Genomic DNA, 121896 nt, shown 5'->3' on the forward strand with positions numbered 1-121896 from the left:
GGAACCCCAACGCACCCCCAAGACAGGAGCGAGAAATAAAGAGGGGAGGGAAGCAGCTGGCTGCTGAGAGACGGGAAAGCAAAGCCTTTGGGGAGAGATTCCCGGTGCGGGTCATGCCACCGAGCCTGGACTGCAACAGATGCTGGAGGAGATGCAGCCCTGGCAGCTCCGTGCTGCCAACAGCAGCTTGCAGAGGGCTTGGCTCCATCCTCAAGCATCCCCGTGGTCAAACACAAAGCATCTTTAGCAGGGCTTGCTTACATCCCCTCGCATCCCCTGGAGGAACAAAGAGAGGTGGGAGATGCCGGCAGCATCAGCACCAGGTCAGGGAGCTGAGAGAGGAGCTGCCGGGGCCGCCACCGCGCCGGCTGACGTCCCACCACCACACCATGTGTATCAAATCCCTATTCCAAACTCCGCAAAATTAATCTTTTAATCAGCGGCCATATTTATCGGTGGGCTGGGGAGGTGTTATCTCCCCGCCATCTGCTCGCTGCAGAGCCCAACAGCCCAGCCCCGGCCCCACGCAGCCGGAGCTCGCCGCACGCAGGGTCCGGCCCCACGCACAGCTCCCCATGGCCAGGGGCACGAAGCTGGGGAAGGTTTGGACCCAGACCCCAATGAACGAGCAGATTTCTCATGGAGAAGACAGCTTTTGATTGAAGAAAAAAAATAATAATAATAATCTTGATCTTGATGGGCAGCCCCACAGAGCCGGGGGTGCTGTGGGATGGGGAAGCTGTGCTGCCCTGAGCTCCCCACCCTACTGCAGCCCCACTACCTCTGAACCCACGGGTGGCACCAAGCCGGCAGCACTTCCCCAGACTCACCCTGCAAGGTCAAGCCCGTCCCATGTTACCACTTTCCATCCAGCAACGGATTCTGCCTTTTCTACACCCAAAAGCAGCAGGGAAGCATCAGCTCCTGCACAATGCCCCAGGGAGCCTCATGGGGGAGAAGGAGCCATCACCCCAAGGCGCTGCCCTCACCAGCCCACCCACGTCCCCCACGGGGTGCTGCCACCCCACGCACCCCCCAGCACCCCTCATCCCTCACCTCAATAACCTCCTTCAGCAGGAGACGGCTCGTGCCCCAGAAACATCCACGGTCCCAGCTGCCTGCAGGCTCTCCATCCCCACGGGGGACGCCTGGGCTCGGCCAGCCCGAGAAGCCTCCACGGGAGCTCGGGGTGGCCCCAAGAGCCCAGCGAGTCCCTGCTGGTCTGGATCCGGCCCACTGACCCCCCAGTTAATCGGCTAAAGCCGCTCGCTCTGAACCCTGGCCCTGGCTGCGGCGGCGCTCCCGCCGGCTCCCGGCTGCCCTACATAGACATCTGCAGCCGCCAGCTCCCGGCCCCCGCACCCAGCCCAGCACCAGGCTCAGATCCTGCTCCTGCTGCCTGCCCGGAGCCCCTGCCCCTTTTCCTGGGGGGCTGGAGGGTGAGCACTGCAGCTCTGCCCCCTCCACACAACGTTTGGGGCTGTCACTGCCACCCCCAGCCCTGCCCTGCCCGTGCCACCGGTGCTGACCTGCCCCACGGGACGGGCGCGCTCCCTCCAAGCCCGGCACCACAGGTACAGAGAGGAAGCATCTGGGTGGGAAACCCCAGTGCTAGGGCTGCAACACGAGCATGAGCATCCACAGGCAGCCCTGGGTGCTCCCCCCCAGCTGCTGCATGCAAAATAAATCCCCTCCCTGCCCTCACCTGGTGCCAGCCTCACCTGGTGCTGGCTGCTGGGTGCCCAGGGGCAGCATCACCCCTGGGTGCTGAGGCTCTGGTCCTGCCCTAGCCCCACGGCTTCAGGATCCCCCCGCAACCCTCTGCCCTGCGGAGAGGGGCTCCCTCCACCAAAATAAATGGAATGAAACCCTAAAAAGCCACGAGCTCACTGAGCACATCCCTGTGTGGGCTTAACACCGCTCCCTAAGACCAGTGAGCCAACCAGCGCGGCCCGGTGCTTACCAGTAGATGAGGGAAAGCCCATCGAAGCGCTCCAGGTCGCGGCCAGGGGGCTGCAGGTAGGACATCATCCGGGGCCCTAGGGCTGCCGCTGCCGGCTCCCGCTGCCCGGGGCCATGGGCTCAGAGCGCGGGCGGCCGGGCGCTCGGCGCGGCTCCCAGCTGCCGCCGGCCACATCTAATCCCAGCGGGCGGCCATGTGATCGCCCCTCTGCCTGCTCCCCCCTGATAAACCCCGCTGATGCCTCTCACTCCCCTGCCCACGGCGGCTGCTGCTGCTGCTGCCAGGAGCTCTGAGCCCCCCCGAGGGGTCCCCAGGGGCTGAGGTGCTCAGTGTGGCATGGGGTGGCACGGCATGGCATGGCACAGCACGGCACGGCACGGCGAGCATCTCCACGAGCAGCAGAAGCACAGGGTGGGTGCCAGGACCCCTGTGCTGCAGAAGCCGGGCAGGATGCATTTTGCTGCCCCCCACCCCAGCTCGCTGCCCCCTTCGCTGCTTGCTGGGCCGCGCAGTCGTTGTAATTTCACTGCTGGCACCCGGTGTTTCACACGGTGCTCAGCGTGCCGAGCGCCTTAAAGCCGATTGTCAGCGTCCCTGAGCTGCATGAGGGCTGGACAAATGTGTGCACCCAGCACCTCCTTCCAAACTGCCAAAAAAATAAATAAATAACAATACCTATGTTATTCGGGGCACAATTGTTGCGTGTTTTGTCCCCCCGTTAAAGGTTGTTGGGTTGTAACTGAGGAAGCAAACACCCGGGGACTGGAAGGAAGAGGCCGAGAAGACCCAGATGAGCCTCCCCGTGCCACCTGATGCTCATGCAGGTATTTTGTTCCCCTCCCTTCAGCAGGGAGGCGCAGCCAGCCCAGCCCAGGGCAGCGTGGGCCGGGACCAGGCGAGTCCCGGGGCTGGGAAACGCGGCTGCTGGTCCCTGGGGACAGCCTGCGGGTGCTGCTCTCGGGTGCTATCGAAGCAGCCCGGAAGAAGACGGTGAATTAAAGGCTTGTCCCGCTCAGCATCCTTTTCGGGTGACTGTGCAGGATGTGCCCGAGCCAAAAGCTTTCTTGCTTGACAGCTCCCGGCTTGGGGACAGGTGACCTGGCAGGGTGCATCCCCCGCCCAGGACAGTCGCCACTGCCAGGGCTTTGTCACCGTGCACCCGTGTGGGTGGGAGGCCGGTGGGGTGCCCTGGGTTACACCCACAGGGGAAACCTCCCCGAAGTTTCTGGGTGAGAGGCGCCACGCCTGGCACCGAAATGTGGCCGGTGCCCTGCGTCCCTGCCTGGCAGGCAGTGTCCCCAGCGGGATGTGGTGTCACCCTGACACTGGCCCTGCTGCCCCCTCCACTGCTCCCCAGATCCTGCAGCCAGGAGTTGGAAGGAGAAGCTTTTGGTAAAATAAAAAATAATTAAAAAATAAAAATAATAATAATAATAAAAAAAAAAAAAACACATGCCAGTCCATGAGAAGTTCAAAGAACTGTCTTCTTCTGGGCTGCTCACTGCCAACCCAACCTGGCAATGCTTAAAACCTGCCCTGGGATTTTCCACTCTGCCCAGGGCCATCCCTCTGCAACACTTCCCCAGGCTGGCAGGGACATCCTGGGGACAGTCCCCTTGCACTGGCTGGGACATCTTGGGGACAGTCCCCTTGTGCTGGCTGGGACATCCCGGGTTCAGTCCCCTTCCCACCAGCCAAGTCGGGCTTTGCTCCAAGCCTCACGCAGCCCCACATGCAGCGGGCAGACAGATGGACTCTGACCCTACAAACCAGTATGGGCAGCGGTGGGCACCCAGGGAACAGCCGTGCCACCATCGGGGTTCGCTTGAGGTCCTCGACCTCCCCAGCCCGGGGACCCCAGGCGGGGCGTGGGGTGAGCAGCCGCTCCCAGGGCTGTCGCAATTTGGGGCCGGGCGGTGCCGGGCATGCTCCCCGGGACCGGTTCCTGCAGCTGGGAGGGGATGGGCGATGGCAGCAGGGTTTGCCGAAACCGCTCGGAGCGCGGTTCGGCGGGCGGGCGCAGCGGGTGTCGGGGTGCTGCGGCCACTCGGGGCCGGGCTGGCCTCCCCAACTCGCCCGTCGGGATTGTCAAAGGCAGCGTCACCCCCCTGTGACAGCACCCAGAGCTCGTGGGGACGGCGATGCCACCAAGGTCCTGCCCTGGTGCCCGTGGTCCAAGGCAGCCGGTGTCCTGGGGCAGCACCTCCACCTGCCTCCTCGCAGGGTGCCCACAGGGGTGCCCCAGGGATGCGCCCCACCCACGGCCCCCCCAGAACGTGCCGGGGAGCAAGGTGCTGCCCTGCCCTGTCCACCCAGCGCTTCCTCAGTGGCGGAAGCTGAGCATTATCTCCCTCGCCCATCAGAGGCAGCTGCTCGTGGGTGCACCCTGTGTGCACAGATGCAAACGTTACACCCCGGAAATTCCTGGCTTTTACATCTAAGACCTGACCTTTCCAGCATCTTCTCCAGGGCTCAGAGGCACAGGGCTCACCCCTGGGGTCCAGGGCTGCAGCACCACACAGAGGGGACACAAGGGACCCCACACACGGAGTCATTTCCCCTCCTCTCCCCCCGATCCCCATGCATCCCCCTCTGAGGCCACAACCCAGTGCAGAAGCCCCCAGCCCCTCCTCAGAGCCTGCTTGGTGCCTGGCACGGGTGGCACCGGCACCCTCTGGTCCCCCTGCACCCAAAGCCACCCCCCCAATGTGCTCGGGTGACAAGGTGGGTCCCTTGCTCCTTTCCGAGAGGGCGAGGAAGAGACGAATTTAATTTATTCCCTGCTGCATTTTCAAGCCAAATGAGTCAGAGCCACAGCTACACACGCTGCTTTGTTTTTCTTGGCTGATAGCATTTGCTTTTGATTCATGTTTGTTCAATATTTAACTCTCGTGGTGACACTTGGGCTCAAACCAGAAAAAGCCACTTCCCAGCACCACCCACGCTGCCAGGGCAGGAGCTCTGCTTCACACGGGAGCGATGCACTTGTTTCATTTCATTTGCTTCTTGCAGCTTGGTAAATCCCCGAGCTTGCTCCTGAGGGCACCACAGCAGCTCGGGGCCGCGAGCCCCACGGGAGGCTCAGAGCAGCGGGGCTGGGGAGCGATTTTGGAGCAAAAGCGGCCTCCAAGGGGGCTGAGCGAGGTTTCGTCCCGTGCTGGGCCAGTGAGGAACGGGACCGGCCGCATTCCTGCCCAGGTGGGAGCTGGCAGGAGGGAGCAGCACGGAGGTGTCCCGGTGCCCTGCAACCCCGCACGGGAACTCCCTGCAAGCCCACAGACACAAAATGGCTCGGCTGGCTCCCCCGAGCAGGGCTGTCAAAAATTTCCACCCAGAAAATAAACGAGGTTTTTGGCTGATCCAAATTTTTGTTTTGTTCCACCGAGTGCCTCAGCTTTTGGAAGAAATTTCCAAATATTTTGGCCCCTACCTCCTCATCCTAAGCAAAGTCCTTCAGCCTTGGAGAAAACTCTGCATTGGGAAACACCACCGAAAAGCCCCCCAGGGCTGAGCACCTCAATGGGGGAGCTGGGTCCCCGAAATGCCTCAGAACCACAGGATGTGCTGGGGCCACACAAACTTTTGGGGTGCACAGGGAGGGAGAAGCCACTGTCATGATGCTTCACTGCTGGCTTGAACCCCCTGAGACCCAATCCTTTCCCAAATTACCCACGGGTGTGCTTGCATGGCATGGGGCAGGACGGGGTGAAATGGGCTGGGACAGGCAGCCCTGGCACTGGTGTGTCAGCAGGGGACCAGACAGTGGCAGCCAGGAGCCGCCTGTCCCAGCCAAGCCCCACTTTCGGGGGGCTGGTGCCCACCCCCCACCCTCATCTGGGGCTGGCGGTGCCAGGCACGGCGCAGGGTGGAGAGGCGAGGGCTCGGCAGGGCGTGGGAGCCGCTCCGGAAAAGGGCTTGCCAAAAAATGCAATCGCATTGCACAAAACGTGCTCCTCTCCCGCTCCCCTCCCGCGGCGGTGGCTCAGGAGCTTCTCACCCCGGTTAAATCGATAGTGCCACGCCGCTGCCCCCACCGCGGCGCTCGGAGCACGTTTCAACCCGCCCCGCGGCACAGCAGGGACCAAGCCCTGTCCCCAGCTCCTTGATGCTTGAGGGGTTTTGGGGGATTTTCCTTTTTCTGCCTTTTGCTCTCACCAGGACCCTGGGGCACTCCAAAGCCTTCCTGAGCACGAGCACATTCCCGGTGCCCACCTTTGGCACCACCAGCTCCGATTTTGTCCTACTGGTGTCACCTGCAGCTAACACTGGGAGCTGGTGGGGCACGGGGCTCAGCAGGGGCCAGTGCATCAGCCGAGCAGCAGAAGGGCTCGTTAGCAAAATGAACGCTGCGTTTTGGTGGGCAAAAAGCCTCAGGGGGATGAAACCTTGGCACGGGGGGTGCTGTGCTTGGGCAGCCCGTGCTGTGCCTGGCACCATCCGGAGGCAGCGTGCAGCGGGCATGGCAGCGGGCACATTGTGTGTCCCCGCCGGCAGAGCTCGGTCCAAGGCATCCAAAAAGATTGCTGGAGCTGCGAGCACCCCAAACCGCGGGTCTCACGTGAAGCTCAGCTCTGCCAGGCCCAGGCGAGCGGCACGGGCGGAGGGCAGAGCAGTGGGCTGGGAGCCCGTCCCCCCCACGCGCCGTGCGGTGCGGCTTTGTGCAGCACCTCTGATCCCGAGCCAGCACCGAGGCAAAACACCGGGGCAGTTTACACAAGCCCCAGCTTTCCACTCCGGCGGAGTTTCTCGCCGCCCGCCGTTTCACCGAGCAGCTGCAATTTTGCGGCTCTCAAGGGCATTCGCACACAAAAATGAGCCACGCCAGAGATGTGGGGAGATTAGGAGGATTAGTGCTGCGGAGCTGGCGCAGGAGGCGAGGAGGAGGCGCATTGCAAAAACCCTCCGGTAGGCAAAGGGATTTCCCTGGAAGCCCCCGGCTCTGCTGAGGGTGTCGGAGCCCTCGTGGGTTAAGGACACCCTCGGTTTAAGACCAAGGGGTCTCCAGGGGGCTCGCAGCTGGGAGAGGAGTGACCACTCCCCACGTGGATGCATCGCTGCATGATGGCAGGGGTACAAAAGCACAAGCACCAGAAAGCATCTCGAGAGCAAATAAAGGCAGGCAGGACTTCATGTAGTTAAATACAAGCTGGAGGACGGGGTGACTGCCACCTCTCCTCCCCCTTAGTTAGGGGTGGGAGCTGGGGCAGGAGACCTGGGCACTGCCTGGCTGGGCACAGGGATGGTCCCAGCCTCCGAACAAACCACAGAGCGACCGGCAGCACTTGGCAAATCCCCCCAACATATTAAAAATTAAAAATAAATAGGGAAATCCTGATCTGCTCCTTGGTGCAGGTAGGTTCTTCTCCAGGCCTATTTTGCGCCCCACGGCCCAGCACCTCTCCCAGGAGGAGGAGGAGGAAAAAGAAGAGGAGGAGGAAGGACACAGCCAGTGTGATCCAGGCTCAGCCAGGGGCGCAGGCAGTGGTGGTGTCCCCACCTGCAGAGACCCCACGCAGCTCATCACGAGGCACCGCAGCCCAGCACCCGCAAACCCTGCACCCCCGGGATCTGGGGAGCATCCACCTGCCCCATCCTCACCCCCGAGCAGCCCGGCCACCCCCCAGCACTTGCCTTGTGCTGTCAGCGCCAACACCCAGCCCGGGTGGGCGACCCCAGAGCCGTGCAGGGGCTCCTGGTGTGCCAGGAGGGTGAGCGGAGGCTCCGGGCTCTGCCCCAGCGAGCGGCCCCGCAGCCGAGTGACGTGATGCGAGCGGGGGATCGGGATCAATAGGTCACGGCGTGCACTGATGTGCCCCCAGAAAGAAAATCAGCGGAGGATTTGGGGCTGGTGGGGAAGCTACGAGCATGTATTCAGCCCTTTAATCCCACATGGGCACAAAATCCCGGGATAAAAGAGCCAGAGCCTTTCCTAATTGCTGGCTGCTGTGCACCCGTGAGTGGGTGAGCAAAACCTCTTAGGTGGCCGTGGGGCAGCCACCCCACTGCCCTCCTGCCCGCTGCGTGGGCACAGCCCTCGGGGAGGGTGCAAAGACCCAGGGCACCCACGGCCCCACTCAGCGCCCTAAGAACAGCAGCACCCAGTGGTGCTGGGGGTGTTGAGTCCCAGCCTCCATCCCCAGCCCCTCACTGGGAGGGAGGCAGGGGCTGCATCGATGGGAAGGTGGCCAGGGGGCGAGGGAGGGGATCGTGCCCCTCTGCCCCTCTCTCCGAGCCCCCCCGCAGCCTGCCCCCAGCACAGGGCATGGGCGGAGGCCACGAGGATGCTCAGAGGCCGGAGAACCCCCCAGGAGGAGAGGCTGGGAGCTGGGGGTGCCCTGCCAGCGGCTTTCGGGGGGGGCTACGGGGAGGCCGGGGAGGCTCCCCGGGGGAGGGGACCGCGGTGACAGGGCGAGGGGCCACGACGGGGAGCCCCCGCCCGGCCCCGCCCCGGGCCAGCCCCGGCCGTGCCCCTCGCCCGCCGCCCCGGGAGGGCAGGAGGCAGCCTCCAGCCTCCTTCCAGCCTCCCTCCAGCCTCTCTCCAGCCTCCCTCCAGCCCCAGCCTCCGCCCCGCCTCCCGCCGCCGTCCCGGCTCAGAGCCTCCCGGCGGCAGCGGGCCGAGAGCTGGCGGAGCGCGGCGGCGGCGCCGGCCGGGGACGCGATGCACTCGCTCTTCAGGAAGCGCAACAAAGGGAAGTACAGCCCCTCGGTGCAGAAAAAGAGGTGAGCGACCCCCTGCCCCCCTCCCCTGCCCCGCCGCCCGCCTGCCGGTGCCGAGCTGCCGGCCCCGGGGGGTGCTGAGAGCCCCGCTTGGGGTCGCGGCCACCGGGGCGCCGAGGTTGGTCCCCGCCGCGGGGCGGTGGCTGCTGCCCTCCCCTTGCCATCAGCTCTTTGGGCTGGCGTGGGGACGAGGATCGGGTGTGCCGGGCATAGAAAGGAGCAGGGCTGGACGTGCCCGTCGGAAGGACGCAGTTAAAATAATAAAAGGGAGCTTCTCCTCCCCGCGAGGACGCACGGCCGCGATCCACCGCGCGCTGGGGCAGAGGGGACTCTGCCCAAAGAGCTTCTTGGGATCGATTTGGTGTTGGGATCGATTTGGTGTTGGGATCGATTTGGTGTTGGGATCGATTCGGAAGATGTCAGGTTCGGTTCAGAGCAGCAGCCTCCCTGTTCCTCCCTGCACCAAGGAGGGGTCCCCAGAGGGGACGGTGCTGCCCTGGCCTGGGAGCCCAGGGGACCAAATGGGTCCCCTCTCTGGGGCCAGGCTGGCTCAGGGGTTGCCAGGTACCCCGTCCCAGGAGGAGAGGGGCGGCCCCGAGCCCCCGATCCCACCACCGGAGGAAGGTGCGAACGCCCCGCTGCGTCTGCGGAGGGCTTGGCAGGGAGAAGCACCGTGCCTGGGCCCACGGCTTGGGACCCCGAGCAGCGTCGTGGTGTCGGGAGGGGATGGACGTGGGCACCTGCCCCACCATCCCCACCCCTGGGCTGGTGCCTGTGCCCTGGGGTCCCCGGCTGCCAGCTGGGGTCGGTGCCCGCAGCCGGGTGCGGTGGAGGTTGGGGCTCGGGAGGCCGCCCGCCCTGGAGGCTGTGGGGCAGAACGAAACCTCGTGTTTCGGGCTGGGTTGTGCCAGCTGGGGAAGCAGCACGGTGCTGGGGCTGGGCCCCCCTCCCTCCCTGCAGCCGGTCCGTGCTTCCCGAGTGTCCACGCACAGCCGGGGGGAGGGCTGCGCCCATTATCCCCAATTTGTTAATTCCTGCGTTGGAGTTTACAAACACCTGGGAGTCCGGGGAACACTCCCCGCTGTGGGGAAACATCCCCGCCATGGGGAAGCCGGCGTGGGACCGGTTGAACCACTTGCAGGAGAAGGCAGTGGGAGAGGAGCAGCTCCCGCCGCCCCGGCCCGTGCTCCAGGCGCTGCCAGGCTCCCCGCCAGCGCCCGCCCGTGCTGCTGGAAGAGCCGAGCAGGGCTGCCAGCAGCAGCCGAACGCCAGGCTGTGGAAACGGGAACAGGCATTTCAACACCGTGCGCGCCGTCCTGCCTCGTCCTGTGCTCGGAGAGGGGCTGTGGGGTGGGCGAGAGCTGAGCTCCAGGGCAGGGGACGAGCCCCGAAGCACCGCGGGGATAGCACGGCGCTGACCGAGGGCTGGTTTGGGGAGCACCTCCTGCAGCGGGTTGCACCCCGGCCAGGAGCTGCTGTCCCCGTCCCTGTGGCTTCCCCAGAAGTGGCATTAAACCCTGCAGAGCCATGGAGAGCCAAAGATGATTTGGGATGCTCAGGGTGAGCTGGGCTCCCTGGTGTGCCCGGCCTTGGCAGCACCCATTGCTCCCAGAGCACGTCCCCAGCACCCAGCACCCTTCCCTCCCCCACCGTTTGCAGTCGATGCTCCTCAGCCCTCATTTTCCGTGGTTCTGTCTTCCCGATGCACAAGTGGACAGGACCAGGGCCCAAGTCCCTACACAGAAACATCCCCATCCCCTCTCCATCCCTCCAAAAAGAGACAGGAGGCAAGGGCACCATCCCCAGGAGCCTTGTGAGAGACCCAGCTGCCGGGGCTGGATGTGCCAGGAGGGGCAGGGCTGGGGGTGCAGCATGTAAGTGACTTTTATAGCTAGATAAAAAAGCATTTTGCTGGGTGAGCGGTGCTTGGAGGAGCCGAGTGCTGACCAAGTGGTGGTGCCAGTGGGGTTGTCCCACGCCCCTAGGAAGGCAGGATACAGACGGATGGGGGAGCCCCCCCAGTCACCCTCCCTGGTACCCTTCCCATGCTCTGAAACCAGGAGGTGGGCTCCTCTCTTCCGTGGAGAGCTCGGGAAGCGTAAAACACGGGGCGGCTGCGGGATCCCAGGAGACCCAGCGCCCTCCTGCCCGGCCCGGCCCTACCTCGGGGCTGGTGCTGGAGGCTCGGCGGAGGCCCTGGCTGCGGGGCTGACACCGATTTCTGGAGGCTGTTTTGCAGGGCTGGAGTCAGCAGTAATGAATAGACAACCGGTGAGTCAGGGAGCTGCTCTGTATTTATAGCGCAGCGAGCCTCGCCATCGCCTGGCCTATTTTTGCTTTAATTTCCATGCACATTACAATAATATATCGCCATTAATTCAGGGGAAGATAAACATAAGAGCAACAAGCTGGGCTCAGCCTGGCAGCCCTGCTGTCCAGCTCCGCCCTGACGTGTGCGCTGCTCCCAGCTCTGTACCAGATTCCGATCTCGCCCAAACCAGCGTTACGCTAGCTGAAGCCCGGCCCCTTTGTCCTCTGCTCCACCACAACCCTGTGCCAACGCAGCCCTGAGCGGCCCAGGGGCATTAAGGAGGGGACACCGCACACGGGGGGCTGCCAGGGGCAGCTGCAGCCTGCGGAGGAGGCTGGGAGGGTTTCCCAGCACAGCCCCCAAGCTGTCAGAACAAACGGGAGCTCTCCCGGGGACCACGTTCATCCAGCGCAGTTGAAACTCCACGAAATGTCCATATGAACACCCTTAATTAGGGGTGTGGGTGAGCTCCCCTCCTCGTGTGAATAAGGAAGGAATCAGAGAAGCCAAAGGGGCCACCAGGCCGGCTGTCACCCTGCCCACGTCCAGGCACCCGCGCCGCGGGGAGGTTTGCTCCAAGCAGCTCCAAGCAAAGGCACAGCCTGGTAGGGGGAGAGGGAAAAAAAAAAACAAACAGGGAAAAACAGGGGTCACATCACTGCTAGGGAAGGAGGTGCAAATTTCGGCACAATCAGAGACCTGAGCGGGTGCACGGGCTTTTGCTCGAGCACCTCGGTCGGGGTTTGGCAGGCAGACCTTGAGCACCCTAAAGGAACCGGGTGTTGGTGAGTCGAGCTGCAGCCCTGAAAAGCAAATGCAGACGGTGTTTCATGGTGGGCTGCGAGGCTCGGGAACGTGCTGACAAGGCAAGAGGCTGAATGTGTTGGTAGGGGGTAGTGGGTAGTGACGGTCCAGGCCAGAATTTGTCTTGGAAACCAGTGCCCCTCAGTGCAGCCGCCCCGGGAGGAGTTTTCAGCAGCCAAGTTTCTGCCTCCTCAAAGCAATCACCGTATCGCTCTGAAAAGCTGGGGACAGGGGGTCCCTTGCTCCGTGGGATGCTCACACACCCCAGAGGAGTCTTTGGGCTCTTTCCACTGGCACTGCAGGGGAACACCGAGCACCTCCAGGCAGCTCTCAGTGAAGCTGGAAGCCTCCCAAGCCTGGTGAGCCACAGCAGAAACATCTCCTCTCCCTGAAGAGCAAGAGAACGGCTCCAACGCTTGCCCTGATACAAGTTTCATCAACAGATGCTCGAGTGTGGAGCAGCTGCCTCCTCCCTGCTCCCCAGCTGTGAGAAACCCGGAGCAAACCCTCCCCTCACCCTGGAATCATCCCCGCTCCTTCACCCCGGCCAGGCCATCCCGCGGCCTCTCTGAAACAGCAACAGGGCTTTTGTCAAACGCAGCTTTTCATGAATGCTATCATTTTTTCCTTTGTGACCAGAAAAGTCCTTGGAAATGTTAAAGTTCTTCAGAAATGGCAAAGCCAGTTTTTCCAGGGATTTTTTTTTTTTCTTTCTCCTTTTTCAGGACAAAGCCCTCACTGTTTGGGCCTTGCCTCACCTTTTTCTCTGCAGACTCCTTGCCATGCCCAGGTCCCGGGCACCTGGGCCAGGTCCCCTGGGAGGTTTCTATCACCTTTCCCCCTCCCAAAGCCCCAGCAGGTGCCAGCCCTGCCAGGCTCTCGCATGAACTGGAGACAGCAAACCTCTCCTGCTGCCTGCACCGGGTAAGGCGATGCCTGGAGAGCAGGGTGATGCCCACATCGCACCAGAGCGTGCTCCTGCTCGCTGCAAGCAAGCGCTGTGGAGCCTCTCTGCGTTTCCTCTTCCCTGCCCAAGCACTGCACCTGTACTTCAGCAGCAAGCTCTGGATTATTGGGCAAACCGTCTGCCCTGGCACAGGAAAATGGGGCACATCTCACCCCAGTGCATCAGCCCCATGCCAGCTGTCCCAGTGGGGCCGTGAGGATGCTCCCGGCAGAGCCGGTGCCCAGCTGAAGGCTGACGGCTGGGTCCCGATGCAGGAGATGGGCTGTGCTGATGCGGAGCCCTCTGAGCTCTGCGGTCACCAGATCCCCAGCAGCAGCTTGGAAAGCCTCGGCTGATGTGCAGCATTGCCACGGATCCCAAGCCAGCCCTTGCTTAATGTTATGTCCTTCATACAATCTGGAAGCTTCTTCAGCACAATCAAAACCAGAGCTAGAAAAGCTCTGAGCCTCTTCAGTCGGTTGGGATGGCTTTTGCAGCCACACTATCAATCCACTCAAACCCCAAAGATTCATCCCCGGGCTCTCTCAAAGACACAGGGACTGCATCAGCCTCTGTGCAGCCAGGCTGCCCGCACAGGGCGAGCCGGGACCCGGCAGCAGAAGCCAACGCTCGCCCTGGCAAGCAGTGGTGACAGACACAAGCCACCACCCCGCTCAGCACCATTCTGGTGATGCAGCTTCTATAAAAAGAAATATCAGCACAAACCCTGCCTGCGCCAGAGCTTCTCGGGGAAGCGCAAGCTTCCGTGGATCTGTCAAACAGCACCAGCCTGCAGGGGCGCGGCTTCAGGTGGGGAGGAACAAGCCTGGGGCTTTTTTTTTTTTTTTCCTATTGAAAAAGGCAGGATGTGTGGCAGGCACCTGTTCCAAAACTCAGCACCAGTGCTGGGAGGAATTTGGACAGACCCGGCTGGCCAAGCTCTTCTTCCCCAGCGCCACATCGGAAGGGCTGTGAGCACCGGAGTATCCTCACCACAACCATGTGTGGCCCCTGAGGACCCTGTACTGTTCCCAAGGGCACATGTCCAGGGATGCCACCACAAAGTCCTCCCCAGGGACCAGCTGCTCACACTGTGCTGGGGTGGCCGAGCCCCCAGGAGGGACCAGGGGCTGCTGCAGGAGCCCCCACGCAGCCGGGACGCTGCGACCCTGCCTGGACCCCGTCCCCCTGCCCTCCGGGGAGCAGCTTGTGCAGGAGCCACAGGGCTCCTGTAACGGCAATTAGCATTTCCAAGCGCCGTATAAAGATTAATTCCGCCACCATGTAATGAGGTCATTAAGGCTCATTATCCCCACTCGATAAATGATTGGGATCGGAGCGAGCCAAGGCTTCAGCGATGGCTTCGGTCCACAAGGCAAAGCAGGCACAGCCAGGCTGCAGCCAGCTGTGGGCTCCGCCAGTGCTTGGGGGCACAAAACCCAGTGCTGGTGCTGTGGGTGATGGCTGGCCCAGCCCCACGGGGCGATGCCAGCAGCTCTGCGGGGGAGATGCTGCGGTGCTCCAGCCCCAAGTGCCGCTGCTCTGCCGGTGGGGCGCGGAGCCAGCCGGGACCTCGCAGCTTCTTGGCACGCAGCGATAATGCAGCCCAAGTGACAGAGGAGATGAAATGTTTAAAATAACCACGGCAATGAAAACACAGTGGCACGGGCCGTTCCGTGCATTAGCAGGAGCATTTGCTCCAGCTCAGCCGTCCCTGCCGGGCACAGTTGGCTGGCCCCACGCAGTCCCTCGCTGATGTGAAGCAGAGCAGGCGGCCGGCTCTGCACCTTGCCAGGGAGAGGCTGGCACCCCCCTCACCCTGCGCACGCAGAGGAGGGAAGGAGAAACCCTGCCTAGCAGGAGGTGAAGTGCCCAAGCTCAGATGCAGCCTGCGCTGCCCCGTCCCCTTTTATTTGGTGTAAATTCCGTGCACCTCTTTGCAGAGCAGATGTCTCCAGAGGGAGGCAGGGCTGCTGCAGGCAGAGCGCTCCGTACGAGTGCTGGGGAGGGCAAATGTTGTGTGGAGGGGCTGGGGGTGCTGGGGCAAAGCGACTGGGGACGGTGTGTAGCTGAGCCCTGCGCTGCGAGCGGCCCTTCTGCTCCTCGTGCCAAGGGAGGGTCGGGCTTGGCAGCGGCATCGCTCCCATTGCCGCCGCGCTGGGAAGGCCCCGGCCACCGCCCCCCTCCTGGCAGAGCGGCGTTTCGGAGTGTTTTGGAAAGTGTTGGAAAGGCAGCAGTGAGTCACGCGCAGCTGCAGCGCCGGGCGGGCTCGGCTGGCCCCCGGCCATGTGGCAGGGCCGCGGCGTGCCAAGAGCAGCCCCCCACGGGGCGACGAGCTCCTCTCCCTCTCCTCTTCCTCCCCAGCATCTCCAGCAAAGAGCTGACCGAGCTCATAGAGCGCCTGCAGAAAAATGCTGACCAGGTGGAGAAAAACATCGTGGAGACCGACTCCCGCATGCAGAATGTGAGTACAAGCCGCGGCCCCACGCCCACAGGCTCCTCCAAGCACGCAGACCCCCTTAGGGGTGGCAGAAGGGACCCAAAATTTCCTCCTGCCCCCCAGCCACCCCGCCCAGCGCTGCAGCCCAGCAGCATGGGTGGGGGACACCGTGCCTGGCACCCACCCCACAGCGGGCTGGATGCTGCCGCTGTCCCCTTTGCGATCGTTTCTCCCCCCTCTCCGCCTGCCCAGGACTTGCACAAGATCAAGGCCTGCCAGCAAGCTCAGTACAAGGAGCTCACGGCTCAGAAGCTCACCGAGTCGGACAAGCTGCTCTACGTGCTGGATGGGGACGCGGCCATCGCCAGGCACATGAAGCACCCCCAAGGGGACATGATCACAGAAGAGTGAGTACTGGGGGGGGGCACAGCCCTCTCCGGGGACTCAGAGAGACAGCAGCCCCCACGCACACCCTGCAGCCGTCCCCGGGCACCTATCGAGCTGGGACCACTGCTCTCCAGCTGTGGATAAAGTGCTGGGCAAAGCACATTGGGGCGACATCTGCCCCCTGCCCCGAGCTGGAGGCGTTGCTGAGAGCCTTGGCAGGGGACAGGCATGCGGAGCCTTTGCCCTTTTGCTCCCCAGCTCGTTGCTCAACGCCTGCCCAGCCGAGTTACTCGGCCAAGGTCCCCAGGGTGCTGCCTCTGCCGGGGCTGGCAGGGGATGACCTCCAGCTAATGGCAGGCCCGGTCCATGCCCACGGGCTGCATCCTACCTCGTCCTTCCCTTCCCGCAGCATCCGGCAGCTGAAGGAACGAGTGGCGAACTTACGCGTGAAGCACGACCAGATCTACAACTTCTCCCTGCAGCACATTGAGCCCCAGGTCAACTGGTCCACGGTGATCGAGGAGAAACAGGTACTGAGGGAGGCATCAGTGCCCCTGCCTGGAGTCTTCTGTCCCAGCGTGTGCCTGTTGGCTCCCATCCTGCTACCACACTGCTGGTTTCCCAGTAACTGCCCGGCGGTCACGGGAAGGCTGCTGCCAGGGCCCCCCTTGCCTTCTCCTCCAGATGCTGGAGGCTCGGCCTCTTCCCTGGCTTGCCACCCCCGAGCCTCCACCTGCTTTGGTCCGTGGTGCACGGTGGTTTGCAGCAGCGCTGCTGCATCACCTCCACCTCTCAAAACCCCAAATCCAGCTTGTGGTGCTGGGATGGGGGAGCACAGCCCATGCCAGCCTCTGCGTCCCTCAGCACAAGCCAGCAGAGCCTGTCCGAGCCCAGCGCCGCTCCTGTCCAACCTCTGGTGGCCAAGAGGAGCCAGGTTGTGGCCACCATGCCCCATTGTCCCATCCTTAATTTCCCCCCCCCTTGTGTGCTGCAGGACGCGCTATGTGGCAAGGGCTTCGGGACTGACCTGCCGCTGGTCAACAGCCAGGTAGAAGAGCACAACATCTTCCACAACGAGGTCATGGCCATCGGCCCGCACGTCACCAAGGAAGGCACCAAGGTCAGCTCGGCCACGCCGTGTCGGGGTGGGGGGGGACAGGCAGCTGGGTGGGTGCCCAGCCCTGCTCCTGACCTCGGAGCTGAGCATCCTGCACCGGCCCTAGCTTAACGAGGAGGCAAAGGCCATAAAATCCCCATCCCCATCCCTCACCCACCCTGCCTCAACCACCCTCCTGACTGTCGCCTTTCTCCTCCTGTTACCAGGAATACGTGAGCGACCTGCAAACCAAGTACCAGAAACTGCTGGTAGGAGACCCCTGGGATGGGGGGCTGGGGAGGGGACGAGCCCCTCGCAGCCGCGCTGTGGGGTGGGGAACGGAGCGCGGGGCTCAGTTCTCCCCTTACCCTCCCAGGCCAGCTCGCAGCAGCGGCAGCAGGACCTGAACGCGCTGCAGGACTACATGCAGCGCTGCACCAACAAGCTCTACTGGCTGGATCAGCAGGCGAAGGACCGCACGCACTACGACTGGAGCGACCACAACCTGGACTACCCAAGCCGGCGCCGCCAGTACGAGGTGGGTGCACGCTCACCCCTTCTGCCTCGGTTTCCCCACTCCGTCAGGGAGCACTTCGAGACCTCCAGGGGACAGAGCAGTAACGCCGGTCCTTGCCTCCGACCAGAAATAAAGCAGAGAGGGAACCTGGCAGTGTAACCACTGTAGGGCCTACTTACTTATTTTCCCTTTCACTGAATAACATTTAGTTTCTTCTCCAAGTCTTCTCTGCCTTTACGAGAGAGGTGATGTTTATTAACATCACTCCTGGGGGAAAATATTGCAAATTAAATTCTATCCCCGATCTGTGTTCTGTTAGCTAAGGTGTTTACTCACAGCACCTATTTGTCTATTCAAAAATGCCAGTGCGTGTGCGTGCCTGAATTTTGCACATGTAAATAATTACATATTTGAGTAATTCTGTGACATAGGACATACATTACACACCTGTGGTGGGTGATAGGGGAATGTTTTATGAGTTCTTACACAGAAGAGTGGGTGTCTCTTGCACATCGTGCCACTGCCAGAAGAAATCACGTTGTGACAAACACTTCCTGGTCTCCCAGAGCAGGTTGTTCTCCAGGCAAACAAGTTGTCAGACACGAGCCATAATCAAAACTTAAAATGGGTGGAAGGAACCAGTAATTTCAGCACTGAGTTGTCACGATGCTCTCCTTTAGCTCAGTGTTAGCTTGGCAAAAATCTCACCTTCAGCGACATCTGCAAGGAAAGGAAAAATGAAAGCTGCAGTAGGGGAACACCGTGCTTTTGGTCTTGTTCGGGCCCTCACAGCCAGGACTAACCCAGGGTCCCCTCAGAATCATTAGATCATTAAGGTTGGAAAAGCCCTCCAAGATGGTCCAACCATCCCCCTACCACCGTCACCCACTAGACCATGTCCCTAAACCCCACATCCAACCTTCTGCTGGTGTGGGCATCAACCAGCACCCCGCCTGTCTCCTTCCAGAACTTCATCCATCGGAAGCTGGAGGAGAAGGAGGAGGCCATCAACAAGCTGCACGCGGACGGGGACCAGCTGCTGGCCCAGAACCACCCCGGGAAGAACGCCATCGAGGTGAGCGCTGGGGCTGCGTGGGACCTCGTGCCAAGGCCAGGGTGCCCAGCGGGAAATACCTGCACGTGTGGCGTGGTCTGGGGGAGTGGGGAGAAACCCCAGTAGCTCTTCCCACCCTCCCCATTCCTCTGGCAATTGTCCTGGGCCAGCCTCAAGGGACAAATTGCGTTGTCACATTCCACCTCCGATGGCAAGGTGGACATCAGGCTGTGGGACCTGCTGCCTCCTTCCCCACAGTCCCATCACAGCACCCCAGCTTTGGGCTAGCTTTATGGCATTGCTGCCCCAGCTCTGAGCCAGGAGCCTCTGGGGGGGGCTTGCAGCCCCTCGGGGTCTGGTTGCTTGGGGCGGGTGCTGCTGCTTTTGGCCTGTCACACGAAGCACTGAGGCCGCGCGGTGTTACAGGCGCACATCGAGGCAGTCCATGCCGACTGGAAGGAGTACCTCAACTTCCTGATCTGCGAGGAGAGCCACCTGAAGTTCATGGAGGACTTCCACAAGGTACCAGAGCCTGGGGGCCACGAGGCGCTGCTGGGCCAGAGAGATGCCAGTGCAGTACTTGCTTGGCCACAGCTCCTCATAGGATCATTAAGGTGGGAAAAGCCCTCCAAGATCATCCGGTCCAACCACCCCCCTACCATCATCACCCACCAAACCATGTCCCTAATCACCACGTCCAGGCTTTCCTTAACACCCCCAGGGACGGTGATTCCACAACCTCCCTGGGCAACCCGCAAACCACCTCCCCACCCTTTCTGAGAAGAAATTTCCTCCAATTTCCAACTTTTGCCACCTCGCCGCCCCCCGGGAGCGGAAGGGCTCTGTGTGGGACCTGCACCTGCAGCGCTGCCTGCGGGGAGCGCGCGCGAGGGCCGGGTGCTGCAGACAGATGGCTGCCCGATAAACCGCATCTGGCAGCCGGGGAGGCTCCGCGGGGAGCAGGTCGGGCCGGATTCCTCTCCCACAGCCTGGGCGGGTTGAGGACGTGACGAGGCTCCTGCCAAGGTGGAAGCGGGGTGCCCAGCCCAGGCACTGCCTCTCGTGGGCGCCCGCTCAGCCCCCGCTGGGAGAAGCCCCCCGTTCTGCGCTGGCACTGGGGACAGCACCACCCTGTCCACCTGGAACCCAAATGGAAGGCGGGGAGGGCAGGGAAAGCTGCACTGAACAATGCAAAAAGCAGGCTGCCCCATTATTTTTGCCTGCAGCAGTCTTTCCCTAGCTCCCCTGTCGCAGACAGCAACTCCTCGTCCTTCTCCATGCCCTTGTGAGGCTTTTGCTGCCCACACCGCCTGGCTGGGGCGTTCCTGCTGCGGGCACCTCTAGGCTGTGCCTCTGCTCCAGCAGGGGAGGGATTTTCTGGGGATTTCACCAGGGATTTCACCTTTCAACAGTTTCAGAAAGATGCCAAGGATGCCCAGGATCTCTTGAAGAAGGTGGATACAGACCTGGACCAAAAATACAGCCCCGAGTTCAAGGACAGATACCAGCTCGAGTCGCTGCTCAGGGAGCTGGATGTGAGTACTGCTGGAGGCAGGACCAGGGGGTGCCAGAGCATCACCATGGCACCCATGGGTGCTGGCCCTGCCGGGGTGGGCACCCAGCCCTTGCTGCTGCCTCCCTGTGTCCAGCTCTTCCCCCTCCTTGAGCTCGAGATTGCCTCTCCCACAGCAATGTAATTGCTCACTGGGCTGGTTTTTATTTGTTCTCTCACTGAGCCGGTGCTCGTTAAGGGCGGGAGCATAATTAGACCCGCTGCTGGAGGAGCTGGTGGGATGAACTGTGGGGTCACCTACTGGGACCTGTCTGTGCTGCAGCACATCCTGGGGTGCCAGGAACTCCCCCCTTTCTTCCCACCCCCCCAGCCCAGCAGCCGCTGCAGGACACCCCCCTGCACAACCAGCCACAGAGCAACCCCTGCAGAGTCTTTCCAAGGGGCTAATTAGAGCTAATTGCTGGGGATGGAGCTATCCATAGACTACACAAGCAGGAGATGCCTGTGGCTGGTGCCACAGCACAGTGACCACACAAACACAGCCCCCGTCCTCAGCCTGGCCCTAAATGCAGCGGGGGGTCATGCTTGGCAAAGGACCACAGCAGCCATGGTATGAACTCTTCCCCAGCTGGGAGGGTGCAAAAGCTCATCCCTCTCCCTCCTTCCCACATCTCTTTGATTGTTCCTCCATGCCAGGACCAGGAGAAGGCCTTGGACAAGTACGATGCCGTGGTGCGGTCGCTGCAGGAGCGCAGCCAGCACGTCCTGCCCCTGCGGCACCGCCGGCAGCCGCCGCCGCAGCCTGTCCCCGTGGAGGCTCTGTGCGAGTACGAGGGCGAGCAGGTACCAGCCCGCCGGGGGCTTCTCGGGGGTGCCAGGGCCAGAGGTGACACCCGGTGAAGGAACGGGCTCTGCAGGGACAAGGCGAGCAGGTTGTGCAGCTGGGGAGGAGCGGGATGGGGCGGGGGGAATGCAGAGACACGGTGCCTGTCACACCCCCTCCCTGGTATTGCGACAGCTCGGCCCCATCACATTCCCACACCGGGATGGTGACAACATCCAGGCGTGTTTCTGACCAAATTCACTCCCAGCACCATCCCTCTGGTGCAGTCAGGGCACATCCATGTCCCCAGCACCCAAGGGTGCTGTCCCTGCATGTCCCGGCCCTGCTGTGAGCAGAGGCATAGCTCAGAGCCGGGCACTGCAGGGAGGGAGCAGCAGGGCAGGAGGTCTCTGCACGGGGCAGATGCTGGGTGGTGCCGCGCGTGGAGTGGGGTGGGAGGCACATCCTGACCTGTGGCCACTGCCCGTTCCTGTCCCCTAGGGCCAGATAACCCGCGGAGCCCACTACACCCTGCAGAAGAACAGCGGGGACGTCTGGGAGGTGACAGACAGCACTGGAGACGCCATCAGCGCCCCGGGCGTCTGCTTCATGATCCCCCCTCCGGACCCGGAGGTGGTAGCGCTGGCAGACCAGTACGTGCAGCTCAGCCAGGACAGATCCTTCTGCTGCCACCACAGCCTCTGCCCTCCCCATCCCTCCATCCACATTCCCCTCCTCGGGGGGGGGCATCCCTTTGGAAAGTGTTCACAGGATCAAGGGGTGCAGGCAGGCACCTCGGCTGCCCCCCTGCCACCAGCCATCAGACTGCAGGGCGCCCCTGGTTGGGTTTCACCCCCCACCTCCGCAGCCAGGACGGGTGCTGGGGGGCGAGGGGCCGGCTCTGACCCCAGCCCCGTGCTGTCCCGTTTTGCAGAATCGCTGACAGCTTCGTGAGCATGAAGGAGAAGACTGCCAACTGCAAGAACATCCTGCAGCAGCGCTACGAGGGGCTGAAGGCCGACAGCATCGGAGGTGGGGCTCTGCCTGGGCAGCCTTTAGCTCATCCCTCCCCAGGCACTAGAAGGGGGGGGCTCTGCCTTGTCCCCTCAACCACCAACCCCGCGATGCTGTGACACTCATCTGCCCAGGAGATGAGGGTGGAGCACAGCACGCACACACACTGCTCCAAACCCCAGGATTAGAGCAACATCAAGGTTGGAAAAGACCTTCAAGATCAAGTCCAACCATGAGCCTGACCTCCTGAGTCTGATGCATAAACCCTATCCCTTAGTGCCACCTCCACTCATCCCAAATACCTGCAGGGAGGGGGACCCCACAGGAACAGGACAGCCCCGTCCAGTGCTCCCTTGGGCTCTTACTGGTGGCTGGTTCACGCCCATGGCTGAAATGTTGGGCTGCTGCTTGGTTGTGGTGAGAGGACATCACCAACAGCTTCCCCCCCTGTTCAGGGTCCCCAGGCAGCTAGGACACGTGTGGGGCTGGAGCAGCCAAGTTGTGGTCACAGCGGGCAAGAAGCCGAGGAGGACATGGGTTTTGTCCTGCGTGGTGGGACTGAGCTGGCTCTAACCTGCTCCCTTCTCCTCACCCAGACGCTGCATCAGTTCAGGGCCGCCAGCTCCTGGCAGGGCTGGAGAAAGTACACAGCGACCTGGACAAGCTGGAGAAAGCAATCACGGCCAACCTCCGCCCGCCCCTGGAACAGAGTCGGGCTGTGCAGGACAGCACCGAGCGCTCCAAGGACCTGAAGGTATGAAGCAGGGGGGTGGTGCTGCACGGGGACCCTGCTCCCAATGCCAAGGTCACCCCCAGGGGGCTCCGTGGTGGTCTTCAGGGTGCTGTAGGTGCTCCTGGAGCATGAGGGCATGGAGCAGTGCCACCACCACCAGCAGCTAAAGAAGAAACACAGCCCAAACACTTAAGCTCCAGGGCACTGCTTCTCCCTGTGCACAGCTCAGCACCTGCCCCACTAGGCTCCAGTGCTGTAACGTCCTGCTGCCTTCCTCTCCTCCTGACCCCTAATTAGGCCAGGCTCCCTGCCACAAACCTCCCTTGTTTTAGGAGGAAATTTGGTTCCTGGTTACATCACCGGCCAAGGGCTGTGTCAAAAGCCAAGTGCCACCACAAGTGAAAGCAAATTGCTCCAACTGCCTGCAGCGCTCGGCTGTCCAGGCGAGAAGTCGTCCTTCAGGGCACAGAGCCCAGGGGTCCAGATGAGCCCAGCACATTTCCAGCAGAGCTGGAGCTGCTGTGAACCAGCCCCCCCAGCCAGAGCCACCTTGTGCCAGCACTTCCTAAGTGTTAGCGAGCTTGCCCCAACAGAGCTGGATACAAACTCGGATAGAGAATATCCTCATGCTCTCCACGGGCTGAAGGGCACCGGCCACCAAATGCAGACCTCAGCCCTGCCCTCCCTTCTTGCATCACACGGCTGCAGGTCAGCCGGTTTCTGCTGTAGCCACCAGGTCCTGGTTCAGTTGCTACAAAGGTTGTGTTTTTCTCCTGCAGAACATTACCAATGAGGTCCGTCGCATTGAACCAGAGAAAATGAGGAAGATCCAGGAGTGCGAGGTGTTCATTGAATCTGTGCCGAACACTGGCAGCGCCACCTTGGTGAAGAACAAGGTGGAGAACACCACCAAGAAGTACGAGCGCGTGGTCCAGCTGCTCAGCGCCGCCCAGGAGAAGTAAGTCACGGCCTGAGCCTGGTATGCTGCGGGAAACTGGTGCAGGTGTGCTTGAACACCTTTGCTCTCGTGTCCATGCAGAGTTGAGGTGGCCACGCACCTCGAGAAGAGCCTCCAGCAGGGCCGAGACCTGCTGTCCACGTATGAGAACAAGCTGGTGACAGATGACACTGTGCCAGAGGATTTGCGCGTGATAGATCGCAAGAAAGAAGAGCTGCTGGTGAGTGCCATCTCCAGCCAGTTTTCTACCCTATTGCTGTGCTCCCCACACAGAAACACCTTCAGAGAGCTGTGGGAGTTGCTGCTCAAGTCACAAACGTGAGGCAGCAGGTGAAGGGACAGGCTGCCCCAGCTGGGACCTCACCTGACTGCAGCGATGCCCACAGCCGAGCAGAGGCAGCTTCTCCTCGGGTTTCCTGCCAGGTGTAGCTCAGCGGGTGCTCTCATGGGAGGAGAGGAACCTATGCAAAGACCTTAAACACAAACCGTTCCCATCCCCAAAGCAGAAAGCAAATGCTGGTTGAGTATTTCTGATTTAACTAATGGGCAAGCAGAGAAGCAAAAGATATGGTGGTCTGGGGAAAGCAATGCAGGGGCCTGGTACAGAAAAGGGCTGGACCTGTCAGCGTGCTGGGAACAGTTATCTTGGAAAGGAAAACCTGTTGATCTGGCAATCCTTCTGCTAGAAAGGCCAAGAACTGGGCCACAATTTCACATCCTTCTTCAGCTTTTTCATCAAGGCCTCATGTTTAGACTGGCATGCAAGGGCTTTCACAGCTCCTTCCGGAGCTGCTGCACCCACAGGCACGGGGTAACCCAGGGGACTTGCAGGAGGAGCACCCAACGTTTCACACACAGTATGCTTGCTTCTAAAGATTAACAGAGAAGGGAGAGCTCACTTTTCTCCCCAGCTGGTTTACCAGGCAGCTCTGCTTACAGTTCAGCTCTAACTTGCTTTTCTCCAGAACTTGCAGCACTGCTGCAGCTCAGCCAGTCCTTAGCATCATCTGCAGCTCCAGCACAACAGCTTGAGTCGAGGGGGAGCAGTGATGAAAGTCTGGCACTTGTGCAGCTCCAGAGAATTTCTCTCTCCTGCTTTTTCCACAGGCCATGGGCTCCGAGCTCCAATCCAAAAGGTTCCTGCTCAATGAAGCAGAGCAGAACTTGCTAAGGACAAAGACGTGCTCCAACACCCTGGCCAGCAAGTTCCAAGAGCACTGCCCTGACATCGAGCGGCAGGAAGCAGAGCTCTACAAACTCAACCAGCGCTTCAACAACCTCAGCAAACAAATTGACCACAGGTAAGACTCCATGACAGCATCTAGCTAGAACTGGACCAGCCTGGAGAGCTGGGATATCTACAGTAGAGCAGCATCTGGAAGAGGCATAGCACAGTCTAGGAACAAGCAGTTGCAGAAGTGCTTCCAGGGAGGACTAAGGAGGAAGCAATAAAGGCTCTTGGCATGCACTGGGTAGGTGTGGGCAGCCTCTAGGAGGAAGTGCTCTTGCAACAGAGATGGGGACTTTGGCAAGAGCAACTGCATTGGCCACTGTGTGGATGCAGTAAGAGTGCCTGAGCTGTCATCACCCACATCTGCCTCTGCCCGGATCATGTCACATCTTGTACCTTCTTATCTCACTAAAGGCTTACACCCAGTATTCAGCATCCTCCTCGTTCTCCCTGCGGTCGCCCCGTGACTCCTTTCTCCTTTGATTTCTGCTTCCTTTTATACCAACCATGTGGCACCAATTCCTGCAGAAGAGTGGGGTGGAGAACAACTGGCTCAAACCTGTGTCTTCAGGGAATGGGGGAAGGGGAAGCGGGACCTGTTTGCAGAAGACAACAGATGTACACTAGCACTGACATTCAGCTGATTTCCCCTACAGAACGCAGACCCTACAGAAAGCCAGGAGTGCCTATTCCAACTACCGCACCAACTATGACAAGATCAACCAGTTCCTTTGCAACATACCTAACTACGAGCCGCAGGAGACGGACAACATCCAGCAAGTGGAAGTGAAGCTGAAGAACCAAGTGGTAATTCTTCACAAGAGCCCTGGGCTACATGGGGGAGAGGAAAAGGAACACAAAAAGATAATTAATAGATTTAGACAGCTTCTGCACATAAAATGGAGAAGTGTACAGACCTGCTGGCTTTACCTATTTTTACATTGTAAGGTCCCATTCTCCTGTCTGTGACTTGTTTGTATGTAGCAAGGCAGCTCTAGGAGGTTGCAATTCTCAGTGTTGTAATTCCAAAGTTAACCCTCACAAAGGCTTAACAAAGCTTTTGGGCTTGGCATTCCCTCTGACATGCATCTCCACACATCCTAGGCGCTCCTCGGTGACATCGCAAGCAAGGAACAGGAGGTGCAGAAGGTCTCCACCACAGCTCAGCAATACCAGCAGGCAGTGAAGGTAAGAACTGCAATTCTGCCAGTGGGAGAATTCTTCACGTCCTACAGAGAGCTGCCTAAAGAAGGCCTATGAAGCCTAGTGCCCTTGCCCAGACAGCTGAGGAGCCAAACCCAGGTGATGTGTGCTCTAACACTGAGACAGCCTGGCCGTAAGCCAGGGTTTGCTGCCTGTGAAAGGAGGGTTTCCACTCCACGCCCACTATCGGTGTGGTACCTGGCAAGTCTGGGCACACAGCTCCGGTCACTGGGCTGCAGGACAGGCAACACCCGCCTCACACCCTGCCAGGACGTTCTGCCAAAGCGCTCCAGGTCCCCCTGCCCTCAGCAACTCGCCCAAACCCTGGGCCAAGGGAGGACGTCCTGAAAGTCAGGGTCCAGGTGGGATCCACTCATGAAGGGGACCCGATAATCTCACCTTTCTCTTGGGAACCTCTTCCCGCAGGACTACGAGCTGGAAGCGGAGAAGCTACGGTCCATCCTCGACCTAGAGAGTGGCCGGAACGGGTACACAAGCAAGAAGCCCAGGCTCCAGTCTCCAGCCGCAAAAGTAAAAGAGGAGGTAACTAAGCAGTAGCCTACAGAGAGCTAAAGCAGATGACAGCTTTATAGGACCAACAGGGATTTTTCAAAAAATTGTTTTACAGTCAGCAGCCTTGGCCCCATAGGGGACTGCGGGGGAGGGCAGAAGACCAGGGGAGGAAGGAATTTTTCATTGTTCTGAGGCCATTGATTTCTGGGGATGGGGTGGCTGGAATGATGGAGGGAAAACACCAGATTTAGCACTTCTTTCTGAAAGGAAGCACTTCCTTTTCCACAAGCCAAAATCCTGAAAACATTTCTCCACTCAAGACTTTCAACCAGGGAGTGAGATGTTGCTGCCACAGACAGCATCCTAGAAATAAATACTTATGGAGAGGGCAGGCCACAAGCCACGTATTTACGCTGGATCTGTTTGTGTAAAACCCATCTCAAACTCATCCTGCCTATCGAGGCAAGCAGCCAGAAGTGTCCACCTGGTTCTTCCTTGGTTGGATCTCTTTTTGCAAGTCTCAAGTAGGAAATATTCAGTCTAAGGAGGTGAGATTACTGTAAGTGTGCACACGTGAACAAAAATCACCCATACTCCCCCAAAGCTGGTAGGAAGGGTTTAGAAAAGCACCCAGCGTTACTGCTGTAGGGCCTGGCCATTGTTTCTGTTCAGCAAGTCTTGACCAAACACCTCTGGCTCCAGCTTGGCTGAATGCATCTTTTTTCTCGTAGGAAGCTGTTCTGGCAGCCAAGTTCACCGAAGTAAATGCTGTGAATAAACAGAGGCTGCAGAACCTGGAATTCGCTCAGAACCTCCTGCGGCAGGTAACTGAGGGCCAGCCAGCACGTGCTGCACGTGGGGAGGCTCCAGAGGGTCAGCGTGCTGTGGCTACTGGCTTGGGTCTCTGCTTGCAGCTGGTAGATGGATACGACACAGCTCCAACAGGCTGTGGCAGCGTGATCCTGAAAGAATATTTGTGTACACGATATACACGTGTTTTTGCTATTACAAGTTGAACTGGAAACAAATGTAGCTGGATTTCCTGCCCCAAAAGCCCATCAGCCAGCAGACTCAATCAGTTTGCCAGGAATTGGGCACACGACCTCTCTGCATTTTCCAGTCCCCACAGCAGTATATTCCCCTCATCCTCAGAAGCTCCATGTCATTTTTAACACTTTCTTTTTGCCCAGGCCAGAATTTGTGTCCCTCATGGCTCAAAGCTTTGCTCTGTCAGCAACTGGCATCACTGAGAGCAATTTTCAGGCTGGAAATCCAGAGAGCAGCTCAGGAGAAGCCTGTTTGCCAATGTGCTCTGTTCAGTGTTGGCAGCAGGCAGCCTCCATTAGCCCAGATTAACATCCTCCTGTGGTTTTGTTACAGGAGGCACAGAAGATAAGCACCGAGTATGATCATTTGGTAATATTAACTACACGCTTTTTTCCCCCCCAACAACAGCAACCAGATGTTCAAGTAACGCAAGAATTTGTCCAGACCAAGAAGTCTGGAAGGCCCATGGAAGAAGTCTGGAAGTTGAAGAAAGAGCTGGAGGATGAGACGCAGCGTCGGCAACAGCTGGAAGCCGAGATCAAAGCCATTCAGAACAACATTGTCCACCTGCAAAACCAGAAGCCCCAAGAAACGGTAGTTAAGAAGGAACTGGTGAAGAAAGTGCCTGACCCCCAGCTGGAGGAGAGCTTCCACAAGCTGCAGCAAAACCTAGCGGAAGAGCAGCGAAAGAACCAGGTGCTCCAGGATGAGCTGGAGGCCCTTAAAATCAGGCTGCGTGTTCTGGAGCACGAGAAGAGAGAAGGAGGGCAGGAGTACATAGTGAAAGAGGTGTTGCGCATTGAACAAGACAAGGCTCAAGCTGATGAAATCCTGAGGCTCAAAGAAGAATTGGAAGAGCTCAGGAGGCAGGAAGGAACCAGAGAGAATGAGGTCAATATGCTACGCCAACAAATCGCTGTGCTGTCCAGCGAGAAGAACAAAGAGCAGGAGAAAGTAACGGAGAAAGAGGTGCTGAAGCTGCAGAACGATCCCCAGCTGGAGATGGAGTTCCGGATGTTGCAAGAGAACAAGCAGAGGGAGAGTGCCCTTAGGCAGAAGCATGAGGAAGAGCTCAGCTTCCTCCAGGAGAAGCTCAAACGCCTTGAGAAAGAACGGGCCATCGCTGAGGGCAAAATTACTGTCAAGGAGGTGCTGAAGGTGGAGAAAGACCTGACCATTGAGAGAGAGGTGAACGAGCTCCGGCGCCAGTACGAAGATGAGAAATCCAAGGGTCGTTCCAACGAGCGGGAAAAGGCTGAGCTGCTCAGGAAGATCCAGCTGCTGGAGGAAGAGAACGCCAAGGTGGTTGTACAGGAGAAGGTGCGTGAGATTGTGCGCCCAGACCCTAAGGCTGAAAATGAAGTTGCCAACCTCCGTTTGGAGCTGGTAGAGCAGGAGAGGAGGTACCGGGGTGGTGACGAGCAACTAAAGAGCTGCCAGAATGAATTGGCTGCTCTGAGGAACAGAGGGCCACTGGTAGAAGTCAAAGAAGTCATTAAGGAGGTCATTAAGTACAAGAACGATCCAGAAACTGAAAAGGAGCTACAGCGACTCCGCGAGGAAATCATAGAGAGGACAGGAGCAATTGAGAGAGCTGACCTTGAGATCTACCAGCTGAAACAAGAGATCCAAGCTTTGAAAGATACCAAACCCCAAGTGCACACAAAGGAAGTTGTTCAAGAAATTCTGCAGTTCCGCGAAGACCCCAAGACTAGAGAGGAGGTCGAGTCCCTGAGAGTGCAGCTAGCAGAGGAACAGATGAAGCACATTGACCTGGAAAGGGAGCGGCTACTCCAAGAAGAGAAGGTAAGGCAGAAGGAGGAAGAGCTTTCCCAGGTGAAGGAGAAAGTGGTCCAGCAGGAGGTAGTGAAGTACGAGCAAGATCCTGCCCTGAAAGCTGAAGTCAACTCCTTCTCGCAGAGTATTGAGAGTGAGCTGAAGCAAATTGATTCCCTCCGTGAAGAGCTCCGCAAGCTGCAGAGGAGGAGGTCTGAGCTAGAGCGTCAGCTGGAAGAACTCGAGAAAGAGAGACAGGCCCGCAGAGAGGCAGAACTGGAAGTGCAGAGGCTGAAAATTAGGTTGAATGAGTTAGAAGAACAGGAGAGAGAAACAACAGAACGAGTAACTGTGAAACAGAAAGTGATCCTTCAGCAAGATCCCCAGCAAGAGAAGGAGCACTCCCTCCTCAAGCTGGAGCTAGAAGAAGAAAAGCACCGGAGACAAGTCTTGCAAACTGAACTGGAAGCCCTAAGAAAGAAGCTTCTTTCTTTGGAGAAGATGGAGGTCAAAGAGAAAGTGGTCTTTTCAGAGAGCGTCCAAGTGGACAAAGGAGACACGGAGTATGAGATTCAAAAGCTGAAGAGCAACCTGGAGGAGGAGAGCAGGCGTAAGAGGGAGCTAGATGCAGATATCAATAGGCTTGAAACCAGGCTGTCCGAGGTGGAATTCAACAACTCTAAGTCGTCAAAGGAGCTAGACTTATTAAGAGAGGAAAACCACAAACTACACCTTGAAAAACAGAATCTGCTGATGGAAACAAGGAGACTGCAGTCAGAGATTGAACTCACGGCAACAGAAGCTCGGGATTTGAGAAACATGACCCACATGGACAGTGGAATAAACCTGGACTCAAGATTCCAAGCTCTGGAAAGAGAGTTAGATGAGCTGAAGCAGTTATCCAGAGAAAAAGATGCAGAGATCGAGCAACTCCAGAATCGCCTCAAGACGGTGGCTATCAAGAGGGAACAGAGAGAGAACCACCTGAGGCGCTCCATTGTGGTTATTGATCCCGACACAGGCAAGGAAATGTCTCCAGAGGAAGCTCACGTGCTTGGCCTCATTGAATGGAGCCTGTTTGTCAAGCTGAAGAGCCAGGAATGTGACTGGGAAGAGATCTCAATAAAGGGTCCCAATGGGGAATCCTCCGTGATCCTCGACAGGAAATCTGGTAGGGAGTTTTCAATTGAGGATGCCTTGAAGAGTGGAAGGCTGACCATGGCTCAGTACAACTGTTACCTCAACAAGCAGATGTCGATCCAGGAGTTGGCAGTCTTGGTGTCCGGAAGCAATTACACAGCGCTCCCTCCACTCTAGAAAGTTTTCTTAAAAGCAGCGAGTCAGAGCCGCGCCTCTTGTTAGACTACCAGATCACTGCAAATCCTTGCCCTCCTCTGCGTCTTCCGAAATGCTAGAGCCTCTGTCCCAGCCATGCTATGAAGCCACACTGCTTGCTGTCATATGCTGTGGAAAAGCACCGCCAGTAGTGGGAAACACATTTGGCAAGACTACAGCCAAACCTTCTCCCCCTCTTCAGCCCTACCTAATCACTCAGCCTCATGAAAGACAAGAAGTGAAGTACCTGAAGTCCAAAGACTCAGCAGAACCTGCAGTTTCTTCAACATATAGTCACGTAGTCACATAAAGAGCTGTGTACAGCAGACATAAGAGAGACTAAAGGTCAAGATGACTCCGAGATGACCAGCAGGAGCTGGTTGTGTCAGCTACATGTTGGTAAGCCAGGCAGTTTCATTGTGGACATCTAAGTGATGGGATCATCCCCGGAGAAAACCGGCTCTGTAAACACAAGGCGCACCGTACATCTCAATTCCTTATCACCTCAACACCACCTTTTTGTTCACCTAAGTGCCGATGCTGGTGGGGAAGAGCGAAGCAAAGCACAGTAATTTGATGGCGTCAGCCCTAGATCCAGGAGGAGTATTCATATACCAAGGAGTTCACCAAGAAGTACGTGAAGAGCCGGCAGCGTTGCCGAACACAAGATGCTGGTGTAAGTGTAAAGCATGCAACTGTAACCAAACGCAGAGTGCCTTCGAAACACAGTTGGCTTACCTCATGGCAAAAAGCCATTTGTGCTGGTATTTTACTGAATAGAGGTACATGCAGCTACACGTTTCATTTACTTGTGTAAGGGAATGGGAAATAGAGGGGAATTCTATTTATAGTACGAAATAAAGATGCAGTGGTTCCAATCAGAAGTTTGTTTTCCTTTATTATGGCAGTCTCTTGATCTTTGGCTTTGCAGGAAGATGTCATTTCAGAGTCAGAATTAAAAAAAATAAAAATAAGACTGTCCATTTCAGATGTTGACTCTTTCCCAAGAGGGAAATTGCTGAGCCAGCATTAGCTGGGACTAATTAGCAGCATGAGATGGTAGCAAACTGCACCAGCAAATGGGACTGCTGCTACAGGAAGAGGGAATTATTCAGGGACAGGACCAGAGGCTTCCATGTCTGGAGCACACTTGTTTCCTTTTTCTGAAGTTCTGCTTTACCAGGGAACATCTGCCCTCCCTTCTCTCCCTACAAAATTCTAGGCATGCAGATGATTTAAAAAAAAAAAAAAAAAAAAAAAAGCCAGGATCTTTTCACATTATACCACCAACTCGTCCAGTGAAAGCTCTGGCAGATCTGTGGTCCTTTTTAACCATGCTCACGTCCAGCTCTGCCCAAGTCTCAGCCTGTAGTCCTCATGCAATGCGCTTGCTTGCGGTAAGTCCCCCCAGAGCTCAGTACCTGAGCCCCAGCAAACTCTGCCATCAACAAAAGCAGCAGCAAGCACATTCACTGCGGACCCATCTTGGCTGTGGGGATTAACACAATTATTTTACCTCTGTGAATGAAAGGACCATGCAGGATCACATTGTTGCTCCAGCAGATGTCAACTTCAAAGCCACCAAATGAGAGGGCCCAGTTCTACCACCACAGTGGCTACAAACGGAGCTGTAGTTTGCTTACAAAAAGATGTTAGCTAAAAAGGTAATTAATTCATTAGGCACTCGAAACAGATGATCAGGAGATGATCACCCAAGCTAAGACACAAATTCTTGAAAACAAAATCATGAAACCAGAGGGAAGGAGATGGAAAAAAGAGCATTTTGGAAACTTTGAAACAATTTATTCAGTTGCTCTGTACAAGATTAACAGTTTTCATACCACCCCCACCATCTTCAGCAAGACAGTCCCAACACACACAAAAAAATATAATAGTAAACCGCAGCTCTTACACCCAAAAGGAACTGCCATACTAAGTAAGTGCCATGGGAGCCTCGTCGCCCCACACTGTCACGAAGTGCTGCAAGTTGCCCCGTCAAGGCAGAGGTGCCGGACTCCTGGCTCCCCATCAGCTGTCAGGTCTCTGCGTGGTTCTGCCTTGCTGCGACTCTGCTCAATACCATTCACTCATTCATTATAGCATGTAAAGAAAAAATATCCCACAGAATTTCCACCAAATAAACATTTCCCTGAGGCAAGAGGCTTCGCTAAATTCCTAGAACGAGGGCATTCTGCTCTGGCCACGCACATGGGTGCCTCCCAGCAGAAGCATTCAAGTGAAAGCAAAGAGAGGGAGTAGAACCAGTACCTCGGGTCACTCGCTGAGTCCCTACCCTGCCAGGCGTTTGCGTGCTCTTCCAGATACCATGGGAAGTTGAAGGTGCAAGGCACCTCTCAGGATTAGGCCTTCAACGGGAACCGTGCGACATCCGCTGATCGGAGACCATCAGTAACTGCTGTGCTTAGTTTTAGTAACACAAGTTCTGTCTTTGGCTCTTTTGCTACAACCTAGGTATTTTCTGTAAACAAATTTTGATTCTGAGCTGCATTTTTTTTTTTTTTTTTTTTTTTTTTTTTTAAATACAAGTAACACGCTGATCTTGGGAAATGACTCATCAGCTCAAATTGAGAACAGTCCATCATGGATCTTACCAGAAATGGGGAAAATAAAAGCAGGTATTTGCTGGTATACTCAGTGTCAGCATCCTTCCCCAAAGCCCAGGGAGGAAGGCTGCAAGCTTTCGCTTGAAATACCAGTAAAGTTTATGCAGATCAGTGCCACTACTGCATGTCTCAGATGTGGCTATAGGGGCCTGAGAAAAGAGACTGGGGAGAGCAGAAAACCAAAAGCCATAAAGCTCACTTGGAACCACAGCCCGCCTTTAGCTACGCACAGTTTGAAAGGGTGTGCTCAGGGGAGAAATATTTAGGTCTAAGAGTTAAAAAGATTTAAAAAATAGTAATAAAAATGACACACCCCAACTCCAGATGGTCCCCATTCCTGCAGCTGTGACAAGCACATGATTCTAGTGCAGAAATCATCAAGGAGAGCAATGTTGTTCTCTGGGATTCGTTTGAATAGTAGTGACCTTGGTTAATCTAGATCATTCCCTCTGCCCACCAAAGAGATCATAACTGACGACCCTAGGAAAGAATGGCTTTAGGGGAGGGTCTGGAACCCGCTTGCACAAACTCGGATAAGAACTGGTGCTCTTGCTGGATTTGGTACTGTGTTTGCAGTCACCAAGACACCATTGGAGTCCAGACAGTGCAGCTTTTTTTGATGTGCAACCATAAAAAGCTCTATTAAATAGAACAGAATACATCTTAAATACAGAATGATTAAAAAAGGGTTGAGGAGCACACAAAATAGGGCTGAAATGTGTGTTACTAGTCCATTCTTGCTCCACCATAAAAGGCACTGGAATTATGTCTTCCTATACATGTGACATGCTGAGAAGTGTCCCATTCAATCCAATGCATTCGATGGCAATGAAGATAAAACTGAGCAGGAAAAAAGCATCCCTTTGGAGGAAAAAAATCCAAAAACCAAAATATGTAGAAATCTTAATGTCCATGAGTGCATCTAGAAATGTCTCTTTTGAGAGTCCTCATTCTCCTCTAGAGGGGAACATCAGGTGGTTCATCAGATTCACCACACAGGAAACGTTAAGTCTTCCAATTAACTGTAGCACAGCTTTATAGTACAATTGAAAAGTCAAGTCAAATGTCTTCAGAAAGCACTGGCAGCGCTAGAATTATCCAAGTAAATCCAAAGCAGAAGAAAGAAGCACCTTTCATACCCTCCACTGGGAGACCAAGGAGGTAACTGGACTTGGAGGTACTTGGCAGACGCAGACACAGGTGGGTGGAATCCACCAGCACCGGACTTCCTGCAGGAAAGCCGAGCCACCCGAGTTCCCCTGCGTGTTCTAGCTTCGTGCCAGTGCCAGGGAATGCGTGAAGGGCAGCAGCAATAAAACAGTGCTACAAGTGCTTCTCTCATTAGGACATGGCTCAAGGTAGCCCTTGGTGTGGGGCTTCGCTCTGAAAGCCTCTGAGCTAGCTCTGAAAGCCTCTGAGGAAACACACCAGTGAGCTCCTCATTGCAGTTTAGTCTCTCCAGTTGTCACGAGAAAAAGACGCAGCCGGTATCCATGACCTGGTCCTCTGGGTTTGATCCTATGTGTGCTCTAGCTCCCCTCCTCGCAGACGTCACAACTTCCGTTGCTGTGCGTTGGACCCTTTGCTGTGAAGCTGAGAAGCATCTGCAAGAAAATAAAACCAAGTGGGAAGGGGTTTCAGCATCAGCTCCGTGGAGCTGCGTGCAGCCAGGGTGGCAAGATCTCTGCACGGAGAGATCGACTTTCCCTTTGCAGCCCAAAGAATCAAGGGGTGGGAGAATGGTGTGTGGAGATATCTGCAGCCTGGGAGCAGCCCTTCCTCTGCACCTAAGCAAGAGTCACAGGAAGCACCAAGGCCTCCTACAGCCTCCCAGCAAAAGCACCACAGCACAGATTCAGATTGCTGTGCTGACTCTCCCGGCAGTCTATGCCTTTCTCTAAAAGCCACGCTACCGTGTCTCCCATCTAGGGAACTACAAATACAGGGTACTTGCCACCTAGCATCTGAAGTTGATTTGAAATTTAACCATTAGTAGACCTTTGCCGTTGTAATGAAGGCCTTAGGTACCCACTGATAGTAACAGGAGTCACAGGAATCTAACCACTGGAGTAAGAGAAAGGAGCAGATGTGAGGGGAAATGAGAAAAATGCAGTGAACAGAAAAAATAAGGAAGTTTAAGGTAGAAGTTCTCCAGGAGCAATTAAAACTACCGTCAGACTATGGTGAACAAATGGGTGTACTGAGATGTGCAGTCAAGCAGCCGTGGCACCAAGCAGAGCAGCAACAGCTTCTTCTCCAGGACAAGGACAGCTCATTCCATGCAAGATCTCAGTCCCAGCACAGGTATTCCTAAAGCAAGCAGTCGGAACCATTGTCACAGCACCAGCACGCAGGCACCTCCAGCAGCAAACGCAGCAGCGACACCACACAAGCACACGTTGGATGCTCCCTGCTCAAAGGCTTTTTGATGAATGCTGGTACAAGCGGTCACATAAGACATCAACACTTGCTTGCATTTGTAGCTACCTCGCATCACACCCGCGTCCTTGCAGCTTTCAGAGCGGTACAGCCCTGTAATATGTTTTAAGACCATGGTGGCCACTTAAACGTCTACTTTGATCTTCTGCGAAGCACCACGGTTGGTAATATTGCCCGAAGGGACAGCACTAATCTCAGTCCTCAACATTTATGTGAAAACACCAGGTGAGGAAGCAGGTCCCTGCAGAAGCTGTCTCAATGGTCGGTTTGTCCCCACTTATTCCTAGTCACACTGCGTGCTTGCAGCTCTCTTGGCCCTAAGCCCTGCCTAAGAGCAGCAGTCCATCAAAAAATTCTTTTGTTTTGAGCCCTATAAGCAACAGGGAAGTAACCACTCTAAATTCCCTCAAATAATGAGGCAGGGAACACCTCCCAACTGACACAGAAAACATTTCACAACCCTGTTTCAAACAGAAATCAATCATCTCACTCTCCTGAAACTAAGTTCACAACCAGGAAGAAGTCCCTCACACCAGCGATTGCTGCTGGTGGCTGCTTCTTCTGCTCCACCATGGTGGAGAGATGGAACAAGTCACATCAGACAAGTTTCAGCAAGAGAAGCAAAGGAGATAACTCTTTGAACTTTACCCAATGCACAGCAGTGTCTTCTTTCTCCAGCCAGCACACACTGTCCTCAACAGCCAAGCGCCAGGAGACCGCGTTGCCTCCAGGAGTTTATCCACAATGCCTCAGGGCCACGGCATTACAGTGGCACATCCTCTCCCTGACCAGACTCATGCTGCCCAATAACACAACCGCAACAGCAGTGGGTACTAAGCCAGTGATGCTGAACGGCACTGAAGAGCCAACAAATACTTGATCAATAAAGCCAAAATAACTGTAGCAACTACCAGCAGCATAAGCAACTCCCCAGACAGACAAACCCAATCTGGTAGCCCTACACTTCAATTTTCGGAATGCTGAACTTACTGCCCTTCCTTCTCTCCTTCTACTACAGCACTGCCGTTTGCACACTCACAGCCCACCAGGACACAGCAGGCAGGACCCCATTTACGAGCAGAGGTGTTCTTTGGAAATCTCTTTTATGAATTAGCTCTGCGGGCATCAAACTGGGGCGGGAGCAGGCTTAGCTGCAAAATCATCACATCACCACCAAGTGAAGCAGTCTGCGTTCACACTACAAACCTGTGAGGGAGATGTAGGCAATTAGCTCAGCGCACAGATGCAGGACATTCTGGTCTGACACATTTTATATAGGTCACCAGTGACAAAACTCCACAGAGCCAGAATATTCAATTCTGGGCAGTCCTGGCAGACTGTGCATAAAGAGGCAGAGCTTTAATCCTAGCAGAACAATCCTTTACCACGACACAAGCAGCAAAGCCAAGCACCTCCAGGAACCAACACTTACTCTAAGCACTGAGGGCTCCTCGTTTTGGAAGCACACGAGCTTGCACTGGCTGACAACACAGTAAAGGACACGGAGGGCTACGCCTAGCTTTGTACCGTGGGGAGGCCGGAGGTCTCAGCAACGACCACACCGGTCAGACAATGAGGGCAACAACTTTGCTTTCACCCCTGAAGTCCTCCTGCTGAGATGCAGGATGACTCACGGCGCAGAAGACAAACAAGAGCGTCTGACAAGTTACCTGGCAGACTTTGCGGTAAATGAGTGGACAGGGCAGAATGTGGGAGTGGCGCTGCATGGTGGGGGCTGGAGTGCAAGCCAGCTAGAAGACCTAGAGAGAAAAACAAAGAAAGGAGAGGGGAAAAAAAGAACAAATACACATCAAAGACAGAAATGAGCAGAGGAGCTGCAGCCGTTAGAGCCTATAGCTTAGTTTCCAGCTGTTGAGACTTCTGGGCTAGCTACAAGGATGTGAGGATGTGCCCAAGGTTCTCCAAATGCAACTGCTAGAGATATAAATGGATGAACTACAGCACGAAGCAACAGCAAGAGAGGTGAGTTCGTCTGCAATGGGTTAACACAGCACAGCACTGCTTTTCTTGTTACTGGACAGCACAGGCACAAGTAACACACATGCATGAGCAGTACACTCACTGTGGCCAAGGCCATGGTGGAAAGTTCCTGGAGCAGGTCCTGTAACTATTGCATCCTTTGATACTCCTGCTTTCGGGGAGGAGTCTGAAGTGAAGGAGATGACATGAAGAGGGAAGGTATGAATAGGAGAGATAATACCTAAAGGGGTGGAGCTCAGGGCAGCTGGCAGCTTTGGATTGTTGGACTTGTAGGATGGAGACAGTACACTTAAGGAGGAAGAACTCGTTAGCAGCACAGCTCCACTAGTTCCTTTCTGAAAAGCAACAGAAAAGGTCAGTCAGGAGGGGGAAAACCAAGGCATGTCAACATTTATACTTGCAAGAAGCATCTTCACAGCCAGGGCCCGAGAGCTGCCAATTCTTGAGGTCACCTAGAGGCATCCAGGACACTAAAAATCCAGCTGCTGGATGCTATTGTCTTCTACATGTGACCATACTGGATTTGAGCCTGCTGTTCCCTTACTCTGGAGCTATGCCTCCAACAGGCAGAGTACGTGGCTTTGAGGCCCATTTAAACATATCCATCGAACTGCTCTCCTCCTTCCATGTGCCACAAGCAGACACGAGCAGCTGACAACAAATTAATGCAACTACATTAGGAGTGTCTGCAGATGAGAAACAAGGCCTGCACATCATTAAATGCATGGCTGAACAATACAAGTTTGTATAGGCACCCCGGGAGTCTTTCCAAAGACAACATATCCCACTGAACTGTCAGACCCAAACATCGCTTCACTGCTTGTGGGGGTAACTGGGGAGCAACAAAAAGTGGACGAAAATAGCTGGGCAGGCACTGTGAGTTTATAGCCCAATCCTGTAGGCTGTTTATTCTATACATCAGTAGTAAAAAGTGTCCATAATAATAAAATCACTTGTGATAATTTAAGTAAGGCCAAATTAGCAGACCTAATTAAAAACAAATTGGTAATTATAATTTTAGTTCACGCAATGGCTTTAGCTCTCATGGCAATTTGCTTTACTGCACTTCCTCCTGGCCTAAACAGGAACATTGCTGTCCCCATAACTCACCGTGTCAGGCCAAGAACACTACGCAGCCTGTCCAAAATCTGCTGCCTGGAAGGTACCAGTGCATTCTGATTAGCTGTTACTTTAAGCTGAAAATAAGAGCTTGAATTCTGGATCACAGACCCATGGCAAAGGCCAGGTCTTCCTAGCCTAAGCAGCCACGGTCCACAGAATCATTCAAGAATTCCAGGAACTTCTTTTGAAGTCCCCAATTCAGGTCTCAAGTTAGGAGGCAGCCTGACGCAGCGCAGTGCCTTTCCTTCCTGACATTAGGCTAGGTCAGCACGTTCTTGCTTACCGGCACAGAGGTAGAAGATGCGGTGCTGCTGACAACAGCTGGCTTTAGGGAGGAGGTCAGCAATTTGGCCACTCCTTGAGTGCCCCCACTAGAATCTCCATTTGAACCTCCAGGAGGCGCCACCAGAGTCAGCTTCTGCGAAACAGACGTCTTCTTCACTGAGGAGCTCGGGGACGGGCGGCTGGACGCCTGGCTTGAGGAAGGGGCCTGCACAGCGGGCAGCAAGCTCCCCGAGGAGCAGCCCTGGTTTGCAGATGCTCCTGATGAGGAGCTGCTGGAAGAAGCCCCATGCTTCGAGAGGGAACCAGAAACAAAGGGTGATTTGTAAGATTGTCCTGAAGAACTAGAGCCACTTGAGTGCTTTCCTGTATAACTGAGAGACGATGAGGATGAGCCTGGGCTTTTGTGGGAACTGCTGGAGTTTTGGGCACTGCCTGGGGAGGCAGAGGAATGGAAGCTCTGAGCTTTGGTTGATGATTTGACCTGCTGGAGGAGAGAGCGTTGGGGCAATGGGGAGGAGGACTTGGGATTCTGCAGTTTGACGAATGGAGCCGGGGAGGTGAAAGTTTTCTGTGGCTGGGTGCTTGAGTGAAAGACCTTCACCTGAGCGCCCGGCACTGGGGTGGAGGTCTGAGGCCCATGGCTTGGTCGGACCAGGCCATGATGTTTCTGTTTAGCCTGGTGTATGTCTGAAAGGATTTTGCTGGGTGAGGCTTGGCAAGAGAGTTCTTTGTAATTAGAGTTTTCTGTCTTTTTGTCTTGAGAGGTTTGGCCCAATGCCAGGGCCTGTTCAGCCAGGAAATTTAGAGGAGACTGGAGAGAGCCAGCAGGGGATGATGTAGGGGCAGGGCTGGCTTTTGGAAATGTCCTCTTCTCCTCTGACGACGCAAGAGTTGGGATCTTCTCCGGAGGAGCTTTTGGAGCTCCAGAAAGAGTAAAGTCAGGGCTCCCTCCCGCTCTGCTGTTAAGCGCAGCCAGTTCTTTAGAGACTGCTTCGAGGGAGGTAGTAGGATTATGAATTAAGTCTTCATCCAAGGAGTCATCCATGAAGGCAGCAGGAGTACCAGTGCTGCTGGCTGCTTGGGTTGCCCCAAGGGACAGGAGTTCTCTGGTCTGGGCGCTGATACCCAGACCTCCTGCCTGGCACTCTGATGACAAAGATAAGGTGTTGCTTGAGTGCATTGAAGGAACAGAAATAGAGATCTTTTTATCTGGTTTACAGGAGGGTTCCTGGAACAATACGACAACAGAAAGCAGAGTCAAAACAGAGGCAGGGTTTACGGCTGAAAAGGGAAGGAAAGGTTCCTGATTTTGGGATGGAAGGTGCAGTACCTTTGGGACGAAAGGCACAGTAACTGTGCCTGCTGGTCCCCCACCTCCCTCCCGACTGGTACTCCTGCTGCCATCAACTCTAGCTGCTGTTCCAGTTTTTCCTCACGCCCAGCGCAGACTAGTGCTGTTTAAGAATACAACTTCCTTACACCTGATGCATAGATACACGGCTTAAAACAGGATCTGAGAGGGCAGTCACTCGACTACTGGGAACCATGAGGACCAGAAAACGCAGAACTCACCTTCACCTTCACCTTGGTAGGCGCGATAACTTTTTTCTTCGTCCTGTTTTGAGGGAGAGAAAAGAAACAGGGGCTCACTGAATGCCTGCAGGGAAGCATCCTATTAGGGAGCACACTTGGGCCCTGTTAATGACGATCCACTGAGCCTTTTGCAAAGAACAGAGGCAGCATCTCGGGTTGCTAGGATTCAAAACCATATGACATTTGTTGCTGCTCTAGGAAGCCCCAACTCCCACACAGGGGAATGAATTAGGGAGCGGAGCAGAGTCTCTGAAATGGTAAAGGAGCAGTGAAAGCACTCAACAGACACATCCTGCACCAGCTGCAGGGCCAGGAGCTACTACTGGAGCCCACCACTATACCAGTACCCAGAGAGAAACTGATACACAGGCTATTTTGGAAAAAAGCTACACATTTCTTTTTGGTTCCCAGAAGAAGTCAAGGATGCAAAAGCATCTGCCAAATTCATGGAAAATAGATCATTTGGTCTGGTCAGATGCAGTCTCTGGTACAAGACATCCCTGAACAGCTGGAATGACAGGGCTGAGGGAAGGATGACTACACTATTTCATATTCTTTCTCATACTTCCCCTCATTCATCCAGTGCCAAGAACAGGACCGTCTGTCAAACAGACATCAACCTAACTCCGTACCATCGTCTGTTATAGACTGCCAGCAAGATCCATGAGACCCTTTGGCGTTAAAGCACCTGCCCAGCTGGATTCCGATGGCTCTCTTGATTTGCCACCCATAAGCCTGTTTCTCCCACCTTTACTAGCTTGAGCTCATCATATCCCTCCTTCAACCAGGCAACAAGAAAGAGGGAATCCAGAATCCAGGGAGGACTGACTGAACAGGTAGCAATAATCACAGTGCTGGCAGCACGCTCCTTTTTACCTTGATCTGCCTCCCAAGGCCTAGCACAGAGGCCTGACTCCAGTCTGGTGAACAAGGCCAGGAGGCAACCTGGCTTCAAAGCTCTTATCCTTGAGCCTACTCTAAGGCTCAAGCACCTCAGGAAGGCTGTTGTTGGGAGATGTCACACACAAACAACTACTCTCCCTAGACCTCCCCAGATGAAGCAGCGCCAAACTATTTGATGGGAGCCAAGTGAGTTCAGGTGCTCCTGCATGATCCACCCAGGCCCCAGGGAGTGGAGTTCACCAGTTATCACTCTACAGGAATGCTGCGCGATACTCACAGGACTGATGTGAGGTGTCCGTGTACACGCCTGCTCTCCTTAAACAGTGTCCTAAGAAGGGAAGAGAGCAATGAGAAGTGATATCCAGCAAGACCCAGTAGAGCAGCTGGGATCACTGGAGACAGAGCTGCACAGTACAGCAGGGGACTTAGTGAAATTAAAACCACAGAGAGTAAACAAATATTCATCTGCTTTCCAGGAAAATCCTTTTGAATACCCCCGCTCAATTCCCTCTGGGGGGAGCTATGCTTGTAGGCGCTGGAAGGCCGTTAAGGCGGGCGTTGGAGAATAACTAAGGAAAAAGCTCTGCCAGCCTAAAAAGCTGACAGCCAGCTGGAGAGGCAGTACAAGCGTTCAAGCTGGGTGTTACTGCTGCCAGAGATTATCCAAGAGCTGGCAGATCATCCAAGAGCTCTTCACCAACTTCAAGGGAGAAAGGTTTCCTTTCCCTGCCTCACGTACAGCAATATGGATGAGAAGCCTTCACACTTCACACTGCTTTTGCCTTGGCATCCCCAGCAAACTGTGGAGGTGACTTCTTAAATTAGCACAGCCATTTCCGTAGCAATTGTCTAGCCACGACCAATAAACAGAACTAACAGAACAATAAATAGAATCCAAAAGCCTTTACTACTGAAGCTAAGTAAACCAGAATCTTACACAAGCACTATTTCTCCTAAAACAGCTGCCACTCAGCTGCCTTCTTAGATGTCAGGGTGAGAAGCTTATGAATACCCCATCAGTACCAACACGTGGAACATGCTTTCCTGGCAGACTATTAACGTACTGAATATACAGACTTTTGTCATCCTTTTTCTCTTAAAGCACACGTATTTTAACCTTATATTCTATTTGTCACCTTTTAGTGCTAACCAGGAAAACAGAACCATGGCAGGGCCACTCTGAACTCGTACACAAAGTTGCTACTCTGTCCATCTTCAGGCTCCTATTGAAGATGAACTTCTGTGCTCACAGTGACAGCAAACCAAGCTGATTAATCCAGAAAAGCGTTTATAATTCTCTTAATGTTGCCAAACCCTCCCCTCCATTTCTGCCTGGATAGCAGACTAGCTTCTGTCTTTAAACCACAAAGTCCCAGGAGCAGAAACCATTGTCCTTTAGCCACTGGAAAGCAACCAGGAAAACCACTTCTCTTCAGTCATTCTGTGGTCAGCTTCACTGGAGGGCTCTCTACACCGAGTCTTGGGGGAACACAAATACACTTAAGAACAGTTTTACCTACAGCTCCAGGGAAAAGATTTTTATTTTATTTTATTTTTTTTATTCAAAAAAAAGAGATTTTTAAGCTTGCCAAGCCTGGACCCCAAGCTGGCAATATCTTCATTAACTAAGGAGTCTGCACCCAGCTCCTAATGCCATCGTTCAGCTCCCGCGCTGAGCGACACACCACAAACATGCACAATGCTGTACTTCATGTGCACATGCAACTGCAGTAAATGGCTATGGATTCTTCCAAATGGAGCTGTAATTTGCTTCTCACACTTACTGCTCTTAAGAGCTGGTACCCATGAAACCCAAAAAGCAAATTCAGCAGAGAAAGAAGACCCATCCAGCTGTTTAAGATAAGAGATTCCAGCAGTTGGACTGTGCTTGTTTTAAAGCCAGTGAGCAAAACGAAGCAGGCCAGAAGCTGATGACAGTCCCAGCAGAACGACTCTGCAATTTGCATGGCTCTCTGCAATCGCTGGCTCAATGGCATGGATGATGGAGGGCATGAAAGAGCAGGAAACAGCAGCGAAGACACGGGATGGGGTAAAGAAAACCACACCCAATTCCTACTTACTCTGTTGACTCTGATGGTCTCCTGAAAGTCCCAAAGCCGCTAAAGCTTTCTGCTTTGCTTTCTTTTGGGAAGGTCTAGGGGAGAATTCCCCAAGGGTCTGAAAAGATCTCGTCATACCGATTCAAGAAACCACTGGCCAGTCCACCTCACCTCAGTGCCCGTTCTAACTTGAGACTTGTCACACCCAGGGGCATCCACCAGAGGTCAATGCTGGGGCCAAGACCACTCAACAGCGTCGCTAACAGCCTGGACAACAGCAGACTGTACTCACAGTAAGCCTGAGGGCGACACGAAAACAGGGTGGGAGGCATTGGAGGGCACGGTTGCCATTCACAGGGACCTCGACAGGCTGGAGAAAGGGGCCAACACCACCTTGTGAAGCTCGACAAAGACAAACGCAGAGTCCTGCAGCTGGGATGGAATAACCCCAAGCAGCCACGCAGGCTTGGGGACAACTGGCAATGCAGCAGCCTTGCAGAAAAGGACCTGGGATCCTTGCAGACAAGCAGAACAAGCCACTGCTGCACGGGTGTACTGCTGAAAGCTACCTAAATACTGGGAGCAAGAGCACAGCCAACAGTTCAAGTGCTTATTCCCCTCTGTTTAGCACTTGTGAGGTTACACCTGGATACAGTGTCCAGTTTTGGGGTCCCCACAATACAAGAAAGATGTTGACAAACTGGAGACAGTCCAGAGCCACTGAGATGGCTGAGGAACACGTGACATACAAGGAGAGGTTGAGGGAACTGGGTTTGCTCAGCCTGGATAACGCAAAGACCAAGGAGGGATCTAATGGAATCTACTACCTAAAGAGCTTTGGGGACAGGGAGCCACAAAGAAGACGGAGGCACCTTTCTCAGAGGCACTCAGTAAAAGCAAAGAGGGAACAGTCGGTTCAGCACAGCAAGGGGAATTCCGATTAGAAACAAGGAGAAGAGATTCATGAAGAGTGAAGTATCAGAACAGTGGCCCAGAGATGCTGTTGTAATCTCCATCCATGGAGACTTTCAAAACTCAATAGGACGCAGCCCTGAGCAATCTGACCTAACTTTGAAGCTTTGAAACTTTTGACCTTCTTTGAACAGGGGTAGGACTAACCACCTTCAGAGGTCCCTTATGATAAGGAATCCCTGGAGTACAACATGATTCTTGCTCACCTGGCCTGCATCCAGCCTTTTGGCCAAAGGGGCTTCACCTCTCCATCTAGGAAGGTCTTCACATAATCCTCCAGAGACTGAGCCTTATTCTTGTCAAGCTCATAACCATCCAACTTAATCTTCACCAAGTGGCAAAGCAGCTCCCTGAAGAACAGGAAGATTTCAAATACAGTTACTTGGATTAACTTTCCCCAGATGGAGGTCATTCTGCTTATCCAGGGCTAGATGAATATGCTAAGATGTGCCTGGCTTTGCACAAGTATTCTGGATCAGACAGTAGCCAGCTGAGCACAGGATTCGAGTCCGGGCATTCCAAACACCCTGCTAATAAAGCTAACCCTGAACTGCCTCTGGAAGAAAGAGGCAGGGAATGGCACATTTCTCTGTAGGTGTGCACACAGACAGATGTACCAGAGGAAAAAAGCCTTATACTACACCTTCCCACTTTAGTATCTTCAAACAGCAGAGGTGGTAAACGAGTGACAGAATTACAGGTGTCATTTAACAGCTGCAGATCCAAACCCCTCTGCAGAAGTTTCTGCTGAGAGCAATGAGAAGGCAGAAAGTGAAGCCCTCTTTGTTCTAAATGAATCTTTTATGGAGCAGCAACCCAATTTGTTACGGAATAAGATGAAAATGACTACATGATTGATTCTTATTTTATCCTTTGTCACTCTCCCCTTCATCCAGCACTCTGTTCTTTGTCAGACCCTTGGGTGGCAGGGGCAGCAATCCCCGTAAGCTTTAACTGTTTACACAGCCAGAAATCTAATATTTTTTAAGAGTCTAGTCAGTAGGATTTCAGCAATTCAACCAAGTTACTTCTTTTCCCAAAAGATCTGTCCCTCTTTTTGGCCCCCGCACAGAGGCTTAGTGCTTCTCTCGGAGCTGGCCTGTACCTGAAAATGGGTTAGTTTTGGGATGTGTTTAAAGTTGAGATTTAGTAACCGCAATAGTGGTTTCCACAAACCTCCAAGGTGACTATTACTAGAAGCCGTTAGTGCTGCTCCTCTGAAACCAAGATACAAATATTAAAATGCATTATTCTGCGCAGCTGGAAGTGAAGCAAGTCACAGGTTGCCTTAATATCTAAGTTATGCAAACCTGATTTCATTATTCCATTGAAATTTCTTTCGTGGTCCCATAACGCGTTTTCCTCCCTTTTCTTCGTCATCGTCATCATCAGAGCAAACTCGATCTCGCTCTTTGTCCTTTTCCTCTTCCAGCATTCTAAAACAGAGATGAGAACAGTGTGGAAGTCATTGTCCTGGCTAATTCAAAACCAGGATAAATCTCTGAACAAGACTGTTCAGAGGTCTTGCTAGTCAATGATAACAAACTCCCAGAAAAGGGCCTAAAAATCTGGCTTATGGTGCAAGCCGAGCTTCATGCTCCATGTTGAGAAACTTCCCAGTACTATGTAGTAGAGACCACAGGTCTGATCCAGCCTGACTGTGCTCAGGCTGCCATCTTTCTATAAACAGGCCCGGGCAGAAATGAAACACTTCAGCCAAGTTCTGATCCCATCAATGCTGCTGTAGGTGGCATCAGTATAGATAGTGCAAAGAAGACAAAAAGCTTAATTAGGCCAATTAATGCCCATCAGCAATTCTTGAATAGAGAACGAAAACAGGTGGTAAACTTCATGAGAGCAGCCTACAGGTCCCAGGGAACCTGCCGAGGAAAGCTACAGATGCTTAACAAGCAGACAGTGAGCTTACTTGGCAAATTTGGCCTGAGTATGGGCTTGGCATTCCTCTTGGTACTTAGTCATCTGCTCTGGCATGACTCGACCAATGGCTTCTTTTAGCTTCTGCAGGGGCTCCTTCAGTCGGCCACCCTAGAGCACATCACAAAGCAGACTGAGGTTCTGCGCTGTGTTTCAGCCACGACACTCAAGCCAGCAGGACAAGACCTTGCCAGTTTGGAACCCACACCACCAGCCGTGGAGCCTGAAGCATGCTCACATGGAGGACAACAGCACATTACACAGAACAATTCTGCTCTGGAGATCAGGGTAACATGCACGTGAGACAAGGCTGTGCTGCCAGATTCACTCACCTGCTCGTAGAGATAAAGCTTACGGGCACGCTTGACTAGAGTGTCCTTACTGCAAGGTAAGAATGCAGCCAGGTGGGCGTACACCCCGGAGCGGATCTGGCTGTTCAGCTCCCGGGTCTGCAGCTCTATGCTGAAGAACAAGACAAACACAACGTTAACCAGGGACCTGGCACGGGTCCTCTAAGCAACTAAAATGCAATTGTGGTGCAAGGTGGGAAGCTGAAGGCAGGGAGAGAGGGAGAAAGTACAAGCCAAATTACACGACAGTTCATTACATTTTAGAATCAATGGGCTCAAGCCCTTTATCCCAAGCTATGCCTTTCATTGTAGCTTCAGAGTATCTTAAAAAGCAACAAAATACGTCAGCAATCTCATTTATTCTGCATTTCATCTTGGCAGCTGAGGAGTGGGAGCATCAGACAATGAAAGCACACACTGCTTCTGTCAGACACTACTGTGGTCTACCTCCGGATAATATAGAATCAAACTTTATCCCTCGGGCTTGAACTTACTTCCCAGTGAACAGGCTAGACAGGTCAGTACATGTCAAACCCATCTATGCAGTTATACATAACTTAAACTAGCTTTTTAAGCCACCTCTAAGCATCAGTTTCCAGTGTAAAAACTCCTAACTGATTCTACTGCCAAGTTACACAAATTCTTTTAAATCACTTCTGAAAACAGCTGAAATTATCAGGCTTAAACCAGATTAGGAGTGTTTGTGCAGTCAGCACTGGAATGCTAAAAGGTGATAATCACCACTTGAAAGGAGAAGCAAACAGACTCAGAAAATTCCTTCCAGCAATTCCCTCCAAATGTCTTGATAAACCTTAAGGAAAATTAAAGCCTCTGTTTAAGCATTACACTGAGATGATCACAAAGCTGTATGCATTCCTCCATCTTCTGCAGGCACTTGAAGAAGAATGAAGCCATTGTCAACAGCTGTGTGAAGCTGCCCTGGCATGCTACAGTTCTACCAAGATAGGAGCAGTAATAGAGTTCCTCCAGTTTGCACAGAATGCCAGTGGAACACAGCAGCCTTATTCCAGTTTAAAAATATTCCATACAGCACAAACAGCAAAGAATATGCCTGACATCTCTGACAGGAGGAGGTTTACTGTTCTTGTATCATGCTGCAATCATAAGTCAAGTGAAAAAAAGTACACAAATATCAAGCATTATCTTGAGAATGAGAGCTACAGAGATATATCCCGCCATCTTCTTCTACCTTAAGTACACACATTTCGACAAAGCCATTCCTCGGAGACATTCATGTTATCTTAGGCATGCTCTGTGTGGAAGACCTGTAGGAGGACACCCCCGCACCTCCTGTTAAACCTGCTCCTGACTTTACCGGAAAGTGATGCTCTCCAGACACTCTCCTTTCCCCACACCAGCCCCACTCCTCTGCCCTGGCAGCACTTACTCCAGTATGATGTTGTTGATATCCTGAGTGAAGAATCGCTGTTTGCCTTCTCCTTCTGCAGCTCTGGCAGCCTGGAAAATAGCAAACACCACCAAGTCATCACCGTTTCGCATACAGATACAGGCAGGCACAAACAATCAAATGTTTTTTTAAACTACTTCAAAACCACTACAGAACAGGACAGCTTTATTTCACTGAACTCTGCACCAGCTCCCTGCTGGAGGTGGACTAACAGCTGCCCCAGGGGACAGACTGCTGGGAGGTTGTGTCCTTTCCACTTAGGCCTCTTCAGTTCAAGCCCAGCTCCACCACCTGAGCTGGTGCAGCCAGGCCTGCCCACGCACCCTCCCCTTCTCGATTCTCCTGTCTGGATGTGCTGGCGTTGGATACAGGGGGGCTGGCACAACGCAGTGAGCATTCCTCCACTGAACAGGGCGAAGGAGACTGCTTGGTGGCAGCCAGCTTCCTTGGCATAATTCCCATGGGAAGAAGGGATGGATTTAGGACAGGGTTTTAACTTCTCCCTGGAGCTGTTAGATTAAGTAATACGAGCACAGGGCTTGTCCCTGGAACAAGAAAGATCATCCTGGTCACGTTTAACGAGGGGCGGGGACACTCATCACCAGGCTTTCTAGATCAGTGTGGACACCAAGCCAAGAAACCAACGGAAAGACTAGTAGCCAAAGGGGAAATGTTAGTTCCTATCAACACCATGGAAACTAAAAAAAATCCTGTTCGGGAAGCTTCCTGAGCTATGACTGCAGCACACACAGCATTGCCCAAAAAATCACACCCATGAAAAATATGTCCAGCGGGAAAATAATTCCAGGAGATGAATGAGATGGCAGAAAGTTGTCACGGAGCTTTCAGCCTGTTGACTGCAGGAGAACTGATGTAAACAAAACTGGGGTTTGCCACAACAAAACACATCAAGTTACTGATCCCTTGCATGGGAAAGGGAACCAGGAGAGACGGGCGTGATTTTGAAATCCCCTGATTTAACGCTTCCATAGTCAGGCTGGTAAGCAATGAAATTATGCCCAGAAGGCACGTACATTCCTGCAGCAATCTCTGTCAGGTCACAGGAAGCTGGCGATATCAAAGGAGAAGGCACAATGCTAAAAAGGCAACCCTCAACCTGAAAGTTCCTTTAGGAAGGGGAGGGTTAAAATCAAACCAGTTGAAGCAGAAGAGGAAACGCCTGGAGGCTCTGGTTAACCCCTGAGGTGCTCCCATCTGACGGGATGGAAGCTTCAGGCTCTCAGGCAGAGCTGTGGCACCTCTCCACTCCCACCCCCAACAGAGTTCACGTCCCAAAGTCCTGACTGACCCACAGGCTTCAGTTTGTCACTTCTTGCCTTTTGTGCTCGCCCTCTTAACAGGGTCCAGCAATGAGACACAGCAGCAGGAAGCTCTGGGGACAGCCTGCTATCACCCCATCCTGCAGCAACGTAATCATTAACTTGGTATCACAGAAGCCTCTGCAATAATCTCCTTTGAGTCAAATGGAGTTCAGAAGCAGCTGTTTCAGTGTCTCCCGTTAACAGCACAACTAGCAAGTAGCAACATCCACAGAGCCCATTCTTTTCATCAGCAGTGCCAATACTTACTTCAATTCCTACTTCTCTTCTGCCCGCTCGTCACCACTCTTACCACGCTTAAAATTTCTCAGCAGACCAGTTATCTTTAACAGAAGCTAATCTTCAGTAACAGGAGTTATTAAGCAAGAGATGCTTCAATAACAGGCACTCTAAATCGATCTGCACCAGATGGCAGAACACTGCAGAGCTCTACAAGTACTGTTTAGGGCTTAAAATCAATATTTATAAGGAAGCCTAACAGCAGGAACCAAACAGGTCGGCATTTGTTGACAGGCTGATGGTGACAGCCAGAGAACCCCCCAGTCAGGAAGTGTATTTCTCTGGCATGCCAGCAGAGGGATCCCTGACCAGCTCCTAACACTCCCCGCTCCTCCAGAACTGCTTTCCGAGGCAGGTTACGGCATTTTTGGAGAAGATGGGTGGTCCCACAGAAGTCCAGCTGCAGGAGGAACTACAGGCAAAGATGCTCACCCTTCCTAATGTGTTCCACTCCCTCAGCAGTGCTGCAACGCTGGGAAGCTAAAGAAGGGGAAAGAACCCAGACTGTCAGCAAGGAGACCAGCCCACGAGCTGCCAGCAGTACCGGTGCCTCACCGAAGGCATCCATTTGCATTACAGGGAAAAGAGTTTTAGCAAATCCTCCAGCCCCCTCTGCAGGGCTGTCCTCACACTGCACAGCAGGTAACGCTTTCCAGCTGCACCCATTTTACACAGAGAACTCTGCACGCCCCTTCAGAAATGCTGCCCTGCTCATCACAGCACATAACGGTGGGATTTATCCCTCAGCCCCATTGGTTCACGTTTTAAGTCCGTTCACGTTAACCTTTGGAACTATTGCATCAACCCATACTTAACCAAGGGAGGTAAAGAAACCACAGTGACAGCTGGAATCCTGAGCGCGGTGAACTCAGACTACACCAAGGCTGAGGACCAGCGCTTTGCCTCTGTCTGACACGCCGGCGTTCAGGAAAGCGCCTTGGCCATAAAAGCAAACCGAGTGACAGAAAGCTGGGCTCCTGCCTGGCCCCACCGGGGCGTGCTCTGAGCCTGGGTGCAGAACCCAGCAGAGCTGCCCCCCGCCAGCAGCCAGGCGGCCACGTGCTGTACCTGAGCCAGTTCCTTGATGCGTTTCTCCAAAGGGGCTGGCAGTCCTTCCGGGAGGGAGGGCGGCTGCTTGAAATCCTGCTCCAAGCCTGTCCCAGCAGGATCGCTCCCGTCCTCCACGTCGTGAAAGGGACTTCCCTCGGGGGACTCGCTGAAGAGCCGCTCCAGGTCGAGGTCAGTCAAGGAGTCCATGGCCGTGGCTGCCTGCAGGAGGTCGCTGTCACTGGCGTGGCCGAAGAGCGACAGCAAGGGGTCAGGCATTGCCTCTGCCTCTCTTGGGGTTGGAGGCTCTGCTGGTGGAGTCACCGCCTTCTGTTCCTCGTCTTTTTTCTTCTGAGCTTCTTTCTCTTTCTGAAACTTCTTCAGCATCTCCTTGACGCTGAGAGCTCCGGAGTATTTCTTCTTCTTCTTCTCCTTACTTGCATTTAATGCTGTAAAGCTGCAAAGAAGGGAAGAGGAGAATTAAGAGAGAAATAAATAAGATCAAGAGGAACAGACAAGGATACTTTCATCCCAGTTCAGCCACATGCACCAATGCTTTGGGAAGTCTTAGCCCTTCACCGATTACACCAGGAAAAATAAACTATTTCCTCTTCAGGCCATACCTAAGAGTTAAGGATAAGACTGGAGGCCTGAAGCCTCACTGGGTATCACGTGCCCAACAGGACAAAGTATTTTCATTCATTCCATCACATCTCTCTTCTCCAGTAACTTATCCACCAGGTGTTCACTTAGCCAGTTTCATCAGACTTAATTTTCAGTTCCTCATCTGTAACCTGTTAAGCTTTCCGAATCCACTAGTCTCAACTGCTGTATCAGATTTAGTCACTATCATCTATGAAACAATAATTAGGGAACAAAGATTTATGCTGTTTAATGTAACTGCCCTCAAGCACATTATGCTGTAGGGAGGAAACAGTAGTCGGAAACTACTCGGGGGTCGGAAACCAGCTGGGGACTCGGGATGTGTGTACCACTGCTGTTCTGCACACTTCCCTGCCTCTCAATTTGACAGTAGATTTGAGCTCTATGTTCCATGTTTAAGGCACACAGCTGCTTCAGGGCTGCAAACCACTCTCTCCATCCATTACCCCCACTCTACAGATCCCAAAGTAAAACTCTTCTCAACTGTGCAACCTGAATTTGAAGGGAAACAAAGATTCATGCAACGGGCTCACGACATGCAGCAGCGCTGACCCCAGGGACAGGAATGCCTCAGCACAAGACTCACTGATGAACGAGCCCCCTCTCACTGCAGAGCTGATGGAGCTCAGAACTTCCCCAGCTGGTCATGTTCTTATTTAGCCATGTGCACTGTTCTAGAAAGGATGAATTGGAAACGCACAAACAACTAGTGCAGAGGAACCAAAGCAGGAGTGTGACAGCAGCTTGAAGCTTGTCTGTGCTTGAAATAGGGCAGCAAATTCCCTTCCCTTGTTCCTAATTAGGGAATCGTACACTGACTGCTGTGTCAGACATGGTTTGGTGCTGCCAGAAAGCAAATCCGTGCAGGAAGAAGGGAATCCAAAAGAACAGTTACGGGAAGAAGGAAAAAAAATAGGAGGAAAATGTAGCAGAAGACACAAAGGCAGCAGACATAAATTGAAACAAAAAGGCCAGGCAGACCTGAGCAAGTACAGACCAGCAGAACAGTCACTCCTCGAGACAAGAAACACCACTCAGGTTTATAGCCCCCAAGGAGAGAAACTACAGAAAATCTAATCCCTCATCCAAGAAATACTCTGGGCAGGAGTACAAACTATTGGCCAGCAATAGCTGCAGCAGACAACTCTCCTTCCTGCTCTTGCCATCCACGGCCTTCTGACCTCTCTCTCCATGCCGGCCTGACACTCACACAGCTCTGAGCTCACACACTTCCTTCCTGCCTTTCCTTTCTCAACTTGGTCCCCATATTCATTACCCCCAGCACTCTCCCACATCTGTTCCCACCAGCAGTGCCCAACCTGAGCTCCAAGAAAGCAGAGCCCTTCAGCTCCGTGCCCCTTTGCTCTGACAGTCCTGCTGTGGAGCCGTGCTCCTTCCAGCCAGGAGCTGCCTTCTCCTGACGCGTGAAGCACCAGCAGCTCACCCATCGGCTGAACAGCTCACAGCCAAGCTGCCCCCAAACAACACGTGCTGCTGCAGCGCAACAAACACCACCTGTAACCCCAAAGCAAAGTGTCAGGCAGCAAGTGTTCCCTGTTCCTCCTTACCCGGCTTTTGGGAACTTGGACTTTTTTGATTTCTTTTCCTTGTCATAAGAATCATCTTTCTTCTTCTTCTTCATTTTTTCACCTCCATCTTTCAATTTCCGTTTCTGGAAAGGATTAAAACCGAGTCAGAATCAGAGCGTCTCCTGCTCATGGGATTGGAGCAGCAGCCCCAGTCTTTGGGCCCTTTGCCAGTAGGGTGAGAACAGCTCCTTCCTCACCACACACAGTAACCCAAACCAAATACACAAATCAACACAGTTCTGGCACATTCCATCTTCAACATTTCACAGTGCACCCAGCTCTTATGCTAGAGATCCTGTCAAGAAAGGTGAAGGGATCTCAAGTGCTCCCCGTCTCCCCTTCCAGCCCTGTGAAAGCCTTGCTGTTTCTAAACAACACCGCCACAGCACAGAAGCACTGGTTTCCCAGGGAAGCCCCCAGCACCCCTCAGATGAGAAATCCAAAGCGTCTCATCATTCCCCCAGCGACAAGCCCCTCTGGGGTGCCAAGAGGCCGCCATCATTTCTGCTCTGGGAACCAGGAAACTCCACCAGTAGCCTCATGCATGCCAGACAAGCTTCATTTTACCATCAAATATGTGGACAGAAGGTGATTATGAAATGCTCATCTATGAGGCTGCAGCTCCCTGCCTATTCTGTCCACACCAATTCACAGGTCTCTCTGCTTTGAAAGAGAACGCTCTTCATGCAGCAAACCCACTGAGCTCTACCAGAGGGAATACTCCTAGAAAGCTGGCCTGCTGACCTTGGGAGATTTCTTCTTTTTCTCTTTAACATAGTCGTCTTCAGAGTCAGATGCTTGCCGAAACTGCAGCGTTCCTGAGTTGATGTAGAACCCGCCGTATTTTGTAGTCAGAGAAGCCGGAACAAGCTCATCGTACTGGAAGTAAGAGAGAACAATCTATTGGCACTGTAAACTTGTGTTCACAGGATCTCTTTTGTTCTGTACTTGAGCTGCTTGGAGGATGGAGTGGGACTTGTGCCCCCCGAGGAGCAGGTCAGGCTGCAGACACCCATGCTAACTAGCGTTCTCCTGTCATGCAGTTGCCCCAGGAGTCCTCGTTACCCAGCCCTGGCACACTCCCTGCTCGCACTGAGCTCATGTTCTCCCAGGTGCCCGCCCAGCCCCCCAGGCCGCTGTTTCACCACCCCCACACCTGCCCGAGTACTCACTGCTTCCGAATTATCAATGAAGGAGTCGGATTCGTCGTATCCATACCCCATATCAATCAAGTCCTGAATACGGTCCTTTCTACGTCTCTTGCCACCCTAAACAATAAGAGATGGATGGTATGCTCATCTGCTGTTCTAATCACCGCGGGGACAGCCCTGCTACAGCAGACTGACATTCTCTCCAGTTTAGAAAAGAGAACGAGCTCTGTTACTAAACCAGCGCTGACCCACTTCACGCTCTAATCTAAGGATACAATTATGTTTTAGGCCTTATCACAAATATCAGAAACAGTGCATCCAAACGAAACAAAATGCTGGCCCAACACATCAGCCAGCTTTGTGCCAGCAGACTTTGTTACTTTGGGTCTGCTCCCCTGGAAGCTCTCTGCCAGCACAGAGGCTGACAGTTCTTCATACCTGCTGCAGAGCCAGGCAAACTCTGCGCTACGAGCAGCGAGCACGCACACAGCATGCTCCAGCCACACTAACAGACTGCACAAAAACGGGAACGTTAAGAGCTAGCGACTGCTGATTTCTGTTAAAGCAATTTTGGCCAAGAACTGAACAGCGTTACCCACCCGAAGGGATAGCATAATATAAAGAAGAGGAACGTACATATTTTTCTTCAAACTTCCTAGCAAGAGCCTCTGCTTTATGCCTCTCCTTTTCATCATCATTGAAGGGATCAGCAGGGTCCTTCCTCTGCAGAAAGAGAGACAAAACCATCAGAATCCAGCCTGTCACCCTGCCACCCAAACCCATTAGACGTGCATTAAAAGCATCACGACTAGAACACGCAGGCAAAAGCTCAGAGCAATCAGCCTTCAGTACAGTATCCTCAGAGGCTTCTCAATAAGGTTCAGAATAAGGCACCTAGAAACAAGCACACCGAACTCTACCGGACAATAAAAGAAAAAGCAAGTTTCTTGGAGAAAACAATAACCCATGAAAGCGTAACTAAGGGTCTCTTCTCTCAACTTGGGCTTTCACAGAAAGAAAGGAGAGGATGACAAGACAGTACCCTGCCACTCATCTCCAGATTCTGTGTAAATCCCTCTGTTTGTTTTTCTTCATTTAATTACTGCCGTTCACCAACCAACAAACAGACCTGGGGGCATCTCCCTTCCCTCTCCCACCCGCTCTCAAGCTCACAAAAATGAGCTTTAGCAGGCAGAAACAAGAAGAGCTTGTCCTTACCCCGTTCTTTACGGGATGAGATTTCTGCAGTTCCTGGCTGTGCCTATGACACCCACAAGCATTCAGGACCTCACTGCAGTCTCCGTATTTTGGGTGCCCTCTCAATTAGTCCTGTACCTGTCTCTGCTTCTCCTGTCTCTCAGGAAAACAGCACAAACCCTCAACTGACTGCCAGCCAGAACTGAATAGCAGCAGCGAAAACGAGCAGAGCCCAATCAACTCTCCTGAGCATCACCACGCTGCTGCCAGAAGTGGCAGTGACAGTGCTGGAAGACTGAGGAAACCACAACTCCCCCACGTCAGTGGAAAAAGCAAGGTTTTCTTCATAACTACACAACGCAGAAAAATGTCCATAACACAGAACTACTGGGTGCTGTTGGATGTTTGCATTCCACTGCACCTGAGAAATGACCCCCAGGGGGCAAGCAGAGCTGTCAGGCAGCACCTGAGAGCACCATGGCCATCAAACGGGAACGGATGCCGAGCGCCGCAGGGAAAGCATTCATGTGCAGTAAAGCCAAGTCCCCAGAAAGGAGACAGCCCCGTGCTGCAGAAATATCCCTCTTTTTGATGCTTTTTGTAAGATACCCTTAGCTTCCCATAACCAGGTACCAAAGCCACTTTAGATCAACCAAGCAACCTCAAACCCTACCAGCATAACATGCCACGCTCTGCTGCCAGCACATCAGCTTTCTGATGTGCAGAGCCAGTGCAGAGAGAGGAACACGACAGCTGTCTGACAACAGGATCCCATAGCTGGATCCCAGCTCCATGTCCTGCATGGTGTCTGACCGCTGAGCTGTCATTTCAGCTCTCAGCACCCCACAGGTAACACACCACCACCTCTGACAGCAGCATTAAGAGAAGAACACCGCGAAAGTCCCCAAAGCCTTCAGATACAACCTCAGCTTTGCCACAGGCCGTGTAGACACTCACCTTTTCTCCTGCAGAGCCACCCTTGCCTTTCGCTCGGAAATTCTTGACGAGATCCGGGTAGAAGAACTCCGGACAGCGCTTGTGGTCCGGCTCGAAGAGAGTCAGCGTGATCCGCACGGACGTCGGCTGCTGCTCCGCATCCTGGGGCTGCTCCGAGTCGTCCTTCCTGGGCTTCTTCAGGAAGCTGCCGCTCAGCGGGCCGTGCAGCGTGGTGAAGGGCACCCTGTGGGGCTCCGTCATGGCTCCGGCCGCCCCTCAGCACCTCTCAGGGCGTCGTTCCCATGGCAGCGGCCCGGCCGTGCCCCAGCTGCACACACACATCGGGAGTCCACCAGCGGGGCAGGAAGGGGCAGCACGAGCCGGGAGAAACTGGGAGAGCCAAAGGCTGGGACCGCCACAACACCGCAGGGCTCTGAGGGGGCAAAGCGGGGTCAGGGCCAGGGGAAGGGGAGGGGAAGGGAGCGCAGCCCCTCACAGCCCCCCCCACCCCCAGCTCCACCTCAGCGCCGCCCGCCCCGCTCCCCGCGGCCCAGCTCCGCGCCGCGTCCCGGGCCCGGCCCCGTTCCCAGCCCCGTTACCCGACCGCAGCCGCAGCACCAGGACCCCAGCGCCGAGCAGGGCCGAGCCCGGGCCCAGGCAGCGCCTCAGGGCTGCGCCTCACGGAGCCGCCCCGGAGCCCCCCGCTCACCGTCGCTAACCGCCGCCGGCCCCGCTCCTACGTCACAGGCGCGGGGGGCGCTGCCTCGCGCAGAAGCCGGCCGGCGTCACAAAGCCGCGCGCCGCGCGCCGCAACCAATCAGCGCCGCGCCCGCGGTCACGCCTCGGGGGGGAGCGGCACGTGACGGGGGCGGGCCTATCGCCGCCCTGCCCGCCTGCCTCCCTCCCGGCAGCCCCCGCGGGGGGGGCAGAGAGCAAGATGGCGGCGGGGGTGGCGGAGCCCCTCGCAGTCGGCTCCGTGTCGCCGCGCCTGCGGCCCTGCGCCGTCCGCTGCTTCCTCCGGCACCGGGAGAGGTGCCCGGCGCTGTGCCCGGCGCTGGGGCCGCTCAGCCGCAGCCACCATCGCAGGGTCACCCTCACGCCGCAGCGGCTGCTCCCCCTGCTCGCAGAGGTGGTCAGCCCCTCACCCAGGTTAGCTCCAGCAGCCGAACTCCCTCGTGCAGGTTCCCTTACGGTCACCTTACGGTCACCTGCCCAAGTGGTTGCAGCGGCTTGGCAAACCGGGGCGCCTTCCCCGTTAGCTGCTCCACCTGCACATCTCCAGGGCGCGGGAGAATTGCCCCTAGCAGCACATTTCTGCCAGTGAAAGCGAAGCTGAGGGGCACGGAGAACAGGCTCACAGCCCTGCTGGCACCAGCCTAGAGCTGCCCCCTCCATTCTCCAGTTCCCCTGGCAAACAAGTGGAAGACATGATGGGATTCTCCAGGGTTTATTATTAAAAAAAAAAAAAAAAAAAAAAAAAAAAAGGATGACTTATGGGAACAAACAATCTCTAAGCTGCAAACTACTGCTTGGAGAAGGCCCTGAAGGCGGGAGGAGCTCTGCCAGAAGTGCTGTGTGCTGCAGTCAGGCAGCTGAGCTCAGAACGTCTCAGCCCGCACGCAGCAAAGCCCCAGGAGCCTCGCTCCTTCAGGTTTCACCACGGCTGTTCTGCAGCACAACACACCAACACTGTCCCTGCCCTTACACTCTGGCAGGAGGCTTGGGGGGCTCAGAGAGTAAAGAAACAGGCGGTGGTGTGAAAATCAAAAGGAACGGTGAGAAAAGATGGGACAGAGGAACACATTCACGTGGGTGGCTCTGAGGCTCTCCTGCAGCAGGTCCTAACATCGCCTCCTGACACTCACAGGAGCCTGGCTGAGTCCTCGGAGCCTCTTCCTCCTCCAGAGGCCACTTGCGCCCTGCAGGCAGGGGACACGTGAGGTGAGGAGGGTCGCCGAGCAGGGTCAGCCTTGGTCAGCAGCCCCTGCACTGATCCCACGGCAGCTCAGTTCTTTAAAACCCTTTGGTGAGGAACCTCGCAGATGCAGGTGAGGACAGGGATCACATCACCCCACAGTGACCAGCACACCTCTCCCCATGGCCAGAAGTGTGCATCCTGCACCAGGCAGGGACAGGAACAGGGCCCCGCAGCCCTCCTCCTTCCAGCTCCGCGGCTGCTCGTGAGGTGGGTCAGGCCACCTACGTGTAGGAGCTGCCAGTTTCCGGCAGCCCTCTCTTCTGTAATAAATTATTTATGTGCTGCAAGTGGCTGTCAGTCTGGGGTTCACCTTGTTTTTATGTTAGCAACTGAAATTCTGCCTCCAGGCTTCCCCCTTTTTTCAGGGGGATAGGTCCTGTGAAGCAGGTTTGGAATCGGATAGCAGGGAGCAGGAACCTAACAGGAGGGTGAGATAAAAACTTCATCTACCATAGGCCAGGCTCGGCGACAGCCACCAGAGGTCACCACTGCCGCGTAAAGGCGCCCAGAGGGAGCTCAGGTCTACCCACAGGCTTCTGCTGGGAGCATTTTGACGGGAGAAACTCGCGCCGTGTTTTTTAGGGTCCTGATTGGGGTTATGTGATCCACGCCGCTGGGCAAGCATCCCAGCATCTTTTCTATGTGACACGCAAAGGATTCACGTAATTATCCCACGGTAATTCCCGGTGTTACTCACAGGAGGTCACACTCTGCCAGGTTTATCAGCTTTGGATGCAACCAGCCCTGTGCAAACAGCATCCCTGCGGGACCAGCAAAGCCAGAGCTTCAGTAGCCCAGCTCAGGGTTTGGCCCAATCCCTTCTGCACGTCCTGGACTCCTCTGACAGTGCTCCGGCCACTCTCCTACCCCCTGTAAGGGTGCCAGCCCCTCTCCAAAGCTGTTGCACACCCGCAGGGACAGCTTTCCCACCTGATGGCCCATTCCACCTCCTCAGTGTTTCCTTGTTTTTTATTTTCATTTTCCCTTTTCTTTTCCCCATCCAGCCATCCAGTCCCTCTGTTGCCACTGACAGAAAGACTCCGTTACATCCACACATGCCTAGACCGTAACCCTAGCATGGTTTCATAACAAAATGAGGTATGTCCAACTGCATGCATTGCTGTTCAAATATGTTCCAGGAAAATGAGAGGCAATGTGGAAGAGCATCACCATGCAAATAAATGGTTCAGCATCAGCTCACCCATTTTTAGGCTTCAGAAACACAAAATAAAAACACAGTCAAGAGAAAAACTCATAGGAAACCAGGTTTCACTGAACACTGTACTCGTGGGACTATTCATTTTGCACCACATGAAAGTTCTCCAAAACTCAGGGGAGTTGTTGACTGGCAGCCCTATAACCCAATATCTCTCATCAATCCCCAGAAAGCCTTTGCAGGCTCATTGCCCTTGGTGCAGTCACTGGATCTTGCTCTTTATTTGAGTTGCTGCAGTGCTTGGAGCCTGAGCGTCCCTTGGTTTCTGTAAAAACTGCCAGCAATGAACATCTTTCTCCAGGAACAAAAGTAGATGCGCTCAAACATGTTCCCCATCAGCATTCAGCCAGTCGAGCGTGGTTTTCACCCACTCTCACGTAGCCACAGACAGCACAACAGCTTGGGAACAGGGCACTGAAGGTTATTCACGTGGCCGTGCAGTCTCCACGGCTTTAAGGCAGCTCACGGCACCCACCCTGTCCACACCATCTGCCATTTCTCCACCATCTACCGCTCCACAGGCTGCTCTCCCCTTCATGCACACAGCGCTCCCCTTCTGACAGATCTCCCTGCGCTGACCTCAGCTCTGTGCCGGGCTCTGTCTGCTGGAATCCAGCCCCCTGTGGCACCTGGGTGACCGGAATGGTAAAACTATCAGGCAGCGCACAGACTTCGGTGACAAAATTGTCCTCATTGCGCTCCTAAAATCTCTCTGAAATCACCATGGAACATCAGTAGAGAAATCTGATGAGAATCTTCGATAACTTCTGCTTTTTGAGCTGTTCCCACAGCTCTGGGGGCTCCCCTTTGTGCCCAGCATTTTGTTGTCCCCTCTGGGCCTTCCTCGCAACCCCTCGTGCCTCCCACCAGCTGGAGCCCTCTCGGGGAAGGGATTTGTTATCTGCTTGGCAAGAGCCTGCGTTACACACCGGGTACGTTTACAACGCCGTATAAAAGATTAAAACTTTATTGGCCACTGAGGCGTGCCGAGTTAATAATCTTTAACGTGGTGGCTATTTATCCAGCCGCACACAGCACGCTGCCGCCGAGCCGAGCCCAACAGCCACCGCAGCCACCCTGCGGCTTAGCAACGAGCCGGTCCTGCCCCGGCCGTCGCAGGCTCGGTAGGAAACCACCCGGCCCGGGGCCGAGCCCGAAGCGCCCCGCGAGGAGCCCCGGGGCCGCGCCCCCCTCAGGGCCGCCTCAGGGCGGTGCCGCCGCCTCGCGCCCCGCGCCCGGCACGTGCCCGCCTCACCGCCCGCCCGGCGGCGCGCATGCGCGCGCGCGCGGCCCCCGCGGCGGCGGCCGGCCTGTGCGCGTGCGCGCGGCGCCCCCCGCGGTGCTCGCGGCCGTGCAGGCTGGGGGCGCGTGCGCGGGGCCTGGCGGGAGCCGCGGCGCTGAGGGCGGTGAGGGCGGCCGGGGCGGAGGGAGGGGGGGGGGGCCGCGTCTTGCCCGGTGCCAGCCCCGAGCACCGGCGGGTCCCGGGAGGGTCCGGGCGGGGGCCGGCGCTGCTCTGGGCGTGCTGAGGGGGCCGGGCCGGGCCGTGGGGGTGGCAGCGCCAGCGCCCCGCTGTGCGGCGGAGCCCCCCGGGTGGGGGGGCGGTGGGTGTGTGCCTGAGGGGTGCGGAGCCCTGAGGGGTGCGGAGCCCTGGGGTCCCGCTGCTGGGTCTGGGTGTCCCCGGGGGCTGCCCCAGCTGTGACCTTCTCACCGCTTTATTTTCATGCTGCTCTTCAGCGAGGGGCTGCGTGTGTGCTGGGAGATGGCTGCGGGGATGCCGGGGCTGGCAGAGCCTTTCCCACTTGACCCCGAGCTCGAGGCCCCTTCCATAACCTGACCGGGTGCTGCTCAGCCCCCCCTGTGCCAGCACACGGGCACACACCGAGGGCACAGCCTGCGGCCGCTGCTCCAGGCCCTGACGGTGTCAGAGGCACCGGGAGGGCCGGGGGCCTGCGGGTGTGATGTGGGGACAGGGGGGGCTCTGCATGGAAACACTGCCTCCAAGCTGGGCTTGTGTCCGGCTCTGTAAGGAAGCTGGGGCATCCCAGCTTGTGTGGCGTAACAACAAGCCAGGTAGGATTGTCAGAGTGTCCGGGAACGCTCAGGGGATGAAAACAACACAGATCGCATCTAAGTGTCACCAGAAAAAAGAATTCCTTGTTAGAATCTCCTTCGTTACACAGCCACTCATAGCTAGGTGGTGTTGCCATAGGCATCTATCTTACGATGGTTGCTTTGCAGAAGCAGCACTGAGAACTCGGTTCGAAGGACTCCAGCCACGTTTTATATCAGCTCTTTGTTGCTTCCAAGCAATGCATTATACTTCTGTCCTTTGTAATTTGTAAAATAGCTGTGGATAATATTGCACGATAGCTAGCTACTGACAGCCTTTGTACTGAATGGCTTTTCTTTCATTAATATTTGAAAAATTGCAGGTGTTTGTGTGGCTAGAGTTTGAACACTAGGGGAAGAGCCTTCTGCTTCTCTTTCTTGCTGTTAATAATTAAATGTTGCCAAGTAAAGTTTGTAACAAGCTATCTGTGGACTTTCCACATTCAAGTGCCTCTGCTCATCCTAACTCTCCTTCTATTGTAGCCCTTTGTTTCTCCCCTTGGTTTTGTTTCTTCGTTCTGTTAATTTGAAACCTTGAAACAGCCTCCCCTGGCCCCTGATCAGCTGTGTCATTTGGGTTGTTAAAGTAACCTGAAAGAAGTTACACCTGCACTGAAATTTTTGTATCCAGAAATTCAAGGCAGGCAAGCATTAAAGCAAACCAGTCCACGCTGCTTGTGTCTCTTGCTGCCTCCAACATCAAGGTTATTGCGATCTGATAATACTGCCCTGGCATTTGTTTAGGTTGTAAGAGCCTCTGCTTCAGTGCTGAAGCTGGATGGAGTTAATAACAGGCAAATTATTGGCAACAGACCGTAGATTTTGGTCCTTGGTGTTGTAGCTCTTTAAGTTGCATTCTGCTCCACCCATGAGGTTGGAGGGGCTGTTAGAGCTGCTTGTGTTAGGCTGTGTGGGTACGTGCTCCGAGGTAGGTGGGTATATGGTAACGCTTGGAGTAGGTGAGCTGTGTTAGTGGCCTGAAAGAAGCGTTGCTGGTCTCCACTTATGGCTTTGATTTGTGACTGAGAATCAAAGAGCTAAAATTTGTTTTGGAAGTCTGATGTGTTCATCTGGGGATGCCTTTATTTGCAGGTATAAGTGGAATATTTGGATATGTTTGCATAGCACGTATATGGGGACGAGGGCTTGCAGTGGAGTTCATTTAAGTAACGCTGGTCGTCAGCCATTTAGTTCCCTTGTACCTGACCAGGCAGTCACGCGACCTGTCTGATACAAAAATAGGCAGAGCTAATTGCGCTATATTAATGATTGACTTGCTTGGATTCTGTGTGTATGGGTGGGAGGGCGTGCTGGAGGCGTCCAGTTGTGGAATCAGCTGTTTCTCTGACCTAACAGATATAAGCGCTCTTATCTGCGTTGTTCATGCACTTAGGCTTCACCATATCTCATTTGGTCTCTTGTTTAAACTTCTTGGGTCAAAGGACAGCTACCTGAGCTTCCAAATGTTGCAAAAGACCAGGTGTTGTTGATTCCCACTGTCTCAGAGAAGGAGTTTGATAGCCTGACTGTTTTATCGTGCTTGGTATGGACACGACTCTGTTCTGTTACCAAACAGGTGTAACATCTGTGTGGCTACACCAGCGCTGGGTTATTTTGTTAGAGTTTTCCAGGAGAAAATGACTGAAGGAAGAAATAACTCACGTAAAAAGATGCTCTCACGACCAGATTTTGCAGTCATTAAAACTGCTTTATTTCGAAATCTGCTAGGCTGAATATAACGCATTTGAAAAGAAAACTAATGTTTATCAAATTAATTCCAACTTTCTTACCTAATAGGACAAGAGCCTGGTCTAGTGACCGCTATCAGCTTACTAAGCTGATTTGAACCTGTGCTGCACTACGTATCTCCAGAATATAGTTATTTTGTTTCAGAACTGGGGATCTTAAACCTAAGAAGATAAATACTGCAAACTGTAGAGCTGGTGTTCTCAAGTCCCCTACCTATGCAGAAACTACTGATGTCCTATGAGGAGAGATGCTCTTCAGAGATTACAGGAAGGACACCAAATTCTGTGTTAAACAGGCAATTTCATAGATCAAAACACTGGGGAGCACTGCGGGAGAGCTGGGGCAGAGGAGAACCAGCAATAAACCACAAAGGGAACATTGGCTAAAAATATTTATTACAAAGGTGCCACAAGCAGTAATCCTGCTTGTGGTTTGAGAGACTGAAATGAATTGTTTATGCTGTAAGCACTTTAATAGTATGGTTAATTAGCTGCTGCTCTCTATTGTGAGGGTATTTGCCCCCTTGTTCTCCATACTACAAAGGCAAATATTGGAAGCCGTGCAGAAGTGCAGGCAGATTGCTTTTGTAGTTACAGAGGTCATCGGTGTACCTGATGCATGTGAGTGCTGCCCGTCGCATTCTTTTTAAACGGTCTAATTTTATTATTTTTTTCTCCTCATCAACAGAGCTGGCAGAAGATCTACATGAAGATAAGTTTTGCGGTAAGGATTAATAAAATTCCTTCAGTCTGGGGGAAGGAGGGGTTTACAGGTGCTGTTTGTCTTTTTTGTTTGTTTTTGTTATAATATCTCACTGTATAGAGGGAATGTTTGCTTTCTAATGTAATTCCCCAAGGGGACAAGATTCCTGCTTTACATCTCAGTATGCCTGTAAGCCCTCTCCTCCAGCTGAGAGACGAGCATCTGTGGATTCGTGCAGTGACATTTGGCAGAGCAGACATCAGATACTTCAAGTCCCTTTAAGTTTACTCAGGATAAGCGTGTGGATAAGGAACACCATCTACTGCAAGGCGACTCATCTGTCCTGTGCTCTGAGCCCTTAGCTGTCTTAATGGTCCTCTGACAAGGCTAGGCTTCCCAAAACTTTGCCCCTCTTGTAAAACCAGAGATTAGCGATCTACAATAATAGATTAAAAACTCAGCAACCAGTCTGTGATTATGAATGCCACTGATTTTTGATAAAATACGGTCGCAGTAGCTTGGGATTGTGCAGTGATTGCTTTTACAGTATAAAATGCTGTTTCTGTACCTTGGCTGCTTCAGGACAAGTGTTGATGCTACTCTTAGGATTTTCGTAGGGTGTAACTTTTGAAAGACTACAGAAATGAGAGCAATATATTGCTTTATTTTAAGTTCCCTGGAATGTAGTTGTCGGCATTCTGCCCGAGACTAGATCCTCCTTTAATTCTAAAGTGTATTTGGAGCTGGTTTGGTGTTGGTGTCTAAGTTTTCTCTTGTGTGCAGGATAATCTACCTTTTGTTTCCGAAGAGGGGCAATCCATCACCAGGGTACTAGATTATTGAAGCTTTTATTTTGGGCAGTTTTGGGAAGAGGGAGAAGATACAGAGGTTTACAGAGCTGGGAGAGAATAGATTCTTTATAAATTGACAGCTTTAACTTTGTAATTTTCACAATGCTTATGTTACTGTAAATCAGCTCTTGTTTTCCAAGAGGAAACCTCTATGCCTTTAGCACTTAGTGCAGAAGATAATAACATAGTCTGATACGATAAGGATTTCCTACTCCATTTTCAGCTGCCAGCTGAAATTGTGGGGCTGCAAAACTTACCCTGGAATAAACAAGTTCTGTTGATAGCTGCTGGTGTGCATGGCGTGCACCTCCCTGCTTGCTTACTACAAAAGCAAAGAAGACATGCAGCAATTTCTATAAACTCAGAGTAAGAATCATAGCATCACAGAATGGTTTGTGGTGGAAGGGACAGTCACAGAATCAAGATCATCTCATTCCAGTCTCCCTGCCATGGGCAGGGACACCTACCACTAGACCAGGTTGCTAGAAGCTCTTTTAGTTTGAGTGTATAATCCAGTCCCTCGGCAGGTATAAAGGATCAAGTGCCTTGAATATTCACAGAGCTAATAAATCATAATCACTTTAAATCACGTCTTGCTATATGAGACTTCTTATTTTCACTGGGGAGATATTAACGGGGTAGTTACCGACATGGAAGATTACACAGCAGAAGAGGTAACTTGTGTAGGGACTTGTGTGTTCGATTAGCCCAGGGTTGCTCGTTCAGCTGCCCAGCATCTAACTTTGGTTTGCTTTAAGCACTCTGTGACTGCTGGACTAAAGCTTTGCATGTTCATATATTGCGCTCGGAGATCTTAAATCAACTTAAACACATTCTGTCATTTAAATTGATAGAAAAGTTACATTCTTGTAAGTTTCCACACTGATATTTGTACTGCTTCCATTAAATTAGTTTTGTTTTGTTTTAAAGATAACAGGAGTTGGGTCATTGATCTATTACCTTGATAGACTTTAAATGCATACTTCATATTTTGAAACTTCTGGTTTCAAAGTAAACATTTTAAATGAGTGACACTTAATTTGTTGTATAAAATAGATTTGCTGCTTAAATTCAGTGTTTTGTTTTGTGTGTGTGTGGTTTTTTTTTAAATGGAAAATTCTCCCCTAGATGGTTCTCATGTCTGTAACGACATAGGCAGGACAGAAGCTCCTTGTCTATATGTTTGATAACATTTCCTATCCAGCACCCTCTTACGATGCTCTGTTCTTTACCATTTTGCCCCCTTTGTGGAACCATTAATCTTTTCTTCTGTTCCTTTTTTTTTCCACCAGATTTTTTTTTCAGACCTTTGTGTTGTTTGTTTTAGGAGTGTTTGGGTTTTCTACCTCTGTGGTATCTTCTAATAAGTACAGCTCATGGAATCAACAGTGATTGAGTATTAGAAGTGCTCGTGTTGTCCCAGGACAGGAGATGGGAATGAGGGGTTGCTGTTTTCTGTTGAAATGTTTGTAGATATATGGCCTAGACATTCTCTTAAATATAAACTACTGTCATTTATTTATCAGACCAGAATAGATTGTCATGTTTCTGAACTTTTTATTGTAATAAAATACATGATTGATTAATCAGAGATAATTAAAAGTCCCCGTTTAAGAAGACAACGTTGCCTGTGTTTTCATTAATAAATGAAAGCACGAGATTCTCAGGCAAACCTTCAGTGACTGTGCTTCATCTGCAATGGTGATGTCCACAGAGAAACCATTGAAATGCTTAAAATGATTTGCTCTGCAGCTCTTACCAGGGCTGTCAGACACTATCAGGTCTTCAGCAGTTTCTCAGGGAAGTCAGAAGTGAGTGCTCATTTTGTGTCAACAGGTTTCTAGCCTTTGTCCCTAAAGAGCATGAAAAACAATGGGGAGCAAATATCTCAGCCCCTATTGCGACTGATAAACTAGTGCTAGAGCATTATCCAGAAGCAGGAGCCCAGCTTATTCTGTGGACAGTGCCTAGGGCAATCCATAAAGAGATCGAACTGCATTTAACCTCATCAAAGCAATCCATTGAGCTCTTGTGTACTCCACTAAAGAGGATCGTTAATTCAGAATGCATCAGCATGGTCCAAACTGCTTTCCTACGCATGATGAGCTGGTTGTGTTTGGCTTGTTCTGGTGCTAAATGGAGTGCTTAATTTTTAGCTCTGATATCTTCCCAAATGGTTTGTGGAATGGGAAGTAATTGAAGCTGTAAATGTCACAGGGGATGGCACTGTGATGTCTGGTCTTGTTTCCAGATCCATGTAGCAGAGATGTCAAGGTATGCTGCTGTAAGCTTGGGCTCGGAGAAAACTGCAAGATGCACCAAAGTACTGGGGAAGAAAGAGTGCCTGTTGGTCAGCATTACTTTCTTGCTGCATTGCTTTGTTCTTCTATCGGATTCGTTGGTATATAAAGCAAAAATCTCAGATGTGATTCAGTATTGCTCAAGGATGGGAGATCATCTACTTAGGGTTTGGGGTTTAATTTCCTTAAACTGGAGTGAGGACTAATGGCTAGAAATTTCAAGGAAGAAGATTCATCTGTTCATGTGCCTTCTGCTTGGGTCACTTTAATGAAAGAAAGTGGACTTGAGCCTTTTCTCTGGCTGCATCACTACAGCGTAAACAGGAGACAATGCACTGCAGCTCCAGGAGGTTAGCAGTAATCTTTTGTTGTACAGCAAAAGAAAATACTTGCTTTCTGTTAGCACATTATAAAAACACATGACAAAATATCAGTTTTCAGTATCTAGCTGTTCTGTACAGTGCGTAGCAAAGAGCTGTATCAGAGGTGTTTGAAAAGTGATCCTCATTAAAATCAACAACTGTGCATGGGTAAGTTGAAAAATGTTATTAAAGTTTAGGTTTTGTGTTATACAGTAACTACACTGGGTGCATGTGAAGTATCCTAGCAAGCTGTTAATCTGTTGTACAACTTTCAGAAGGCAAAATTGTAAGGCTATTTAAATAGGATAGGGATCAAGGTTTTCCTGATTATAATTTTTTAAGGAACTTTCCCGTGTTTATTAAAATCAATACCAAGTAGTTTAATCTCAGGTTTTAATCAAAGCTGGAATTTTTAAAATCAAGCATTTTAAAAAAGTTTAGAATATAAATATTTCACTAACGTGGATATATGCACTCTGGGTTTGGAAGAAATATTGGTACTCCACATTAGTTCTAGTTCAGGTATTTCAGTTTGCTGATTCTTGCATTTGGGAAAGAAACAAAAAATTGTTTATGCAAATTATGTATTTGATTATAATTGTTTGTTTTATTATACAAATCAAAAATTGATTATTTTAATGAGCTGGAAGTAGAATTGGTTAGTTTTCTGGCTGAAATATTGAAATACATCTTGCAAAACTTACTAGGTTGCTTTTGTAATGAAACTTATTAAAGTTGTCCCTAGCCATGTTAGCTTTAGCAGTATTGTGACCTTATATTCCCTTTGATGAAGGGAAGTCATAATTCAAATTGTTTGTTTTCTGACTGATGCGTTTTTAGCTGTTTTCATAGATATTTTTTTTTTCAAAGGCAGTATCAGACTTTTGACTGCCACAATTTGCTTCATTGCTCTATAAAATTCAGTGCAGTTTTCAGACATCTTCTGAAAGTAGCCTACACAACAGTGGGAAGAATTAAGGGGTGGAATGGAAAAATGTGGCTGGACTGGCAAGCTTATTTCTTAAAAATGTAGTCATTGTCTTGAAATCGTGCCAGTTCTAGTTCAATGGTCACTGCCTGGTTTTGAATTATAATGATTATTTGCTTCAGAGTTTTAAACTTAACCTCGGAAAATCTTCTGTCTGTACTGCAGCCATTTTTGGTGTATTTTCAATATGCTTTTTTCTACTTCTCACTTGTTTTTAATTTGCAGTTAACTGAAGAGCGAGAAGCTCCATAATACACCAATAGATCCAACAATCTCAAACTCGTGTGGTGGTTGCTGCTAAAAAAGGGTGGTGTTCTGTTCTGTGCTAATTCTTACTGTTTTGTAGAAGTCAGTCAAATTAGAAAGGAGAATGGGGACATCTCCTTAAAGGAGGTGTATGGAACTGTCAAGCTTTGCCATTGATATGAGTAATGGAATTGGCTTTGCTAATTTTTAAAACCTTATTACAATTTTGTCTTAAGAGGTACTTGAAAGCATTCCAGTTCTCTGCAGTTGAGGCGCTGTTATCTAGAGATCCAGGCAGAGGATGCTGCTGCAACGTGGTGCTAACTTTCGTAAAGTTACTTTACCAAGAGGAAAGGAGTTGTGTTGTAATAAGGAGATATAAACGAGTCTCAGTACCTGCGAGAAGTGGGTGGGACACAGCCCCTGACCAGCTTGCTCTTTGCTACTGGAAATGGGACAGCTTTTGCCTGCTTTTACCATCAACTCAGAGTTAAACTTTGCTCTTTATGTGGTTGCCAGAAGAGAAAACTTGTACAGAGGGACAGATGGAGGAAGATTTTGAAGGAGTGGGAGGAGGAAATGACAAAGGCAGGCTAGAAGTTTTCTGAAATTTCTTGGGCTCTTCTCCTCTGTCAAGTAAATACTCCCAGTTCGAGGCCTGCTGGCTTGCAGTAGCTTTTGGCACAGTGTCGGGAGCTATGCACCATTACGCTGAAGCACACTAATTCTGTTGGTTTTGCAAGCAGTTAAGATCTGGTCATGCTTTAGTGGCCTCGACAATGCCTGTTTGCTTTTCCTGTCTTTTTTTTTCTTGCAGCATTTCGAGCTCTGAGAAGCACAAGCAGCCTGACCTACTTGCACAGCTGGAAGACTTCTCTCAGCCAGTGTGCTCCAAAGTTCTGTCAGATTTCCATCCCCTAGCCACTGACTTCAGTGAGCTTGCTGAGAAGCATGCACTCACTAAATCAGTTTCTGGAGAAACTTCCAGAGGGAAAGATGACATACAAGCTTTAAGCATGCCTGTGACTCTGAATGGTAGAAAATAGCTATGAATTCATATGAATATATGATATGAAGTGTGTGAATGATAGAAAAAAAAAAGAGTAAGGAGAGAGAAGAAAATTTATAGGGAAAAGGACAGAAAAGTTGTAACTCTGAATATCTTGTAAGTTCTCTCATGAGATGGACATTTCAATTAACCCTCCCTAATGTAGACGTAAGTGGTTCCCAAAAAGTGATGGCAGAAAGGGGAAGCTGTTTCATAGTGGAGACTCCAGCAAGTACAGGATCGTAATGGTTTCTGTGCTGAAGTGACCATGAATTGTATGGTTCAACTTCCTGTACTTTGCTCCCTCCTAAATAGAAATATAATTTTTCTCCACAAGGGTATTGTAGAATTTCAATTAAAGGTAAGTCTCCTGTGTTTCCCAGGTGGAGAATGACAGAAGAATGTTAACTTAACAGAGCTACGTCAACCCTGCAGTGGGCTGCTATCCCACCGTTACTCCTTTGCTGATCCCAAAGACGTGCTCACAAGGAAGCACTGTTCCTACACACATTAATACAGCCTGCTTTCAGGTCTGAAGTGGGGACAACATGCTGCCTCCTTTAATTACAGTCTGAGCATTAACTTCATATGTGGAAGAACACAACAAAAAGAAAAGGTGAGCATTTCTTTATTGTTCTTACGTTCTACGGTGTAATAGATGACTCCCCCAAAAAAACTGTTTTTATAAAATCTGAAAAAAATATTTGGAGGGAAGGAGCCATCCAAAAGGCTTCCCTGTGTTGCTGACAACCTTATTAAAGAGAAATTAAATTTTGGAGTTTCAGCGCATGGTTCCAAAAAGAAAAAAATCTTAATTCATTTTTAGCCACGATTTAAAACTATCTAGATTAAATGTATGGCTGTCCAAGCTAATGCTCATTGTATGTTCTGAACTTGAACCAAAATGTTTGTTTTATCCTCCTGTAGTGAAGTAGGAAGGATGAGTCATCTGTCTTGATGGTGTGTCTGCGATGAGTTTCAAATCCTTTTAATGCACTTGCTATAAAAAAGCCCATGGTCTGTGCTAGTAAATGTTGAGTTCTATGCATCGTCCAGTCTGTTGATACAGGAATGACTAAAGGTTTTCTGGAAGCATTTCAGTAACTGTTTTTGTTGCTTTGACCTTTGCACGTAATGCCATAATTGTACAAATCAGTTTCACGGCCCTGTTGCATTTTATAGTGCCCAGCTGCCTTTGCAGAGCCTGCAGCACCTGCAGGGGTGTGCTCCCTAGCTTTAACCCGGCACTGAGGGCACATTGACAGAGATGTTCCTGCAGTGGACTAACTTGTTGCCTGCTGTCACTGGTGTGTTTCAGTGGAAAACTAGAAGGGGAGATGCGGTGAATTAAAGCTAATTCATGGATGGGCATTAGTGGATGCTGTCTGCTGGGACACGGGTGTGCTTTGAAGCTGGAGTCAGCTGGTAGATCATGTTAACATGTGGTTTGAGGAACCAGAGGCTAGAACCTGATCTTTCAGTTCTCACTGCTCTTATTATAGTCTAGTGTGTTTTTAAAATGGTCTAATGTTGGTGATAGCAGGCCCTCTAGAGGGTGATTTGATCATAGAAAGGGATGCAAAATCCCAGAAGTCCAGTGCAGTGCTCACAAGGATTAAGAATCACTTTCATGAAGCTGTTTTAAGCTGCTGTGAGCCTGTACTCCCATCAGAAAGGGTGGTTCTGCCTTGTCACCTTTGCACTGGCACTAACGTTGACATAGGTGACCCTACAGCTGCACGTCTTGCTTACCAAATGCAAAGGAAGAATTGTACATCAACAAACCAGTCTCTGACTGTGTGACCACATGAGAGCCAGTACCAGCATAAAGGAGCAACTAGGAGCACATGGTTGTGTCTAGCAGGAGGTCAGCGTCTTTTTACTGGCTGCACAGTCTTGGAACAGTTTATGCTGCTTGCGAAACTGCACAATTTTAGTATAAATAACAGTTGCTTCCCCAGAGAGTTAGGAATAGAGACTGCAAACTGGACAAGCTGTGGATATTTCTGAGTGGGATGTTTCTCTCTGTAAGTAAGAAGTTAATTTAAACTTTAGTTAGGAAGTTGAGTTAGGAAGTCCACTTCACGTGCAGATGTGCTCAGAATCAGTCTGTGGGCTGGCCATTGATAACAACTTTGATATGAGTTACTGACAAGTACGTAATGAGAATGGAAGTGACGTTTGGCTTAAAAATAAAAAATGCTTATATACTTTTTGCTTTAGAGAACAGCTTTGGCAGTGCGAGAACAAGTTGCATGTATATATGTGTGTTCCTAAAGAAAATGGGAGATCGTCTGTTACTCAAACTTTTTTTTTTTTTTTTTTTTACTTCTTTCAGGAAAATCTGCAAGACATTTAATGATGAAATAGTCTCAGTTCTCATGATTTTTCTCATATGCTTCTCCTCAAGCCATGGATGAATACAGCTGCTTTGTGGATTGGGACAAAATGGATGTTACTGTCCAGAGCCAGGACGCAAAGGACCTAACCTGCACGGAGTTCCAGGAACTCAAGCAGCTGGCCCGACAAGGCTACTGGGCCAAGAACCATTCTCTGAGAGCCAAAGTGTACCACAAGCTAATTAGCAACATCCCGTGCCGCACAGTGACCCCAGATGCAAATGTTTACCGCGACATTGTTGTGAAGATTGTTGGAAAACGTAACAGTAACTCCCTGCCACTACCAGAGTTTGTTGACGACAGCCTCGTCCCTACGTACTGCTTGAATGCTGAAGGCATTGGGGCAGTCAGGAAGATTATTTTGTGCATTGCAAACCAGTTCCCAGACATATCGTTTTGCCCAGCGCTGCCGTCTGTGATAGCTTTGCTCCTTCACTACAGCAAGGATGAGGCAGAGTGTTTTGAACAGGTTTGCCGCATCCTTGCTTGCAACGACCCTTCTAAGCGGCTCATCGATCAGACGTTCCTCGCCTTTGAATCCTCGTGCATGACTTTCGGGGACCTGGTTAACAAGTACTGTCAGGCAGCACACAAGCTGATGGTGGCAGTGTCTGAGGACGTGTTAGAGGTATACTCTGACTGGCAGCGGTGGCTCTTCGGAGAGCTGCCCATGGTATACATTGCTCGGGTCTTCGATGTGTTTCTGGTGGAGGGCTACAAAGTTCTCTATCGTGTTGCGCTGGCTATTCTGAAATTCTTTCACAAAGTCAGAGCTGGGCAGCCCATGGAGTCTGACAGCGTACAGCAGGATATTCGGGCTTTTGTGAGAGACATCGCGAAGTCAGTGTCTCCAGAGAGGCTTCTGGAAAAAGCCTTTGCTATCCGCCTTTTCTCACGGAAGGAGATCCAGCTGCTGCAGATGGCCAACGAGAAAGCTTTGCAGCAGAAGGGCATCACAGTCAAACAGAAAAGGTAGGGGTCTCCCCACAGGTAGTTGGAGTGATCTCCACAAACCTGACAGCCCAAACAGTCCGCTAGTCTTGCGTGCCTGGTGGAGGAGGAGAAGAGCTCTGCTGGTGCATGCTGATACCTCTGCTGACTTTTTCTGTAGGAACTTGGTTAGAAAAAGTTATCAGCCCAAAAATTAAGTGTTGCTGGGACTGAACTGAGAAGTGTGATGGATTCATAATTACCTTTTATGGGTATATGTTGATTGCAAATATTGCAAATTTCACTTCTGAAATTTGCGATACTCAGAGGTTGATTTTAAAACAAAAGACATTTTATTAAAGCTGGAAAAACACTGGTAACTTGCTGGGAAGAAAAGTATCCAAACAAATATGAAGGTTCTTAAGATGAGATTATTAGTATAGAACATGAATTTTGTGCCGTCCGGTACTGTGAACTCAGGTACTTCTTTACTGCAAGTAGGCAAACACTGTCTGAGGTGGGAATGTTTTCCTCACCTAGGGAGTTTATTTTATAATAGGGGAGAAATAACTAAGTCTTATTTGCAGGTTACTTTTAAAAGTAGTTTGACTGCAAACCTCCTGAAAATCAAGGGCATAGCAACCATAGGTAGGAGATAACTAATTTTGTGACAGGTACACATGCTATTTGAAATTAATTATTCTCAAAGAACAATGAAAAAGGAAAGTGAGGATACCAATCCAGATGATGATTGCATTATCTCTTTTTCAGAAACAAGAGGAGGAAAAGCCTGCTGGGAGCAATGGACCAATGAAATCTTGGTCCGTTACAATAGGTAGCCTTAAATAAAAGCTTAGCGAAGAGACCTCTGCATGTGTATATCTTACAGCCAGTTATGTTGCTGAGTAAGTCACAATAGTTGCAAATGGGTATGTTCCATGGTACTGAAATAGCCTTACCCAATTCTAGCCTGCAAGATAACTTACACGTTAGCTGAACTTCTTACATGTACATTGTATGCAGAAAGTTATCTCCATGAACCTTGCAGACTTTTCCGAGGGTTTGTTTTTAGATTTACAATTTGGTTTACACCTGGCTTGTGCTTTACCTTGCTTTTCTCTTGGAAGAGACTGTTCTGCCAGTCTCAAATGTGCCAAGGCGCTGAGCCGCTGGAAGGTCACGTTGGGTAGAATTCCAATCATTGCATTCAGGACTTGCAACAAGCAGTACGAACTCCTGCAGTTTGTGTATATTACCTTTCATTCGTGTACTGAGGTTCAGAAGATCTGTAATATCCTTTCTGAATATATCAGTATATTCGTCAGCAACAGAGTGAGAGTTAAACAGAAGATCCAGCTAGACTGAATGTTGTAGAGGCATTCTCACTCAGAACAGTGGTGCCTTCAAAGCAAAATGTAGTAAATTTATACCCAAGTAAGTCCAGTAGGAATTACCTCAGCAGGCAGAGTTGCTAATTAAAAACTTTTATCATCTTTACTTTTTCAAACATACTTCTTATTCTCCATTATCTGGGTACTGCTGTGAACTAGGCTTTATTTGGATCCTGGTGTACACAGATGCAGTTGCTGGAGAAAAGCTTTTCTCCACTGCTCAATAAGATGAAAATTTTCTTGTCTGGATAGATGTGTTTGGCCTGTGCAAGTAGTTAATGAATTGTTTTACAATCAAATAACTGAGCAGGCAGCAAAAGGGGAAAAAATAAAATGTGGAAGATAGAAAATATTTTAACCTAACCTGTCTTTTTTTTTTTTTTCCTTTTGCTTGGTGATTCAAATCAAACTGTGCTTTGTTTCTTTCCAGGCTCCTTACATTCACTTTGCCATGGATGTAGAAAATCACTGATCTGTTCTATCTTTTTTTGTCTTTCCTTTTACGTTCTTCTTCTGTCAATTGCATACCCACTGCACCCCTCCTGTTTGCAGTGTGGCATCTCCAAAAAGGTAGGCTCAAACACTCAAATCTTTGCACTTTGCTCGCTTCTTCTGTCTTTGATTGGCTGCTAATTTTTTTTCTAATCTTGTCACTATTGCTAATGCTGGGGCAAGAGAAGCAAGGCAGCAATTACAGCATCAGATTGCTGCATAACATCTACTGAATACACTCTTGCAAAGTTAGTTCAAAGCACCTGCAGAGTCCTAAGATCGGAGTGTGGGGGAGGAATGGATACAGCTGGTCAACACAGCATTTTTGTACAGCAGTACAAGTCTGTATTTTTCAGGACAGAGAAGCTTGATGTTAATGATAGGATTTAAGTTATCTCTATACTGGAAGAAAAATTGGGTATTTTGTTAGCTTTGTTTAAAAAAAAAAAAAAAAAAAGGCAACATCCTCAGAGTTATAAGGTACTGTTCCATGTCCAAGCCTGGTATGTGCTGTTGCAGTTCACGTAAGGCATGCTCAATTATTTCCTACTTTGCAAGCTTTCCGCAACTAATTGGAAAGATGTTGGACAGAACCCAATTTGGCACGCTCCTACAAGTGACTTGCCTCAATTTATACTACACTGTATTTATTTTTCTGTGGGTAGCTTTTTGAAAGAGGCAAGATGACTTTTTGCTTGTGGGTCAAGAAGGTCAGAGTTACTCAGCCATACAGCATTAGTGCTTAACTCAGTCATTCATCAAGTCTTGGCCTGGAAAGCATTTCGTAAAGAACAAAAACTAGTGGATTGTAAATATCCGATAAGCAGAGAACGAATAGAGGCTGCCCTGTGATTAGTACCACAGATGTGTGGGTCTCAATTAATGCTTTTGAAACGATTTTTTTGGCCTTGTTGCAGGTGCCATGGGTTAACTTTAGTGAGAGATGCACACTAACATTTGTACTAATTTCTAAAAGCCAATTGGAATTAATTTCCTCACGTTTTCATGTCTGAAAGAACACCTTAAGAGGAAACTTGTCCAAGTGTGTTTCATATCATATACAGTGGGTTGAGGATTTTGTCTCTGAAAAATCATCTGTTTTTTAATTCTAGCCAAGGAAATCTTCAAAGTTCATATATTATTTTACCTTAGTTACAGGATTCCGGAAACAGCAGAAAGCCTCGATTTCTGCCAGGAAGCACGGAGTTTGGATCTGAGGGGACTGATGTAGGTGCAGGGTGTCTGTTAACACCGGTCTCAACACAGGATTATGTTTCAGTCTTACACACCTGCAGCAGCCATTTTTGCCTGAGAAGCATATCGCTTACAACACGTTCATGTCCTAACCGAAATTACGATGGCTTTTAAAGGTTATGCAGACCCAGTAAGATTTGACCCAAAACAAAGTAGGGCAGGGAGAAGTAATTTGGTGACTCACAGTTTGGCGTGTGGTATTTGTAAGTTATCTTGGAAAACACACAAGACGTGGCTGCTGTGACAGCTGCTACCACACAAAGGCAACACTGGCTTTATCTTCAGGAGCTCTGAAGTCTCGGAGGCGCTTTGTGTTAATGATATAGCTGCAAAAATAACGTTCCTTCTAAAGCTGCAAATCAGCTGGTTTATTAAACACTTAAATTTTGTTAATTTCTAATCCTTTACTTTCCTTCATGATAATAAAAGCTGAACTGTTTTTCTAATGCCAGCAATTAATAGAAAGTTGCCATGCAGATCCCAATAAGTTAATGTGAAGGATTGAGGAAAATACTGATGAGGGGTAATACCTCAATGGGTGATGCACATCTCAGTGCAGTGCCAGGCCAAATTCAGTGTTCTCTCAGGCAGTGGCGTTTTTGTTTTGTCTTGTTTTTGCTGGATAATCCTGAAAGGCCTGTGGTGGTGGTAAAGGCTAAACCTGATTTTCAGCAGCTGGTACGGACCAGAGCCTCTTTTTACTTAGCCAACTTGAAAATCAGCTACCCTCTGAAGTGATGGTTCTCAGCATTGTTAACAAATATTTTCAAAAGCTTAACAGAAATACAAAGAATGAAAGAACAAACACAGGGTAGTTATTGTATCTCCAGTTGCAATTTGCTGAAAAGCATCAAAAAAAATGAAGCAGCACAGGGTTTGGTTTTGAGGGGACCGATGGAGCTGAGGGCTGTGTACTGGCACTGGTGTCAACACGGGACAGGGTGTCCAGTCTAGGCACCTACAACTGTGATTTGACTGGGCAATAAGTCATTGTATTTCAAGTACTTACGTAAAGCAATACTCTAGGTTCCGCTCATAGAACGGTGACATGAAATAGAAAATGATTCATGGTGATAGTCAGGAGCCAGCCTGGAGTACTTTTAAATGGCCAGGTGACTGTTCAGTGCTTTTTAGCAAACCAGAAGGATCTGTTTGTAACAGGGGTATTCCACCTACGTGGAAAAGCTGTAGGAAGACACGGGGTACTGACAGTGACGTGCTGCTATGCATACTGCTGAAACACAGGGTTGGAGGGGGTGTGGGCAGGAAAGTGCTCACCTCACTGGCTCATGGCAGCCAGGAGAAGGAGCAGAGGTGAAAGGCAGGCACGCTGCAGTTGAGAGCCTTTTAGGAACCAGCACTTAGGTTTGTTGCCCAAATAGATCTATGTAAGTGTGAAAAATGTACTGGCTAAGCACAGGAATAATTACGAGGGTTGTTATTTAATGTTTAGTAAGTTTGTTTAAAACTTTGTATATTTGCTACTAAGTCTTAGCCTGTTTATAATCATTATTTTTTCCTCCAGAAATGCATTGTAATAAACTAATTAACAGCCCTGCATGTTTTTTAATTCCTTGAATGTGGGAAAAATCTTAATTTCTGATGAACTAAAACCAAGGCTTTGTTTCTCAGATCTGTTCATAGTGCCACCAGTCTTTAGCTGCAGACCAGACAGGACCAGGAGGGCTGAGACCAAAAGTAAGGTTTGAAGATGTGGGTTCAAGTCTTGAGCTGAGACCTAAAGTATTACTCTGAAGGTGTGGGTTCAGGTCTCTGCTCAGACCTTGCAGCAGACCAGTTGATCTCTCCTGTGCCTCAGTTTGCTGTGTTTAAAAGCATAAATAATATCCTAGTCACAGTGATATACTCTAAGTTTTAAAACCCACTAGTACTCGTAGGCTGTTTAAGTAGGCATCCATACAAGTTTCTGTCTAACTATACAGTGCAGGGCAAGAATGCAAGTAGTGACTTAGTTCATGTTGTTAAAGGAAATGCGAGGCTTTTAAATGACCTAAGAAGTCATCTCATGAGAAATGTTGGTGCTAAGGCAACTATGCTAAATTTCCATAAGCATTTCCCAATTTCTCCTGGCAAGCACTGCTTTAAAGTACGGTGAAAATGCTGATTTCTTGGTACTACAAAGGAAAAAAAAAATAATAATTAAAATATATATGCGTGTGTAATTTTGGGAGCAGCTAAGATATCCAGATATGTGCAGATATGCAGAATTGAGGTCCTCTTTATGTTCCACAAAGAGAGAAAAGAAATGCAGAACTGTCAAAAAAAAAAAAAAAAAAAAAAGGAAAATACTTGCAACTCTTCCACAGACTGAACCCTTGCAAACTAAAACTTATTTCAACTAATTGCTCTTCAATAACTTAATATCTTGCATGAGTTTATATGTCACTTCTAACATGTACTTGACCATCACACTTGCATTTTAAAAGACTTTAACATCAGTCGCGGATGCAGTAACACTTGTTTAATCCCCAGGCTCTGAGTTTGTGTGCTTATTTAATCTAAGAAATGAAGGCTGGTTGAGATGTTACTCTTTTTATTACCTTAAAGTGTTTAAAGGCTAAGAATCAGTTTTCATAATTGTATCAGGCCTCTTGGAGAGGAAGCGGGGAGGTTGATTTCTGGTGTGAGCTGCTGGCATTCCCTTACTTTGTGTGTTCAGATTCCATCTGCAACCATGAGGCTAGGAGCTTCTTCACTTCTTAATGAAGTAGAAGTCATTCGTAACAAAATGTTTCCAGTTGGTGGAACTTCAATCCAAGCCAAATACTTGAAGCTTTTACAAAGTTGTTTACCATGATAATGTTGATTTCTCTAAGATTTCTGAGGGTCTTAGGAATTCCCTGATTCCACAATACAGGCAGCACCTTAGAGGGGGAAAAAAAAAGTGCTACCTGTTTATTTCAGACCCTGACTATAGGGATTTTGGTGCTAGTATTTAAGTGTAGAGATGAATTAAATAGCAAAAGTAATTTGTTCATAATTTAAGGTCATGGTCAAGCTAGCAGGCTCACCGTCATGTCCTTTATATATACAGATGCAGGCAACAACAGCCACGCAGAAGTATTGCTCAAAATATTCCAGTAAAACCAGATCACTAGGTCTCAAGGATTATGTTAAGCTGCTGTAGTTTATGTTCTTCACTATGTCATGGCCTTCTGGTCCCATGGGCTGGAGCTTTGGACAGTGGCATACCTGCTAGGGTCGTTAGGTGTTCAGCTCTTTGCTTCTTGCCATCAAGTAATCAAAGACTGCTGGTTTTATTAAATTATTGTTTCTCAATGTTTTATATTGTGTTTCTCAGACAGAATGTGCACTTGGCAGTCCATGCTGAGAACTTCAAGTCTGAAATCGTCAGCGTGAAGGAGATGCGAGATATCTGGTCATGGATCCCAGAGCGCTTTGCACTTTGCCAGCCCCTCTTGCTCTTCACCACCTTGGAACATGGCTGTAGTCTGAGCAGGTAATTATAACTTTCCCCACTCCTCTCTACTGTAGAGCAAAAAAGAGAAACCAATGAACTGTTCACTGGATTGACATACAAGCCACGTCTTGTCAGAACTTGATCTAAAAAGTAGTACGTGATGGAATGTAAACATAGCAAATTCCTGTTGGCTTCAGCATTTGACCAGGATATTTCGTTTGCCAGAATGTGGAGAGTCATTTTAAGCTGTCAGCAACCAACTGGAAAAATCAAACACATCAGTTAAGAATATACTGCTCTGAGACTGGTTCATTCCCTACTGGTTATAAATTGTTTAACTTTTTTGATGGATCTGTTTGAATATGCTTGTCCAGAGGGAAATAAAGGAATTGGAAACTGGAGGTTCCTCTACAGTTTCCATTTAATCTGTTTGTTCTAATTAAAGAGAGATAAAATAGACATAAGTTCTGTTCACAATTGACACTCAAGACTATGATCATAGAGCTCTTAATCATGACATCTCAAATTGAGATACCAAGGTGGGGCGCTGACATAGCGCTGTGGGTCCATGAGGAAAAGTAAAAGCAAGCAAAGAGAATGCATCAAAATTATTTGCTATGAAAACAGAAGGCTCCTGTATTACAACCATCAGTCCTCAGTACACAACTTCCTTTCTTTTTTTCTTTCTGTTGCCTAATGTAAAATAGTATAAAATGCTGCTGTTGCGATAGGTAGCCAGGTAGTCATTCTGCAGAGGCATGAACAGCTCTACAGAGAGCTAGGTAGAGGAGAAAGAACTGCTTGGTAATGTTTGCATTCAACTGTTATTTGCAATGGACTGTGGAAAGCATTTGAAGGAATATGCATAGGCTTCAGCTATCTCTCTTTGCCAGGCTATCAGTTGAAGGAGGAGGTGGTGTGTATTGTTAAAGTGGGAATGAACTGCAGTTGATAATGGTAGTTGAGCGCTTATTTTTTTTTGTGCTCTGCACTGCAGGTTCTATTCTCACAGTGAGGGACATGAACCAACTCTTCTTCTCATCAAGACCACAGCAAAGGAGGTGAGTGAGGTAAAACACAACTGATGAAATTAGGTTTTAGTCAATTGTGCAAGGTTATTGCAACGCAGAACAGTTTATAATGAAATGGAGAGGCAAAGGACGTGGAATTGCTTTTTGTTTGTTCGTTTTTAAACGGTGCATGCTTTAATTTTTACCACTTCCTGGTTATGGGACTATAAATTCTTGGTTAAGTCTTGCACCCTAGGTCTCAGTCAGTTATTCTAAGTAATGCGGGATGGGGTACTACAATAACTCACTGAGATCTCAGACAGACTCAGTTACAGAATCTGAAGGAGTGGCTGCAGAGGTGTGTTCAACTCATGGTTCATATGGGATATATTCATTTTCTTCAGGATATGAGGAGAGAAAGTAGCAGAATTTAAATGCTATGAATAATACCAGACTAAGATGATCAGCTGGAGCACCTCTTCTGTGAAGAAAGGCTGAGAGAGCCAGGGATGCTCAGCCTGGAGAAGAGAAGGTTTCAGGGGGACCTCATTGTGGCCTTTCAGTACTTAAAGGGCTCTTATAAAGAGGATGGAGAAGGACTCTTTAATTGGGTAGATAATGATAGGACAAGGGGGAATGCTCTTAAACTAAAAGAGGACAAATTTAGACTAAACATTAAGAGGAAGTTCTTCACTGCTAGGGCAGTGAGGCACTGAACAGGTTGCCCAGAGCAGCTGCGGATGCCCCATCCCTGGAGGTGTTCGAGGCCAGGCTGGATGGGGCATTGGCCAACCTGATCTGGTGGGTGGCATCCCTGCCATGGCAGGGGGTTGGAGTTAGGTGATCTTTAAGGCCCCTTCCAACCCCAGCCATTCTGAGATTCTATTCTGTGATTCTACATAATCACAGAATGGCCGAGGTGGGAAGGGACCTCCAGTCCAACACCCCTGCTGAGCGGGATCACATCCAGGTGGGTTTTGAATATCTCTAGAGAAGGAGCCTGCACAGCCTCTCTGGGCAACCTGTCCCAGCACTCTGTCACCCTCCCAGTACAGAAGTGCCCCCTCATATTCAGCTGGAACCTCCTGTGCCCATTGCCCATTTGTGCCCAATTCGTACCCATTGCCTCTCGTCCTGTTGCTGGGCACAACTGAAAAGAGACCAGCTCCATCCTCTTGACACCCTCCCCTCAGATATTTATACACATTGATGAGGTTTCCCCTCAGTCTTCTCTTCTGGGCTAAACAGGCCCAGTTTTCTCAGCCACTCCTCTGAGCTTTGTGTAGTCTGCAAACTTGCTGAAAACATGATGTGAAAACAAAAGCATTAGCTTTATCTCAAGCTTTAAAAAAATAAGTAAAAAAAAAAATATTCATAAAACAAGAAAGCTTCACAGAACCTCAGTGATCACACTCAAGTACCCTGTGTAATGAATGTCTGTTCTCTGATCTACCATGCTAGACTTCTGAATGTTCTGTGTATAATGTCAAGCTATTAATACAGTATGGAGGATTATATTTCTGCTTGTGTTTCTGCAGGATAACTACCCATTAAAAATCTCCTGTTCTACTCTTTTTCACATCTACCTAATGCTACAGGTTGTTTTGTAGTTCTGTATACTGTTTCTGGCAGTGCCAGACTTACTGACGTGCCGATGGCTTATATGATCCCCATTATATCTAAAGGGAAGAAGGAATGTACATAAGGTGTTATTTTGCTTCTCGTCTTGGAGTATGTACAAAGCCTAGCTTTAAGTGATGCTGTTCTCATAGTACAGTTAGTTTCTTACTCCTAAAAAAAAAAAAAAAAAGTGCACACAGTTCAAACAAAAAAAGGAGAGAAGTGGCAGGTCTTTTGGTTGGTGGGGATTTTTTTTTGCATGTTTGCTTCTGCCAAGGGACATATTCTTTTTATTACAATCTTTGCATTTTGGAAAGAGGAAAACTAGTCTTCTGATTTTGCTAGCTCTCATGCATTCCATTATAGCAGATCAAACGGCATTCTAGGCTTTTTGTTTACTTCATGCATGTGCTTTTATCTCTATAACAGAATTATTTTTCAATACTTTTGTCGTAGGAGTTGTGTTTGTAATGCTGGTGGAAGGTAAACAGTAAGTGTACCTTGAAATGATTCTGTTTAACTGTAGTTCTGAAAACATGCAGTATTGCTTTCATCTCATTCTTAGAGATTCATTGCTTGGTGTGCCTCCACGTAGCAGTGATGCTTGTTGCTGGTAGTGAGAAATTCTTCCAGTGTGAACAAGGGAGTCCGCAGAACTCAGCCACATAGGGCTGTTTTTCTTTATCAGAAGCTAGCAAACTCCATGCTGTTCAAATAGGCTAGTTTAGAATTGACCTAACTAGGCTGATTTTAACCTGCAGTTTGAAATAGAGAGAGAGCCCAAGACTACTATTTGCCAGCAAAAAAAAATTCGGCCAGAGTTACTCATACTGTAACTTGTGGTGATACTGTTGCTTTGGGTGCCAAAATGAAGCAGAAATCAGGATTTACAAATCTGGAGTGATTTGTGTTTTGGTAGCTGGGATTATGTTAGAACACTTTTCCTTTAAGGCCCATGAGATATAAAAATAATTCATGAAACACTTGGTATTTGAAGGGTACTCTGTAGATTAAAGCATTTTAAATCTATATATAAGTACTTGTGCTGTCTTAATCCACTGTTCTAGAAAGTTTTAAAATTAAACTAAATAGAACCTTCAGTTCTGGACTCTGAAATGTTGGTGTCGATTGGTTTAACAAGCTTCTTCAATGGAAAACCTCCTGCCCTTGCTCTTTGCACTAGGTCTGTGGTGCTTACCTGTCAACTGATTGGAGCGAGCGGAGACGAGGTGGGAACAAGCTGAGTTTCTTTGGAACTGGGGAGTGCTTTGTATTTAGGGTGAGTAAAATGTTGTTGCTACACAGCAGCATGGCAAAACACTGTACTGGTATAAGTAACTCATGCTTTCCTTCCAGCTGAAGAGGCTGGATTATATGCCCTGCTAGTTTCTAAGTCGACTGAGCTCTTAATGTTGAGTGGAGAAAGTTTTACTTCTTGGCTTTGTGGTAAGACATTTATTTCCCCACGCACAGAGTATTTTCTAACAAGATATATTAAGGTAACACGGGAACCACTGCATCATTTCTTCAATCACTTAAAAAGCAAAGGTATAAAGAAAAATGACATCTGACCTAAAATACAGTTTGGTCCGATCAGGTAGACTCTAAGGGGCTTGAATGTTGTTTTCTCTGCAGAGCTTTCAGCATTGTGAATGTTCATTAATTTAAAGTTTTGCTTTTCTCCTCACCTAAACAGCTGCAACCAGAAGTAGAGCGCTATGAGTGGGTAATCATAAAACACCCAGAACTGGCCACAAGTGGTTCTGAACCAGAAAATCATGTCTCACCAGCTTCCAGCACCCTGTCATCCCGTAGCCTTCCATCAGACCCATCAGATCGCCTTTCTCCTTTCTTATCAGCTCGGCACTTCAACTTGCCTTCCAAAACAGCCTCCATGTTCATGGCTGGCAGCAGTGAATGCATCATTATAGGTAAGTCAGTATGAAAACTCAAGCATATATCCGACCAGTTCTTCCTGTCAGGTTTAGATAAGAGTGTCACCTATGTTTACCACATACACATTTCAGTATTGCTGCAGTTAGAGAGAAGTGGCCAAAGCCTGATGTCATTACCCAACCAAACTTTCCATGGGAAAACTTAAACGCTGTGCATTTTAGAATAAGATCTTTGACAGTAAGTCATAGTTTTAAGCACAGCCATACCTTCATCCTGCCTAGTGATGAGAAATAGTTCTTGAAGAGGATCTTAGTTTATGCTGAGGCTTTTGAATCACAAGGTGAAGTATAAAACATGTTCATTCTTCTGGAACTTTATTGGATCTGTGATGCTGCTGACTTTGGCAAAAGCCTGCTTAGTAAGGTTGTCACCTAAGGGAGTGTACAAGCAACAGGTACAGCTGTAGTTTTTCTTTTCATAAAGAGCTTCACTTGGCACTTGTTGAGAGAGCAACTAGTCCAGTGATTTCATCTGTACCATCAAATGTCTGCCAATTTCCCACTTAGCAACACGTGCTGTAATCGACCACAAGTTGGGCTGCTTAAGTATCAGCTAGGCTAGTGAGAACTTGAGTAATTTGTAACTGAATTGGAAATCACTTATATTGATGTGTCACAGATAATTGAGAGATCTTTACTGTTCACTATAAGTAGTAATAAGAGAAATACAAGCTTGGGCAGTAGATACATAAAAATGAACAACTCCAGGTGTAGGCAAGGCTTTCAACCCTTTTGATTCTTCAGATGGTTTCTGTAATAATTCTTATATGGTTGCCCTATAAGCAGTAGGGAAATCCTTCTTTTTGTTTTCCTAACACATTTCTGTTTAAATCTGTTTCACTTTACTGCATCTCTGACTATAAGCTCTGTGAATATTGACATAGATCCACGGATAATCAAAATCCTGTTCACTTTGATGTGTTTTCTAATGATTAAGAATTCCAAGCCAATGCTGTTGCCTATGGATCTTGTTCTCCTCCCAGCTTTGTTTTTGATTGCTAAGTTTCTGCAATTTTCCTTCACTGAGAGAAAATATGCAGTTGATAGCTTTCACGATTCTCCAGCAATGAAAAACAAGCCTTAAAGGCAGGCAGTTGAGTCAGTATTCTTGTTCTTACTGAATTGCATGAATTAAAAAAAAACAAACAAAAAAAAAAAAAAAAACACTATTCTGATATTGTCATTTAAAAGCTATGCATTTGATCATAGCTGTTATACCTGAAAATTGCAAGTAAATCCCATTTAAAGCTTCCAATACTTAAGTCGTTTTCTTGTATAGCAGTTTCACATCCTAAGAAAGGTAAAGACAGCTTTAAATTCGTCCTTGTCTCTTCACAGGAGGTGGTGATGGCCAGGCTCTTTATCTGGATGCAGACCTGAACCATGGAAGAACCAGCCACTGCAATACTTTCAATAATCAACCATTGTGTTCTGAGAGCTTCCAGATCTCTGTATTGGAGGTGTGGGGCTTCAGGGACACCATGAATGGCTGACATGACTATCATTATTCAGACAGTTTTTTGGTTGTCTTAGGATTTCCAGGGCAAATTCTAATGCAGGAACCTCGTTAGAACATAATTACCTGTGGGCACAGTGTTCCTTAATAATTACTAAGCAGTGCACTTGAATGCAGGGCTTAGTTGTTTACTTTTATTTAAGGCAGGTTAAAGTGAAGTGATGTTCCTGATTAACTCCTTAGCTCATTACCTCTAGATACCAGATCTGGCTGGATTCAGGCGTTGATATTAGGTAAAAGTGAAAATGGAATGATTTCAAACCATCCTAAATGTATACAAGTCAATATCGCAGGACAGTTTTGCTGTTCAATGCAATTCCTTGGAGACACTGAGCTGCCTGAGGTGTACTGTAGAGCTGTGTGCCACTGGGAAAAGTATCTGGCTTGAGCCAGTAATATCAAACGTCCTTTCACAGGAATATTGGAGACCTCAGATTTGACAAAAGGTATAAAAAAAGTTCATAAAGGCATGACAAAAGTTCATAAAATCATTGCCCTGCTGTAAACAGACATTGTGCAGACAAATCATGAGCTATTATCAGTACCATTTCATGAGAAAGTTATGGAAGCCCTTAATTCTCAAAGGAACTGTGATTGCTGGTTACCTTCCTCCTTGTACCTGAGCCCTTGATACATTCCAGCTGCATCTGTTTGAGGAGGCTGCCTCTGAAGAAGGCACCCAGACAGGACAATCATATCTCAGAGGCTGGATTCTTGTTTACATTTCTATTCCATATCAGTATAATAATTTCAGTCTGACTTGTGTTTAAGGCAGCTGAAAGCCTGAGATTATGTGCAGTGCTTAGACACTTCTATTTCTTTGTCTTTTGTGAAAGCTGAAATGAAGATTTAAATCTGAGAATAATTGTGCTGATATCACTAAATGTTTGGGGAATTAAACATTGGCGTGCAGAAGGTTAATGCACTCTCCTGACATTAAATGGAGGAATGTGGGAGGGGAATCTTCTATGTAACACTGTTCTGCGAGTGAACGAGTTTCCCAGGAGAACTCTAGGTGACACTGTTTTTGCCATATCGTGAGTCTTCCCTGTGATGAGATTCTGAAGAAGGTAATGTTCTTTTGCCATCTGTGCTTGGGTCAAGGGTGGTTGATGCAAAGAAGTTTTTGCTTATTCCTGAGAATTCAAGTGTGCAGTTCTGTTCTGCAAGCACGCCTCACACTCTGTGATCTCTGGAGGCAACTGCTGACTGTCTTTATCTAACACTGCCTGTATGTACTGCAGAGCCTCTCCCACATGAAGCACAAGTACATAAATATCAGTGGATAGTCCAGAGCGTGCCACAGGGTGTTCTCAGAACTTCCATGAGAGATTCACTAGTAAGGTGATTCACTACTATGGGTGAAATGAAGGGAAAAGAGAAGTGAGTTTCTTTCTCAGCTGTTCAATCTATTGGAGTGGGGAAAATGTTGTTACTACTTAATCTTGAAGTTCATTAAAGGGAAAAACTTAAAAGTTGTAGTGGTAAAATCTCAGCTGGGCTCATCAGAATCATGTTAATACTCAGAGGCCACAGGTCAGTCAGGGTGATGATGTTGGCTTGCTTATCATGTCAGCAATGAAATATGTGTCTCGGTAGATTGTTGCCACTTGTAAAGTCAATGAACAAAATTAGCAAAAATGTGAGTTTCTTCTTATGGTGCCATTTTGAGTTTTTTCAAAATAACCCCTTGAAACACTAGATTGCATATACAAATTTACAACATCTCTTGCGCTGAGTATATCTGCTATTAGATTATTTCATACTGCTTGAGAGTAAGCATGGGTCCTCTTTCCCACTTAGCACTCAGTGAGTTGTGCCCAGCCATCGATTCACGTGCTGCTTGCTCTTTTCTGGGTTTCCTGTAAGCTTGGTTGAACTGGAAGGGTTGATGTAATCAGTAATACTTAGAGGTATTGATGGGAAGGGGCTTGAACTTCTGGCTTACAAACATAAACATTGACTGATGCTGCCGTATTACTTCTTTTTCAAAGCTGGCAGTATCATGTTGCACTCAGTAATATCCCACAGACTTCCTCTGACAAAATAAAACACTTGGAAAATGTACCACGTTTGGTAGGATTTCTTGAGTGTAGGTGGGACTTCTTAGCTTTGTCCATATCAACTCCCTTTTCAGCTCGCCTGTGAAGTGCCCTTGCATGAAAATAATAGCATTAATTTTCAACTTGTCAAGTTTTTGGAAATTCCCTGGAGCTGTGTTTTGGCAGGATTTGTGTGACTTCAGTATTACACCCCAAATGAGTAGCTTTTATGTGCAAAATCTCTCCTGCAGCTAGTGGTGGTGATGTGACTTTTCTCCCTCTGTTCTTGCTGGATGCAACCATGTCAGTAAAACCCTAGTGCTGTACCATGTCTCAAGCGAAACACTGTTCCTTTCCCTACTCTGTTCTTAGTGCACTGATGTTTGGGTGTTTGAAATCAGAAATTACTCGTAGTGGGTCAGAAATTTGTCATAGCATATTAGTGTGAGAATTCAGGGACTGGTGCTAAAAGTCAGTGAGATTCAGACATCTGAGTCTCGAGTTCTTGTCAAAAGTCAGTCAGTTCTAGGACTCCCTTATATCAAATGAGAACAGCTAATTTGGTACCAAGTGATCCTCCTCCTGCTGCCTGGTGATATTCTTATCAATCTTAAACCATTGCTGCAACGTGTGCTTCTTCAGTCCTTGTAGCCATCTCTTGCAGACATCCCGGAACACTACCGCATTGTTCTGAATTTGAATAACCTAAATAAACAAGAGGCTGCAATAATCTAGCAAGAGGAATTATACAAAGCTGTGTCATCTTCACACATTCCTTTGGTCCAGTAAAAATGAATGTTTCTTTTCAAGTGCAAATCCTCGTGTGTGGTTTTCATTGTTTGCGAGACATCTCAGAGGAATAGCCCTGGGACTCGACTTACCAGTAGCGAAGAGGCTTTCTTTTTTCTGTGTAGTTAATGGTTATTGCTGACCAAGTGTGTATCAAAGCCAGGTAATTAAGCCAACAGTTTGTATGTTACATGCAAAACTCCAGAGGTGGACTGCAAACAAACTGCTCTTGAAGAAAATGGGACCCGTGGGCACCTTATCACAAGGTTAAAGCTATCTGAAGGTCCCCCAGCTGCAGAGTGTTTTGGTCACGTTCCAACTGACTGTTGGAGTGCCCTCCCTCGTGTTTGCAGTCCTATTGGCAGCCAAGCACTCGTGGCACTGGATAAACTGTTCAGGGTGAAGCTGGAGAGCTGCAGGCTGAGCATCAGCTTCCACAGTTCTGCAAGAGCAGTTTGCTTTCCCTAGAAGCTGTTTTTGCTTTGTAGTATTCTGCTGAAGGCAGAGAAGAGCAGAAACTCCTGACATTAGAAACTTGCATTTGTTTGTAAGTGGCATTGAAGCTGTTGCCAGGCCACAGGAACTGTTTCCAGCTGCTAGCCAGACTGGGCAGCCTTCCTCATGAGACCTTGAAGCTGCGGTTCCTACACTCTGATGCACTAACTTTTCTGATGAATTGCGTTAAGGGGAGAGGGAAGGGGAAACCTTCCCTGTCGTTGTCCCGAGTGCTGTACGGAGCTCCTCATAGCTGAGATGAATGTGTGTTACTTGTGTGATGTTTTTGCTTCAGGTGAGTGGATGTGCAGCTGAACTGCTTTCTGACCGGAGTGTTGGAATTGCTGCCCTGCGTTGATGCTGGTTTTGTTACTGTGAAGAACCTTGCATTGTATTAAAAGGTGTTTGACTGTGGAAGCCACTGGCTCTGTTCTTCAGCAAAGCTGTCTGTGGATTTTTCCTTGTTGTAGACCTCAGAGTAAGCGATATGGTAGAGAAATAAACCTCTGAGCGTGTTCTCTCATGTGAACTCTTCACAATGATGAAGCCTGGCGCAGTGAACATGCAGTCTGTGACTGGCTTTGGAGCTTTCACAATGCTTCCAGCAGGATCAGGTGCCAGACTGGGGAAAAACAGGTTGGCAAATTGTGGAATGAGCAGCCTTCCCTTGGCTGAGACTGAAGAGTGTTGTGTCCCAGCCCAGCTCGTGTTTAAAATGAAGTTTAGAGATGTCTTCTGTTCCCCAGCAGTTGACTCAGGCCAACCAGTAACGCACAGAAACTCGAGGAGAGTTATAAAGCAGGTACGTTTATTGCAGCGCTGGGCGCAAGGGGGATCGCTCCTCCTGGCTTGCACACCAAGGGTTACTACCAGGGTGCTTATACTGATGGGATATATACGTATTCATTTAACATATACATATTCATTTTGCTTCCCCCTGAGTCTCTTGCATATTCGTTAGGTGTCAGAAGAACCAGTAACATAGGTAGAGTCCTTGGGTTGTCATCCCGGGTACTCTGGTGGTCTTTTGATGAAGGCCAGACGGCCTCGCTGCTAAACTTCTGACTTCTTTCCTCTCATTTCTGACTTTTCCTCTCATTTACAGACTGCAGCAGTACAAGCCAGTTTTTGCTGGTTCTATCACCTGTGTGCAGGAAGTCTTCCCTTATCTTTTAGGGTCGTCCTGTTGATATTCCCTACCTCAGTCCTGTCCTTATGGTTTAACAATATACATCTGTGTTGGCTAAATTTGCAAAATCAGCGTTGGGTGACTTCTCTGGATCTGCTGTAGTTCTACAGTTAACCCCTCAGCATCTATTTCTCACTCCACCAGCAGCACCGCTCCATCCTTTGCATGTGAACAGTGTCATTGCCTCAACTACCGTCCCGCAGCATCCAGGTCAGCCGTGCTCTCTCCAGAGGCTGCACCTTCCTGGTGACAGCACAGAGCTGACTTAGCAGCCGGCAGGCAGCTGGATCAGGGAATTGCTTGCTTAGAAACAGTATTTTTCTCTTGATGGCTTGGTTTTAACCTGGATCTCTTCCCTCCCGGTGTCCCTGATAACAGAGCAGTTGCTTTCTGACATGGTTGAAGAGGTGCTGCTAGTTAGCAGTGCTGATTGGAACAAATTTTCCTGTTGCTCTACGCCAGGTCTTCAGCAGTGCCTTAATCATTAAGGCTTGTGGGAACTCCAGCGACTTATTGGTAGAATTGGAGGATATCAAGGTATTTTATGAGCAAAGTGTCTTTGCAAACTCCCTACAGGGGAAAAAAGCTGTTTGAGCTTCAAGTGAAATTCCCCTAAAAGATGGGTTTTAAGTGAAATCACTTGTCAGGTAGGAGTTGGGTTTTTTATTTAAAAAAAAAAAAAAAAAAGAGAGAACATGGGGGCCTCCTCTGCTACTGTCTGTGGGTGTTTCCAAGAGCAAAGCTGTGCTCTGGGGAGATGCAATGTGGCAAGGAGAGTTTGCTGAGCTTGCAGAAACAATTTGGGTTGCCCATGCCAGCTGCCTTGTTCACTCCGCGCTGCAGTCGGTGCTTTGTTGCAAAGAAAGCCTGTGGCCACTAGAGGTTCCCCTGCGACTCACCATGTAGGAAACACTGCTTCCTTCTTCCCTGCCTTACGCACGACTAAATTTACAGGCCCAAAGTCCCAGAATTTAGTAAATGGAGATTACCAGTCTTCTTTTTTTTTTTTTTTTTTTTTTTTTTTTTAAATATGCAGGAGCAGGGCAAATGGGTGTGAAGCAGGCTTTCTCTGGATAACCATGATTTCCAAAAGTGAGCTTAGCATTAAATACCACCATTCACAATTTTTACAACTCCATGATAGACCTTAAGCTTAACACCAAAAGTGCTCAGTAGAAGGAAAGTGTAACTGAGGGAACGTGAAGCTGAGCAGTGTGGGCTCGTGGTTTAAGCTTTGCAGCTGCTTTAACCTGTGCGGCCTTGCACCTGGAAAGGGAACTAAATGCTGGATGCATCAGACGGTGGGAGCTCCTTGTTGTACCTGGAGGGCTTGATGAGGTGGAAGTTGTGGGTGGTAACTCATGGGAAGGGAAGTTTGCATCCCAAAGTTGGAGGAGCCATGCCTCCTGGCAGGTGAAGGCTGTCCTCTGTCTTGCAGTGGTGCTGCCTTGTGGGAAGAGCGCGATGCCTGCTAGCGCTGCCTTTCTGTGGGTTTTGGACGCACGACTGTAATCATGGCACAGGTATCTGCTTCCTTGGGAGATATTTTGCAGCCAGCTGGTGGCACAAGAGCCAAGAGTGAACACAAATAAAAGCTCTGATGCTTTTTAAAGCACCCTGCTGGGTATTTCCATCCCTGCCTTGCTGCCACCCTCCCCAAGCGCTGCTTTTGGTTGCTCTTCCTCTGCGTGAGCAGCAGGGAGGGTTGTTGTGATCCAGCCACTTGGCCGTGGTCTGCTGTCTCAGGCTGCTTCCGACTCTGTTTTCAGACCGTGCAATGGGCTGATCAGTGAAACTGAACGTGGACTTCAGCTGGGCGATGTTGGAGAGAATTCGGCCTCTGTTTTGTTTCTGTTGTGCAAGTATAGATAAGGCTTCGGGACTGTCCACGCTGTCACGACCTGATGCATGCCTCCCTCCTGCTGACTGGGCTCCAGTTCTGTTTGCTTGGTGATTCACCTCCTTTTTTTATGGTTGAGTTTTCCTCCCAAAGTCAGTGGCTGTGCCCTCCATCTGCCATTGACTGACTTTCTGCCTGGTCTTCCAGCCCTTCCGTGCTCTCACGGCTGCATGGTGTGAGCAGCCAGCTTGGAAAAACTCTGTGGCAGGGTGCGAATCCAGTGTGCCAGCAGCCATGCCTCATTCCCCTGGCTGCAGAAATCCCTCTCTGTGCCACAAACAGAAGGCAGAATTTTTGACCTATGCTTGTCCCAGACCAAGCAGCACCAGCGTGGGCTCCACCGCTCGGCAGAGCAAGCTGGCCACGACTGGTGCTGCCTCGCTGGTGGAGGCTGAGGCACAGTGCTTCTCTTCACACAGTGAAACCCTGCTGCCCTAAAGGCCTCTGGGTTAATGTGGAGACCCTCTTCTGCCTCCTCACATCGGGAAGCTCTCTGCTGTGCTGTAGGGATTACCCCAGGTGGTCAGTTCCTTTCAACAACTGGTGTGGGGGGGCTGCTGTACCAAGCTTGTCTCCTGCAGCGGGCTGAGCATGCCGTGTTTTAGGGGACTCCTCTTGCTGGGGCTCTGATTCAAACCCAACAAAGACCACCAGCTGAGTTTGGTTGCTCGCTATGAACCTTGCAGAGCAACAGCTCCTCCAGCCTTCTTCAAGGGAAGCTTAGGGCTAAACCTTCCAGGGTTTGTTGTCTGGCAGCTGTTTGCTGGGCTGTGCAGGAGCACACATCCAGCCCGGCGTTTTGTCCCTTGATCTCCTGCTGCTGAGCTGTGTGTGCTCTGTGGGGACGGCCCTTGGCAGTGTGGGGGCAGCTCCTGCCTGCGCCAGCAGCACAAAGCTGGGAGCCGGGGAGCTCGCAGAGACGCGGTGTCCCAGCACCCAGCGCTGTGGCAGCCAGCCCATGGCCACAGAGGTGGGGGGGATTTCTGCACAGCCCCTCCTGCCCCCCAGCACCCACAGGAGCTCTTCCACATGCTCCGTGCAAGGGGTGCGGCACCAGCAGCTGCTGCCTGCCCTCACTGGGGGTACGTGGAGATGAACCTCGGGGGACCCTGGAGCAGGGCAGTGCGGGCGTCCCTGCTGTCCCCACAGCCAGAGCACCGCTGGACCCTTCCCATGGCCCAGGCAAACGGCCACAGCGTGGGGCAGCACAGCCGGACAGCACCGAGCTCACCAGTTAGCTGCCTTAGCCATTCCCAGGGGACAGAAATACTCCTTGACTTACATTCTGCTTCAGAGGATCTGCCTTTTTATTTTTTTTTTATTTATTTTTTTTTTTTTACCAGCTGCCATAGCCAACCCGCTAAGTTTTGCTGTTTCTTACGTCACCGAGTAATCAGTCATGGCTGCTAAGGTGCAGTGTGGTCTGTTACTCCTCTGGGGTACATAAAGGAAAATTGTTCTTCAAGGAGCTTCACTTGCACTGCGGGATCGGGATGTGCACCTGGGCCAGTTCCCCATTCAGGACCTTGCCTCCAGAAGCAGCAGTTTGCCTCGAGCAGTGCAGGACTCCGCCAGGTTATAATTCTCAGTGGTTTTGAGCGTGCGGATCTTTTTGGGACAGCTTCCTTTGCTAATGAGCAATGTGATTGTGTGCAGAAATTGCAGAAGTAGAAACCACAGGGGGAATAACTGGCTACCAGAGGCAATTCGATGAACACGAGTTTGACACGCCGGGGGGGAGGTATGGGCAAGTATTGGAGGTTTCCAAAGAAGAGTCAAAGCCCCTCTCCTCCTGTGGTGGTTGCCCTGATCACATTTAGTACTCCGACCGTTTTGGAGCTGCTCAAATGAGAAATTCTCTCCAGGTTGCCAGGCTGTGTTTGGGAAGGGAGCTGTGCTGTGCTCTCCTTTGGCAGCAGGCAGCAGCCCAGGCCTACGTCCTGTCCGTGGGGGCCTCCAGCCAGTGCCTGCTCCCACTCCTGGGCTGCCCCAAGGGGCTGTACGTGAAGAAAGAGCATCTGGGACAAGCCAAAGGATAAAAGGAAGGGCAGGGGCTTGGCGTGTAAGTCAGCATAAACAAGGTCCTTTGGCCTGAATTGCGCCTCATGACTTCTGCTGTGATTCCTCTCTGGTGCAGCCAGAACCTGCTTGCAGGGGCTGGATCTGTGTTTCCTGGTACACAAGGCAAGGGGACGTTCTTGGCAGCATTGGCACTAGCCCGTTCTTGTTCCTGCCCTTACACTGGTGGTTTTTTTTTGAGGCAAAGGATGTGTTTAGGGGCTTAATGTTTAATCTGCAGCCTGCTATAGCCAAGAGGACTTTCAGAGGTGAAAGGGAGCTGGAAGCTTGCTACACGAGGCCCTTGTCCTTCCCAGCAGCTGTGCAGAGCTGGCCAGGCCTGAGATCTTGGGAAGCGCCGGGATGTGAAATCTGGGGCTGAGGAATCGTGTGTGCGCCTGGTGTGTGCATCAGCGAGTGTTACTGATTCACAGGAGGCAGCCTGAGCTGGGGAGCTATTCCTGACCTGCCCCTGGGTCAGCTGAGGGGAAAAACCTCGCTGTGGAAGAAACGGAAAATCTCCCTGTGGGGGAGGAAACCTCCCCATGCTCAGCTGGGTGCAAGGGGTGCAGCGGGACAGCCGAGGCCCCCGGGAAGGCTGGGGGAGGAAGCACAGGCAGCTCTGCCTCCCAGCAGCCAGAACGTGGCTGAGATCTCCTCAGCAAAGGGGCTCGGAGCGAAGGCAGCCCCTCATGTTGCTGGGCAGTGCCAGCAGGGACCACTAGGCCCCTCTCCCACACAGGGCTGAGAGGACGGGCCCAGTGCCATGCCAGGCTCCTGGTGAAGGCCTTGAGGGCCAATACCAGCACCAGCACCCTGCCCATGGGGCTGAGCTCCTCCCCTGGTGGGTGTCTGAGGGGCTCCAGGCCCCCCATGGCACTGCAGGCCCTGCTCCCAGACTGTCTCCCGTCGGGGGCATTTCCCTCCCTCCCCCAGAAGAGACAAAGGAGTCACAAAGCTGGGGTTGTTCCTGCTGGGTTTGATCCCATTTCATAAACCCCAATGCACCCGAAGCCCCACACATCTATTTCAAACATTAATATTGCTGCACAAAATCAGCTGCTTTTATTGCTCTGCATATGATGTCCTTCAGTTTCTGCACTGCACTCGGGATAAAAAGAGAGGTACAAGGAGGAACTGAGGGTTTCCATGCATGTCCCGTATTTCCACTGAGTCTCCTCTAACTCTTCCCCTTTTCTGGACAGATGTCCCCATGTGATCTTTTGTCATCCGCCTGGCTTTACCCCTCTCATTCACGTTTCCTGAACTTTGCTGTCAGCTGCGTCTCCTTGAAATCACAGTGGTGGATGCAGCCGTGCTTTTCCTCCCTGAGCAAAGAGCCCAAATTTGATATCTCCCTACAGCTCTAAGGTAAGCTGTGCCTGCTGGACCCACGTTGAAGCATCCTGGGCTGCAGCAGAGGGCTGGGCTTTGGAAACTCTGGCACCAGCCAGAGCCAGAGCTATGGCTTTGACGTTGGTGAGGTGAGCACATCCTGCAGCTCCCCTTGGAGGCAGAGGGTCACTTCTACCAAATGTCATTTCTTGGGTGTTTGTCCCTTGAGGGCTCTCACCACCAGTGCTGGCCGCAGCAGGACTCAGCTGCAGCTCTCCCAGCGGTCAGCTAACCCTCCTCCCGCACCCTGACGGCGTCTGCGCGGGGTGCTGGAGGAGAGGAACTGCCTGGGAGCAAGATGTGAAACCCAGGAAGCAGAACTCAAAAAAAAAAAAGAGGCTTGCCCCCTCCAATTCCCACATCCCCCTCCTCCAAGCTTTGGCACGGTCCCGTGGCCTCTTGGCAGACCCAGCGGCTGCTGGCAGAGCCGTCGGGTGCGGAGTTGCTGGGAGTGAGCCCTCGCGGCCTCAGCCTTGGGTGCTGGCGGTGGCTCCTTCAGCAGAGCAAAAAAAAAAAAAAAAAAAAAAGAAGGAAATACTGGGCCAAAAGAGAAATAACAAAACCAAAGGAAAACACTTCTCTGTTTCAGTTTCTCTTTGCTAAACAAGAGATAACCGAGCGCTGTTTGACTTGGCTCCCTTGCAGCATTTTGTTTGGGTGCTCCAAGCAGCGAGGACACAGCTGGGAAGGCGGCCGGGGAAGCAGGCACACATCCTTTGCTCAGCGGTCAGGTGGGACTGCAGGGCAGAGCTGGGCAGCAGGAATACCTGTGATACCTGTGTCTCCTGAGAGGGGTTTGGGGTGGCCAAACGAGCCACCTGCGCTGCATTGGACAGAACTGGAGACCGCCCGACACGAGCAGTGCCACGCAGCTTCCACCAGCAGCTGCGGTGACGTGGGGCCGAGCTGTATTTCCTCGCCACACCACCCCCAGGGGCTGAAGGGATGGGAGGAACAACGGTGATTTCCCACCTGCATTCACCTACAGGGCAGCAAAAAATAATCGTGATACAGAAAAGAGAGAAAACAGTTTTTAGCAGGGCAAGAAAGCAGGATGGGGATCAGTTCGTTAGGCCCCAAGTAGAGGGAGGGAATCCCGATGTGCAAACCGCCCCAGCCCTGGCAGACCCCTGGCAGAGAGGGGAGCTGTGCCCCTGGGACATGGGGCGCAGGGAGCAGCCGAGGACGAGCCCACAGGAGCACCAGCCCCCAGCCCCGTGACTCCACCATGTGATTTTGGTGAGATTTGGGTGAGACACCACGGCAGACGCTGAATCAGGGAACGCTGTGGCTGGGTTTGCCCCCTTCCCAGTGGCTGAGGGTGACGGCCCCGCCACCAGCCCTGCCCTTCCCTTGCTGCTGGCACTGGCTCAGCTCCATGACCCCTTGGGACCCGTCCCCAGCCCTGGCCGGGCTGCTGTGAGCTGAGCTGGGGGCTCCTGGTGAGCCTGGGGCATTTTTAGGACATTAGCACCAGGTCAGGTGCTGCCCCAGGCAGTGCCTCCCCTCCATGTAGCCCACAGCCACACCATGTCACCAGGGTGCATGCAGCCAGGGCTGACCTGGGCTAGGCATTGCTAGGCAAAAAAAAAAAAAAAGAAAAAAAAATAAAAGAAAAAATGTCCAGATTTATTAGACGTGTAGTGCTGGAGAACTGAAACCCGGAGATGTCACCTGAGCCACAAGTGAGGAGCATGGAAGGGGGGTTAGGGAGGGACAGGAGGGCAGCGTCCCGGCCCTCTGCTCTGCAGGGGCAGCTCGCACGCCTTCCTCCTGCAGAGATTTCACCTAAGCCCTACAGGTTTAGGGTTTAACCCTAAAACCTGTTTAGGGTTCACCTAAACCCTACAGGAACCTAGGGTTTAGGTGAAATCTCTGCTTCTTGGGGCCCTGCCCGCAGGGCGGCGGCTCGGGGCACCCCGCTGCCCGCTGGAGATCCTCGCTGGCGCTGACAGCGCTGCCCTGGCTGAGGCACCGCGGGGCGCGGTGGCGGTGCAGGAGGCGCAGGGCGGCCCCGGGGCCCCTTTTCTGCCCCTCCTGCCCCAGCCCAGCGCCCGGGGCCGCGCCGCGCGCCCAGGCGGCCTCGAGGACGCGCCCGCCGCGCGCTCCCGCTGCCGGGGGCGGGGCCTCCTTCAAGCCCCGCCCCCTATGCTAATGAGCGCTGACTCACGCTGGGACCGAACCACCGCCTGGAGGGGGGGGGGGCGGAGAGGGAAGGGGGCGCCCAGCGGCGGCCGCAGAGCCCCGGGGCCCTGTGAGGGACGCGGCGGCGGCAGCGCCCCGGGGCCGCTCCCGTTCCCGGGGATCGCTGGGGAAGAGCGGGGGGGGGTGGAGGAGGCGGCGGGGCGGCCCCTCGCGGTGCCCGCGTGGTAGCGGCCGGGCGGGGGCGGCGTGAGGGGGGCGGCGCGGCGCCATCTTGTGCTGCGGGGCCGTATTTAGGGCGCGGCGCCCGGCCCCGCCGCGCAGTGCCCACAGCGCCCGGCCCCGCCCCGCCTCTCCCCGCCCCGCCGCGCCTCCGCCATTTTGTGGCCGGCCGCTGCCCGCGGAGGACGGCGCCGCAGCAGCAGCAGCGCAGCTCGGCCTCCCTGCTGCCCTCCCCCCCTGCCGCCCTCCCCGCTCGCAGCCTCGCCTCGCCCCGGCCTCCTCCCCCGCCGCCGCCGCCATGTCGTCCGACAGCACCCCCGAGTACGCCTCCTTCTTCGCCGTGATGGGCGCCTCGGCCGCCATGGTCTTCAGCGGTGAGCGCGGGGCCGGGGCGGGCTGCGGGGGCAGAGCGGGGCCCTCCCGGCACCTTCCCCCCCCTCTCCGCGGGGTGCGCGCGGGGCCGCGCCGGGCGCTGCGGGGGCGGCTGCGGCCCCCTCCCCCCCCCCTCCTCCCCTCCCCCACCCCGGGAGCGCGCCGGGGAGGGGCTCGCGCCGCCCCCCCCCCCTCCATCCGGGCACCCGGCAGCGGCGGAGGGGTCTGCGCGCGTGACGTCACCGCGGAGCCCCCCCCACGTGACTGCGGCGCCGGCGGGGGCGGCCCCGGGCTGCGGCCTCGGCACCCCCCAACCCCCACCCCCCCACCCCGCATCCCGGGCCCGGCTGCGGGGACCCTCCCGGGGCCGTGCGGGGGAGCCCCCGGTGCGGTGCCACCTGGGGGGGCCTCACGGGGCTGCCCCGGTGCTGAGGGATGCGGTAATAGCCCCACAGCCATGGGGTGAAGCGCCTCTGAGGAGCTGCTTGCACTGGCTGCCCCCCCCCCCAGCCAGGCTCCCAGCTGAGCAGGGGAAGCGCTCGGCCTCGGAGCCGGCTCTGCCTCGAGCTGTGTGTGTGTTGCTGCTGCCCGTGCCCTTGGCTTCTCTCGCACTAAAGCAGCCCCTCAGAGGGTAGGTAGATCCGGAAGGCGAGCCTGCAGAAGCTGTTCCTGGTTGAGTCATGCGGTAGGTCAGGCTGTGTGAAGAGTGAAGTGTACAGGAGGCTGTAAAATGTCCAGGGGCAGCTGTTCAGCTGTGCTGGTGGTGTGGACCGGTGGCTGGTTTCACCCCAGTGGTGTTCATGGCTCGTCGCTTGCCATGGAAAGGCCTGGCTGGGTGTGTCGAGTCTTGGGTAGTGCCCAGCAGCAGGATGCAGATATCTGGGGCTGATGGCAGCTAGTGGCCTGCTGCCGTGGAGTTCAAACACTGTACTCGTGCCTGACACATTAGGGCTTTCCTGAAAACTGCCTGGAGTGCTATGGAAGCCAACCTGAGACTGCTTGACCTGCCTGTCAGCTGGTGACAGCAGCAGAGGAATAGACCGAGTTGGTTGTAGGAGAAAAATGAAATGAGGGTTGGCAGGTGAGTGCCTTCGGTAGTGGCGGTGATTAAGATCTTCAATGACTGTTTCCTCAAGGCAGCTCAGTATTTAATTCCTCTCCCAAAATCCTACTGGGAGCAGAAGAGCAGTGTGCGGCCTTCCAGGGGCTTTGTGCTGTTTGCTTCAGCAGAAGGCACGGTGAGGGCCGCAGAGATGAGTCAACGTTCTAATAAAAATCCAAAGCCTCGCTTGGCACATCTGAGCTAGAAGTGAAACCACCCAGATGCTGCAGGTTTGGTGAACGTTGTATTGGGAGGCTGCAAGTTCAAGAAGGGTGGTGCTGGGTATCTCTGGGTGCTGAAGCTGTGCTGCTGAGGGTTTGGTACCTACAGTGCTGCTGGTATGTGACTGCTCTGCTGTTGCAGAGTCAGATGATCCTCAGAGCAGCAAGTTGGAGCCGTTTGGTCTCTTGTTGGGGCCTAAGCACATCTGGTGAGCTCGTTACTGGAGGAAATCTAAATGGAATGCAGATACTGCTGATGCAGAACTATTTCTCAGTTGTGAACATAACTGAATTGCTTGTTTAGTGAAGTAACTTGTTTAAGGAAGTTTGGCATGGGTGCCAGCATGGGGTGAGCTGAAACTTGCCTTGTCATGCAGCTTTCTGGGTTGGGATGTGGTTCCGTGGCATGTGCTGATGCTAATTGAACTGTTCTAAAAGCAAACTTCAGAGCAAGGACCCAAGGCTGGCTGGACAAACAGCGCAGAAGCAGCTAAAGATGGGTGTTAACTGGCTCGGTGATCACGTCTGACTCACGGATCTAAAGATCAGATTCTTGTGGGGTTTGGATTTCAGAGGCCTGTTTGTAGTAAACATGGTGAGTTTCATACTGTCCGGGCTAGTTTGATGTGAAAACAGGCAACTTCAGGCAGTGCTGTTTGATGTTTGCACATTAACAGCTGATGCTACAGAGATAGCAGAACTCGTTCTGGTCAGCCAGTGCTGATAGCAGCTCGGGAGGCTGAAGGAGGCTGCTGTGACCTTGGCTGTCGTGGAGCCTGCTCACTCACCGGCTGGTTCCAACCCGTTCTGGTGGCCGGGGTTCCTTTATTCCCCATGTGCAGGACACGGAGCTGGCTCAGTGTCAGGCGCTGTTGAGTGATCAAATTGTAGAGGCTTTTCCATGTGACTTCTGCTTGCCAGAAATGAAGAAGCACGATGTTGGGAAAAGCTGCCTGATGCTGTGCGTGCTGAGTCTCCCAGGAGGATGTGGTGGCCTGGGCTCACTGCTTGGGGCCCCCAGAATGGGAACTGGGGTCCTGCTGGGGGGGGGGGCATCAGCTGGCGTGGGTGCTGGGTCAGGCATCTGCAAGGCTGCTGATGAAGAGGGCTCTAGCCAGCAGTGTTAAGGTTCATCCTGTGTCCTGCTTCACATTGCTGCTGCATATTTAACAAAATACTCTATTTTAAACTAGGGACCCCAGTGCTGTAGCTGTTGGCAAGCTAATTAAGCTAATTAAGTGGCCGTCCCACCCGTGCATACCCCACCCCCTGGAATGGCTGGCTCAGAGCAGCACTCCTGCAGCTCACAGCCCTGCGCAGACTGGCTCTGGAAGGCTGCGTGGCTCCAGTTGGTACCCTCGAGGGCAAATGGCACTTGTGCATCCTGAAATGCTGGCTCCTGGTGGGAGGGGAGCTGCAGTAGGGGTGCGTGGACCTCATGGAAGAGGAGCTTGCAGGCTCCTTGGGTGCAACTTGCAGGTAACAAAACGAAATGGCAGAACAGAGGCGGTCTCTGTTCCAAATCAAAAGAACTCTAAAGGCCGAGTGGTTGGGGCAGGAGCACTCAGTGGGTCAGGGCAGCTACAAGTTAGGATGTAATTTCCACTCAGCAAATTCTAGGGTCTGGAACTTGGAAATCAGATCTGGCATCGGTACAAACAGAACCAGTCCTTAACTATCGGCTCTGCAAGACCTGGCTGAAGCAGGTGTTGTGCTGCTTGTGCTTTGTACATGGTGGGATTCCTGTCTCATCCCAAAGGCACTGCAGACTTTGAAGCCTGGAGGTGTTTGCCCCCTGGTGGGAGCACGCAGAGCAGTAGCAGTTGAGATGACTGCCAGGTGCCTCAGGACCTGCTGGTCAACTTCCTTTTCCTTCCTAGAAGGAGCCTTTGCGGTCTGTCCAGAGTCCGACTGGTTGCAGGCTGAGAAACTACAGCCTGATCAAGCTCTAGGTGATTTAAAAAATAAAAAAGTAGCTTCACAGCAGTGTGCTTCTGCCTGCTTGCTGCCTTCACAAAACAGCAAAGCACAACCTGCTGGGCTTATTCCCTTGCAGTGGGGAGCACAAGGCCGAGCTGGTCGGGCCACGTGCGTGTCTGAACATTGCTGAACACGCTTCGGAAATGAGGCTTGGGAGCTGTGGGTGCCTCCTGTGAGCGGCTGGTGTGAGCTGTGAGTGTTCCTCCAGGCTGGTACGTGGGGCATCTCCGCAGCCAGCACCTGCAGTGGAGTGGTGCACCCCGAAATGGGTCATCTGGGGGTTGCAGGAGGGCTGATGTGATAAAGGAATGTAAGTAACGAGCCACCAGGCCTGGTGCTGGTGGCACCAGTGTGCCCTGCTGCTTGCTGGAGTAAGTCAGTGCTCCTGGGGGAGGTTAGCTCCTACCATACCGATTAAAAATGCTCCTGGCTTCTGTGTGGTGTAGCAGACTGCACGCAGGACCAACTGCAGAAGTCCCAGCTCCTCGGGCAGCTGACTCGTACCCCTTCTTATTTTGGGCTGCTGCTTCTGCAGCAAAACCATGAGGAGCTGCGACTCGAAAACACTTCAGTTCCCAAACGTGCTGAACAGGAGCGATTGCCTGTTAGCCTTGCAGGCTGATTCTGACGATTTTGACAGTGCTGCAAGCTGCTAGCTCTGAGCTTACTGGAGTCTGCAAGGAGCTCTGAGCGCTTGGTGCTGGCTGGCAGGAGCTCAGTGTGAGCTGGCAGGGTGTGCTCGCAGCATCCTGCGCTGCACCAACAGCAGCGTGGGCAGCAGGGCAGGGAGGGGATTGTGCCCCTCTGCTCTGGGCCCCAACACAAGAAGGACACGGAGCTGTTACAGCAGGTTTGGAGGAGGGCCGTGAGGATGCTCGGGGGCTGGAGCTCCTCTGCTGTGAAGCCTGGCTGGGGTAGCTGGGGGTGCTCAGCCTGGAGAGGAGAAGGCTCCGGGGAGACCCCACAGAGGCCTCCCAGCCCCTGTAGGGAGTTATAGGAAAGGTCACAGTGCGCTCTCTTTGGCAGGGGTGTAGTGACAGGGCAAGGGGGAATGGTTTTAAACTAAAAGAGGGTGGATCTAGATTAGATATCCAGAAGAAATTCTTTACTCAGAGGGCGGTGAGGCCCTGGCCCAGGCTGCCCAGAGAAGCTGTGGGTGCCCCATCCTGGCAGTGCCCACGGCCAGGCTGGGTGGGTTGTGAGCGACCTGGTGTGCTGGGAGGGGTCCCTGCACCTGGTGGGGGTTGGATGCAGGTGACCTTTGAGGTCTCCTCCAACCCAAACCATTCTGACTCCATAAATCCACGTGCCCTTGCGTGCTTAGGGGAGGACAGGGAAGCACAGCCTCCCTGGTGCTGGAGCAGCTCCGGAGCTGTAGGATGCTCATCTCTCCCCCCGTGATCCCTGGGGATGGGCTGCGGCCCTCAGCCAGCGAGGTCGGGGTGTGTGCGGGCTCAGGTGCTGCTCCTGTAGCTGCCCTTCCTGGGGAGATGCAGATGTGCGCCTGAACAGCTTTTCTTCAAGGCGTCCATGGAGTGTTACTGTCACCTGGTGCAGAGCTGTGGTGAACTTGGTGTGGAGACACACCAAGCACACCAGTGGGGGAAAAATGGAAATATTTCATTTGAAAATGACTGAGTTCCTGGAACGGCACAGCAAGGGCTGTACTTGACCTGGGTGCAGCCTCCTGCGGAGTTCTCCAGCTGGCTGACAACTGCTCGAGAATGAGCAGGTCCTCAGGTGAAGCCATGCCTCCTGTCTGCTTCAAGGCAGGACTGCCTGCTGCGTGTGGGAGCCCCTCTGATGTCGGATAATTATGACAGGCTCCAGAGGCAAGCCTTTATCCGGGATGATCTCTCAGATTTCCGATTGCAGTGCCGCTGTCTGGTATCACTGCAAGTTTGACTTGTGTCACTCGCTCACTTCCAAATGCAAGGAAATGCAGCTCATTCACGTGCTGGAAGCCTTTCCTCTGCCCCTGCTGTGTGCAGACACCTTCCCATGGTGGAAGGCACTGGCTCCGAAGGGACCCGATGGTGCTGCGCTGTGTGAGGCTGCTGCTGCCCTTCTGTATGCTTGGGCTGAGCACGGGTGGGTTCGTTGCAGCTGCTGAGACTGCAAGAAGCAATATGTCTGCAAGGGGTTCTTGGACTTGAAGGCTTCTTACAGTCACGGGAGGTGCACATCTGACTGCAGAAGTTGTCTGTGTGTGCCTGCAGAGCTTCCCAGAAGCAATGTAATTCTCTTGGCAGTAGCCCCTTCCTTACTGAGGGGATGTCACCTGAGGTGACGGGCAGCTATCTTAGCTCAAGATTACCGTGCTCAGTGCGTGACCTTACTGAATGTCCTAACTGCAGCTACAGAAGTTGGTCCCATTACTTCCACAACTCTCTTCACACCTGGCTTTCTGGGACTTCAGAGAGCAGCCTTCAAATTCATCCACCGCGTTCTAGTGCTGTGCGAAGCGCATCTGCTTCCAGCATTAGCAGGTGGCAGGGGGTGTGGAGCTGGCCGAGGTGCCGCTGGTGGAAGGAGGTGGGGCTGTGCTCCGGGAATGCAGTGCTGCTGTAACAGAGCTGTGCGAGGAGCGCTTCTCGGGCTAGTGAAGAGTGAGCTGTAAGGCAGTGGAGGTGCAGCGAGCTCTGGTGTAAGCCTGCTGGTGGAGATGCTGCTGAACAAGAAGCCGCAGCTGTGCCAAGCTCTGGGGCTGGGTGTGTGGCGTTTGGCCGTCTTGCTGGGACTGTAGTAGCTCTTCAGCACCACCCCAGAATTCGAGCTGTGTGACAGCTCGCTGCCCTTCATATGTTAATGCATTTAAATGCAGTGAAAGGTGTAAGTTGCCTGTCTTGTAGAATTGGGAACTGATAACTGGGAATTAACAAGCTTGCTTTGATCATCATCCTGCCCCGAAAGCCGAAGCAGGCTGGCTTTCTGGAAGTGGTGTTACAAAACCAGCTGCTGTAATCCATTGCCACATGAATGGCAACGCCTCTCTGTAACTTCAGGCTGGGAGGAAGTAGTGACTGATCTGGTTTCGAGTAGTGAACTTTGCTTCTCTTGCAAGCCTTTTCTCTTTGTGGAGAGAACTAAAAAAGGTTAGGTAGAGAAATGGCCTCTGCCAAATGCTTTGGTCTGGATGTAGACAGTCTGAACCTTGATTCCCCTGGTATCCAGCCCCTAGGAAATACTTCTCCAGAAGAAAGGCTTCCTAATTCCAGCTAGAGTAACTCCATAGCTATCCTAAGCAGTAGAATCATTGATATTGCTGTTTGACTTTATACGCTTTTTTGGGGCTTAGCTTGCATTTCCAGGTGAAACTTGTCTCGTGGTTTTGGCTTGTGCTTCCAAGAAAGCTGCAGAATTGGAGTGGTCTAGTCCTGAGCAGCTTTTTACATCTGCCTCCTTTATAGCTAAGACTTTAAAAGGAAGAGGATCCAGGCTACAGGAGGCTAAAGAGCTTTGCTAATGCAGAACTAATTTGTAGTTGATGAGGCTTTCTGTTCAAGTCTTTGTAACTAAAATAACTTCTGGTAGTGAGTCCTGTGTTACTGCAGCAGTAGAACCCTCATTAATCTTCTGAAGTTTTGCAATGCAAAGCAAGGAGGATTACTGCTCAGCTCTTGGCTGCATGAAGTTGCCTCCCAATACTGAGAATTGGGGAAGTGCTTAGCCTAAGCCCTCTGAATACCTCAGCAACTCCTTTGGGCCACGTGCGACATTCTGCACTTGAAAACTGGTGTAAGAGGCAGCAGCAGGTCTTCGTGGAACAGCCTCTGCTAGAGAAAACTCAGTTCTTAAAAGTGATGGACCAGAGTTGAATATAAGAAGTCCTGAACAGTCCAGGCACTTGAAATCCCTGTAGATTTAATGCTCTCCAGTGACCCTGGTGAGCAGGCAAAAGAAGTTTCACTGTAGTTAAACAGGACTGTTACCTTTGAATGTCAACCTGGTGGTGTCTGAAAAAACTTTCCCTTGTAAAGAGCTGGTTGTGCTGCTTCAAGCGTGGTTGTGGATGGCTGCGTGCTGTCTCCTGGGTGGCAGTGAGTACAGGTAGAGGTTTCTGAAATGCTGCAGCATGTGGCTGAAAGAAAAGGGGTCTTCCTGAGTAATCCAGAATCACAGAACAAGGTAGGCATTGAAGCTCTTGTGAGACTGGTATAAAACTTTCAGGACAGAAGCTATTTTTTTGGGGTAGTACTTCGGAACTCTTGGTTCTAGCAGCTCTCACCTAAGGTGACAAGCCTGTGTTCTGCCTTGAAAAACAAGCTTTGGGTTTGTGTGTTAGTGGCTGCATGTTCAAATATCTGCCAAGGTGATCAGCGGGCCTCAGGGTACAGTTATTGTAACCATCCCTAAGCTGTGAGCTGTGCTGTTCTGTTCTGTGGCTCCAGCGGCTGCAATCCTGAATCCTTCACAGGCTGGGTGTGCATGGAAGGAGTCCCTTCAAGGGCTGAAGCGCAGCAATAATATGAGTGTTCATTGCAGCTTCAAAATGTTTCTCATGGAGCTGAAACTGCGTGCTTAACGCCAGGTCAGAGCACCGACCAGATGCCTTTTGTGGTAGAAAAGGCCCCGTGAAGGGTAGCACAAGGCAACTCGTTAAACATGGGCTGATTTCTTAAATGCACCCAAAGTATCTCAAAGTTCAGCAATGGGAAAACCTACTTCTGTCAGGCAACATCCCCCTGCAGTAACAAGACGCACACTTTTTTTCTCTAGTTCAACTGAGCCTCTGCAGTCTGGGTGCTGGGAGGGCACAAATGCTGAAGTAACGTGTTCATATTCAGACCTTGGGATTTGGCTACTAAATGGAGAATGTGTCTGCAGGGGTGTGTGGCTAGCCTCACGGCAGGGTGGCTTCTTAGAGGATGTTCTGTGGCCAGTGGTACTTGACTGGCACCATTTTGTTTATCTAGTTCCAGTCTGGGACTGGTAAGTCACTTCCCCATCCCCTAAGGGAGTATTCCCGTCTGACAAACCAAGCAGTCAAGTGACTCTTTGACTTGCACAATCCTTCCTCTTGCTGACCTCGGCTGTCCTAATGCTGCAGTGTAACAAAGGCCGTGTTATTTGGGGACCTGCCTAATGTTTTCTTTTTTACCTTCCAGCCTTGGGAGCCGCTTATGGAACCGCAAAGAGCGGCACGGGTATTGCAGCCATGTCTGTCATGAGGCCTGAGCTCATCATGAAGTCAATTATTCCTGTCGTCATGGCGGGTATTATAGCTATCTACGGCCTCGTAGTGGCGGTCCTCATTGCCAATGCCCTTTCACCTTCCATCACACTATTCAAGTAAGTTATATCCCTGTTGGTGTCACTGAAGTCTGTTCTATCAATATTTTGCTGCTGCTGAATGGGTAGATTTTGCTGAAGACCCTGGGAGGACTGTTAGCACAGCTGGCTGTAAATGCGAAATGCTCCTAACCCGAGCTCTGCAGTACAGACTGGATTTCAGCTGTCCTACACAGGGCCTTAGCCTCACGGGTAGTGGAGTATTAGCTAACATCGTAACAGCAGGCAATATCACTGCAAGTAATGTCATGGTTTATGGCTTGAATGAAACTGTACAGACAGTCTGGGGATAGGAGGGTGAGTTTGTTTCGTGGTATCAGATTCTAGAGCTGGAGTGCACACGTTTTTCCAGGAGTTAATGAAGGTCTGAATAGCTCTCCTGTTGCCTGGGAAGTGCCAATGAATAATTAACAATGCTTGCTGCTTTACATCTTGGTAAAGCAATCCTCAGGCTGTACATCGTACCTTCGTGCCAGCTATAGTCTGAAACTTAATCTCAACTTCTGAGAAGAGCTGGAACTGGCGTGGCTGTCAGAGCAGAACAATGCTTCTGTGAGGCCTAACAATCGGTACCGATGCCGCTGAATGAGCTACAGCAGGTGAGCACTGTGTTTGGCTGAGCAGTGAGCCTCGATCCAAGGTAGAACAGGTAGAAAAGGTCCTTTGCAGGTACCCCTGCCTGGAAAATCAGGCTGTTCTTGTCTGACATACAGGAGGGGTTAACATGTATAACTCCTGCAGCGCAAGAGGCCTTAGAATGACCTGGCTGTGCTGTGGCAGAATAATGGGGCGGGGAGTTTAGCCTGAAGTCAGAGGGTTGGGTGTCCTGTTGCTTGCCACTGAATCTTTCCTTCTCTGTCCCACAGGAGCTTTCTTCAGCTGGGCGCTGGCTTGAGCGTGGGCCTCAGTGGGCTGGCTGCTGGCTTCGCCATTGGCATCGTGGGCGATGCAGGTGTACGGGGAACAGCGCAGCAGCCCAGGTTATTTGTGGGCATGATCCTGATTTTGATCTTTGCTGAAGTCTTGGGTCTCTATGGCCTCATTGTTGCCCTTATCCTCTCCACAAAGTAAATGTCGCAGTATGATGTAAAGAGATGTAACAAATCAACATTTAAAGCTCCAGAATGAAAATGGTTTCTCCAATGTGTACAGTTGTCCCAATTTGGTAGTTGATCTCTTGTAAATGCGCAATGTACGTTAGTGACTCGTCTGTCCTGTGTGTATTTCAATATTAAATTGGATGGGCTGCTCCAAGCCTGTTGCATGGCTTGGGGTGGCCTGCGTGCAATTTTCCACCCATTGCTGTTAGTACTTTATGTATAAATATGAACTAGAAATGTAATTTTTCTCTTCACTGGATGTTTATTTATAAAAGACTTGACATGTTCATACATCTATGGAGCAAGGATTTTCAATTTCCCATGCTATATATATTAATCTTATATATAGGTAGATTACACTGTGGGGTCAATTGTAAGTGCAGAGAATTCCTTGGATGTAACTTTGATTCTAAAGATTGCTGTAGTGTCCTGGTATTGGAGTATGAGAATTTCGTGTTTTATTACAGCAATTGTCCGAAACACTCCCGTGTTTCAGTAGTAACTGCGTATGCTCTGGCATCAGAGTTGTGCACCCAGTGTTGGGTTACAAACTTATACCATGTTTCCAAATAAAAATTCCTCACTACATTGCTGTAATGACTCCTCTGCCTCTGATTTAATGCTTTAGCTGCTCCTTTAGGAGGAGGAGGGATTCCCTGGAGGGGAGGCAGGTTCTTCCAAGTGACTGAGCACTGCACCAAGAGTCATGTCATCAACTGCTAAAGCATTCCCTCTTCGTGGTCAAAGAGCAATGACTGCTGCTTCCAACTGCTGCACAGGGGAGCACTTGAGAGCAGGAATGTGAGGCTGCTGCAGTGCTTGCCCCCTGCCTGCCTGGTGCATTTTGCTCTGTGTTGTACAGCGGTGCCGTGTAGCTGACTGCAGCATGACCTGACCAGGCCCAGTCATGTCGCAAGGGTGCTGGCTGCAGCATGTGACAAGGAACGGGAGCTGCCAAGGAGCTTGTAGGCAGCTTGTCCTTCTGATTGCACTGCAGAAACTTGGCTGGATGGAAAGCTGCACTGTGAGTAGCAATTGCTGCTGGAGTACCTGAACAATAGTCTCATCAGCAAAATGGGTTCATTCAAGAACTCGTATTTTTAACTTCCAAATCAGGAGCATTCAAGCTGAGAAGTTCTGCTCTTGCAGCTAGCAAATACTGAAGCAATCTCCTCTTGCCTTGGGGATATCTGAATGTCACAGCAACACTGGAGCAAACACGGGAGATGCGTTGGAGCCATGGCAATTGTTCCAGGTTGTGTTTGGGATGTATGTCACCTTAATCTTACTTGCATAGTTTGGGGAACAGAGGAAGCTTTTATTGGTTCTAGCCAAAGTGTTGTTAAACGTAGATACTTAGAAACACCTTGATAATCAATGATCTGGCTGGGCAGTGCTGCACCTCGTGTATACCTGTGTAGGAAACAGGTCTGAAGTAATGAAGAGCTGTGTCCAGCTGTCAGAGCTCTGGGAGCGACTTGGGTAACACAAATACAGCTTCTAACCTGGTGGTAAGTCATGCACCTTCAGAGCAGCTTGTCTCTAGCCTAGGGACCACTTGGTAATATTGTTGGTTATCACTAATTATTAATCAATTAACTGGTTTGTTTCTTAAAAGGATGGTGTGAATGCATGTAACGTGCTGTCAGCTGCTGGGCTTGGGGGTGCTCCTGCTTTTATGTTCAGAGTGGCTTTACTTGGTGAGTCCCAGCAGTGGTACCGTAGTGCTTTGGGGTTGGGGCAGGGTGCAGAGATAGTTGGTTTGTGGAAAATCCTGGAGTTCTGAAGCATTGGATGGGAAGGGGAGAATTTCCTCAGTTTCCTGATCTGAATCGTGTTGCTCACTTTTTCCTGAGCAAAAACAGACTATAAAGCTTTACCTAGGCATTCTAAACATTTGTGGAAACTGTAGCATAATGCTCTGCAGTGAGTGTCTTCCTGCTACTTCTGCAAAAAGTTCTGGCTGAGCTTGCAGCTTGGAGGCCTGAAGGCTGGATTCAGGCTCTGGAAAGCATGCCGCATACGCTTCTGTCTTGCAGCTCTGCTCTGAGGAGTTGCATTGTGATTGTGCAGCAGGAGGGGAGATGTGCCTGGCTGGGGTGCAGCTGTTCGAGAACTTCTATCTTCTTTAGGCAGGACTAGCTGCCAGCTTTGTTTTTAGCCAGATTAGGAGAATATGAGCAAATGTATTTGAGAACATCTAAACAGGTAGTTCTCACCTCTGTGAGGGGAAAAAAAAAGAAAAGGTAATTTAAATTTTTTTATACCATTCTATAGGAACTCCTTAAGATCCCAATGTCCTGTGGTGCCGCAGTGGCAGTTAATAGGCCCAGAGTGGTGATGGATACTGAGGTAACCAAATGTAGGTAAAACACCCTCAGCATTTTGATTTGTGCCTTGGGACATCAAGCCTTCCTCATTATTATTGTAAACCCATGCGAGTCCGGAGAAAGGCATAAAACAAAATTCATACATAGGTGAAGGACTGCTATGCACTGAGTACCTGCAAATACACTGAGCACGATTACCAATTTGAGTCTGATGCCTTGGCTGAGCATTTCTTTTGCAGCCATGTTCTAGGTCCTCGTTGGTGACTCCCAAGTGAAAGCTTGCATTTCAAGTCCTTTGCTGGTGCTACTGTGTCAGCAAATTTCTCAAGTGATTCAATAAAAACTTTCTCAAAATTTTCTTTGCTCCAGAAAATTGTGGACATTTGAGTTCCTTTCCTGCATTAACTCACATCCAGATCTGTGCATTTCCGTGTGCGAGGGATCGGGTTGGTTTGGAAGAACAGAACAGGCAGCCTCAGATAATGAAATGACAGTTTGTAGAGTGCCTGATTCAGAAGAGGTGGTGTCTACCAGCACATAAATAGTTCCCTGTAGTGTGGCAGATTGCATGCACTGCAGAGTGAGTCAGCCCTGCAGTGAGAGAAGGGAGTGGGATGGCTCTGCAGCAGCAGAGGGTAAGCGTCCCTTCGCAGTCAGTTCAGGCTAGGTGAGGTGAGGAATGCCTGCTGTCAGATGCTGCCAGCATAGTTAATGCCTTCATAGAGCTTGCCAACTTTTTTCCTTAGCTTTCATACTTTTTTTTTTTTTTTTAATTACTATTATTATGTAATGCTCTATTTTAGAAGCAGAACCTACGAGATTGGTCAGTGACTGCTTTTAAGGCTACTTCAGTAACTTTTCAAATGCATCTGAAAATTGCAATAAAGTAACTCCTGTTTGGAGAAAGCCCTGTTCTTCTCCCATAGGTACCAAGGGAACCCTGGGGTCGGTGCATTACAGGAAATTGGGAATAACACTGCCCATAATGGTGTAAACCAAGCCAGGCAGAAGGACGTGAATGAGGAGAAAGCTGGGCTTGCAGTTCAAGATCTGTGTCCCATTTACGATTTGTGTGAGGTTGAGCAGTCTGCCTGCTGGATTTTACAGTGAAGTGGAGGCAGAAATTTTGTGTCAGTTACCTGAGTTCATACAGCATCCAGCTTTGCTCTGAGGAGGGAGGGTAATGGGATAGCCTCAAGCCGCAGAGGAGAGGGTGATAACCACCTACGCCTAATGGTTCTGTCTTCCTCAGGCAGGCTGAGGATCAATCTTAGGAAATCCCTGAAGTTCCCAGGATTGGCAGTGTTTCCAGCTGACGGATGCAAACAGCATCCCTGGTCTGTGTGCATTAAGACAAATTTCTCAGAGCTCTTTGTGAATACACAAAAAAAAAAAAAGGGAAGCCAAGGCTGCATCTCCACAATTGCTTCTTTCAGCAGCAGAGCTAGCGTAAGCCCATCCTCCTCTGGCACCTGTACCTTCTTTCATAGCTGTAGTGCGTGCTCCCCTGCTTCTCCTGAATGTGCTGGTACAGCTTTTCATGTGACCAGGCAGTGAATCTGATTTGGGAACTGAGCCAGGCTAAAAATAACTCAACCTGGAAAAAAATGTTTTGCTGAGGAAAAAGCAGTGAAGCTACAGTTTGATTCTCTCAGCCTATTACTGGGGCAGTGGAGAGAAAGAGCATGCGATTATGAGAGGTGGAGTGTGCAATGTGGGTGATGCAAGACATGGAGAATTTAATACTGAGGAATAAAGGGAGAGCATCCAAAAGGATAATCCTTAAGCAGGACAGGTGGGTGACATAAAGTTGGGCCGGGTGACGCACCTACAGCACCGATGAGGTAAATTTCCACACCTGTCATCTCAGTACAGGCTGTTCTGTTCAGCAGCATGAGAGGTCCAAGCCATTTTCTACTATTCTGATTCAGTGGTTCGCTTCTGGCTTGTGTCCTAGAAATTTTGCATTCATTTGTCACCAAAGGCTTGGTGAAAGTGTGTCAGCAGGGTGGGCCGTGAGGCAGGATCTTTTGTTGCGGACATTGCTGTGTCTAGCAGTATTTTCATTTACCTCTTCCACTGCTGAGAAAAGTTACTGTCACAAGTCTCTTAGCATGTTCATTCATATGAAAATGCTCTGTTTGGCTACAGGCAGTTTGTGCGCTGGATATGCCTTTTGACATGCGTTTTAGCTGCTTGGAAGGGGACTTCTCTCCCTAAAGAGTTATTTTCTTAAATAAGCAGGCCTGAGGTTCAGTTTTATGTTCTAATCTTCTGAGTCTGGAGTCTCTTTACCTCTACTAAAGCCACAAATCCCTCCCACTGACGTACTGCTGGTTGTCCCTGGCAATGGATAATTTTAACCGTGACAAGTAAAACCTGCCTGAAGCCATTCCTAGTCCCAAATTCTCCAAACTATGTTGTGTGTAGTTGTCTTGGGCTAAACTAACATCATTCCTGGTTCTCCATTTCCATGGCCCTTACTGGTATCCTACTGCCAGTAAAAGGTAGCTTCATCATGTGGACTGATAGGGAATAACTACAGCATGAAACCTCATCCAAATTAAATCCTGGCTAGACAGGAATGTTATGTTCAGGCACAATTACGTTCCCTGTCACGTATCTTCTCAGTGTGGTTCATAAGAGGAGCTCACATCAGCACCTTGCCTAGACACAGTCTAGATAAGACACTTGTCTCTGCAATACTGTGGGACACCGAACTAGGCAAACACTAGAGTGAGCGCTAGTTGGATGCTGCTGCAGCAGACAGTTGCCCACGTGGAGCAAAGAGGATGGAAGGAGAAGTGTCTGCAAGCAGACATCTAGAAGTACTTGGTTGGGGAAGCTACTTTAATTAGAACAAAGCATAGTACTTGCCTTTAACGTTCTGAAGATAAACATGATTCCCTTTCTACCCACGGAGACTGCAGACATCAAAAGGATCGCTGGTGGCATGGTCTGCTGGAGAGAAGTCGGGGGCTGGCGGTTAGAGCACAGAATGAACATTGTCTTCTCCCCCAGCTGCTGCTGACTTGTTGAATGAACTGAGGAGCTTGCCTACAGCAATGCTGTCAGCTTAGAAGTAACTTTTAAAAGAAATAATGACTTACATGTGATTGTTATTTTTTCCTGAAACTGAGACTGGAACAGTGAAGTGAGGGGCTCCAGAAGCCTTACTTTGCCAGAGCCAATAAAGAGTTTGAATTTCATTTTGTTGGTGTGATTATTTTGGCATACTGTTGTGCCTAGCCGGATTTCCAAGCAGGTAAGCACTTTGCAGCAGATTGTCTGCCAGCTGTCAGGGGCAAGGATCGGCTGATCTTTCAGTGCCTGGTGCATCTAGCAGGCCTGCGTCTGCCTGGGGTTGCCACTCCAGAAGTAAATAACCAGGAGTGGGATGCAGCACGGCCTGCAGCATTGCTTCATCGCAGTGAGTGCAGCCCACCGGCCCCACGCAGCACAGCGAGCCTGCTCCAGGCAGTGCCGTGTGTGCGATGTGCGGCGACAACGCAGAGCGCTTCCTCCAGGCGGACTCATTCCCCGGGGAGAAATGAGTCAACTTTATCCAAAGTTAGTTAGTCACAATTCACAGACTTAAAAGCCATTAGGCACCGCTAATTCCTCTCATCTGACCTCCCAGGCCAGCGAACTTTGCCAGACAAAAAGACAAAAAGGTGCTTCAGTACGGCATCTCCTCAAAGGCATCAGTGTATGCCAGCCACTAGCTCAGCGATGCTGAGGAGCACGGACAGCACTGAGAGCTGTCAGCGTGTGGCAGCGATGACAGCAGGCAGTGCAGGAGCCACATCACGGCTCCCTGCGGGCTGCAGGATCCTCGGCTGGTAGCTCCATGAGCTCGTGGAGGTAAAGGCAGTGGGGGCTTTGATCTGTGCTAGAGCTGAGCACTGGTTCCTTGGGGATGTTCCTCTAGACCACCTTCTGCATGGAGATCTAAGCGTATCGGGATAAACCCAATGCAGAAGATGCTACCCCAGATGTTTCTAATCTGAATATTATTTGTGTGCAGAATGCCAAGAACAAGGTGACGAGGAGACGGCTGCAGTGAGTGCGAGCTGTGACGAACACCCGGGGGTAGGGGGGCGGCGGGACGGCAGCGGGGGCTCCGTCAGCAGGGAGGGGGCTCCGCTGCCCCCCGGTGCCCCCCCCTGCGGGCAGTGCCGTCCCCGAGCACCCCGGCCCCGGGGGCAGCGCCGTGTGCCCGGAGCACCTCGGGCAGCCCCCCCCGGCCCGGGGGGAGGCAGCGACCTCCCCAAGATGGCGGCGCCGCCGCGCCCTTCCCGTGATGGCGGCCCCCGGGTGCCGGTCACGGGGCGGGGCGGGGCGGGGCGGGGAGCTCCCGTTCGGCACCGGAGCGCGGTCACGTGACGGGCGGCCGGCGGCGCCCCCCCCCCCCACCCCCCCCGCACCCCTCCCGCTGCCCGGGGCGCTCCGTGGCGGCCCCGCGCCCTCCCGGCGCCATGCGGGCCTGCGGGGCCGGGCCGGGCTGAGCGCGGCCACACGGGAGGGAGCGGCGGCACCGGGCACGGGGCCGAGCCCCGGGGCGGGCCGTGAGGAGGCCGGGGCAGCCCCGTCCCGCCCCGTCCCGGCTGCCCGCTCCCCCCCTCAGGGCTGCCCCGGTGCCAGGCCGGCCGCCCCGTCCCCACGATGCCGTCCAACAAATCCGTGTCGGACGCGCCCATCGCGCAGTTCACCAACTGCCGCATCCTGCGGGACCGCCGGCTGCAGCGGTGAGTGGGGAGCGGCGGGGGGAGCGGCGGGGGGGGCTCAGCGGCACCTGGCGGCCCCCCCCGGGCTCCCCGGGGTCCCGGCGGTGCGGGGCTGCCCCGGGAGGAGCCCCGGGAGGGGCGCGGTGCCAGCGTCAGCCTCCCCGCAGGGAGGACCTGTGGGTGCGGGAGGGGAAGATCCTCAACCCGGAGAAGCTCTTCTTCGACGAGAAGGGCTCGGCCGACGTCCAGCTGGACTGCAAGGGCAGCATCATCGCCCCCGGCTTCATCGACGTGCAGATCAACGGTAAGGCGAAGGGACGGCGGGCCCCGGGCTGGTCTGCCCCTGCTCTTCAAACCCTGCTGCCCACCACACAGCGTGTTCCTGCAGGGCACCAGCGACCTGAGGGAGCTGGCAGCCACTGAGCTAATCATAAAGAACAGTTTTGCCCGTGGCTGCTGCTGCTGTATCACTGATCCGCTTTGGATACGCGTATTTTCAGCCCGGCTTTCCTCCCTTTCATCAGTAGTCCCTGTGCTGGTAGTTTGCCTACCTTACGCTGCCAAGGACGCGTGGAGGATGGAGCAGGACTTCCCAAGGGATCAAACCGTACCTGCAGTGGCTCTCTCCTGGGTGCTGAGAGCTTTGTTCTCTGCTAGAACATGTCAGAAGCTAGATCCTCTCTTTAATGGGAAACACTCAGATTTTTCTCTTCATCAAAATAAAAAGTTGGTGCTTCTTGCAACACGCTGTGATTCTGTAGGGAAAAGCGCTCCAGTAGGATGGCGTTGGCTGGATTTGTGCTAGCAGAGCCCTGGGAATGTGGGGCAGGACGAGTGCTGGTGGAGCTCTTTGCCTCCAGTTCATGCCATGTGAACTGAGTGGCTTGCTCAGGTCACACACAGTTTGTTTTGGTCACACACACACAAAAACAAAACAAAACAAAAAAAACACGGTTTTGGGTTGGGAAAGTGGGTGTTCATGAGTCTGGTCCCCCACTAGAGGGGAGGATCCGGGCAGCTGCTGCCTTTCTGCTGAGGAGGCTTAATCTTTGTTTTGTTCATGGTGCAGGAGGCTTTGGAGTGGACTTCTCCCTGGCTACAGATGACTTCAAATCAGGGATTGACCTGGTCAGTCAGAAAATACTCTCCCATGGAGTGACCTCCTTCTGTCCCACTTTGGTGACTTCTCCTCCATCTGTGTACCACCAGGTGAGTGACTTTCTCCCCCTCTCGTCCTTGGGGTGATAAAGAGCCAAGGGCTGAGGCTGGTACCAAGAGTGGAGAGGGCTGGGGATGGTGACATTGCAGAGCTTCAGTGACCGAGACAGCTGCCATGGTGGAAAAGCTGTGGGCATAAGGAGTTGGACTCCAACCCCAGATTTCTTGCCCTTAACCTTTAGACCAGCGAGGCAGTGATGTTTTCCAGGCCAGCAGGTAGCTGCCCCACTGCCTTTCATGGTGGGGCTTGCAGCTTGCTTCTTCTTTGTGGGCTGTTTGGCCTTTTGTCCCCTTAGCCCAGCTCTGTGGGGACCTGGGGTTTGGGTTGCTTTGCCTGGCAGGGGTACCGTGGCTGAGGTGTCTGACAAATCCCTTTCTCCAGGTTCTCCCTCAGATCAATGTAAGAAACGGTGGAGCCCATGGAGCAGGTATCCTGGGTAAGTGGTCTTGCCGCTCGCTGTCCTCCCTGGAGGTACTCTAGGAGAGTGTCACTTCCCCTGATAAGAGGAAAGAAGCTGCTGCAGGAAGGCACAAATGGGGCTGGAGCTCTCTTGGTTGGGGGGATACACCGGTGGGCACAGACCTGCTCTCTCCCTCAGCCTGTCCCCAGCCGTTGCTGTGCCCTCTGCCACCCCCCCTTTTGGTTTCAGCAGAGGGATGGCTGTGGGGCTTGGCCGCTTCCAGTGCTGCGTCTTTTGTCGTACTGATCTCGTAGTTACACGAGCTGTGTTTTGCTGTTGGAGAAAGGCAGGAGCTTGGCCCAGGCAGGGTGGACGCAGCAGGTTTCTTAGCCCTTGGTGGTGACTCTGTTTCTTTCTGAGCAGGGGCCCACCTGGAAGGACCGTTCATCAGCAAGGAGAAGAAGGGGGCACACCCAGAGCACTGCATCCGCACCTTCGAGGCAGGTGCCTTCCAGGATCTGCTGGCCACCTACGGGTCCCTGGACTGTGTCCGGATCGTCACCCTGGCCCCGGAGATCAAGAGGAGCAGCGAGGTGATCCGCGAGCTCACCAAGCGGGGCATCTGCGTCTCGCTCGGTAAGGGCCGGGGAGGGGGCTCGGGGGAGCTGCTGTGTCTGTGCCGCGGGCAGCCCGGGGCTGGGGTATCCCTGATGGTGTCTCCATGTGGCTGGGCTGGGTGGCATTTCTTTGTGTCACCCCTTCCCTGGCCTGTATGGAGGACACAGACACATCACAAATGGGGACCTAGGCTGGTGCTGCAAATCTGTTGCCCTCCGTATGGCAAGGGCCAAGTGTCGTTGATTGAAGAGTGCTTGCAGTTTTGCACACATGCACTGGTGCTGGAAAAACAGGAAATGATAGCAGTCTTCCTTTTTTTTTTTTTTTTTTTTTTTAAAGCCTTCGGTTAATAAAGATATAATTCAAGGCTGACTACGTGGAAAGGTTCAAACTCTGAAGTTCAGCTGCTTTAGGCCTTATTTGACAGGTGAAATTGTTTTCCAAAGGTTGCAGTTGAGTCTTGATAACTGTTTTTCAACTGGAAGTGTTGGAGACCTCTCCCTCTACTGCATTTTTATAAGTTTTTTGGGGGATGAAATTGAACCTTAATCGAGAAGGGTATTTGTACAGAGCCTCTCACAGGCATGTAATGAGAAGAATCACAGAAAGACAGAATCTGTTCGCAGGGAGATTTGTTCACATTAGATAAGCTGCCTGTGCTGGGGCAAACAACTGTTCCTGAGTTGTGTTTTATCGATATATTCTTTCTTGGAAAGTGCCTGCTGGTTCCCTGCTCCTTTGACGCCTCTCCATAAAGCCTTGAAATACCTGTAGGCAGAAGGCACATCCCAGGGCCTGTAGCCCAACCAGCAGGCAGCTCTCTGCAGTGCCTGTGGGAGCGAGGCAGTGGTGGTGGCTGTTGTGAGCAGTGAACCTGTTCATGTGAAACACTGCCAGAGGCTCCCGTGCTCAGTCAGACACCTCTGCAACGAGGCTGGCATCTCAGACCCAAACACAGGTGGGAGCATCAGAGCAGAGCCCTAGTGACGATGCATCTTTACTCCTGGAAGTCCCTCTGGGGAAATAAATGGAGCGGTGGGCAGAAGAATCACACGGCGGTCTCTGTTCCCAGGTCACTCGGTGGCAAATCTTTCCCAGGCTGAGGAGGCCGTGCAGCACGGTGCTACCTTCATCACGCACCTCTTCAATGCCATGTTGCCGGTGAGTAGTCGAGGGCGTTTGCCCTGTGCTGGCATTGCTTTTGGTGCTTTCTCTCTCGCTCTCCATCAATGCTTATTCTCATGGGCGTATTTTGTACCGGGCCTTGCAGTGGGGTTTCACTAAACACAGCCAGGCAGCGCTGGGTAGAGGCAGCAGCTGCATCCCCTGGCAGGAGGGGTCTCAGCCTGCAAGGCCTGTTGACGTTCAACAGTTTTTCCTCTCTCTCCTTGGGCAGTTCCACCATCGTGACCCTGGCATCGTGGGTCTGCTGACGAGTGACAAGATTCCTGCTGGCCGGAGGGTCTTCTATGGCATGATCTCTGATGGCATCCACACCAACCCTGCTGCCCTGCGCATCGCCCACCGAGCCCACCCCTCGGGTAAGCCATACCAAGCCCACGCCAAGTCACCAGCCTGGTGACAACATCCCAAACACTGTGCTGTCTCCCACGAGTGCTACTCTTGCTGCCTGAAAGAGGCCATTGCCCCGTGGCGTGATCCACTGGCCCACTTGCCTCAGCTGGAGGTGGCTGGAGGCATCTTGCTCCCTCTCCGGGAGGGTCCGCGTGGCGCAGTGCTCGGGGCTGCGATAGGAGTGGCCTCAAAGCTAGCACAGCATTTGCTTGCCTCCCTCAGGCCTGGTGCTGGTGACGGATGCTATCGCTGGCATGGGGCTGGCACCAGGTCGGCACACCCTGGGCCAGCAGGTGGTGGAGATCGATGGGCTGAACACCTACATTGCAGGTAAGTGCCTTTCGCGACAGAGCGTGGCATGGCACTGCCACTCGTGCCCGTTCCTGGAGAGCTCAGCACACCTTCCAGTGCTTGTCAGCGTGAGGCAGCACTTCTGCCACCTTCCTGGGTTTTGTTGCCTAGTCAGTTAATGGCTCTGCCGTGACTTTGCCTTGTGGAGAATGAGGCACCTTGTGAAGATGGGAAATGCCCCGTCTGACTGGAGTGAGGAGGAATCTGACGGTTTTTAGCTGTCTGCAAAACCTTTGAATTCATTCTTGTCCAGTGGTATGGATGCTAGAAATTGTAGTGGGGTCAGGAAGGACAGAAAGATCTCGTGTATAGTTACTGTCCTTTGTATTTTCTGTAACTCCACCGCTTCTTGCTAAGTTCCCTAATCTGCTGGCAGTTAGAGACTGGGAAGATATTCTAAGGAAGGGTTGCTCTTTTGTCAGTTTCCTTCCTCTGTCTTTGGCAGCAGCTGCCTGTGTTGTGAGCTGGGGTTTCACCTAGTCCAGCTGGCCTGACAAGGAGCTGCAGGGTGACATCCCGGTAACTCCCTCTGCGCCGTCAGCACAGACACTCTCACCTCATTCCATCACTCGGCAGCAATGGCTGAGAGACCTTCAGCTTGCTCCTTGTGACCCAGGATTTCTGCGCTTTGGGGTCCTGCTCAGCACTGTCCTGTTCCTTTCCCAGGCACGAAGACCCTGAGCGGTAGCGTAGCGACCATGGACGCGTGTGTGCGACACTTCCTAGAAGCCACAGGTAAGCGAGCCTCACCCAGAAGCTGTTACTTCTTGTGTCGGCTTGGGAAGAGCAAGACCTCTTCCCAACTGTCTGCCCAGCCAGGGAACGTCCCCTCTTGCCCGAGACGTGAGGAGAAGGGTTGTTATCAGTGGCACTCTCCTCAGAGATGAGTACCTTTATGAGGGGAGGTTTCCTTTTAACCTGTGGCACTAAGGTGAACTGCCCTGCTCTTCCCTAACAAAGGGGCTAGAAGTGAATGATCTCCCCATACCCTAGATAGTTCCCCTCTTCCTGCTGTCTCACCTAGGGATCTTATCTGCTCCCTAGCCCTGTGCTTACGTGACAAGGGCATTCCCATGTGTTGGGTCTGTGTAAAACCACCACATCCAGCTCCTCCTGTTTAGGGGAGAAGGAATAAGACCAGGTATTAGTGCCCTGTTGTGATAGGAGGGGACAAAGACCTTGGTGCTGGCAAATGCACTGGGGCTTGTGCGTGGGTTTGGTTATCCAGATGGGTCCCTGACATGCTACCAGTTGCCTTAGCCACGAGTTTGGGGCTGCTATGGTGATGGGGCTGTTTGCTGCCCTAATGCCTCCCCCTTCTTACCCCAAGGGTGCTCAGTAGAGACTGCACTGGAGGCGGCATCTCTGCATCCCGCCCAGCTCCTGGGGATTGAGCACAAAAAGGGGACCCTGGATTACGACTCTGATGCAGGTATTGGTATGGGGATGGTGGTATGAGGGCTCGTATGTGCTGGAGCAAAGCAGGGGCTGCTGCGAATGCTGGCTTTATCTGCCGCTGCGGTGGGGGATCTGGGGAGACCCACCCTGCCCAGGATTTGCTGTGGAGTTTTGCTCCAGTGTTTTTTTTTTCTTTTGGGTGGGGGTGGTGCTTCACAAGCCCTTTGGAGAGGCCCCTGCATCTCAGATGAACAGGGAGCAGAGCAAGGGTGGTGCTCCACTGCTGTCCTGCTGCCGTGTTTGGGGTGGGAAGAAAGTCCCACACCCAGACAGCCCTAGAGCCCAGCTCTTTCCAGCCAGGTTTGGCTGCCCCAGTTGCCCGCCTTCTGTTTCTCTGACAGCTGCTTCCTTTCTCTCCTATCTCTTGCAGATTTCCTGATGCTGAATGACAGCCTGTATGTGCAAGCCACATACATCGCAGGGGAGGAAGTCTGGAGACAGGATGTGTTAGGCATGTGATGCTGGGCTGTCCTGGTGCCCTCCCGAGGCTCCCTGGCACTGTGATTAGCAGCTTTGGTAACCCCTCCCTCCCCCCCCACTTCTCTTCTTTTTTTTTTTTTTTTTCCTTCCTTCCTTCCTGCAACTCCCCTAAAGGAGCCTCATACCAAAGAGCTGTGTTTTCCAGCACAACCACTGCTTCCAGAGTTACAGCCATGCCTGCAACAAATTTGTTGGTGCTCAGCTGGTGGAGTGGGGAGAGCAGGCAGGTCTGTGCCAGGAGGGATTGTTGGTCCCTGGAGTGACCTGAAGGACTGCACAGCTGTCCTGTGTGGAGTCCCCAGACAGAGGTGCTCCTATCGCTGTCTTACAGTGGTGTGAAGCTGTCCCAGCCTTTGCACTGTTTTATACAGCACACACTAACCTGCCTGTGCCCCAGGCAGGCTCAAGCCATGTCCATGCCTCTCCATGCCGTTTGCCTTGCTCCTGGGCAGCTGCAGCTGGCTGGCTGTCAGTGCCGACCAGCTGAGCTCACAGCTCTTCATGTCAGAAGGTTGCTATTGCCTCAGCAGAAGCTGAGGACCACATCCTGATCCACTGGCACTGATCCTGCGTTGTGCATCTTCT

General features: G+C 51.5%; 5 protein-coding genes across 9 annotated transcripts; 4 read left to right on the top strand and 1 right to left on the bottom strand.

The window, feature by feature from the left end:
• Window positions 1-8621: 8621 nt before the first annotated feature.
• On the top strand, window positions 8622-31246 carry PPL (periplakin). The gene is made up of 22 exons (XM_032197928.1): window positions 8622-8683; window positions 15106-15205; window positions 15434-15588; window positions 15978-16098; window positions 16563-16688; window positions 16892-16933; window positions 17041-17202; window positions 18149-18256; window positions 18662-18757; window positions 19648-19770; window positions 20445-20591; window positions 21073-21224; window positions 21506-21603; window positions 22182-22339; window positions 23098-23276; window positions 23358-23496; window positions 24384-24577; window positions 25164-25314; window positions 25612-25695; window positions 26137-26253; window positions 26955-27047; window positions 27679-31246. The coding sequence occupies exons 1-22, from the start codon at window positions 8622-8624 to the stop codon at window positions 30361-30363; spliced, it is 5292 nt and encodes a 1763-aa protein (XP_032053819.1). The 3' UTR covers window positions 30364-31246.
• A 1645-nt stretch (window positions 31247-32891) lies between these two features.
• UBN1 (ubinuclein 1) lies at window positions 32892-57073 on the bottom strand. 4 transcript variants are annotated; one of them, XM_032197701.1, is made up of 18 exons: window positions 57006-57073; window positions 56318-56729; window positions 54800-54886; window positions 54185-54280; window positions 53757-53891; window positions 52992-53095; window positions 50782-51217; window positions 48074-48144; window positions 46648-46777; window positions 46308-46426; window positions 45691-45816; window positions 44587-44730; window positions 41626-41676; window positions 40425-40467; window positions 38851-40080; window positions 37528-37780; window positions 37115-37204; window positions 32892-34609 (listed from the first exon to the last, which is right to left on the bottom strand). In XM_032197701.1, exons 2-18 carry the CDS (start codon window positions 56555-56557, stop codon window positions 34557-34559), a joined length of 3408 nt encoding a protein of 1135 aa, XP_032053592.1. In that variant the 5' UTR covers window positions 56558-56729; window positions 57006-57073; the 3' UTR covers window positions 32892-34556. The 4 variants fall into 4 exon arrangements, with proteins under 4 accessions (XP_032053592.1, XP_032053593.1, XP_032053594.1 ...); XM_032197702.1 differs by lacking the exon at window positions 41626-41676; XM_032197703.1 differs by lacking the exon at window positions 37115-37204.
• Window positions 57074-60850: 3777 nt separating this feature from the next.
• On the top strand, window positions 60851-86775 carry TBC1D24 (TBC1 domain family member 24). 2 transcript variants are annotated; one of them, XM_032197640.1, is made up of 10 exons: window positions 60851-60896; window positions 64036-64071; window positions 70229-70461; window positions 72184-73216; window positions 75118-75135; window positions 79634-79792; window positions 80751-80814; window positions 83567-83662; window positions 84080-84314; window positions 85677-86775. In XM_032197640.1, the coding sequence occupies exons 4-10, from the start codon at window positions 72258-72260 to the stop codon at window positions 85829-85831; spliced, it is 1686 nt and encodes a 561-aa protein (XP_032053531.1). In that variant the 5' UTR covers window positions 60851-60896; window positions 64036-64071; window positions 70229-70461; window positions 72184-72257; the 3' UTR covers window positions 85832-86775. The 2 variants fall into 2 exon arrangements, with proteins under 2 accessions (XP_032053531.1, XP_032053532.1); XM_032197641.1 differs by lacking the exon at window positions 75118-75135.
• Window positions 86776-98216: 11441 nt separating this feature from the next.
• On the top strand, window positions 98217-113689 carry ATP6V0C (ATPase H+ transporting V0 subunit c). The gene is made up of 3 exons (XM_032197478.1): window positions 98217-98460; window positions 106870-107053; window positions 107920-113689. The coding sequence occupies exons 1-3, from the start codon at window positions 98385-98387 to the stop codon at window positions 108122-108124; spliced, it is 465 nt and encodes a 154-aa protein (XP_032053369.1). The 5' UTR covers window positions 98217-98384; the 3' UTR covers window positions 108125-113689.
• A 1293-nt stretch (window positions 113690-114982) lies between these two features.
• On the top strand, window positions 114983-121395 carry AMDHD2 (amidohydrolase domain containing 2). The gene is made up of 11 exons (XM_032197890.1): window positions 114983-115231; window positions 115378-115514; window positions 116280-116419; window positions 116811-116865; window positions 117253-117465; window positions 118520-118608; window positions 118844-118988; window positions 119245-119352; window positions 120040-120108; window positions 120704-120805; window positions 121202-121395. The coding sequence occupies exons 1-11, from the start codon at window positions 115149-115151 to the stop codon at window positions 121288-121290; spliced, it is 1230 nt and encodes a 409-aa protein (XP_032053781.1). The 5' UTR covers window positions 114983-115148; the 3' UTR covers window positions 121291-121395.
• The last annotated feature ends 501 nt before the right edge of the window (window positions 121396-121896 follow it).

The sequence above is a fragment of the Aythya fuligula genome, chromosome 15 (assembly GCF_009819795.1).
Source record: "Aythya fuligula isolate bAytFul2 chromosome 15, bAytFul2.pri, whole genome shotgun sequence".
Classification (NCBI taxonomy): Eukaryota; Metazoa; Chordata; class Aves; order Anseriformes; family Anatidae; genus Aythya; species Aythya fuligula.

Bases quoted from the DNA above. Each gene is read 5' to 3' on its own strand.
- PPL (XM_032197928.1), top strand. From the start codon at position 8,622: ATGCACTCGCTCTTCAGGAAGCGCAACAAAGGGAAGTACAGCCCCTCG. The intron at 16,099-16,562 runs GTACTGAGGGAG...TGTGTGCTGCAG, and splicing joins CGGTGATCGAGGAGAAACAG to GACGCGCTATGTGGCAAGGG. The intron at 16,934-17,040 runs GTAGGAGACCCC...TTACCCTCCCAG, and splicing joins CCAAGTACCAGAAACTGCTG to GCCAGCTCGCAGCAGCGGCA.
- UBN1 (XM_032197701.1), bottom strand. From the start codon at position 56,557: ATGACGGAGCCCCACAGGGTGCCCTTCACCACGCTGCACGGCCCGCTG. The intron at 46,778-48,073 runs GTAAGTGCTGCC...CTTGTTCTTCAG, and splicing joins ATCAACAACATCATACTGGA to CATAGAGCTGCAGACCCGGG. The intron at 46,427-46,647 runs GTGAGTGAATCT...GATGTGCTCTAG, and splicing joins AGCTTTATCTCTACGAGCAG to GGTGGCCGACTGAAGGAGCC.
- TBC1D24 (XM_032197640.1), top strand. From the start codon at position 72,258: ATGGATGAATACAGCTGCTTTGTGGATTGGGACAAAATGGATGTTACT. The intron at 79,793-80,750 runs GTAATTATAACT...TCTGCACTGCAG, and splicing joins CATGGCTGTAGTCTGAGCAG to GTTCTATTCTCACAGTGAGG. The intron at 83,663-84,079 runs GTGAGTAAAATG...TCACCTAAACAG, and splicing joins GGGAGTGCTTTGTATTTAGG to CTGCAACCAGAAGTAGAGCG.
- ATP6V0C (XM_032197478.1), top strand. From the start codon at position 98,385: ATGTCGTCCGACAGCACCCCCGAGTACGCCTCCTTCTTCGCCGTGATG. The intron at 98,461-106,869 runs GTGAGCGCGGGG...TTTACCTTCCAG, and splicing joins GGCCGCCATGGTCTTCAGCG to CCTTGGGAGCCGCTTATGGA. The intron at 107,054-107,919 runs GTAAGTTATATC...TCTGTCCCACAG, and splicing joins CCTTCCATCACACTATTCAA to GAGCTTTCTTCAGCTGGGCG.
- AMDHD2 (XM_032197890.1), top strand. From the start codon at position 115,149: ATGCCGTCCAACAAATCCGTGTCGGACGCGCCCATCGCGCAGTTCACC. The intron at 116,866-117,252 runs GTAAGTGGTCTT...CTTTCTGAGCAG, and splicing joins CCATGGAGCAGGTATCCTGG to GGGCCCACCTGGAAGGACCG. The intron at 118,989-119,244 runs GTAAGCCATACC...TGCCTCCCTCAG, and splicing joins CCACCGAGCCCACCCCTCGG to GCCTGGTGCTGGTGACGGAT.